General features: G+C 41.2%; 1 protein-coding gene across 3 annotated transcripts; it reads left to right on the top strand.

The window, feature by feature from the left end:
• Nucleotides 1-43,470: 43,470 nt before the first annotated feature.
• Nucleotides 43,471-135,175, top strand: DKK2 (dickkopf WNT signaling pathway inhibitor 2). Of its 3 annotated transcripts, none has more exons than XM_065597670.1 (5): nucleotides 43,471-43,611; nucleotides 75,707-75,915; nucleotides 128,381-128,531; nucleotides 129,805-129,954; nucleotides 130,526-135,175. In XM_065597670.1, the coding sequence occupies exons 2-5, from the start codon at nucleotides 75,718-75,720 to the stop codon at nucleotides 130,774-130,776; spliced, it is 750 nt and encodes a 249-aa protein (XP_065453742.1). In that variant the 5' UTR covers nucleotides 43,471-43,611; nucleotides 75,707-75,717; the 3' UTR covers nucleotides 130,777-135,175. The 3 variants fall into 3 exon arrangements, with proteins under 3 accessions (XP_065453742.1, XP_042715885.1, XP_005287954.1); XM_042859951.2 differs by lacking the exon at nucleotides 43,471-43,611 and adding an exon at nucleotides 74,795-74,927; XM_005287897.4 differs by lacking the exon at nucleotides 43,471-43,611 and having other exon boundaries at nucleotides 74,878-75,915.
• The last annotated feature ends 9,004 nt before the right edge of the window (nucleotides 135,176-144,179 follow it).

Genomic DNA, 144,179 nt, shown 5'->3' with positions numbered 1-144,179 from the left:
AGTATTTGTCAATCCCAGTGCTTCTAGACAACAGCAGCTCTCTTAGCTAGAGAAGGTGACCTTTGGTGGTATTCACCATAATGCCAGCTATAATATTCACTCATACCTGCCCTGCAACCTGGGGCCAGCTTTGCCTTGATTTATTCATTTCCATGTTTAAAAACTCTGGTACCTGTTGTATGGCCTTTAAAATGTTGTTTAAAGTATCAGGAACATTCATGGTGCTATATAACTCATAACAAAGTGTCAGAATAAGCTAATAGCTCTTACTATAGTGTTGTAACATGATGGCAGGGACTATCATCCCACAAGGATGCAGGGCTCTCCTGTTGACCCCTCTTATTAGCAGGAGTTAGCACCCTGTATAAGGCTTCTGCCCTGCACACCTCCCAACCATAACTCTTCATTGCACAGCCTAGCTATTTCCCCTACCCTCTCTACATGGCTCCTCTTCTTCCCCTATCTTCCTTCCTACATTCTTGCTTCCCTCTTTAATACCCCATTCCACATGCTTCCTAATACCCACCTGCCCTGGCTTCCTCCTGCCTGCCTGCCTGCTTTCCTCATCCTCCAGCATTGTGGTGGTAGGGGTTTATGCATAGTTGGGGAATTGGGGACCCAGGCTGGGCAGCTCTAGGAATGGAAGTGGCTAGCAGAACTTGACAGTTTGGTCTGCTTGTCTTTGCAGAGCAAAGTTAGGTTATGATGAATAAGGAGAATAAATCATTACAGTTCAGATGGGACCTAGACTCAAACCACTCAGGGTTTGGTTTTCCAAAATCATAACACCACTGTGATGATGGTGTGCATGCCTCTCACTGGGACTGCAGGGATTAACTCCTCACTATGGGCTGAGGAAGCCACGCCCATATGTGCCTACTGGGCATGCTCGCAGTGTAGTATAAGAGGGAGCGGCCCAACTAAGTCTGGGCTGACTGCTGGAGAGGAAGGAAGGAGTGTTATAGGCGCCTGCTCAAGGACTGCTGGCACTTCATGATGTGGAGGCCAGCCAGATGCAACAACCCACAGGCTCTGGACGTCACAGAGGGAGAAGGGACCAGGGGAACTATGAGACCACAAACTGCAGAGAAGCGGGTAGGAGGTAACCCAGGGAGTCTTTGCGGGGAGTTGGTTAGAGAACTGGAGACTAGCTTGGTGTGTTTTGGCAGGATCCCTGCCAAGCTGGTGGTGGGCAACCCTACCACCAACAGGGCTCTGGGTTGGGACCCAGTGGAGAGGGAGGGCCCAGGTCCCCATGCTGGCTGCTGCCCGCCCTGGGGCAGCGGCCTGCCTCACCAGCTCTACTGATTGGCCTCTTGGCCACACAGCCCTGATTTGGAGGGTGGCCCTACTGACGCTGGCCAGAAGGCTGCACAACCCTGAAAGAGAGGGTGGTGATAGGGATTCTGACTGTTGGATCACTCTGCCCTACCAGAGAGGGCGGCATGTAGATTGACTTTGGCTGTTAGGCCACATGACTCCAAGACCCAGAGGGATCATGCAGACTTGGCCCAGGCTCCACCCCAAAAGGGGATGGGGTGTGCATGACCTGTGACAACCACCAACAATATTTAAAAACACCAAAATCAACCTGTTTTGTCCAGTTCTAATTCTTTCTTCATTTTCCTCTATATAACACATTCCTTTAACCACATCCCTTCATTGTCTAATTTATATTGAGACACAGTAAAATAACACTGTATATTACTTCTATTAAGTGGTGTGGCTCTGATTTTTGTTTTTAAATATTTTGGACACTTGTTGGAGTCATACTCAGTGTTTGATTATTTATTTTTGTACTTATGGCTTTGTTTTTTCCTTTGGTTAGTTATTCTCTATATCATTTATTTACTACTCTTTGCAGATTAATCCATTCTAGAAAGATACTTTGTATTGTTATAGCAGCTGCTCTGCAGATATACATTTTCCCTAGTCAGAATGAAAACTCCAGTAATAAGCAAATAACATGTAGCCAGGTTATTTTACAGGCAACATGCATCTCTTTCATATACAGTGGTCATACAAATGATTGATAGACCTCATTATCCTGAAGTACTGTTGTACTGTAATGTTGCCAGATGGTATCCAATGGAGTGTCATCTTGTTTCTATGGGGAAGTATTCAGAAAATATCCTATGTCACTTGTTAATGTACTGTGCAATCAGTGATCTGATCTGGTGGTTTGGCTTTATTTAGAAAAGAATCTATCAATTCAAATACATCTTTACTCTGCATGTTATATCACAGGCCTGCAAGCATACCACTTCATTGTATTATCCAATCACATCTTGTTAGCCAAACAACATCAAACATGGTCAATACTCAGATGGAAGAACATCTGAGGTACTGCAGGAAATGTTCTTGGTGAATCAGTAGGTGGCACTCTTCCCTTTATTAGCGTTCAACCTGTGATTCAGCGTGGTGCTAAAATACATCCCGCTATCAGAGGTGCTTCCTTTTTATGAAAAACAGCCATTGCCCTAACTTGTGGTTGTTAAGGATATCAACAGCTTGGTGGGTTTTTAACTAGATTAGCCCTAGATACCATGGTAGTGATTGGCATATTGTACACAGACAACTGTGTCCCCAGATAGATTCTACTACGAGTCAAAGCAGACAGATGTTAACTAGAGCTATGTGGAAAATAGTGGTTTAGATCTGGACTGTGTGCTGTGATCTTTGTTTGTTTATCCCCTTAGTTTTTGCTTTGAGTTTTGGTTTCAAATTAATTTAAATTATACTCAGCAGAAATTTATACTCTGCTTGCTTTGGTTTGGGACCATGCGGAAGCTCCAGATCCCAATGCAAAATCACAAATCCTGAATTCCCTTAAAACACACTGTTTTGCCAATTCTTGTGATTTTAACACAAATCTGGTCATATTTAGTGGGGGGGGGGGGTGAGAGTTTATTTTTTTTAAAGCTTCAGCTCCTGCATTTCCCTTTCCCCCCCCCCAAAAAAAAGGGGTTTCTAGTTCCCATTTAGAGAAAATAGTTTCAATCTTTAGTTGTGGTGAAAATTGAAAACATGACCTGTGTGCCTTATAGACTCAAAAACCAAAAAATAAAGAAAAAGAGCCCCAAATGTATTGTGTAAATCTTTGAGCATTAGTTTGTAAATCTGGTGATAATTTTAGACAATCTCATAATTTTGTGGGGGCTTGACTCATGATTTTAAAATGCTTGGGGTTGTCAACATTGAAAACAAGACCTGGAAATGTCTAAAATTCAACCTAGGTTTGTAGAGCTCTTGGTGACCCTGGGTTCAGGTTTGTAATAATCCTATGTTCTGAGTTTCTATGCTGTAATTAAAATACACAACAACATGTTCCAGTAACTGTCAATCTGTGCCATCCATACTGAAATGCCATTGTTCAGAACTGAAAGTGGATTAGTATATTTCTTATAAGGATGCTTTAACATCTTCATTTACCACTTGGCTTAACTTGCATCTGGCTGGGATTCACCACTTTAGACTTTGGCATCTCTGGATAGGGTACCACTAAACAGAGGCATCCATTCTTTTAACAACTGGACACATGACACAAAGTTATTAGCACTTCAGGTTTGATCTGATACGCTAATGGATTGGCGTAGGTTTACCATCACCTTTCATTTAGCCCTGAATGGTTTTATGATTGTGCTGTTTTACCACCAAACTATAGTTATTAGAGATGACATCCTGACTCCATTGGGAGTTTTGCCATAGATTTCAAGGGGGCCATGATTTCATCCCTAGTTGAATAACACATGAGGACTATTGAGGCCCAAAGGCTTTCCGTTTGTAATTTTTCTGCTACTATGGAGGGTTCATAATTCAAGGAATCTACAAGTAGTAGTTCATAATCATGATTGACTCTGTTGCATTCTGTGTAAGAGCTGGGCAAAACTATTTCTTGTGAAAATTAGTGTGAATTTTTCATCAATTTTTGTGTCACAATTTCTTATTTGGGCTACAGTATCAACTGTAACAACTTGTGCCTCACAAGGCCTAAGAAATGTTTGGCTTGTGTATGTTTCTTGGGATTACTAGCATAATTTAACTTGCTAGCACAAAAAAATTCCATCTAACTATAAACATTCTTCTCTCACTTGTTGATCAGTATGATTATGCATTAATTTATTTGCCAGATCTCCATGCCATTGTGAAATTAATTGATTATCTTTTATGTAGACCTTTTTAAAGGGCACATTTCAGCTTTAGTCTGTCTTCCCTTATATTATCTACTCAATGTATTGCTGCAAGTGTTACTCTAGGTAGTTTTTGTCTGAACTGAGGGTTATAGTACTACTGAAATGAAAATGTATTAGAGAAAATATTTGTGAACTGGTGTGGTGATAGTGGGGGAATGCTTGGAAATGCGTATTGCTTTAATTCTGAATTAAGAGGGTTTTTTTGTGAAGTAATACACTTGAGATTAGAATAATGTGACTCAGATCACAAGTGAAATGTCTTAGGTGATCTTACCTAGAAGACACATGTATGCATCAAACAAAACCCTACAACATCTGGAACACTTGTTTTGCTGGAAGTGGATAATGGAAACTGATTACACAAGCTGAGCTCAATAAATGGGATTTTAATTTATAATATTTCAGTATTTGCTTTTTGAATATACTTCTGTGGGCACAAACTACTTCAAATTCCACATAAATTTTCTGCTTCATGAGACATTTACCAGTTCTTATTTCCTTTGAAGTTTCAGAACTGCCTTTCCCTCTAACCAGTTGGGGACAGATTCTGATCTCATTTAAACTGTTGTAATAAGATTGAATTGGCCTTGTTTTCTAATATTACTTTGAACTTAACTGGTACATTATATCTGTAACACAAAATGAATTGTGTGGTATTTCAGCGTTTCCAGTATGGCTGAGATGATAACAAATAATAATACTTTAAAAAATCAGTTATACAAAGCCTACAGAATCTCAGAAAAGTTTCAGCTCAAGATCAGCTCTAAAAATGAGAGAGAACTTGTGTGGGGTTGTTATTTTATCAAAACTAGTTCACCTCTCACAAATGGATTGTTTTCTCCATGACTGAGCCTTTAATACCTTTCTTGGGAAGGCTGCTGCTGGGTTGGTTGAATTCCCTCTGACATGGTCTTTATCTTTCCTGTTGCTGTTGGTGCCCTCTTTGGTTCTACCATGGCTTTCTGTGTTTGCAGTAGTACTGTAATCCTTTGTGCCTTAGCAAAGGCAATATCTTTTCTTCCAGGCATACTGACCTCTCTGATTCCCTCTGAAGCTAGTATGATCAAGTCTGGGAGCTGCATTTCAGCTGTTCTTCCTTAAAAAGTACTGAATATAAAGAATGAGATAAAGAAATATGATCAGATCCAGTCTGGGTAGTGGTGATGGCTTGTGATATACAGGAAGTCAGACTAGAGGATTTAGTGGTCCCCTCAGGCCTTAACCTTTGACTCTTTACAGGTACAGAGTTCAAGAAATTAGATATAAAAATAGTAAGACATTTAACAAAAAAGACTGCATGCAATAAACTAGAACTTCAGGAAAAATACTCTCCTCTCTTGGTCACTGACTATTTACAATTTATCATCTGACTGAGAGAAATAAATACACTAGTATCAATGGAATTTATAAAACTAGTGTAAATAGAGATCAGAATCAGGCACAAAGTTATTGTGATACATATTTTCCAGAGAAGAGAGGCAAGTAGAAACATCATTTTTTAAAATGTATTATTTGCTGGTTAAGGTCATCTAATTTCCATTACATGTAAGATTAGCCTATCCAGAATCATCTGTGTGGAAATATTTCCCCTTATTTTAAATTTCTCTTTTTAAGATCCGTAAAAAATAATTGGTTATTTCTAAATTCAACCATCCTTATCTCACATTTCTATTATTTGCCTGGGCTGTGTCCTAGAGATGATCTTTTGTAATATTTCCCAGAAGAACAAAGGAGATGATCTTTCCTAACAAAGGGAGATCCTCTTATTTAGGGATTAAAGAATACATATTCTGGGTGAAATCCTCTCCATCTGCAAAACGCCTGAGTAATCAGGGTCTATGCAGGTGGAATGCAGAGCAGTAATGGGGCTGCTGTGAGCTAGAATAGCAGCTGATGATCATCCGGGCCTGTTGTTGAGGCTCAAACATGTAAAAATATGGATCCTGTGGCCCTTCTACTGGCCCACCCCCAGCTCACCTCTATCATGACTTTCTCCAATTGCTTATGTGACACTAATGTCGAGTCTCTTCTGCAGCACATAGTGGGAATTCAGGTGCCTCTTATAGACTTTAAGACTAGAAAGGTCCATAAAGGGCCTTAAACTTTGACTCTGAACCAACCTCTATGTGGGGCATAAGTGGTTTGAAGCACCTCTGAACCACAGTTAAATTTTAAATTTATTTGGCTCTTATTTAGCAAGGTACCATACTTTAAGCATGTGTGTAACTTTAAGCACATGAACAGTCCCACTGAAGTCAATAGGACTAACTCACGCAAGTATTTAAGTACCTGGCTGAACTGGAGCCTTTGAAAAAGTACCTCATTGATGCAACCTTTTAATTACAATGTAAAGCACATTTGCAGGATTTACAGATATTTTTTCTTGCAGGAGCAGAATTATCTGATTTCTAGACACTTCCCTGAAGAATTATAATTGCAGATATCTTGTTTAAAATACTTAAATAGAAAAACAAAAAAGCCCCCAAAACAATATACTAAAAACATTTAATTCCTATACAATAAAAAATATTTGGTGAAACAAATAATTGAGACCATTTTAGAATTGCTTGTGTAGCCCCTCCCCAGAGGTGTGGTTCAAGCCTCTTCCCTGGTTCTTGCTTTATGGAGTGGGTTTCTACCCTCTCCTCACATAGGTTGTGCCCTGGGTTCTTGCAACACCTGATGCCGCCACCCAAAGTGACTCCTCTCTCTGCCTGGGATATAAGGGATGCTGTCCCTTGGGGAAATAACTAATACTACTGCTTTTAACAAGGAGTGTGATCCAGTACACAAGAAATAAAATTATTATAATATGACTGTAACAAATGAAATGCCACACCCAAAATAACACTGTAACAAAGGGGGACTTTACTGGGGACAGAAAACAGAGGCTCTAGGGGGAAAAAAAGGTTAAGGTCAACTAATAAATATTATAACATTAATATCAACAAATTCCCCTCCTCCACTATTCATAATTGTACCATAACCCCCGGTTCCCTCCTTGGCACCTTTTTAGGTAGATAGAATGCTTGGATGAGTCTGGAGATGGGCGTAGCAGTTCTGCAATTATTGGCCAGCTTCAAAAAAAAAAAAAAAAAAAAAAAAAAAAAAGGGAAAGAGGCCCCATATGGGGCAGGATCCTCATCTGGCTCCCTGGTTATGAGTCCTGTGGAAGTCTCATCTGGCTCTCGGTGGCCAATGTCGAGTTGGATCTCTGGCTGCTGGTCTCTGCAGGGCTGGAACTGTCCAACCACATGCTAGATCCCACAGCAGTTCAAAGACCCTTTTGTGGGGATTGGGAGTTAATCTAGGGTTACCATATTTAACAAATAAAAAAAGAGGACCCTCCATGGGGGCCTGGCCCTGCCCATTTCCCACCCCTTCCCCGCCCTAACTCCACCCCTCCTCCCTCCCACTCCCAGCCACGCGAAAAGGGCTGCCCGAGCGCTACCGGCTTCACGGTTTGCCGGGCAGCCCCCAGACCCTGCGCCCCCGGCTGGCGCTTCCCCCGCGCAGCTGGAGCCCGGGAGGGGACGCGCCCAGCCGGGGGCGCAGGGTCTGGAGGCTGCCCGGCAAACTTGGGCTTTGGGCAGCCCCTATGCCTCCGGACCCTGTGCCTCCGGCCGGGCACTTCCTCTCCCGGGCTCCGGCGGCGCAGGGTCTGGAGGCATGGGGGCTGCCCAAAGCCCGTAGCGCTCAGCTCTTTAACAGAGCCGAAGAGTCAGGGGAGGAGCAGAGCCGCCGCGGCCGGAGGCTCTGCTCCTCCCCTGACTCTTCGGCTCTGTTTAAGAGCCCAGATGCCCGAGCGCTACCGGCTTTGAGCAGCCCCCATGCCTCCGGACCCTGCGCCGCCGGAGCCCGGGAGGGGAAGTGCCCGGCCGGCGGCTGGGGTCCGGAGGCAAGGGGGCTGCCTGAAGCCCATAGCGCTTGGGCAGCTTGGCTCTTAAACAGAGCCGAAGAGTCAGGGGAGGAGCAGACCAGCCACGGGAGGGGAAGTGACCGGCCGGCATTTTCCCGGACATGTTTGGCTTTTTGGCAATTCCCCCCGGACGGGGGTTTGATTGCCGAAAAGCCGGACATGTCCGGGAAAAACCGGACATATGGTAACCCTAGTTAATCAGAGACTTCCTGAGCTGTTTTGCTACAGTTTATTTTCCTAATCCCCTCTCATGTATTTTTGAGAACAATCACTGCTTGAGAGAGCCCCAAAGATATAAACAAAGGGTGATATTTATGCTGTGAAGAGGTCTTGAACGAATCTATGCACCATTTCAACCTCACTTAAGCCCTGTATTGGGGAATTAAGTGGTGCAATATGCGGCATGCCTTAGATTGACTCTCTGTCCTTAGATGAATTTCACCCAGATTGAACAGGAACCTAATGCATTTACACATAACTAGCATAAGCTAACAACATATTGTAGAGGTAGGGGAAGTAAGCTGAGAATATTCAATTTAGTAATATGTAAGTTTGCTTTATCACAAAGTGAATTTATCAGGTTTCTTTCTAAGAGGAGTATAAGCAACTTCTTTTTTGTTTCTCATTTAGTTGCAAAGAACTTTAATTTCTTTAAATGTGCAGTGGAAGAATGAAGACTCTAGGCTTCAGATGTTGCCTTCTTTATTTCATTAATGTTAATACAGGAAACCAAAAAAGATCACACAAACACCCAATCTCATTATCAGGATGTTCCTTTTGATCCTGAACATACCAGGAAAAGAATGCTTGATCCAGCAACATCAAAAGCAAAAGTCAGTTGGGCTTAGTTGGTTTGCCTTCCAATTTTTTTGTGCAAAACAGAAGGATTTAGCTATTTTTTTCCTGAGTTGTACGGTTGCAGTCTCATGCTTGCATCTTATTGCACCTGCACTTTATGAAAAAATATTATTTGATGTTCAGCAGAGGGACTCATTTTTATTAAGACCGTGTTTTGGACATCCCATGCAGTGAAACAGGAAGATATTGCTTCAGAATTTCCCACCTTTGTGGACTGCTACTGAAGAGATTGTACATTTGCTGAACAGTTCCAAAGTAAGTCTTTGCCTCCTTGCATGATTCAGCACAGTCAACACCTACAAGGTTTAGTGTGTGGTTTCCACAGCTGGAGAAAATACAGTTTGAATTATGCTCAAGTAGAGCTGCTTGTACACCTTTGTACTTCCCATACATTGTCATAGGTTTGACCAATGAAGATTTGAATACCTAACTTAAAACCTTCTAGAATTGCTAGCAGTTTCTTTTCCAATTTTTCTTGTGAAATTATCGAATAAAATAAACCTTTCTTCAATTGAAAATTTTGAGCTGTCTACAATCTTAACATATAGAATAACCATAGTAGTCTGTTCCTTGTGAGAACAATCTGGAGTGGCATCAACAATGATTGAAAAATACTTGGCATTTCGAATCTCCTCAAGAATTATTTTGTATGAATGACCCACATAGCTCAAACTCATTTTGTAAGCGTTTGGAGAGATAATGGACTTACATGCACTTATGACTCTCTTGTGATTCTCAAACATTTTTAAGATGCTCTGATAAAAGTGGGTCATATTTGCTGAGGAGCTCAACTATGCCTAGAAAGTTTCCATTTGCACAATCACCAATACATTGACTGGAACCAAAGAAAGCCAATCCTCACTCAGAAAGAAAATGACATTCAGGATGCGCTCAAGAAGTTTTTTCCAGTTATTAGTTTCTGTAGAGAGTTCAGTCAAGAGTGAATTCTCAACTGAACTTTCAGCTGATGCTGCCCTACTGGCTGATTTCCATGCAATATAGTTTTCTTTGTGCAACGTTGAACGTTTCTTTGTTGAACGTAATGTGATGGTGTTCGGTCTTTCAACTTCCTCCAACCTCTGTTGATGCTCCATCCTGATTGATCAGAGAGAACTGATACATTTTCAGCACTTTTGTTCAAAATGAAGCAGGATGCACAGTACAGAGTGTTTTTCCGTACTCCAGCATAACCAGTCTCTTTTGCAGGTCTCACCATTTAGAAGAGTTTTTGTCAGCAGACAAGTAGGGAAAGCATGATTATCAGCATCTCGTAGAATGTCACTTGGAATTTCAAAACAACTAATTTGAAGAAAAGATTGCATTTGGGCAGCATTGCTCTTGTCAATAATTCCAATGTAAGTCACAGTCAAACCTATAGTACTCATGAATTGTTCATGCTGCATAAGATCTACATCTTCCAGTTGCTGTTGAGTTTCTTGATCATACACAGGATCTTCTGCTGCATCTGTTACTGTTGGCACTTCTCCTGCTTGACTACTGTCCTCATGTTCAGGTATTGGCATTGAAATATCACAGGTTGCAGTTGCAGAGTTTTCATTATCTGTAGCATTGTTTGTTGGGTAAGGTGTGTTTTCCAGTGATTTGAGAAATGAATTTATTGGCTTTGAGCACTTAGTTGCTGCTTCACTAAGTTGTTTTTGCCATCTCTTGCTTGCACCACTTTCAAATCTCCTCTTCATAGTGATCTATCTGGTCAATATGTAGCCTATCCACACTTGAAATATTCTGCTGAAAATAAGTAGCTTATCTACACTTGAAATCGTCTACTGTATAAACATGTATACAAATGCTGAATTGTACACAAATGCCGAAAAGACTTAAAACGAAGGAATACTAATTAAGAACATAAAATGAAACAGTCAGACAGGTTATTATCCTTATCACTGAATCAAAACTCAATTACACAAGGTATAATATAACAGGCTGAGCTGAAGACAAAGGGATGACCTAGCTATATAACTAGTAAACACAGATACAGACAGAGGGATAATGTCCAAAAATTTCAAACATGTGTCCTCACGAAACTCACTGTATACGATTGTCCTAACAAATGTTCACCATGAATCTGGGCCTATAGACTACAAAAGCCTATGATGATGGCCAAGCTACCAAGTTAGGGCTCAACCAACCAACCAGTCACCTCTTTAAGCTACCATATGAAGATAATAATGAGAAATTCTCACTCATAAATAATTCTTTAGTCAACTAGATGTAAAACTATAAAGACACTAAAATGTAACACTTCTGTACCTTTCAACACACATTTGATCTAGCCATAAGTAGTGTTTTGTTTATATAATCAGCTGATCTGAGAGGAAACATTCATCATGATCTAATCTTGTGCCATCAGAATCAATATATTTTTATTAATATTTATGAACAGTTTTAACTCTTTAATATGACAATCTATATCAGATAACAAAAAAATTGTCTCTTACCAAATCACATCTCTTATTTGCTTAAATTTGCAGCTCTAAGCTGAGCGAGTGTGTCACATTTTGGTCCGATAGGTATACACATAAAAACAAGTTGCGAAACTTATCAAATGCCAAAAAATTAAAGTGTCTAAATTTGAGGCCTCCTTTGAGCTTGAGGCCCAGGCTATGTCTGAGGGCTTTCAATATACCGCATCCTTTCATTAGAAAATTGAGACATATACAGTCCGAGGAATCACATATTTTTCTTTTTCTTTTGACAATAATAATAACTGTTAGGCATAGATGCTGAATCTATTATGGGGTTGGAGTGTGGCCGAGGGGTGGTTATAGCCACTGTATTTCAAAGTTTGTCCAGTTGACCTCACTTACAAAATTTGTTCCAGTGATTCTAGTAGCTCAATAGCTGTGAAATTCCATATCAGGTTTCTGCCAATCCATACTCACTTTATTAAAACACAGAAGAAAGTACTCAAACTAGCACACTTAACTGTAAATTTCAGCAAAACCCGTGATGTACTTTAAAGCAGAAGCCATGGTTGTGTTTCAATTTTCAGTCACAACAAAATTGGTATTACTGTAGCTGAAATATATTAGGCTTTTGCATATCAGGCATAACATGTTTGAGAGATTCCAGTGTGCAGATCTGATTGATAGTTTGCAACAAGTTCATATCTCAGAAATGAATTGATGCAGTTCAATAGCTCTACTACCTGGCAACTGTCCACGCTCATATGTCTTACAAGATTCACTGAGGGCTAGGTATTGGCTGCATATATTTCCTTCTACTAAAACATATTTTTATCACACTGTAAAGATATCAAAATTGTTTGGGCTTTTTCATTCGTGGTGGTTTTGACCCTGAATAAAGCTTTACATTCGTTTGACAGGATTACTGCAGCTAACGCTAAATCAGTGACCGGTGACAGTGAAATGGCATTGAGAGACACCTGAGGTCAGGTTAAGCGTGATGAAGTGTTTTGTATATTTTACCACTTTGGAAGTTATATTTCACCTCATACAATTTTTCCATAATATTCAATATTTCATAACAAATCCAAGGTGACAGTTGGAAGGCCCCCTCTATTGTTGCATGCTTTTCAATAGGGTAGGAATGGATTAAACTTGTAATGAGTTCCAGAAAACCAAAAAGAATTTTCATTGTGCACAGTATCAAAAGATCATGCTCAGCAAGAAATACAAAAATAATATAGCCTGTGGGACTGGATAGCACAGGGGATTCATAATAGGATATAGAGCGTATAGTTCACCTTTTAAAATCTAGTCCAGGCGAATAGTAACCAAAAGCTTTTACTGTTTAAATGTGATTGGGTGGCTTATGTGAAGAGATTAATCTCAGTCCTGTTTCTAGTGAACGAAAGTCCACATTAGAAAAAACACTAATTGGCACCAATTCTTTGAAGTTAATAGGAGTTGATGAATCAGGCTCTTTGATTGAAATCTCAGTGAGAGGCTAAGGATTAAATCGACCTGCACACAAAACTATCTTGTGTTTCCAAGAGGTAGTCCCTTCAGTTCAAGGTATGTGGGAGGGGCATGTACTGTACTGAACCTGTTTGGATAAAGATCTGGCTGCTCTGAAATCATTGTTTAAGCCATCCATTGTTCATGGGGATATTCATTATGTTCCTAGCAGCTAGGTATTTGAAGTATATCATTATGTTTTATCATGTGTACTTATGTTTTTCCTTTTTCCTTTTTTTTCCTTTTTCATGGATGTTTAAACTGCTTTCAAAGAAGCACACAAGGCAGGTAGTAAGTGCCCTACTATTGCATTACATGGACTCAATTGTTTACATCCACTAATTTAGGTGCCTTGGTTTTTGGGTGCACAACTTGAGATCTATAGGTGTGTACCCAAAATTAGTAGAATACTTTTGAAAATGTACACCATAATTTTTAAAAAGCAATGCACCTTCTGTCTGTTTTCTGGATTTTTTTGAGGATTTCACTTGAAGTACTTTAGTTATAGGATATGTCTTTTTAAGCACAAATTCATCTTAGGTAAAGAACTGACAAAGGAGCTAGTTTAAATAACAATATACCAAAATTGGGGGTAGGGTGGGAGAATTACTTCCTCTGTGTAAGATTAGTTACAAGAGTTGAGTGAATTATTCATAATGAAGTCTGAAACCAGGCTAGAGTCACCCTGAATTTGTTTTTAATTACAAACTCAAACCTCAAACTAACTTTCCTAAAGTTCCTGGGCAAACTTTATGGTTTTACATAAAATTAGGCTAAATTCACACTTTCCTGTGGTTGTGGCATCAGGCCAAGTGAAATTCAATATTTTGGATTAATCAGGATTAAATACAAAAGTGAAGAGTCAGAACTAAAGAAAAACGAGGTTTGCCTGAACCCTTGTGATGAGTTTTGCACAGTTCTCTTAGCTACCAAAAGGATGGGTGGCTTCGTTAGCCACAACTATTACAAGTACAAATAGACACTGAGTATATTTCTCAGTATATATTTCAGTGAATATATTCAATCAGAAGCAGTAAATATAAGTTAGGGTTACAAACATCTCACAGTCCTATGATGGCTCTCCGTGTAAAAGCAAATTTCAAAGAAGTTCAGTATATCTTTTTTTTCCTCCCAGCACAAATCTTTATGCCAGCTTCTCTTGTACCCCTCTGTTCCCTGGGGAACTTGGGTTCACTTCAGTATTGCTGGACAAGAGATAAAAGATCTGTTGAACACGTGTAGAACAGATGCTTAGGGAGAAAAACAATCATCTTGTTCAATTGTAGTATTACTCATTTCCGCTGTCTCACTGTCCATGCAAGCACTGACCTATATGGAGCTAGTCTTTGGGCTTTTCACATGTCAGCAGCAAAAAGCCCACCCAGGAGATCATTGCTGTAAACATTCATGTATCAAAGAAGTTGACACCTGCTTCCATAGGAAAAGAGGGCTATGCAGAGAAACAAAATGTGAATAGAATCAAACAGTGAAAGAGGTCAATCCTGCAAGATGCAGAGTATGGTGTGCAGCAGCACAGAGGTGAAAGGAGCACAGTTGCTCAGCACCAACATTGGCTCAGTGTGGTATGCATCTAGGTGCACCATGCTGAGCAAGACTTGCTGTTGCTAACCACTACACATGAGTACAGGGTTGCTCAGCAGCCAAAGTGGATATTCCAGTGGGTGGAGTTGGGAAAGGGTTAGGAGTCACGTACTTATGTGGTGATTGTAGGCATATATGTAAGGTGCTTAGCATTGGCCTAAAAATAATTTATTTTTTCAATGCACAGTGACTTCTTAGGCAAGTGCGCTCAGCTACAGGACTTAGTGATTCTGAAGAGCACAGGCAATACTTCCTCACAGAAAAAAGTAATTGGGATGTGAAATACCTGAAGGTTAGTGAGGGATTGTCAAGTGGGAGGGGTTCTTTTTGCTTGGTATTATGAGGAAGGAAGTATACTGCTAGATATGGTTTTTGTAATTTGCCTTGAGATCCTTATTTGAGAGTCTATCTGCAGCATCTGTGGCTCTTTAATAGCTAACTCAGTAAGGCTTAGAGGGTGGAACAAAGCTGCCATGCATTGGTATATGGAAGCTTGGATTACAATTGGTTATGAGGGCTGCAATCTCTGGGGTAATAAAGATGAGGAGAGAAAGCAGGAAGAAATTGTGTGAGGCATAAATGAAGACTGAGATGTTGCATTTTGATTACATTTGATTACACAGGAACTCCTGCAGTAATGACCACAAAGCAGAGTTTGGCCAATTTCTGCTGCTAATTAACATATAGAAAACAATATTTAATTTCTTTGCCACCTCAGCCAAAGCAGCAAACACTCTGTCCACTGCAAAGCACTATAGTATCAAAAACTAAATCCAAATGAAAACAAAACCTGTTATATATCATTGGTTCCTAGGCTCAACTCTCACATCAGTGGAGCAAACAGTCAAACTAAAAAGATGCCGAAGAAGCCAGACCACTACCTAAAATCGCAATATATGAATCACTTGGAAGAACTAATCAAAACCATTAACGAGTATACTGCTACGGATCCCTGTGCAGAACTATCATATTAGCAGACTACTGACCAGAGTGAAATATGCAAAACTAAGGTTCTAACCAAATACAGAAACTGGGCGGCACATAAATTAGAAATAGAACCTGGGAGACACAAAGCAAAGACTAAAACCAGGAAATATACAAATGAGGTCTCAAAGTCTCAAGAATGAACTCTCCTGATTTCTCTCAGGAGGGTGAGATGTTAGTGGACAAGATATCTGGTCTTTGGTCCATGTTGGTAAATGTAAGGTCACAGGTTAATTTTATTTAACCATGATTTTATTTAAAGGCAAGACCCCTAATTCTGCAGATATAACCAAGATCTAGTTGGATGGCACTATGGTATAAGTTTTGGCACCACTGCCCCAGCCGGGTATTTGTGCAGCATGATAAATAGAGGCCATGTGGCTCCTGCCCCAAAGATAGATCTAATAAAGTGTGTCTGTCTTGTGTTTATCTTGTATGTGAGTAGTCCTGTTAAGTATGTGAGTAATCCATAAAGATTTAGTAAGACTACTTTGTCCTCAGCAATTGGCACAGTGGATAGCTTTTCCCCCTGACGTAGCCTTCACAGTTCAGCCTGATTCACGGATGACCTATGGTAGCTGAAGCAAGCAGAAAGATGGCTGGATAGCTGATAGCTGAAGTTTTGTATTGAAACTGATTGATGGTAGCACAATGATTTCTTGAGGACTTATGCTGTGTAAAGAGATAAGGAATAGTTCTGGGTCCCTTTTCTGCCAATGCCTGTTTGAAGGGGAGTAGTGTCCCGGTTAGCTTTAAGGAAGTACTTGTTTGGTCTCTACTTTGCAGTTAATAACTTGTCAAATTTTTGCCCTATCTCTGATACTGTATAATATTTTTGGCTACAATGATAGAGAAGGATGAGGCAAGACAGCTTTCTCAATATTTGGATACCTTGGAATCCTCAACCCTTGTCAATCTGGGTTCAGGTTTGCATAATTCACACAGACTGGACTTCTTGTGGAGCTTGAGAGATGCTTCCTGCCAATGGTTAATCAGATGGCTGTGCTGTAACTGTTAGCTCTATCTGCTGACTTTGTTACTGTAGGTCACAAGGTGGTGTTGACTTGTAGTGATCTAGATGGGAGTAAGTGAGAATACTTTCAGGCAGTTGCATTCCTTTCTTTCTGAGATCCTAAAAAGTAATGTTGGATTGCAGCTCTCCTAGCCCAGTCACATTCTCATGTGCCACTAGATTCCATCTTGTTGCCAAAAGGGCCAGGGTAGGTTCTGAAGATTTCTGGGGAGTGGGAAAGCCCTGGCCATATTTCCTTGTCCCCAGTCACAAAGGCAGCAGGGAGAGGCATTCACATGGAAGCTGCTTTGCTGGCACTAAATCCTTAGAAGATCTTTGTGCCCATGTGGCCAGGTATCCAAGCTTTCTAGCTACCTGGCCCTAGCAGCACCTTGCAAAGTGGTCTCAATGCAGGGGAAGTTGTGGCTCATATATTTTGCATGCTAACAGCATTTTAAAAAATGCACCAGCAGATCAAGTAGCTATTTTAATCAATTAGCTTGTCAGAATAGTAGTTGATGCATGTGCAATTTTTGCTTTTTGTGGGCACAAATATACACAAAATTGCAGGCATAAGTGACAGTCCTCCAAATGTGACCATAGTAATCTGTAATCTGCTGTTTTCAGTAGCAGTGAAATGGTTTAAAAGAAGCTGTATGTCTTCAGATGAGTGATGTAGTCCAACAAATATGCCATACTGCATTGCTGAGCATCATATTTCATTGTTTCCTATGAAGTGACTTATGTTTGCTTGGCTCAAGAAAATGAAATGTATAGTAGCTATAATGTTGTGATGAAGATCTTAAATATAATATGAATAGTTCCCAAATCAAGTGACCAAATGGAAAAATAGTCCAGGTTCAGACATGAACACATTACTGATGACTTTGGTATCTTTTTTTTCTCTCCTTCCCTCACTGGCACTGAAATTGCTTACTGCTTATCACTGAAAATGTTAGCTACTAAGTTTAGTTTATTTCCTAAAACTGTTTCAGAAATAAACTTGTTTCTATAGAGACAGAAAACCTCTATATCAGTGGCTATCAACCTTTCCAGACTACCGTACACCTTTCTGGAGACTGTTTTGTCTTGTGTAGCTCCACGTTATACCTCACTTAAAAACTATGTGCTTACAAAATCAGACATAAAAATACAAAAGTGTCCCAGCCCACTATTACTGAAAAATTGCTTACTTTCTCCTTTTTACCATCTAATTATAAGATAAATCATGTGGAATATAAATGTTGTACGTACATTTCAGTGTATAGTGTATAGAGCAGTATAAACAAGTCATTGTCTGTATGAAATTTTTGTTTGTACTTAATTCACTAGTGCTTTTTATGTAGCCTGTTGTAAAACTAGGTAAATATCTAGCTGAGTTGATGTACCCTGCAGGGGTCTGCATATCCCTAGGGGTCTGCATACTCGTGGTTGAGAACCACCTCTCTACATTAGCAGGTAAAACAAAATAATAGTAAGGAGATAATGACAACTGCAACAGACATGGCAAACGAACATGGAAAGAAAAGCTGTAATATGTCAAGAAACTCCAGTTGCAACACCCACATTTTGTTGAACACAAAAGAACCTTATAAACTCATGGCCTAGATGTATATACATGTGCATTTTTCTGAATATCTTTGCATGGAATAAATAACATGGTCAAGTGGCTTTACTTTTTTTTATATAGTTTCCAAAACTATTGCTATTTTAGAGAGATTAGTTCCACTGAAGTCCCAGGTTTCCTGTTTTTATTATCCACACTTCACATGGTGGTTTAAACTAAATTACCCATTGCAGACTTTGGAAAGCATTCTCTTCAGCTCAGTGTAGTGTATTGCTACTTTTCATAAAAATCTCTCTGGGTTTACATTTTGAGACCAGTTATTTAGAAACATAGTTTTTAGACCAGTCTGTTCTCCTGTGCATACACACTCAGATGCTGCCTTTTGCTACATCCTGGAATCAGAGCTATTCATTTCATAATTTCTAATTCAGCTTTGTTTTAAAAAACAAAGTAACCTCAAGCACAATCATTTGAGTACAGAATTTGGTCCCAGTTGAACAAGGTACTTAAAAGAACTCACCTAACTTTAAGCATATGACTAGTCTCCTTCAATGTGGGTACTCACATGCTTAAAGTTAGATATATGCTTAAGACCAGAATTGGGGACCTCTATTGTTTTCCTAGACATTTCACAAACTTCATATTCTACAAAATTTTCTATTTAAATATCAGTTTATTTTTTCTATGGTTATGAGTACTCATATATTACCTACCTTTTTCATAGTAGTATTAGTTAATTTAATGCGATGAATATATATATATATATATATGATATATATATATATATCAGAGTACCCTGTTCATACATAGGGATTCTAGACAGTCAATATTTTTAGTAGATTTTTTGGGGGGAGGAGGGGGTTGTTAGCATAATTTCCTTTGTTCTTTCCTGCACTCCTGCTGTATTGTGGATGGATAGTAATGCATGTTAAAAATGTAGGAATTGTTAGAGAAGAATAATTATTTAGCTTTTTATTGAGTACAGTATGGATCTGAATATATTTTCTTTAGTGTGGCTGTGAAACTCCCTCCCTCATCACCCTCTTGCCTCAAGGATTAAAAAAGGTTAATCTGAACCTAAAAATCCAAATGAAATGAAAAGAGAGATGGATTATCCTATCATCTACAAAAGCACTACAATATATGAGCTGTTATGCAATTTAACAGGAATGCGGTAGAAATGATAATGTGTGCCATCAAACACTGAACACAGATGTTCATCAATATTTTTTCCCCACAATGAGATGGTGAACTATCAATGACTTTTACACATTTGATGTTAGTGTTTAGGTAGGACTGAGGCTGAATTTTCTTTATGCATTTTGTCTTCCCATTTCTTATTTTTGTTCAGTAACAAGTGAGGAATCCTTGTTTTAATAGGTAACAAAAAGAGGTGTCTTCCATGAAAAGCATGAGAAATGGCACAGAATGAGATAAAACCACATTTTTTAGACTGGTGTTATTTCTCTAAGTCTCATAACATAACAATTTATCTCAAATGTATATCCCTCTTGTATGCACATCCCAAATTTGGTTTATTTAGTGAATGTTCTCCAGCTATCATGCCCTTTCTCTTCAAGACCCTCTGCTCATTTTCTCTTGAAACCCGTTCTCTGCTTTCTGGGTGATCTCTCTCTCTCTCTCTCTCTCTCTCTCTCTTCCTCCTTCTCCTCCTCCTCTCCTTTCACGATATTGTCTTTTTATTTCCTTCTCTCTCCCCTCACTCTCTGTTACTGGCGGTTCCAATCTTACCTTATTTTCCCCAGTGAAGACTCTCCATTCAGCCATGGGAGGATGTATCTTGCTAATCTTAGTCTGCTGCTAGGTTTTAGTGAAAGTAGCATGGCTTTAATAGCATGATTTAAGATGATGGAACCTCTCAAATGATGTGATGGTATAATATGTAGACTGAGTATTTCAAAGTCATCGGGCCAGATTGTGTTCTCAGTTGCCCCCATAGTTTGTCAAGTCAATGGGGTTAGATGAATGTAGCAGGGAGAAGGATTTGGCCCAAAACACTTTGTGGGTGCACAATGTACTACTATTCTTACAGCCTTGTGTTTTATACAACAGTCTGTACATTCCGTAGTGCAATAACAGTGTATAATTACCTACACTAATATAATTCTTGGGGTTTAGATCAAGTAATGATTTATCTTTCTCTTGATGGTTAAAAATCCTTACCATAAACTTCAGCATATGGTAATATTCTTCCCAGATTCTCTTATACGTTTTGTTTTCATGCATTTATCATAGTATTATACATATACCTGCTGCAAGAATATTACTCTTAAAAATAATTTCAACTCCAGCCAAGGGTGTCCCTCTCCTCCTGTATATATTTCCATCTACTTGTTACACACATAGAAGTGTTTGTTGGTTCTTCACCAAATTTTGACTTACATCAGATTACATAAACAATGTGAAATCTCATCCATTTTGGGGATTAGGGGATATTTAACAACAAAAATCACAAACTGGATAAATGTAGCAGTTTGCTCTTAATTTAATATCTGGGGCTGTCTGCTGATTGGCAAAAATGTTAATCTTCATCTTTATGCATTCATACCGACTTAAATCTAGAGTTGGTAGAAATTTTGTGAATTTCAAAATTTCAGTGAAAAATTGTATCCATGTTTTAATGAAAAAATGACAAGAGTTTAATACGGTCCTCAGTCCTCCCTATATTTTTGACCAGTTCTATTTAAATCTCCTCCACCTCCTTTCAAAACTGTCACTAGATGTCTGCTATCTGAACAGGATAGAAGAAGGGAATTTAAAACCACTTTTCATACAGACTTGTATATGGTATTCCACTGTACAAATTTGCATGTACTGGCGCAAGGTGATGTCATATGTCTAAATGTAACTCAGTTTATATATTCATAAGTGATCTCATTATATGCTGCGATTTTGTTGATGCTAAGTACCCTGCAGCCATATTCTTGATATAATAAAGACCGATGAAATGCATTAAAAGGGAGGTGGAGATTTTCATTAATATTTGTCAATTAATAACATATGTTATGAGTTTGAAAGAAAAGCAATGAATCTTTTTCATTTTATTATTTTTTGTAGTAAGCTTTGCTGTAAAAATTGTTCAATTTTGAATTTTATTTTATAAATGGGTTGTTTGCCTTCAGTCCAGATATTAGATATAGCTTGATCAAACTCTCGCTAAGTATGTGTCTCAAAAATAGTTCTCTGCTTGCTTTATATTAGGATATAGAGACATGTCTCCCCAAGTAAGCCCAGACAGTCATAGAAAGCTCTGTATTATATCAGGATTTGACTTAATAGGAGAGAGACATTATTAATAGAAATAGAAGAAAAATGAGGGAGACAACCTATGCATCTAATGGACAGAAGAAAGAAGGCAAGAAAACTTTGATTTAATCTATTGATTTGCTGTTAAATAACAGCACCTGTTTTCTGTTATGTCCCTGGATAAAATTCAGTAGGCGCCAGTAATACATTTGGACCCATGGCTTCTGATAAGACTGAAAATTGACATCTGTTCTATTGTTACTAAATGGATATGGCAGGTTACTCTGCTGTAGGTGGCTAATTTCATGGTATTTTTGATAAAAGCAACAACAATATCTCTTTTCCTAGACCAAGACAAAACCAAGAAATATTTAGCCAGGAGTTTTTCAATCCAAAGACATGTCAGGCAGGATTTGAAGTCTTCCCATGAAAAGTTTAACATTTACAGTAGGCAGTTTCTCACACAAATTTGATTTGCTCTAAGGCTGCATCATTCCCGGTGCCTAGAGAAAGAATAGCTTATCTTTGTTTGCCTTATTTCTATCTATCAGCGACCTCTTTGAATGTCTAATTCAATAATTATCTATAGTGGTTCTCAAGGCTATATTATTGAAATGCTGAGGTGCTGGAATGAGGTTGTATTATCATTGTCTTAGTTTAACCAACTTCCTCCCCCTCCTTCATACCCAAACATTAACCAGATCACCATTTAATGTAAGTTCAAAGGCTTCCCCAAAAGGTTCAGAAGGCTCTGTGATCTCTAAAAATATATGATTTTTGTTCACCTTGGAAACCACTTGAAGCAGCATAATTCCAGAACTCAGACTGTCTCCTGGTGATTGTGTTTGGGCCTGACGTAATGGGCTTTAGACTGAGCCCTATGGGAAAAAATTAATCTGAATCATTCATGTACACATGAACTAGACACAGATTACACATGCTTATAAATATTTACACATATAATTGATACAAAGAGGATGAATTCGTGCTTTAAGTGCAAAATATAACTCAGTCAGAACTCCATCATTCCAGTCTGTCAATATGTACCCAGTGTGTGTAACCTTGCTGAGGTGTCAGGGGTGACTCTATAATTAATATATTATATTTTTTATAATATAATATATATATATATTATAAGTAATATAAAAGCAACCTTAAAGCAGGATTAAAATTCCTGTTTGGCATTTTGATGACAAATTAGCTCCCACATTTGGTACAATAATTCTTCATAGGTAAACTGAATTTTTGCTGTAACTCCTTAGTAAAGAATTTTCTACCTTTTTTTCAGAGGAAACATTTGAACATATTCCCATTTTTAAGTTTGGCCCTATTTTTATCACTTTTTCTTTGAGTTCCTTTTGCTAAATAGTCAGTCCCCCAGAAACTGCAAATTTTAAAACACACATTCTTGTATCACCTAGGAAATTGGCCACTTTTGAAATTTTGAACTTAAATGCATAAAGAATTATGCTCCTCATTCATGATAACCTAAATGAGCTATGTAAAGAATATCCTTGAGAAGAGCTGATAAAACTAAAGCTCCAAGAGGAGTGAGGTAGTGTGGTGGTTTGTTCCCGTAGCACAAAGGGGCATAAAGCTGCCCTGGGTGGGCTGCTGTTGATTCCCCTGCTGGCATTCCCTGACTGACATAGGGATGGGATATCCAGCTCTACATGACTGGGGAATTGTATAGTTTAGGGTAAACTGAGTTTAACCACTTCTAGTTTGGGGAATATGGAGTTTAATTTAGGTTAGTTTACCCATTTTTTTTAAACCACTACACCACAGCTGGGGAAGAAGTTAAGCATGGGGGAGTAGTATGACTAGATCACTACTGTGCTCCAGCACGCCAAATTTACATAATGGCCCTTTGAGGGCCTTTATTAACTGGCAAACTTTAGAACAGCCCTGGAGTTTCTCTAACCTATGTTGAGGGCAGAACCGGTTTATGGATATCACAGGGATCAGGGAAGCTCTTTCCATCCAATAGGCCCTCAAAACCCACTCCCCATCATCACTTCTCTCTTGTTACTTTCTTTCAGGGAAGGATTAGAGGCCCACTTCTCCTTTATTGATGTTAGGTGGATGTCTGCAATAACTTAGTCCTACTTCCCATATCTGTCAGAGCAAGAGAGGAGGCAGGGAAGATTTGTGTCTTAGATGGGAGTCTCTAAGTCACAATGCCTCCCAAGGCTACTCCAGAGTCAATGCAGCTTATGCACCAGCAATTGCTCAAGGCTGTGCACAAGCAAGGCACAATTAAACTTTATGTGTCTAGGTAAAAGTCAACACATAAAAGCACACTGTGAGGCAAACCTTGAGACATGGTAAGAGTGGCAATGGAAGGAGTTAATTTTGAACTAAATGAGGAGGAACCACTTGGGCAATCTTGTCTGTGCAAAACTGGAATTTGGATAAATTCAAATGCAAATTCGAGCAATTTTAATTTCACAGAGATTAAAAGGTTACAGTCTATGAAAGAGCCCCAAAGTACTACAATTAGATTTCCAATAAATATCAGAAATTTTCATATTTTTAAGGAAACTAAATTTATCCCTGATTTGAGCTGAAACAACCCAGTTAAATCTTGGACTGCCGACACCTGGGATTTTTCAACACTGTAATATCACCATCTACAATGTTACAAAAATTTAAGAGGCAAAACTATGCATAAAACAGTGGTTTTTCACCTTTTTTTTTAAACATGCTGTGGGTTGTCTGATTCTCGATATGGAAAATAAGCATGTTGCGTAATGTCTTTTGTGGTATTGGAAAGAACAGATTTTTCCCAGATGTGGTGATGTGTAGTAAGCAATTAATAGGCTCCCTATTTTACATGTTACCATAAGGTCATTTTGTCCTATGCTGAAAGCACAGCTAATTCCATATATTTTACTGTATGCGGAAAAAAACTCATGCTGAAGAACTTAGCAAAAAGAACTGGGCTAAATACAAATACTATACTTGGAATCCAGCCTTGACACTGTAGTTACTCCCTATGGGTGAAGTTCATGGCAGTGCAGACAGCTCGTGAAAGGTCCTCTACACTACCTTAACCCCTTGATGGAGGATTTAAGTGGCAGGACAAGAATTACTTTCCATTCTTGGAAAGAAAAAAAGAGAGAGACTGCAAGCAGCACAGTACAAATTTTGAAACTGTAGCTTGTTCATGAAGAGGTCCAATATAGGTGCTGAATACAACCCAATTGAAGTGGGCGTGGCACCACAGTATTGGAAGCAAATCAATGAAATGGAATTAGAATTTAGATTTAAATAGCACCTTTTTGCTTTCAAAGTAATTTGAAGTGCTTCATTACTGTAGGTTCTGGTAAGAGTATGTAACCAGTCATAGCTCTTAAACATCAGGATATCAGAGACAGCTTTCTTGAGAGAGAGAGAGAGAGAGAGAGAGAGAGAGAGAGAGAGAATGTTGGTGGGGACATTGGGATTATCCCCTACTTGAAATATACCACTAGATCTTTAACTTCCACTTTGTTCAGCTTTACCTGGGCAGACATCAGAAATTGGTAGCTCCATATAGATCTTGGTTTAGGTCGCATCTCAGCAAAACATTTAAACACAGGCTCAACTCTAAGCACCTGAGTTGCCCCATTTAAGTCACTGAGATTAGTGAATGGAGATCTATATTCCTAGATTTCGAGGCCAGAAGGAAACTATTGAGGTGCTCTAGTCTAATTTTTTGCATAATACGGGCCATAAAATTTCACCCATTAATTCTTGCATTTTAACTCATAGCTCTTGTTGAGGCAGACCGTATCTTTAAAGAAGATTTCCAATCTTGATTTAAAGCAGTGGTTCCCAAACTTTAACCACCTGTGAACCCCTTTCACTAAAATGTCAAGTCTCGTGAACCCCCTCCTAAAAATGAATATTTCCGGGGATTTTCTCCTTTACCTGAGTATAAATTATAAAAGCAGTGATCTTGGAAATATAAAATTTGTTTTTATGACATGCTTATTACACACTATTTATTATTAATTACTGTTTATCATTACAGTATTTTTATTACATTTATGAAAAGGGCAACACTCTTCCAAGATCTCACTTTCATAGCTTGTATCACTTTGAATAAGCCTGTTATAAGACAAGGCTCCTATGTTTCATCAAGGAGTATCAGACGTGAAACAGCATGAAGGGATTTAAGAAGCCAACTCAAAGAGTTCTTCCTACACAAGCATTCAGGTCTTGAGCAGTCCAGGCAAACAACGCACGTTACAACAAAGCTTAAACTTGTTCTTCATAATAATTTTAAAAACAAGATTAGCTGCCTATTTAATTTTAAAAACAGCAAAAAATATCCACCTCCCTTTCCATTTGTTATAAGGAGTCTTGAAGTTTAAATCTCCTCAGTGTGAAAGATATGCTTGCTTTGAACTGCTTAGCTCTTGGAAGTCCAGGGGCTCCAGGCTGCTGGTCCCGTGCTGCCCGGGGTCCCTAAGGACAGCTCTGTCCGCCATTAGGGGATTTTTTCCTGAGAACTCCCTGTAACATTTTGTGAACCCTCAGGGGTTCACGAACCCCAGTTTGGGAACCACTGATTTAAAGACTTCAAATTATGGAGAATCCATCGCATTGTTAGAATAGTTGTTGTATTGTTCAACCCTCACAGTTAAAAATTTGGCATCTTATATCTAGTCTCTGAATTTGTCTATCTTCAGCTTCCAGTCACTGAATCTTGTTATGCTGTCGTCTGCTAGATTAAACAGACCTATTCTATCAGAACTCATTTCACCATGTAGGTATTTATAAACCAGGATTAAAACATCTCTAATCTTCTTTTGGATAAAGTAAATAGACTAAGCATTTTAAATCTCCAGTGGACTTCCAGACCTTGAAAATTTCTTGTAGCTCTATTCTTAATCCTTTTCAGTTTTTCAACACTTAAATATATTTAAGTGCTTTTCTGAATTGGAGCCATTCTGCTTAATCTGAAGCAGCAACCTTTCTAAAATGGTAGCACCCTAGCAAGCCTCAGAATGTTCAAAAATATGATTTGGATAAGAACCCCAAAGTCTGGTTTCTTAATCAACCTTATCCAAACTTTCCATGCATTTTAAGTTTGGAAAGCTGCGTTAGAAATGCTCAAGTGAACAGATTTTTTTTTTTTTAACATAAGATTTGCGATGCTTCAGGGGAGAGGTATATGGCAATGGAAAATGTGTGTGCTAATCTATAAGCATTTGTTTACTATCTACATCTGTGTAAACAAAATAGTGCTATATTGCTGAAATGAACTCAGTCAAGTAACTTGGTTTTGGTATGCAATATTAATGTGGGACAAATTGAACTATCATCCAGATTTAGAGTGACCAGACAGCAAGTGTGAAAAATCGGGACAGGGGTGTGTGTGTGTGTGTGGGGGGGGGGGGGGGGTAATAGGAGCCTATATAAGAAAAATCCAAAAATCAGAACTGTCCCTCTAAAATTGGGACAGCTGGTCACCCTATCCAAATTCCAGAATGGAGATTTCCACATGCAGACGTCCAGGCCATCCTTACTATCTTTAGAGTTTTTTCCGTGGAGGTCAATTAAACTATTTATATCAGATTTTCACTAGGCACTAGTTGAACTTACTCTGCATGGTAGAAATATAATAGCCTTGATGATGATCTATTTAATGCTCCAACCATAGAGCATAAATCTATCCAATTATAGATTTGCTTATCTGATGAGCTGAGGTTCATCTTTAAATCAGTATCAACCTGGTATATTCCTTGGGACAGCTACAAAAATATACAGTGGTGATTCACCTAACCTGCCACTGGATGTCAGTGTTTACTGTACACAAATACAAGAGTATTAAAGGCTATTGTCTGGCAGTAAAAAATGAACTCTTAAAGAAATCAGCTGAAATGTTATAGTTTAATTAATTCATTAGTCTGTGGTAAGAATTTGATACTTGTGGTGATCAAGATCAGACTTTATGACAGTGCTTTGTGTCAGAGTAGCATCCTCTGTGATGCATGCAAGGTGAACATAAATCTCCCTATCCTGTTATTCCTTGCTTGAAAAACTGCAGATCCACGTTATCAAATCAGAGAGTCACATTATAATGTCATCATGACTCAGTGGTGGTTAGTAGTGTGGTGTTGCATCAGCAACAACTCAATATTGTCTCATGCTGATTGAGCCGTAAGCACCAGAATGCAGATACCAAAGGGACAAAGCCTTTGAAATATCTAAAGATATTTAGGTAGATAATGTTAGGAAGTTGTGCCATGACTGTTTTGTAGCTCTAGGTCGGGGACAATATCTCCCACCCTCTGTCCCCCATCTTTCCTACTCCTCCTAGCTTCTGGGAGGGAGTTGGGGGAGGGGGTGTTTCTTTTCTCTCTTCCTTCTGCTTTTCCCAGCTCTACAGTCAACAGGTTGAGTATTGAAGCTCTAGCAAATGTACTGGCCTATCACTTATTCTTGTTTAATTCATTGTGTAAATGTCTGGGGACAAAATCTGCAATGATTCTAGAAAGATTACAGAGTGACAATATTCTGTTGGGAAATTAAGAGACTTAATTCCATGAATACTCTTTGATTGAAGAAAAATCTTAAATTGAGGTGGAATGAATCACTTAGCAAAAACAAGTCCAGTGGAAGTCATCTCATTTGAGACTGGCTCATCCCTAAGGAGGACTCAAAGACTGTGTATAGGCTAGCCTGGGAACACACTAGCCTAATGGAGTATTTACAGACTAACATTTAGTTGGTGATTTTAAAATACAGTCTTTAATTTCTTGATTTATTTTTTATATATGTTGGTTTTAATTAAAATGTTTTACCAGAAATCTATGCAAAAACTTCTTAAATATCTTAAAGTTCTTACTCTGGGAATCTCTGTATTGTTTCTAAAAAGGAAACAAACATAAAATGTTTTATTTGTATGTCTGATCGTGGAACACTAGATACTGTTGACTTAACCGCAGAGTCTGTACCATAGCTAGTTTTATTTTTTTACCGTTAGTTTCCTGCAGGGACAGCTCCAGGCACCAGCCCACCAAGCTTGTGCTTGGGGCGGCACCTGGAGGGGGGCGGCGCGGTGCGGTGCTCTGGCTCTGACCGCCAGGGAGAGCGGAGCCCCGGTGGGGGCTTGCCGCCCTCCCCCCGGCGCTCTGGCCGCCGGGGAGAGCGGAGCCCCGGCCCGGGCTCCCACCCTCCCCCCGGCGCTCTGGCCGCCGGGGAGAGCGGAGCCCCGGCCCGGGCTCACCGCCCTCCCCCCCGGCGCTCTGGCCGCCGGGGAGAGCGGAGCCCCGGCCCGGGCTCACCGCCCTCCACCCCGGCGCTCTGGCCGCCGGGGAGAGCGGAGCCCCGGCCCGGGCTCACCGCCCTCCCCCCGGCGCTCTGGCCGCCGGGGAGAGCGGAGCCCCGGCCCGGGCTCGCCGCCCTCCCCCCGGCGCTCTGGCCGCCCTCCCCCGCTGCGCGGGGCGGGGGGCGGCCGGCGGCTTTTTTGCCTGGGGCGGCAAAAAAGCCAGAGCCGGGCCTGGTTTCCTGGTATAAACCGTTAAGGGTTTATTAATGCACATTTTGCACTTGGTGACATAGTTTGTAATTTTTCATAGGGAGAAGCCCCTTTTGTTTATGTGAACAGTAAGTTGTGTGCCTTTTTCAATAAAACTATCATTTCAACTCCCTGTAGCGGGATGGTCACCCCGCTCATGCCCTGAAGGGCTTAAAACAGCCCTGGGAGAGGGCTGGGGCGGGGAAAAAGCTAGGCTGATTGGGGGAAGCAGCTACAGGTGGGGCCACGCCCCAATCAGGCCACAACTGGCCCTATAAGAGGGCTGAGGGCCAGAGACTGGAAGACACTCTCTCTAGCTTTCTTGAAAGAGAAGGATCTGGCTGCCTGGGAAGCTGAGGAGGGTACCTAGGGTGGAGCAGTCCTGGGGAAGGGCAGAGGGAGCTGGGGAGCTCCAGCCTAGCAAAACCCCAGGCTGCAGGCCTAGCTAAGGCTCTGCAAAAGGTACTGGGGCTGCAGAGGGACAGCCCAGAGATAGGCAGAGGCAACCGGTCCCAAACCCCCTTGCCGATGATGAGTGGTTTATAGACTGCAGTCTGCCCCAGGGAGCGGGGGCTAGATGATGACTGGCAGTAGCCACTGAGGTAAGGTGGGTTTAGAGGCTTGGGGGTTCCCCCGAGAGGGGAGACCCAGAGTGTGGGGATACTGCTGGGGCAGAACCCTGATGTAGAGGGTGCAGGAGGGATATGGGAGTGCCAGCAGCAGGTGAGACACCGGCCTGCAGAGGGCGCTCCGGGCTGGAAAGAGCTAATTCACAAGACGGCCAGCAGGAGGCACTGCATCAGTGCATCGTCGCCCCACCACACTCCTTCTTTAAGCTTTGGCTGTTCCTTACATTTTTTGGGCATGTACACACTGTCTCAGTAACTGAGCATGCCATTTTTAGGTGTGAAATTGCACAAGTATTTTTGCATGTGCACCTTGGGCTTTTCTGAAAATTTGCACTGCTTTATTGAGAATTTAGCTGGCAATCTTGCTGAGGCGATGTACAAGGCAGAATAGAATTCAGTTATCTTTTTCACACCTGTATTTACACTTCAGGGCTAAAGTTAGTAAAAATACTTAGCTGCTAACAGGTAGGGCCGTGTAATTTCACGGATGTTGAAATAAGCCCTTCCCTGTGAAATCCGATGTCCCCTTGTTCCTAAGCGCGCCCAAGCAAAGGAGGCTCCTATCTCTAGCTGAGCAGGGGAGGGACAGGACTTGTCCATCTCCTGCACAGCTACTCTGGGGCAGGGGAGGGAGATCAGACCACTTCCATCTCCAGGAACCTCCTGCGGCTGCAGGAAGCTCTGCGGTTGCTGCCTTCAGAGTCCAGCTCTGAAGGTAGCACAGAAGTAAGGATGACCCCCCCACACACACACACCCCAATCCCCTTTTGTTCAGGACCCCCAAGATTACAACAATGTGACATTTCAGATTTAATCATCTGAAAATGTGAAATTTACCAATTTTCAAATACTATGGACGTGAAATTGATCATAATGGACCACGAATTTGGTAGGGCCCTACTAATAGGGCTGCATGTCTCTGAACTGACTTCTTGTCAGCAACATAAGAAGATATGAGTAGAAGACTGACAAAAAGCAGATATGCTAAATATTAAAGTGCCGATTTTACAAACATTTTCCTGACCATAACACACTAGAAAAATATTTAACGCATTGAGTTTGTGGGAAAAACTTTTCAAAAACAATGCAGAACATATACTGACAAATTTAGAAGGCTGGCTAAAGCTGCTTTGAAAATTTGGCCCACAATCTTTTTTGAAATCAAAGTGGAATATTTCTATTTGCTTTAATTTCAAAATCCCCAAGATACTTTAAATATAAAAATCTTTTCCCTCTTCCATTTTTAAATACCATATTGAATCAATTTTAATTAGTTGCAAAATCTTATAAGGAGGATGTCCTTAGATCTCCCTTGAATTAGTTAACATATGAATCATGCCAACATTTGGTTTGAATTCTGTAAGCCATTTGATGAAAGCTAATGAGTAAAAGGAGAAAACTGAAAATTCTGATGCATTTCTTAACACTATTGTGAGTAATTAAAACTGGGAATAAAGTAATGATTATCATGAGAATCAAAAGCTCAGGAACAGTTTATTCTCTTTGTACTTTTGAGCACTCTGTAAATTAAATGATACATTCCATTTTAATATGCATTTAATTTAGTTACAGTTCACACTTGTAATAAAAACATTTGAAATTGAACTCAATGTTATTTTTGTTGTCTCATCACCGCTATAGATTTGTTATGTCTCAGTGGAAGACTGTCATGTTGCACGGTTTGCCTTAGCCAGTTCTAACCAACATATATGTGATTCATTTAGGGTTCAATCCAAGTAGGGTAGTAAGTAGGAATAGATAAATTGGATAAAATAAGAATCAATTCTACCCTTAACTTTTGTTGAAAACCTCTCTGAGGCTCTTTGAGTGTCAAAAGTTTGGCTCTCTTCCTAATATAAATTTTTAGCAATACTTAAATAATAAACCATTTGTTCATATAACTCTGATTAACCCATCCTTAACTGAAGAGGTAAAAGATACTAAATACACCTGTCTAATGTTAGAATTTATTTAATGGATAACAAAATTGTAACCACTGAAATATGCATGGGAACCTTATTTAGGGACTACCATAAATCACATCTTAAAGGATGGTATAGCCTACACAGTTCCCATACACACTTGCCTCTTCATTGCTCCTACCTGGTCCAGAGGTTAAATTACACACTTTTGTCCTTTGACCATGGTTGCTGGGAGACGCCACTCTGACAATGCCCAATCAGGGTATACTGCAAAGAATAAGGCAGACAATCCCCAAAACAGGTGGTTTGTTGTATAATTAGATTCACCAAGCCAGTAACAAAACAGCTTCTGTAATACCTTATTGGTTACTAAGAAGCTAAAATACAGTTTCCCTTAAGCAATCCAGCCTTTGGCTACCACCCAGACAGCCAGTCTAATATAGTGAGGATTGCTTAAAATCTTATTCATCAGATATAAAGTTCTACCAATCTCAAGAGATCGGACACATTACCCATCAGACCAATGAATATTTCATATCTTACCCGAATACACACTTACAGACAATTCTTATTAGCTAATCTAAGATTTATTTTAAAAAGGAAAGAGTTACTATAGTTAAAAGATCATTATACATACAGGTATGAATAAAGTTCTTGGATCTGTTCCTAACAGAGATGGTGAACTACTGATTTTATAAAAGTCCTTCCAGAATCAGTTAAACAGGTTATAGTCCATGTGCAGAGTTTATTCAAATTCTTCCATGAGAAATTGCAGAAATAATCCACATGGACCGGCAGACCTCAGTCTTGCAGCTTGAACTTCCCCTGACAAAATTTAAGCAGATCTGAGATAAAAAAAGATCAGGCCCTAGAGTTCTTTTATAGTTCTCTAGCAAGCTATGCTAGCCTCTAGACAGCAGATATCACAGCAGGCATTCCTTGGATGAAGAATAGGTAACATACATTGTTGCTTTGAAGTAAATCTCTGTTTACTGTTTGAATGGTTAATTACCTTATGCTAATGAAAGTTATGCTAGTTACTGGTGTGTGCCTAGGAAATAGATTTACTTCAAAGCATTAATGTATGTTACCTATTCTTCATCCAAGGAATGCCTGCTGTGATAAAGAGAGTTTACTACAAACTTCAAAGAGAAAAATAGACAATATTACACCCCAAGTTTCATCTAGATGTTAATATTCCTTTTTGATCTCTGAATCAATGGAATATAGTAACAGACAGGAACAGAAGTTTATGATCTAACAGATATAGGTAAACACAGAGAAATACAATTAGATCTACTTGTTGTTCTCTGACAATACAGGTTTATATTTCAAAGACTGTAGTGTACTTAATATGGCTTCAATAACTATCTACTAAAATTGCCCTGATTACCATTTCAATACTTCTCTAATATGTCTTTAAAGGTTGATTTTGGGTCACTTAGCCTGCTGGCTCAGTGTCACACCTATAATGGAGCATAGTATTAGAACCAGTAAAATCACAGAGCTCTACAGAAGGTAGACACTTTAAAGGAACCCACCATTGATGCTCCAATACCATTGTGATGGACACTGTAGAAGAGGCAAGATAGACAGGCATGGCACTGCTAAAGATGCACATTCTTAATTGGCCATGTTGTTACGGTCTGAAACTGCTGATGCATGTTACTAGTTTCAGTCTTTTTTATTTCTACTGAAAACAATAGCTTCTAATTACCACAGCATGAAATATCATGTAACATCTTGTGCCAGCTCAGATTAGTTATGGAAAGGGGATCAAATAAAGAGAGTACATAGTTCAGTCAACAACATTTGATGCTGTTATTAGAGTCTTTTAATTCTTCACTCATCTTTATTTCTCTTCTCTTTTCGTTGTCATTCGGAAGTGGTACTGAATGCTGATAAGGCCATTTATTTTGCTTTGTCAAATCCAGCTAATCATTTTCAGGCAATTAATTTAGTTACCAAGTATTTTCTGAGGTACCAGATGTTAGCTGCCAATAGGACAATAACAGATTATGAGTTTGGGTGCTATTTCCTTCCTGCTGTGTGAGATTGGGCAAGTCACTATGTGCCTCTTTCTCTCTCGTGTCTAAACTGCAAGTTCTTCAGGGCACGATTTATATCTTATTGTATAGTTTGTTCAGGGCCTCATGCAATGAGGTCCTGACCTTGACTGGAGTCTCTAGGTACTACAGTAATACAAATAATAATAATTACATGTATTCTATTTTTGACTCTAGCCCATATTGAATTATTGATCCTTTAGTGATCATCAATTTGACTGACATATCAGCTTTCTTCTGATAGGAATTTCAGTGTAGGCTTATTATTTTAAGTATCTTAATTGAGTTTCAGTTCCAAAACATCATTACAAGTGCATTTAGTCACCCACCTCTTGCTGTACTTACATATTTCTTAGCCTACTGTACGGCTGAATAGATTTTTCAGGACCACATAAAATTGCTACTGTAAACTCATTTGCCCTTCAGCTCACAGTTTATGCAGACTAAGCAAGACTTAAGGCATGCAGAGTGTTGAGATGGTGTTTTTTTAAAGCATGTTTTAAACATTCAAGTACTGTTCCATCTTTAGCTCTGTTAGAGACAGCATGTTTAAATAAAACAGACAAATTTAGAGTGGGATTTTTGCTCTGGAGAGAGCTAATTTGATCAGACAGCTTCGCATATTGCAATGGGTATTGTTTTTCCAACTGTCAGACATGTTATCCCTTTGAATTAAACCTAAATTTAAAGATATTTTTTTCCAAAATTAAGAATACCAAAATAGCTAAATTTCTGAATTAAGTCTTACAGAACCTTAGAGGATAAAAGGAGAGTGATAGAACATTGTGCATGAAGTTCTTTCTTAATGAAAGACACACTGCTTGTATGATGGAGTGACAGTTAATGTTTAAGACAATTTAATATTTCTGTTACTAACAAGCACCACCTACATAAATTACATGAGTTTGATCCCTTAGCTTACTATTAATTGTACTGTTTAGCCACAGTGTCAATGTACAAATTACTAATACTCTGAATTTCATTCTAGTCTTAAATGTTTGGATCTGGAATTTTGATTCTGCCTCATAAAAAGCCCCTAGGCAAACTTTGGATCTGTTGCAGGTTCAGATGTAGAGCACTTGATGTAGGGTTTAAATTTGAACCCATCTCTATTTATTTGGGCCAAATTCAATTAACAGTAGCACATACTATCTCTTTGAAATGAATAGAAAAAATGCTATAAAACTGCTTAAATCAACCTACCAGTGATTTTGTTAGCAGTGTGTATAGGCTGACTGAGTCTGGAGAATGATTCCAATATAGACAAATTCACATTGCTTCTCCTCCCGTTAATTTATGAGAATTTAAGATTTTATTTAGCTTTTCTCTACACATCAGAACTAATTTCTTATTGTGAAGTGGCCCCCTGGATTAATTTCCCCACAAGCATTTTAGTGCTTTTTCCTATGCCAGCCCTTCTGGGAGAAAGTAAAAAAGCTGCTTTTGGTACAAGCCCCTTTTGATTTTGCTTATTAAAATTGGACACTTTTATTTGGAAATAACTGTCCACATGGACACTTGCAGTAAGATGACTAAAGATGTAGATGAAAACTGATTTAGATAGTTCAGTGCAAATTTGTTTATGGACCAGCCTTGAATACGTTGAGACTTGGTTACCTCAGAAGCCACCTCATTCCTTGAGTGAAATAGCTGCTATTGTGATGTAAGGATGAAGGTGTGGCTGAAAAGACCAAAGACCATCCTCCATTTTGGAAGGTGGGCTCTAGGCTACAGGGAGGTGTAGGCTGAAGTCAACACCAGGCTCTGGTTGCTATTATGTTATATAATATTTAAATAAAAGTAATTTAAGTGCTAAATAAAAGGTTTCCCTGCCTTAATATGAATAGCAACACACTTTGTTTGATATTGAGGAAGCCTGAGATCATCTCCAGTGCTGAGCTAATTGGGATGGCGCTGGAAGCAGGTCATACTCAGTGAGGAGGCCTTTAGTTGTGGAAACTGCATCATTCATCATTTTGTCAAAGCCTATGTTGTCCTTTGGGTCACTGCAAGGCCAATTTGTTCTCCAAAACTTTTCCTGGAAGGAAAAACATAGTTACATTTTGAATGTGGAGATGTGGTAGATTTGAGAGGGTTCCATTTGTTACTGATTGGATGTAACTATTTATAGTTTATATTTATAGTGAATACACTCAGAGCCCGAACTGGACACACATTTATAAACTAAAATAAATATACTTCTATTATTTCCATAATATAGGAAATCTCTCAGTTTTAGCCCTAAAAACTTCTTCATCAGAAGGTTTGCAATGGTATGCATGCTCCCTCCCTGCCCAAACCTAAGAGCTTGTCTCAACAGCGATTTAGTGTAACAAGCTGGTGTACTATTTGAAACTGGAGTACATCAAAGTGCACTACAGAATTTTTAATGCACTGTAGCGGTGTCCACATATTGAGTTGGTATGGCAAGCTAGTGCACTGTACAGTTAAACTCTGGCTTGTCATGCACTAACAGTAACCTGATGTGTAAACAAGCCCTAAGAAGACTTTTTTCGTGTATCCCATGAGACACCTAAGGAATGAGTGGCAGCTTTGCTTATAGACATGTGTTATTTCACATATACAAATTTCCTCCATTAGCCCTATATGCCTTTTTCTGGCTTCACCATTTCCTCCTTGATATTGAGCTGAAACACATGAAATGTAACTACATGTGGCATTTTGTTTCTAAATATATATAGCTATATTAGTCACACTTTATCTTAAGGTTCCATGTATAAATAGTTTATAAAGGATTTATAAATGGTTAATCAATTGTTATAGATTCCAGTAAGTCAATAGGTTGTTTATAACCACAGTTATAGCAGTGGTTCTCAACCTTTCCAGACTACTGTACCTCTTTCAGGAGGCTGATTTGTCTTGCGTACCCCAAGTTTCACCTCACTTAAAAACGACTTGCTTACAAAATCAGATATAAAAATACAAAAGTGTCACAGCACACTATTACTGAAAAATTGCGTACTTTCTCATTTTTATCATATAATTATAAAATAAATCATGACACACACACACACACTCCCCAGATTGAGAAATACAGGTAGAGCAGTATAAACATGTCATTGCCTGTATGAAAGTTTAGTTTGTACTGATTTCACTAGTGCTTTTCATGTAGCCTGTTGTAAAACCAGGTAAATATCTAGATGAGTTGACATACCCCATGGAAGACCTCTGTGTACCCCCAGCTGTACGCATACCCTGGTTGAGAACCACTGATCTACATATAGCACCTTTAACTGATCTACTTCTAACCATCTGTAATACATACTACTTATTTCCATAACATGCTTAAAGCAGCTGTTGATAATTTATTAAACCATTTACACTGCTGTACACCCAAAATGCTTCTGAAATAAATGTAGTCAAACTTTACTAATTCTGGGTCACTGAGAACGAAAATGATGCTTAAAATTGTTGATTGGCTCTAGTTTTCAAGATATGCTATTGGGTCAGTATATACGACCCTTGACTTGGGAATGGCGGAGGATAAGTGAGTTATAAAGGGAAGGGATCTCAATTTAAACCAGAAATGACTAAAATACATCTTTGACTGGATCTATGAATAAATCTATGACTGGGTTTTTAGGCAAAACAATGAATGATGCAATCTGAAGCTGGTATTGCATCATACATGATATGAATTGCATCATGTTATTCCTAGAAGTCATGGATGATGCAATCATAACGAAGCTTACATCACTCTGCTGAACAAATTGCCCTATATCAGCTCTAGAAATCATACAGTGTCGTGCTTTCTTATTTGTCAGTGTTTGATTTTGCAAAGGGACACATTTCTGTTTAGCCAAAGTGAGCAGAGATGCCTCGTACTTGTGTGAACAGTGCAGATAACTTCTGCTATGTTTGTGGTGAAGTGACTTGCATCACAAAAGCGCAGTATAACCACTATGGTTAAGAAAGCCTATCACCTTTATTTTGGCTGCAAAATTGGAGATCAGGACAAGAGGTGGGCCCCACACATATGCTGCAACACTTGTGCAACAAATCTTCACCAGTGGTTGAACAGGAAAAGGAAATCTATGCCTTTTGCAGTGCCAATGATTTGGAGAGAGCCAACAGATCATACCAGCAATTGTTACTTCTGCATGGTGCCTCCAGTTGGGAAAGGTGTGTCAAAGAAGAAAAAGTGGACGGTGCATTATCCAAACATTCCATCAGCTATACGCCCAGTACCCGACGGAGAAGGACTGCCGCTTCCTGATGCACCAGAATCATTCTCAGTTGAGTCAGACGAGGAAGAGGAAGAGGATGAAACTTCTGGTCCTGAACCATCAATGTCACAGGATCCACATTTTCTCCCATCCTCCTCCTCTGAACCACACCTCATAACACAAGGTGAACTGAATGACCTTGTCAGGGATTTGGAACTACCCAAGAGTAAGGCAGAGCTGTTGGGCTCCAGACTACAGCAGTGGAATCTCCTGGCAGGTGATGTTAAGGTTTCCATGTTCCGTGACCGTCAAAAGGATCTTGTCCCATTCTTCTTCATGGAAGGAGATCTTGTAGCCTGCAACAACATTGATGGTGTGATGGCAGTCCTCAATATCGTTCACAATCCAGATGAGTGGAGACTGTTCATTGATTCATCGAAGACGAGTCTTAAAGCTGTTTTACTGCATAATGGCAATGTTTTGCCATCAATTCCAGTTGGTCATGCAGTCCATATGAAGGAAACCTATGACAACATGAAACAACTTTTGGGGTGCATAAACTATGATCAACATCAGTGGCAGCTTTGTGGCGATTTGAAGGTTGCTGCTCTCTTGCTTGGTCTACAGACTGGATACACAAAGTACTGCTGTTTTCTCTGCGAATGGGATAGTCGTGCAAGAGATTCCCACTACATCAAGAAAGATTGGGCACTCCGACAGTCATTGGAGCCTGGGAGGAAAAGTGTTCAGCATCCACCACTTGTTGAATCAAGGAAGATTTTGTTACCACCCTTACACATCAAGCTGGGTCTGATGAAGAATTTTGTCAAGGCCATTGACAAAACACAAGCAGCTTTCAAGTACCTCCGTGGAAATTTTCCAAGGTTAAGTGAAGCTAAGATAAAGAAAGGTGTCTTTGTTGGTCCTCAGATTCGTGAACTTCTTCGAGATGATGCATTTGACCATGCACTGCGTGGCAAGGAAAAGACGGCATGGAAAGCCTTCCAGTTAGTGGCAATACATTTTCTCGGAAACAACAAGGCAGACAACTACAGGTTTTGGTGGAAAACCTCCTCAAGGCATACAAAAGCCTTGGTTGCAACATGTCACTAAAGATGCACTCTCATCTAGATTTTTTTCCACCGAACTGCGGAGCAGTGAGCGACGAGCATGGCGAGCGATTTCACCAGAACATTGCAACAATGGAGAAACGCTATCAGGGCAAATGGAGCCCATCAGTGCTTGCAGACTATTGCTGGACAGTGACAAGAGATGCTCCATTTAATGAATACAAGAGACAAGCCAAGAAGCGCCGAGTAGACACTGAATAGGACTAAACTATGTACATAATAGTTTTTTGCCTTTTGTTTCATAATAAATTTTATTTATATAACCCTTTTGCTGATTTTTAAAGTGTTACATAAACAGGACAGGTGAAATATTGTCATGTAAAGCAACCATAAACACATGAAAAGACCTAGGTTTACAATTTATGATTAAAACTCTACTATCTACACAATATACATAGACATAAAATGTAAAAACTTAAATATCTTAGAAACAGTAGCCAATCAGTTGGTTTAGCTGTCATATTCTTAGTCTCATTCCTCAGATATCACCACTTAACAGGTGTTGCAGAGAATTAGAATGACTGTATATAGCAGCAAGTTTGTTCATTTATGCCCAGATGCTATATTGACACACTCTATGCACTGGCAAAACTCCTATTGGCTTCAGCAGAAAGGGATCAGGGTCATATTACAATTAATTCAAACACTTTACATTAGGCCAGATTTTACCCATCTATCTGGATGTGATTTGAGGCCTGTACGTAGTGCTACGAAAGTTTATAAATTAAAGGCAAATAATATTGATTGTGTGAGTAGCTGAATGAATAAAATTTTGTTATGCAGCATAATGTGTACTGGGTATGTTCTTTTGCTGGCTCCATTTTGTCAGAGGTATAATGAGTCCGGGAACTCTATTAGAGTGCAGCACCGTTTAGTGATACTGAAGACTTAGGATTTGATCTTGCATTGAGAACTCTGCTGACATATCCCTTAGCTCTCAATGCTGGATAGAGCCCTATATCCAGTGCTTGATTACATAATTATCCATCAAGTCACATGGAAGGCATTTTGTGATACTGGGAAATTAGAAGTCTGAAATCATTTATCCTAAGTTAATGTTTTGTACCAGCTCGGTCCTGCAAAGTGTGGAGAACTCTGGTCCCAACTGAGCAAAGCACTTAACTATGAGCTTAGCTTTAGCACGCTGGCTCTGCCTAGGCATACCCTGTGCTTATTCAGATGCCCATTGAAGTCCATAGGACACCACACGGGTGCAGTGGTCCACCAGCATGAAGGTCATTGCAAGATCCAGATGTAAATCTAAAGAAACCAGCTAAGCATGTTCCATGCTTCAGAAATGTTGTTCTTATACCCCCAAGCAAGTGTGTTAACCCATGTCTTCAAGCAGGAATTTTCATTTTGAGAGAGCTGAAAGAGCTGATTGTACCTCTCCGGCATATTTTTCCCAAATGCCATGCTAGGAATGTATTAATATCTCTTTGATACCACAGAGGAATGTGGAATGTGAATTCTGACAGGATTTCCTGTGCTCATTGGAGGAGAGGGCAAATGGGGAGAGAAGCTGGAGTGATGGAATCTCTGCTCCTTGTGGGAAGTAGGAATGGAATTTACTTCATGCCACACTTTCATGCTGGGACTCCTCACAGTTCTGCCAGTGGCATCATGGCATGGTATTAAATCATCTGTTCCTAACCGTGAGCTAATGCTCACATCTTTCAAATGACCTTGGGACAGTTATGAGTGAAAGACAACCGGGATTTGAAGATATAATGCTTTTAATAAATAATAAAAATAGAGCAAATATCACATCACATCAGTTTAGGGCTAGTTTTAGGTATGTTCATTTTAACTGTGAGAATAGCTTTCATCTAATCTTGCTTAAAGCCTCACTGTATTGTCACATTTTCTTACTGGTAATTTTGAGCTTCTTAAATATTATGGTCTAGCCAATCATTTCAGTTATATGTCACTGCAAAGCCCAAAGGTTTCCATTTTTGCCAAAGGAAAATTCAAGTTGTGCTTTGTAATCATGACCCTTTATGGCTGGCAGAATAGGAGAAACAGAGATTTTATGACTGCCTGAGTTGCAGAGGAATTGACCATTGACCTCAGTGGGAGCTGAGGTACCAGTGCCTTTGAAAATCAGGTTATTATAAAATTTGTATCTCATTTTGCTGACTGAGGCAGTAATTGAATTTCAATTGGGTGAGTGCCATGGGATGAAAGGTGCTATCCAAGTTTGATTATTATTATTTTGCTTATTATGACTGTCTCACAGCTGGACAATTTAGCAATTACCTTAATTCTTGCCCTTTCCTTCCCAGGACCCTCTTGTGCTTCCATTCCTCCTTTGTCTATCCTTCTCTATTCCCAGGGTAAACTCACATGCATATGCATAAATACACACACATACAAACACATATGTATGTTCTCTCTTTCTATGTAGCTTTATTAACACCTATCATGTACTGACATTTCTATTTATAAGAATCAATCTCTGTGTTATGCCCAATAGTTTATACTCTCCATTAATTCTAGCTCTTGGTGCTTGTCCTTTGCTCCTTTCTTTAATGTACAAACACTGTAGTAAATACTCTTCCTATTCTTTGTCTTTTGTTTCAGATGTGGCTGTGTTGTACCTTATTTTGTATGTTGGAAGCATGCATTAGTTTTGAGCAAAGTGAAAGCTCCCATTTTCCTTCTTTCCTACTTAAACAAGCCATTCCAGTTTTTAGAACAATTCTAGATCCTTCTGCTTCAGTGGAGTCTGTCTCTGAGATGAAGTATCAATACATACAAGAAGAAATAACTAGGGTGCCTTAGTTGCTGTATCATGCTCACTGTCAGTAAATATTGACTTTTTAAGGTAGATAAATAATACAGCAGGAGAGATGGCTTTTCAATATATGTAAACATGTAACAGTGTAGATGGCATCACTCACAACTAGATGCAGGCACATTTGTATTTGTCAGAGGTCTTCAACTGGAACCCATCTTAAATGACGTGGAACCCTCTTAAAATGAATTTTAATGGACTTCCCATGAGCAATATCACTGTGGCCCCACTTCAGCAAGGCACTTAAATGCATGCTTAACTTTAAACAATGGGGTTACCCATGTGCTTACTGACGTCAATGGGACTGCTTGTGTGTTTAAAGATAAGCATATGCTTAAATGCCTTGCTGAACTGGGTCTAAATCTGGGGATTTGTTGCAGTATAGCTCTGAAGAGGAATGGTTTTCCACTTCATTTTAAAACATGAGAAAAACATAACAGATTCATGAGACCATGTGCAGTATTTGGTTTGCTAGAGTCTGTCCCCAGACTTTCCTGAAAGGCAGTGGCATTTTTTTCCAGTAATAATACGTCAGCTGAAGCCTTTACTAAAACCTTTCCTCAGGTAAAATCCCATTGACATCAATGGGATTTTTGCATAAAGGAATTTTCAGGATGTGGCTTTATGACCGTATGTGTGAACCAGTGGTCCCTTTATTCCAAACTTGAATGCTGCCTAATTTCATAATTTTCATCCCCCTCCAAGAATAATGGGTATTAGAAACTTTATACACTATTATAATATAATTTTTCCAAAATTTTGGATGGTCACAAAGCTTGTGAAGCTAATTCAGTATTCCATCTTTCCGCAACACGACTTTGATGCTATTACTCTCATGTTATTACCTTTCAGCATAACTCAAACTCCTTAATGTGCCCACCCCTCTCAGCTCTTTGGAACATACCTCAACTCCTCAGATCTGTGGGTCCCTCCATCACACCGACCTTTGAAGATCTGCTTTGATATACATTTTCTGCATTCTGGCCTGTTCTGGGGCTTCCAGGCTGAGATGTCCCCCCAACTGCACTACTCCATACAAAGATTGAGATTTGAAAATTGTGGTTCCCAAGAACCCAGGAGAAGGCAGCCAGATTGTGAAATGGATTCTCAAGTATAGAAGCTACAAGCTTTAGGTGGGCCTGGTCAAAATTTTGCCATCTAAACTGTTTGATAGAAAATTGGGTTTTTGGCTGAATGACATTTTTCACTAAAAATGTTTGCTGTCTGTAGAAGATTTTGCTGAAAAACCAAACACCTGAAAATAAAAAAGGTTTCCGGCCAAAATATTTTAGTTTTCAGATGAAATATCTTGATTTTCAGACAAAATATTTCAGTTTTCAATATGTTAATGTAGCGGGGTGGCTACCCACTCCAGCCCTGACAGGGTTAAAAACAGCCCTGTGGGAGAGGGCTGGAAGAACAGACCCGGGCTGAGTGGGAATTGGGCTCAGCTGGGGCCACACCCCAATCAGGGCCCAGCTGGCCCTATAAAGGCTTGAGCCAGGAGCTCAAGCAAATAGTCTTTCTCTGTGTTCAGAGAGAGAAGGGCCTGGCTGCAGGGAGCTTAACCAAGTACCTAAGGTGAAGCAGGGCTGGGGGAAGGCAAGAGGAGCTGGGAAGCTCCGGCCTGGAAACCCCCCAGGTGCAGGCCTAGGATAAGGCCAACTGGGTACTGGGGTTACAAAGGGGCAGCCCACAGGGAGGCAGAGGCAGTAGGTCCAAACCCCTTTGCCTGTGATGAGTGGCTGATACTGCAGTCTGCCCCAGTGAACAGGGGCTAGATGGAGACTGGGCAGTAGCCAAGACTGAGGTGAAGTGGGGATAGTGGGAGGGGGGGTTCCCCTGGGAGGGGGAGATCCAGAACTGTGGGGGTACTGCCAGGAGGCAGCACCCCAGACAAAAGGGGAACCGGGGTCCTGGGAGGGACCTGGGGCTAGTGGCAAGGCGGATCACCGGCCTGCAGAGGGTGCTCCAAGGCTGGCAGAGCTAATTCCCGAAGACAACTAGCAGGAGGCGCCGTAGTGGTGAGTCCCACACTGCTACAGTTACCAAAAACTTGGTGTGTCATGCATGTGTCCTGTCCTCCACATTTTCTGACCCCCCTTCACCAAATCAACCAAAGCTGTAGTGGAAGAAGATAGATGGCATGTTAGAGGGATTGTTTGATGGAGAAGCAACCCACAGTGTAGCTGAGAAGAACTTGGGGCTGGGTTGTTGTGGCAAGAAACCCTCAGCACCTTTAGAAGGCTGGCACATAGGCAGGTTCTTCTTGACCAAATTGGCCCTTAGGAAGGTTTGATTTGGAGAAAGATCTGAGGTTTGAGCTGGCTATTGTATGATAGGAATAGGTTGGCTATCCTTAGAATTCTTTCCCCTTCTCCCGCCACGAGGGGTGGGGGGCGAGAGGGAGAAGACAAAGGCAGCATTTTCCTTTTAAGTTTAAAATTGTAAAAGAATCTTATGAATGAGGAATTTTAAGCTGTTGGTTTCCCCCATGTTAGCGGTACAGGAGACATAACTGTAAGTGACGGCTGGCCAGCTGAATGCTGTTTGTTTTTACAGCACTGAAAGCTCTTTGAAAGCTCTAGGAGTAGGGATGTTTCTGAAGTTTTATTTCATTGTTTAGCTATCTGTCATCCAGAAGTGCAGTGTTTACTTAAACATTACAAGTTCAGTGTCGTAAATTAACAAGTCCTGTTGTAAATTAGAAGTCTTGGCTTTAAGCTGTTGGACTATTAATATTATAATTGAAAACAGCTCAACAAATGTTTAGCTTTTGAGAACTAACTTTACAGAAATACCTATGTTTTATAAAAAGAAATATGTTCCAAAGGAAGTTTCCAAAGTGTGTAAAACCATATATATGGTCCCTCTAGCCAAGTAGCCTGTCTTCCAACAGTGGCCAGTGCAAGATGCTTCAGAGGGAATGAACAGAACAGAGCAATTTATTGAGTGGTCCATCCCTGTTGTCCAGGGCCAACTTCTCTAGTGATCAGAAAAATTTGCCACATAAAGGTTTGGGTTATCCAGAAAATGAAGGCTTTGATGTCCGTCATCCTCTTGAGCTTCTGTCTATGCTGCTCAAACATAGGGTTTTGTTAATACTATTAAATGTTTACATGTTTCCAAGAATTAGACTGCAACTTACAGAGTATAGTTAAAACACATTCTCTGCTCCAAGAAGCTTATGAGGAAGGCAGATCAGCTGTGTGCTAGTTCTCAAGATCAGGGCAGGGATTTAATGGTCACTCTGACAGTCACAGTTCAGGTCACATTTCTCCCTTGCTCCAGGAGAGAAGAGCCCAATCTAAATAAGACAAAACAAACTCATGGGATGCCAATTCAGGAACGACAGGTCTTGGGTTAACCAGTGCAGAGAAGAAGGGAGGAGTGACTTTCTGAAAAGGTTTTTTTAAAAACAGGGACTTGAAGGAGGAGAGGGCGCTTGGCAGATCAGAACAGTGAGACTGTTCCAAGCATTATGATAAAGGGCACATAAAGAGAGGAGACAAAAAGACGACCAAGGTGAGAAGATTGGGAAAGGCTTAGGAACTGGGAGAGGAATAAAGGGAAATGAGAGTAGAAATTTAGTTGTAAATGAGATTATGCATTAGTGGTGTGGATGAGGTTTATGCATAACCAATAGAGGGATTTATGGAGGGTTGTAATGAATACTCCATATTCTCGTTGCTCCACACTTCAACAATGAGAATGAAAATGATATTAGCAGGACACATAGGAGTTTCACCACGTGGACACCTCTACTGCAGTACAGATGGAGTAGCAGCTGTTAACTGCCTGCTTGAAGTCTCAGTTCTTATCAGGGGATGCAAAGACTGCCCCATACTGGGCTCATCACACTGGTCTACAATTTTTGAGAAGTCGTCTGCTTCAGAGATAAAATGTGCTATTCATTATGTATTTTGATGTGCTAAATTCAAATATGACAGTTAAACCAACTGGCTACTGTTTCTAAGATATTTAAGTTTTTACATTTTATGTCTATGTATATTGTGTAGATAGTAGAGTTTTAATCATAAATTGTAAACCTAGGTCTTTTCATGTGTTTATGGTTGCTTTACATGACAATATTTCACCTGTCCTGTTTATGTAACACTTTAAAAATCAGCAAAAGGGTTATATAAATAAAATGTATTATGAAACAAAAGGCAAAAAACTATTATGTACATAGTTTAGTCCCATTCAGTGTCTACTCGGTGCTTCTTGGCTTGTCTCTTGTATTCATTAAATGGAGCATCTCTTGTCACTGTCCAGCAATAGTCTGCAACCATTTGCCCTGATAGCTTTTCTCCGTTATTGCAATGTCCTGGTGAAATAGCTCACCGTGCTCGTCGCTCACTGCTCTGCAGTTCGGTGGAAAAATCTCTAGATGAGAGTGCAAAAAATGTATCTTTAGTGACATGTTGCAACCAAGGCTTTTGTATGCCTTGAGGAGGTTTTCCACCAAAACCTGTAGTTGTCTGCCTTGTTGTTTCCGAGAAAATGTATTGCCACTAACTGGAAGGCTTTCCATGCCGTCTTTTCCTTGCCACGCAGTGCATGGTCAAATGCATCATCTCGAAGAAGTTCACGAATCTGAGGACCAACAAAGACACCTTCCTTTATCTTAGCTTCACTTAACCTTGGAAATTTTCCACGAAGATACTTGAAAGTTGCTTGTGTTTTGTCAATGGCCGTGACAAAATTCTTCATCAGACCCAGCTTGATGTGTAAGAGTGGTAACAAAATCTTCCTTGATTCAACAAGTGGTGGATGCTGAACACTTTTCCTCCCAGGCTCCAATGACTGTCGGAGTGCCCAATCTTTCTTGATGTAGTGGGAATCTCTTGCACGACTATCCCATTCGCAGAGAAAACAGCAGTACTTTGTGTATCCAGTCTGCAGACCAAGCAAGAGAGCAGCAACCTTCAAATAGCCACAAAGCTGCCACTGATGTTGCTCATAGTTTATGCACCTCAAAATTTGTTTCATGTTGTCATAGGTTTCCTTCATATGGACTGCATGACCAACTGGAATTGATGGCAAAACATTGCCATTATGCAGTAAAACAGCTTTAAGACTCGTCTTTGATGAATCAATGAACAGTCTCCACTCATCTGGATCGTGAACGATGTTGAGGGCTGCCATCACACCATCGATGTTGTTGCAGGCTACAAGATCACCTTCCATGAAGAAGAATGGGACATGAGTCATGGAACATGGAAACCTTAACATCACCTGCCAGGAGATTCCACTGCTGTAGTCTGGAGCCCAACAGCTCTGCCTTACTCTTGGGTAGTTCCAAATCCCTGACAAGGTCATTCAGTTCACTTTGTGTTATGAGGTGTGGTTCAGAGGAGGAGGATGGGAGAAAATGTGGGTCCTGTGACATTGATGGTTCAGGACCAGAAGTTTCATCCTCTTCCTCGTCTGACTCAAGTGAGAATGATTCTGGCGCATCAGGAAGCGGCAGTCCTTCTCCATGGGGTACTGGGCGTATAGCTGATGGGGATGTTTGGATAATGCACAGTCCACTTTTTCTTCTTTGACACACCTTTCCCAACTGGAGGCACCATGCAGAAGTAACAATTGCTGGTATGATCTGTTGGCTCTTTCCAAATCATTGGCACTGCAAAAGGCATAGATTTCCTTTTCCTGTTCAACCACTGGCGAAGATTTGTTGCACAAGTGTTGCAGCATATTTGTGGGGCCCACCTCTTGTCCTGATCTCCAATTTTGCAGCCAAAATAAAGGTGATAGCCTTTCTTAACCATAGTGGCTATACTGCGCTTTTGTGATGCAAAAGTCACTTCACCACGAACATAGCAGAAGTTATCTGCACTGTTCACACAAGTACGAGGCATCTCTGCTCACTTTGGCTAAATAGAAATGTCCCTTTGCAAAATCAAACACTGACAAATAAGAAAGCACGACACTGTATGATTTCTAGAGCTGATATAGGGCAATTTGTTCAGCAGAGTGATGTAAGCTTCGTTATGATTGCATCATCCATGACTTCTAGGAATAACATGATGCAATTCATATCATGTATGATGCAATACCAGCTTCAGATTGCATCATTCATTGTTTTGCCTAAAAAGCAAGTACTGTCCAAACCCAGTCATAGATTTATTCATAGATCTAGTCAAAGATGTATTTTAGTCATTTCTGGTTTAAATTGAGATCCCTTCCCTGTATAACTCACTTATCCTCCGCCATTCCCAAGTCTAGGGTCGTATATACTGACCCAATAGCATATCTTGAAAACTAGAGCTAATCAACAATTTTAAGCATCATTTTCGTTCTCAGTGACCCAGTATTAGTAAAGTTTGACTACGTTTATTTCAGAAGCATTTTGGCTGTAGAGCAGTGTCATCAGAGAGCTGGACTAACAATGAGTCCATCACACATGAAAAATCCCTCAAAACAGGTACCTCCTCCTCCATCCTGTTGCGCAGATCACTTAAACAAGCAGCATCACTGCTAGGTCGGTTTTGTTAGGGAGACCCCATACTAAGATAAATGGGGTGGTGGAACAGTGCTGAGCCAAGAAGGCCCTGCCCCTCAGCAGCTGCCAGGCATGCTCTCTATGGAGGGCCTGCTTAAAAGGGAGTCTTGTGGGAGGAACATGGAGAAGAGAGTGGCCGGTTTTATAAAGATGTTCAGCTATAAAATCCCTCTGAGTAGCTGCTTTTGGCTGGAAGGTATGGAAAGGCCAATCAACATTTCAGGAAGGCATTTTATGTTTTTTCATATGAGACAGACAGTCCTAAATTAATGTAATAAATGAACTAATTCATTTTTCTCCTTTAAATATAGAGAATTTTCATTTTATGATGAGACTTCAGCCGGTATGCTGCTCCACCTCCCACTCAAGTGGTTGTGGTGTGGACAGGTGGGGTCTGCATAGGGTTGAACCATGGCGTCATCCCCACACACATCTGGGTGGTGGAAACAGGAAGCAATCTGTGCCAAATATCTTTTCCCCCAGGGGTAAGGAGGAAGCAGTGAGTTAACTACGACTCTGAATTAAAATTTGGCCGCTGCTGTGACCCTTACTCAGGTTGGTTTGTAATGTGCCAATCCAGCCCTTGGTAAATAACTCACCAGAATAAAACTATTACCCTGTGTTTACATTCAGTAGCATAGCTGGCTTACATGGTTAGAGAACTGTGCCTCAGATCCTTGTAGGTGGAATTCACCATTGTGCAGACAAACTGCACAAGGACCATGGATCACTTAAGTCTGGCTTAAGTGAGGTTATGGGAAGCATATTTTTGAAATTAAAAATTGAGGCATCATTTTAAGGCATTTTTATGGTCATGAAATACACAAACAAATGTCAAAAATGCACTTTTAAAATGTGCGCTTGTGTCACTACTGCCAGCTTCTGACTCAACAAAGGGGCACATTTCTCTGAGTGGGGATTTTTTTCCAGTAATGTAGCATTTTAAATGAGTTTATCACAAAATACTGAACAAGTGCCATTGATGTTTACTCTGAATAACAGAGTAACTTTCATAGTCCCGGTGTTTCTCTTCACTCCAAACACTGTTCATCACACTGAACACTCATTCCACTGAATGTATGGGCCAGAGCATATGATCGTTTAACTTAAACCTGCAAAATAAAGCTTTCTTGGGATTTAAGTGGTGCACAGGACTTGTGCTCAACATGCATGAAAGAAAACCATCTGTCAGAGTAAAGAAAGAAAATGTTACTTTGTAAATATGCACCTCTTCAATTTTTAGAAATGTGTTTAAATTCTTCATATGACAAGTGCAGTTGCTAGTTGGTCACTAGAGGGCGTTTGACTGTCTTGTTGCTAATGCTGGGGAAGGTCCAGCTAAAACGAATGCAGCAGAGAAGGCAGATGTAGCTGCATTGTAATTGAGAAATGTTAGATTTACAGTTTCTGATCCTAACTCACTCACTTGGCATTCCATACAGTGGAAGGGAGCTTCAGCCCAAACTCATGGATGAGGCAGAGAGGTATTCTTTGTAATTCGTTCTGAATTCATTTTCTCCAGTTCTTCATTGCACATCAGTCTTAATGTTTCTGAGATCTTTCAAAACAAAACAGATGCCATACTGATCCCCTTCCCTATTAAAGCTGCCAAAACAAGCAGCCCAGATATTATGAAATATCAAGCATTTCTATTTGTAACCACTTAATCTTGTACACATGTTAAAGGAAGTCAGGTTCTTGAACAGTTATTTTAGATTTCAGTTTTCCATAGGCAACAGCGCCTAGAGAACTTGTTTGTTTTTAATATATAAACTATTCCCATTCTTTGGTGCTTTAAAACATACAGGTACGTATGGTTGTCTAATGCTACTGTCTTCACCTGATCAAGAAAAAAGCAAGAAATTCTCTGCATTTAAAGTATTTTCTCTGCTTTCATTGCCAAAAGCTTTTGGGATTAAAAAAACTTGCCATCTCAATTTAAATATCAGCATGGATTTCTTTTTCCAATTTTCTGTTGCATTTTCTCATACTGTTACTGACTGCATTGGTCATTTATAAATATTTAACATCATAATATAACCTCCAACAAGAGCACTCAGATACTACTGTGGTTGGTACTGTATAAAAAAGAGAGAATGGAATGGAATCAAATATTACAGATTTCCTTGAATTGAAAGTTCTGGGTCAAATGAAGAGGTGATACTTAATTGTTTGTTTAATCCAAACTTTTATTGATGTTAATAGGATTTACCCAAGCTTTGGTATCAGGGCCAGCTCCAGGGTTTTTGCTGCCCCAAGCAGCAAAAAGGAAAAAAAAAAAGCCGCGATCAACGGCACTTCGTCTCTACCGCCCAGGGCCGGCTCCAGGCACCAGCCTACCAAGCATGTGCTTGGGGTGGCACCTGGAGGGGGCGGTGCTCCAGCCGGCCGGGAAGAGCGGGGGCCTGGCCGGGCTCACGGCGCTCCCGCTGGTCGTGGAGAGCGGGGCCCATGGCCGGACTCGCCGCCCTCCCCGCGGCGCTCCGGTCAGTCGGGGAGAGTGGGGCCGTGGCCGGGCTCGGTGCCCTCCCCTGACGCGCTCCCCGCCGGGGGGTAGGGGAGGAGGTGGGAGGCTTTTTTGCCTGGGGTAGCAAAAAAGCCAGAGCCGGCCCTGCTACCGCCGTCACTTCAGTCTTTGGCAGCAATTTGGCGGCTGGTCCTTTGCTCCAAGAGGGATTGAGGGGACCCGCCGCCGAAGAGCCGGACGTGCCGCCCCTCTCTGTTGGCCGCCCCAAGCAGCTGCTTGCTGGGCTGGTGCCTGGAGCCGGCCCTGTTTGGTATTTTATCATTTTAAATCACCGTCATAATATATGTGGAGGCCAGTCTTAATTATATTCTAGTTCCTCCAGTTTCATCTAAAATACTGTGCTGGAAAACCTTGCAAGCCCACGGCAGCTCCAGCCACAATGGAAATTCTGTGTTGCTAGTGTACTTTTGGACTAGGCCATGCAGAGGGACTTGATGCCTTGCTGCTGGCCACAGATGTCACATCTCTCGTTAGTTTGTAAAGAGGCATGGAGTGAAATGACTGATGGGTGAATGGCCAGTGAGTCATGATATTTTTATATTATCCAAGCACCACCAAAAAAATAAATAAAAGTTTGACAAATACCTAAATAAGACATCAGAATTTGAAAAATTTGTGCTATCAAAGAATAATTTTTTATACTGGATAATATCTTAGGCATAGTTTTTATAAAAAAGCTTATAATGTAAGTGCCTGCTCAACTCATCCATAATAATTATTAAAGCTTACAAAAGAGTATTGGAAAGGAGATAAAGTCTTATGTTTTAAGGCTTAAGACAAACTCCATTAGGATTTAGGATGAGAGATTCATGGGGACAGAACACCCCACATCTGCCTAAAGGGGTTTCTTGCATATTTCTCTGAAGCATCTGGTGCTGGCCACTGTTGGAGACAGGATACTAAACTAGATGGACCTTGGGTCTGATCCAGTCTGGAAATTACTGTGTTCCTATACTGCATTGCTAGATCAGAACTAACTATTAAATTTACAAAGGCAAATGTATAGATTGTAAATCTTTACTACCTACCTACTTTTAGATCACAGTTGCTCATCTTGGAGACACAAAGCCTGATCGTGCTGTCCTTGCGTATTTAAAATGTCCACTAACATCTCAATGGGAGTTTTGAGTACCCAAGGAATAGCTGTTCAAAACTACAACTCTTTTTTTTTATCTGTTTAAAGATTAATATAATAAAGGTTCATAGATTTTTTTTTTTTTTTTTTTTCAAAAGAGTGTTATCATAGTGGACCTTCATGATGATGGCCAAATCCAAGGGTCTCTATTCCATCCTATTCCTCCTTGACTTCTCAGTTTCTTCTGATGATCTCAATCACACACTCCTTAAAATATTATCTTTTCTTGGCTTTTGTGACTCCATCGTCTCCTGTCTCTCTTCCTACTCCTGTGATTGCTACCTCTGCATCTCTATCCATCATTCCTTTTCCTCCTCTCTCCTATTTAGATACTGACTCTTATTGAGTCCTTACTTGCCTCCTTCCATTTCTTCCTTTACAACCTCTTTCTGGGTGATCTCATCTAACATTTCTACTCCCATGACCCACAAATTTACCTGTCCATTCTTGACCTGCATCCATTCTCTCCTCCATCTCAGCTTAACTCTCTGGCATCTCTTCCTGGATGTCTTACTAGAGACTCAAACCTTAGATGCAATGATTGATGACCACATTATGAAACGCATTGGTGCATCCAGCAATGGCTTTGGAGAGCTTCAGCATTGACAGTGTTCCAGAAACAGACTGAAAACAAAAATTGGGGGGGAGGGATAGCTCAGTGGTTTGAGCATTGTTCTGCTAAACCCAGGGTTGTGAGGTCAATTCTTGATGGGGCCACTTGGGGATCTGGGGCAAAAATCTGTCTGGGAAGTGGTCCTGCTTTGAGCAGGGGGTTGGACTAGATGACCTCCTGAGGTCCCTTCCAACTCTGATATTCTATTATTTTTACCATGCCATTGTTATAACCACACTCCTCTAAGACAGTGATATGTGGACTACTGATCAATGTTACATAAAATGCTTGGACCAATTCCATCTATGGTGGATAATGGGAATTAAATGGCAAGATTTTGTTCCAAACACAGTGATCCTTGAGTGATGCACCATCACTGGCACTGACACCTTTATAGTGAGAGCGCAGCTGAGATGGTGCAGTCATGTGGTCTGTATGTCTGAGAGTAGCATACCAAAAGTGGTCTCTTTTTACGGAGAATTGGAGACTGGAGTTGCTTTAGGGGCAGACCAAGAAAACATTACAAAGACACTCTCAAGGCCAATCACCAGTCTTTCAGTGTTGACCTCAACACCTGGGAGTTCTTAGCCTATGACAAGATCCGATGGCGGCAGCTCTGCCATCTTGAACTGAAAGATTTTGAGAACTTGTAGATTCTTGTAATCAAGAAGATATGTGAGGTGTAAAGTTAAAACCACTGCACATTCATATACAATTGTCTTTACTCGTGGCACTTGCAGATGGGGCTGCAAGTCCAAAATTTGTCTTTGGTCTCCTGTTCTTTCCTCTAACATGCTTTTTGCTCCCCCAATCTTTGTCACTTATGAAAACACAATCTTCTCTCAGGCATGTTAACTAGGATTCACCTTTGATTCCTTCCTCTCCTTTGTTCCATGCATCCAGGCTGTATCTAAATCTTTCCACTTTTCTTTCTCCGTAACATTTCCATGAGCTATTCTTTTACTTTCTCTATGGGGAGTCAAAATTCTTGTCCAGACACTCATTGTTTCCCATCTTGATTAACATAACCTCTTCCTCTCTGGTATCCTTCACAAGCACATTTCCCCCTCTAATCCAGTTGAAACACAGCTGCTAAGGTCTTCATCCTTGCTTGTCTCTCTGTCATCACTGCCCACATTGAATCTTTCCGCTCCCAAGTTACACCACATAAAGTTCAAACTCCTTTCTGGACCTACAAGGCCCTTTGCTGTTTCTCCCCCCCCGCACACACACACTCTTCTGTTGGTATCTCTTTCTGTGTCTCCCACACCCCACCTCCTCTGTTCCATCAATGTGCCAGCCTTATCTATTTGATGGCTTCTCACGCAACCTTCTCTGTGCTTTCTTCTGTGCAGCCTCATATACATGGATTTCCTTCCCTGAACCAATATCTGTAGGTAGGGTAACCAGATGTCCCGATTTTATAGGGACAGTCCCAATTTTTGGGTCTTTTTCTTATATAGGATCCTATTACCCCCCCCCCCCCCACCCCTGTCCCGATTTTTCACATTTGCTGTCTGGTCACCCTATTTGTAGGGCCATTACCCTCTTCTCCTTTAATCTCTCCCCAAGACTCACCTCTGCCACAATGCCTATAAAAATCAGATGATTAATGAGGGTGAGCCTTAGAGACAGATGGGGATAGATGATACTTTGTCTATTTATTATCATTTAAACTAAAAATGAATACAAAAACTGACTATATATGATTGTATCCCTCTCCCCCATCTTTCATGTGTCATTTGTCTTTTTAAACTTTGTAAGCTCCTTGGGGATGAGACTGTGTTTCTGTATGTGCCTACCACAAGGGGGTCCCAGTCCTGACTGAGACTTGTGGACACCATGGCAATATTAATATCAAATAATCTGATATAGAAGACAAAGATTTTTGTTATGCCACATCTCAGAAGTGTTTATAAAATTCATTCACTAAGTTTAAACCCTTCGAAAAAATTCCTTTGACAAGCCTTGCTTGTATTAAAAAGGAAAACAGCTGTTTTTAAAGCTGAAACCCTTCAAAACCATATTCTATGGCAAACAATGTCATTGAGGGACATGACACCAATCTTCTCCCTAAGTCACTTGATAGAGCCAACAAACTGAAATCTGTTCAATCAGGATTAAGCAGACAGACTGCCTTTTACAGAAGAAAATCAAACTTGGGGTATTGAACTAACAAGAATTTTTTAGATTGTTTTCTTTATTTAAAAATACATCTGATATTCAAGTTTGGTGGCTTAAGACCACAATAAAAATCAGGGTGGGCTTCATCAGAAAGTCACATTTCACAGAACATTTGTTATTGATATGTTGGAAAAGTGTCAGACTTGTGAGGGGATGGGAGAGTACTTGCATGATCTAGTAATAAGAAACAGTTTAGTGTACTAGATTACTAAAGCATGGCTAATTTTGAAGCCAAAACCCACACATTCTTAACTTTCTTTCCCAGCTGTAGAGCCAGTATCTGCATACACTGTACAGGATTATTCTTTGAAAGCAAACCCAGTGTTTAGCAAATCTGAAATTGAACAAACAGCACAATATATTGTTTTAAGTGGTAATATAGCAGAATCATAGAAGATATGGCTTGGAAGAGACCTGAGGAGATCATCTAGACCAGGGATCGGCAACCTTTGGCACATGGCCCGTCAGGGAAATCTGCTGACGGGCCAGGATGGTTTGTTTACCTGCAGCGTCCGCAGGTTCGGCCGATCGCAGCTCCCACTGGCCGCGGTTCGCCGTTCCAGGCCAGTGAGGGCCGCAGGAAGCGGCGGCCAGCACATCCCTCGGCCCATGCCCGCAGCCCATGCCCGCAGCCCCCATTGGCCTGGAATGGCAAACTGCGGCCAGTGGGAGCTGCGATCGGCCGAACCCGTGGACGCTGCAGGTAAACAAACCGTCCCGGCCCGCCAGCGGATTTCCCTGATGGGCCACGTGCCAAAGGTTGCCGATCCCTGATCTAGTCCAAAACAGGTTACGTGTATTCTTGCTTTAAAAGTTCTGTGTTACTTGGATGTCTAATTTGGCTTGGGAAGTTCAAGGTCTGTCAAACTGACAGGAGTTATATTAAAGATCCTTTGGAGCTCTGACAATGAGGAATGTACTGTATTTTCTCCCAGTTTACATTCTTCCCAGAGATCTGCTGTTGAGAGTGAAGTTTTGATAATCTCAAGAGCATCCTGAAAGGACGAGTTAATTTCTATGAACTCCGTACAGTTGAACTCAACTGCTGTACAACATTCCAAGCTATCATTCTTCCCTTTCAGAAACATTCATCTTCTTCCTATATATTAAAAAGAACAGTAGTGCTACACATAAACTTGGGTGGGTGGGAGAGGGTGCTATCCAGAGGTAATTGTAATCTGGGTTGAATAGTTATTCCTATATTCCAGTACAGAATACAGTAATATACTTCTGTTCTGCTCTGTCTAAATGGGCTGCCGCATTCTGTACCAGATGGAGCTTTTGGATGGCTTTCGAATTTAGCTATGAATGGATCAGTCTGCAGTAGTTAAGCCTGGAGATGTCAAAGATATGGGTTACCATAGTGTAGTACTTCATAACTGGGAGGCGTTGGGAGGAATAGTAGTTGCATAACACTACTTTCTGTGACCTCTCTAAAAGGAATGGGAGAAAACACTTTAAGGCAACTCTTTCTAACCCACTGCTGTCAAGTAAGTAACAGATCATGGTCCAGGGCACTGAAGGTTGCAGGTAGATGTAGCAATATCCGCCTAGATGACTGATCTTTATGCATTGTCCTGAGTATGTCAACAACCACCAAGATAATTCATCTTCCATGTCAGAGCCTGATCAAAATCTGAGTGACTGGAACATAAAAATTTGAGGATACCAGGTGTTGTAATTAACTAGCCACCAATTTCTCAGTGATCATCCCCCAAAATGGTAAGGTTAAAAACTGAGTAGCAATGTAATTAAGTTATTAAAGTCAAGCATTTTCTATAGCCTGTTATACAGGAAATCATCCTAGATGATCACGAGTGTCTCTCTGGTCTTGGAATTTATGAAAAAAGACGGTTATTACTTTTTTTCCCCCAGAGGGTCTTGACTCTTGGCCTTCCCTCAAGGAGAAACTTTTGATTTCCCTTAATAATAATGAATGCAGACACTATCCAATGGCTTTAACTACAAGAAAATGAGCTCTACTTTGATCCCGGCGTAGAAATCTCCCTGTGCATATAGAATCATTTGGCGACTGTGAAACTGGGCAAAACTTAGCCAAGGAGGAAGGTGCATTTGTTCTTTTCTGTGGTGGTATTGCCTCCATTGCTCCAGTGAGATTTTTTTCCAAATCTCCCCAATCTCCTTTTTTTTTTTTTCATTTTTACACTCAGCTCTGGAATCTTGTGATAGATGGTCCACCACTCACGAGTATACTGGGGAGATGCAATAGCAGAAGAAAATAAACCTCTTAGTCTTCACTACACCCACAAATAGCTTCACAAAAAAATCCATGTCGTGAAGTCAATCAAATCTTCAGCAATCCGCCACCATGAAAACTCTCGTTTCCTTTCCTCTCAACAGTTGATAGTCATCTGTAAACTAGTGGGGATGTTGAGAAGGAAAGGAGTATTTAGGGGAAAGGGCATATTCAATTTGATGACTAGCTTCTGTAAAAAGAAGACCAATACTGGTAAGCAAATATTAGAGCAGTAAACATCCTTCTTAATTTCTTTTAGGGCCAATGTAGAAAAACTAAGTCTCTTTCAGGTAATGCAATACAGTTAAAATGGAACTATACACATTTGTGATAGTTAAGGATGATACATCTGTATAAGACTCTGACAGGCTGGACTGGGCCCTGAGAGAGCCTAGAAGGGGCTGAGACCATTCAAATCAGGGTACCGTGATAGGCCCTGCTGGACTGACTGAGGAGCGAGCCCAAAGATAGGGCTGTAGATCAAGAGACATTATTGCAATAGGTCCAGCTGGACTTGTACCCCAGAAGGGGTTTGCTTTGTTTTTATTTCACATACAGACTGTGTGTGACTTGGCCGCAGGGCTGAGCCACCAAAGACTCTCCACAAACTGGTAGAGAGAGTGTGCAGGCACATGCACTCGGTCAGGGGACGCTTGCAAGGTGTGAGTGCAATCCCATTACAAAGATTTGGTGTAATTTACATGGAATTGCAAAATTACCATCAAACATTTGTCTATGTGACAGGGCAGAGTGGCCCCGCACTGGCGCAGCAGGGGTTAAACCTTCCTTCCTGGCAGAGGAAGCCCCGCCCCAGAAGCCGTGCTGGCAGGGCCGGCTCCAGGGTTTTGGCTGCCCCAAGCAGCCAAACAAACAAACAAAAAAGCCATGATCGCGATCTGCGGCGGCAATTCAGCAGGAGGTCCTTCGCTCCGAGCAGGAGTGAGGGACTGTCCGCCGAATTGCCGCCGAACAGCTGGACGTGCTGCCCCTCTCCGAAGTGGCCGCCCCAAGCACCTGCTTGGTAAGCTGGTGCCTGGAGCTGGCCCTGCCTGCTGGGCATGCTCCAACTGGAGGCTAGATATAAGAGCCTGCAAAGCTGCTCAGTTGGGGCTGACCACCGGAGGAGGAGGTCACATACAGCCAGCTCCCAAGGAGAAACAGCCCACGTTCCAGGCTCCAGGAGCCAGCCTAGCCGGCCTGAACCCTGAATCTCAGATGGAGGACCCACCAGAGGGGAACGGACCGGAACCCACGTCTCCGGAGGAGACCGCGACATTGAGGGTAGGAAGTGACCAGGGGAACTTTAGGGACAAGCCACGTTAGCGCAACACTGACGTTCGTCGTGCTGCGGCCGGATCCCCGCTGAGCCAACGGCAAGGGGAATCCCGCCATTAGGAGAGCCCTGGGTCAGGACCCGGTGGAGAGGGAGGGCCCGGGTCCCTCTACATCTCTGGCTGTTGGGCTGCACTACCCTGCAGCTGAGGGGAGTTGTATGGACTCTGGACGTTGGGCCACACTACCCTGCTACTGAGGGAGAGATGACGGACGGGACACCACCAGGAGGGGGTGCTCCGCTGGACAAAGCTAATTTCCAGAAACAACCAGTAGGAGGCGCCAGGTGGTGAGTCCCAACCCCGTTAGTCTACAATAGAAAACAGATCACACTCAATCTTTTCTTTTTTTGCAATCGTTCAGTATCAGTGACCATTTATCCTCAATCTGCAAGAAATTCTTTGAGTTAATGGCAGAAGAAACATTAAAGACCATTCTAATGGTATATCACCAACAATTTATTTACATATAGTTAGGGTTGAAAAAATATAAAATTCTTACTCATATGGGGGCCCAGAGCATATTCTTTCTTCAAAATCCTTAATTTCTTGCTCCTCAGATTTCCTATCTCTATTCTTGGGACTTTATAATTGTTTAGGTAGGTAACAAAGCTCTAACTCCTTGCTGGTGCCAGATACTTCTGTGCTGATTCAGAATCAACCAGGGTTGAAATGAATTGGGCAATCTGAGTGATTTGAGTGCCTACCCTGTTGGGATACAAGTTAATTTTCTGGACTTTGAACTAAAGTTCCAAAACTTCAGGGAAGCCAAAGAAGATCTAGCAGGAGCTGAAAGAATAAAAAACATGAACTGGAAATAGTCTAAAAAACCCAACAATTTCAATGTTTTCATTAATACATTATGTTTTGCTTTAAAAAAATCAGAAAATCAAAGTCAAAGATCAAAGTCTCCATAGCCATCTAAACAAAAGTTAACATTTCTTCTAGATTAAACATGTAAATATAGTTGCAGTTTCTCCTAGGATTAAAAAGCAAGGGTCAAATGGTGGCAATAAAGGGAAAAACATGTAAATCTGTTTGTTCTGCATTTCTTGGCAGCTGTAATTTTTCAATATTCTGGTACTTGTTATGCAGAAACATGGAGCTGCCCATGGTGGATATTAGTGAAAAAAGCAAGGGACCAAATGTACCCTGTTGTAATTCCACTGATTTCAGTGGAGTTCTCCAGGGATGAATTTGGAAGGGCTCTTCCATTGAGTGATGCTAGGAGAGAAGGAAACTGGGCAGGGGATGTGGGAGGGGGTGAAGGAGAGAAGAGACTGGATAAACAAATCAGATGAGATGTAGCAATTGCACCCTCCCCCACCTCTTAGACTAGCCAGGCATTAGCTGCCCCAGTTTGAAAGACAAGCTCTTCTCCTTAGTGACCTCCCACCCACAACCACGGGTGAGACAGACAAAAGAAAGTAGCTGTGGGAATGTAGCAGCAATAGCTCATTGTGTTGGTATCCTGTATTTGCACCCTCTGCCTAGAAGATAAAAACAAAAACAAACAATCTAAAGTAAGACCAAAGTCAGAATTTTTGGACCCCTTGTACTTGCTTCATCTGGACACTGCATATAAATCCCTTAAAAAATATATAGTTTGACACTACTGTCTGGTGCCCTCTTGTAACTGCCCATCTAGCTGACTTTCAAGCAGTTTTAGCAAATGTGGTATAGAGATTAAATATCTGCATGGGATGGATGGATTAAACCTATTTTATCTGTTTAACGTGCTCATGACTGTAGTATCTACTCACCAAGGAATTTTCACTTTGGCACTTTGCTTTTGATTTCATAAAAATATACTTTAGTACATTCTAGATGGTTAAGCTCACTACAATATCAATTTAGTCCTATCCTTAAAGAAAACTAGGAAACAGAATTGAGCATGATCATACAGAAAGACAGGAGAAGTCTGTGGCAAAAAAGAGACACTGCTAGATCTCTATACCTGAGATGTTTCCAGATTAAACACACTGTAGATATAATGTACTACATCCAGAAACCACTGCAATATATTTCAAAGCCTTTTCAGAGTTTTGAATGCTGGGCTTTTAACCCAGTATTTTTCATTCATTTTATATGTCCTAGTTTCAGCTTAGAAAGGATGGGGAAGAGCCAAAATCCTAAGGATGACATTATCTCTCTAACTCCTCCCTCCCCAGAAGTCCCTCGAACTTAAAACAGGACTTAAATGGTGCATAGATAAGCCTTGTGCTGGCTTTCTGCACAGCAGCAAGTTTATCCCTATGCGAATGGCTGTCCTTACAGTATTGTTGGCCTTACAAGTGCAAGATTTAGTGGAAACATCATAGGAGAACCTATTCTCATAGCCTTGTTTTGCAGAACTACGGACAGTCTCTGGTTAGGTGTAATTAAGCATTTACACATTTTTCAGAACCTTTTTGAGATGACAGCACAACTTTTAAGCCAATTATTCTGATGTGCCCTGGGCAGTCCTACTTTCCTATTTGCTCTGAAATGTTAATCCTGCCTATACCCCCCCAACCCTCCGAGTTCTAGCTCCTGGATTTGTTCTTGAAACTGACTTAACATCTTACTGCATTCGGTAGTTCTGTGAAAAATATTGGGACTATTTATTTTCACTGTTAATTTTTTCTATTTTCACATTTTGCATTTAACTCTCAAAATTGCCTTATCTAGTTTTAGGCAGAAAATACAATGACCTTACGAGTTTACTTCATCTAAAAATGATCAGATGTGATTCCACAAATATCAGAAAAAAGTGTGAAAATAACAGTTTTCTTAGTATGTATTATAGCTAGTTTCCTTCTAATCCGTTTCCCACCCCTCATAACTTTCTGAAGCTTTCATCCTTGACATTTGAGTTTTATTTAAGGTTATTTTTCTTGAGGAAGTTTGAGCGACAATGGTTTAGCTGCTTGAGTATGAGGGAAGTTGGGGTATACAGACTTTCCCAACTATAAATAATTATTCAAACTCTTTTTTAGCAACTCTGCATCTCTTGCAGCTGGGGATAGACAGTTAATTTTTGGTAAGGAAACTGCCTTTGGTAAGGCTTTGAGTGTTACAGCAAAATTAAGCTTTAGTTTGACTGTATTATGATCTTTGAAAATTGCATGTGGCACATATACACCATATTTTGCTGCTAAAGTGCTGCTCAGGCATTCTCTGTGCTCAGAAGAGCATGTGTTCAGCCATAGTCCTGCAGAGGGGTATTTGTAAGGTCAGGGAAGGAGCAGAACATGCCACAGAACCACTGCTTCTTCCCTTCTGTTCCTGGTCCTACTCTGTTGTTTCTTTCTTCTCTCTCCAATAGAGGTAGATGAAAGAATCCACTCTACAGTGATTCCAAGAGGCCAAGGATGAATTTCTTCCTGAAGTCAATGGGAGTTTTGCCACTTACTCTATAGAGCCAGGATTTCATCCCAAGTATTTGGGCTGGATCCCTCAACCTCCTCCAGCTGCCACCAGGTCAGCAATGCCAAGCAGCTGTAAACATGGCTGAGCCATGATTTATAGATACATAGAGGTTTTTTTTTTTTTTTTTCAGACCAGAAAGCTCTACTGTGATGACTAGCCTGACCTCCGTATGGCTACTTTCCATCACTGGTGCCGTGTAAAGCAAAAAAGCTAGTTTCTTTAATAGTGAGAAATACACGTTATGCATCAAATTCATCCCTGATGTAACTCCATGGACTTCAGCGCTGTTGTACTTATTCAACGTGTAAAAATATTGTCTGATCTTTAAATTGAATTACCATAGCATAGTTTTCTTTGCCACATAGTACAATTCCTTTTAGGGAATAGAAACCTTTTTCTCTGTGACTGGTTATGTCACTAAATAAAAGTGACTAAACCTTCCTATACCCTTTTATCTGCTGCTTTCCGCTCTGGTACCTAATGATTACCGTTGAAGTAAGACAGACCATTTCAGTTTTGCATCCCCATCAATGGAAAGGAACTAGCTAGTTCTGTACCAAAATCTTTCCTTTGGTTCCTCTTTCTCTCTGATAGTATCTGAGATAAACAGAGTAGTGGAAAGGGTAATAAATACAATTTGGATTCCACTTTTAATTCAATGAATGGGTGAAGGTATATTTAAGAATGTTTTGGGATAATTTTATTTAAATTAATTAGAAACCCAATTTTAGTTTCTGAAAGCGATTTGTCGATACGGATCATTTATTTTGTGTGTGGGATGGGGTATAGTTAGAAACATTTCCTTGTGATTAGTCATAGATTCATGGTTAGTGACCACAAATGATAAAACTCCATGACTGGCTTAATTGTCCTGATCTTCCTTTCATGTAAATTGTAAACTTCTACTGACCAAGTTCATCTTTGGCTGATCAAAATGCCAAATCTTAAATAGTTTCCATGTATGAGTAATGCTTGTCTTGGAAAAGATCAATGATAGCCACAGGGTGGACATTAACACACCCTGTTTCTGGCATATTCCTGGCCAACAATTTTTGCCCCAGGGAAATTCTGATTCCCAACCCTGAAAGGTTAACAACTATTAACAAATGAGCTATGTAAATCCTGAATTGTAATTGGCCAAGCCAGTCATGCTACCATGCAGTTAGTTAATACTGCTACACTGTTCTGTACTGTTTTTAATCAAGGAGGTGAACTCATGTAATGAGCAACAAGAATAAAACTCAATACACACCTGTTTGAATAAGTCAACATGGACTTTTAACCCATTTTATAAATTACTGCATCCTTTCCCTCCCTTCCTATGTGGAACAAGGTGCTAGAAATTAGACAAAACTATCAGAATATAACATCTCCTGTTCCCTTTCTGGGAGCTACATTCTGTAGCTAGGGCACATTTGTGGCAGGGGGGGGGAATGGAACTAGGATCTCCCACAACCCATGTGTATGCTCTGACTACAGGGCTAAAAGTTAAAAGGCAGGAGCCGCCACCACCATCTCCTACTCTTATGCCTTTTGAATAGGCTGTGATCTAGTAGGCATACACTAAGCACACCTATTGGATTGGGCCCCAGAGGCAAGATAGGTGTTACCTTCACCTAGTTTGAGGATTCCTCTGACGTAGGGTTGGCAACCCTCCAGGGTTGGTCTGGAGTCTCCAGGAATTAAAGATTAATCTTTAATTAAAGATTGTCATGTGATTAACTCTCCAGGAATATGTCCAACCAAAATTGGCAACCCTACTCTGAAGGGTAGTCCTGTAATAGGTCTCCAGACACCTATTATGTCCAGGCAGAAATTTAGGGTATGTCTACACTACGGGATTAATCCGAATTTATATCATTCGAATTTTGGAAACAGATTGTATAAAGTCGAATGTATGCGGCCACACTAAGCACATTAATTCGGCGGTGTGCATCCATGTACCGGGGCTAGCGTCCATTTCTGGAGCGTTGCACTGTGGGTAGCTATCTCATAGCTATCCCATAGTTCCCGCAGTCTCCCCCGCCCATTGGAATTCTGGGTTGAGATCCCAGTGCCTGATGGGGCAAAAAACATTGTCGCAGGTGGTTCTGGGTACAGCCTCACCCCTCCCTCCATGAAAGCAACGGCAGACAACCATTTCGCACCTTTTTTCCTGGGTGAACACTGAAGACTCCATACCACGGCAAGCATGGAGCCCGCTCAGCTCAAGACAGCAGTCATGAACATTGTAAACACCTCACGCGTTCTTGTGCAGCTTATGCTGAGCCAGGACCAGAAAAACGAGGTGAGGAGGAGGCGGCGACGGCAGCGCAGCGACAAGCGTGATGAGGACATGGACATGGACACAGAATTCTCTCAAACTGCGGGCCCCAGTGCTTTGGAGATCATGCTGTTAATGGGGCAGGTTCTATCCATGGAACACTGATTCTGGGCCCGTGAAACAAGCACAGACTGGTGGGACCGCATAGTGTTGTGGTGGGGCGATAGATGGAACCCATATCCCTATCTTGGCACCGGAGCACCAGCGTACTCAGTACATAAACCGCAAGGGGTACTTTTCAATGGTGCTGCAAGCACTTGTGGATCACAAGGGACGTTTCACCAACATCAACGTGGGCTGGCCGAGAAGGGTTCATGACGCTCGCGTCTTCAGGAACACTAATCTGTTTAAACAGCTGCAGCAAGCCTTACTTCCCAGACCAGAAAATAACTGTTGGGGATGTTGAAATGCCAATAGCTATTCTTGGGGACCCAGCCTACCCCTTAATGCCATGGCTCATGAAGCCATACACAGCCAGCCTGGACAGGAGTCAGGAGCTGTTCAACTACAGGCTGAGCAAGTGCAGAAAGGTGGTAGGATGTGCATTTGGCCGTTTAAAAGGTCGCTGGCGATCGTTACTGACTCGCTCAGACCTCAGGCAAACCAATATCCCCATTGTTATTTCTGCTTGCTGTGTGCTCCACAATCTCTGTGAAAGTAAGGGGGAGACCTTTATGGCAGGGTGGGAGGCTGAGGCAAATCGCCTGGCTGCTGATTATGTGCAGCCAGACACCAGGGCGATTAGAAGAGCACACCAGGAAGCGCTGTGCATCAGAGAAGCTTTGAAAACCAGTTTCACGACTGACCAGGCTACAGTGTGAAATTTCTGTTTGTTTCTCCTTCATGAAAACCCGCCCCCTTTATTGACTCATTCTCTGTAAGGAACCCACCCTCCCCTTTCACCCAGCTTGCTTTCAAAGGAAATAAAATCACTATCGTTTAAAAATCATTTATTCTTTATTAATTGATTATAAAAAGAGGGAGAGAACCCGGGTGGGGTTGGGAGGAGGATCGGCGGGAAGGAAAAGGCCACTAAAAAAAGGCTTAAAAAAATGACAGCCTTTTGGTTGGGCTGTCCACTGGGGTGGAATGGGAGGGTGGACGGAGCCTTCCCTCCCCCCCCCGCGTTCTTGCACGTCTGGGTGAGGAGGCTATGGAACATGGTGAGGGGAGGAGAGGGGTTATACAGGGGCTGTAGCGGCACTCTGTTATCCTGCTGCCGTTCCTGAAGCTCCACCAGACACTGGAGCATGTCTGTTTGCTCACGCAGCAGCCCCAGCGTTGCATCCTGCCTCCTCTGATCCTCCTGCCGCCACCTCTCATCTCGAGCGTCCCTCATGTCCTCACATTGGTCCCTCCTGTCCTCACATTCAATGGCTTCTTTCCTATGCTTTGAAACAGTGTCCTTCCACTCATTCAGATGAGCTCTTTCACTGAATTCCATGATTTCTGCGAACATCTCGTCTTGCATCTTCTTTTTCCGACGCCTTATCTGAGAGAGCCTTCTGGACGGAGGAGGGAGGCTTGAAAAATTTGCAGCTGCTGGAGGGAGGGGAAAAAAGAGAATTTTTTAAAAAGATACATTTTGCAGAACAATGCTTATACTCTTTCACGGTGATCAGCACTATTCACATTACATAGCACATGTGATTTCTGTGCAAGGTCGCATTTTGCCTCTTAATATTGAGTGCCTGTGGCTTTGCTGCTAGAGATCAGACGCAGGTCCGGGCAACAGAATGCGGCTTGCATGCGGCCATGGTAAGCCGTTGTCTTTTGGCTTCTGCGCCCTCCTTTCCCACATACCAAGCAAAGCCCATTTTCCTGTTAACCTTCAGCAGCAGAAAACAAACTAACCTCTTCCCCCCCCCCCCCATCCCATTCTCTGGATGATCGCTTTATCCCTCCCCCCACCGCGTGGCTGGTATCAGGGAAGATCCCTGCTAGCCAAACGCGAAAAGCTCTGGGCCAATTCCTTTCCCCCCCCCGCACTTGGCTAACTGCAGGGAAGGATTTCTTTTCAGCCACAGGCAAACAGCCCAGTAGGAATGGCCACCTCCGTGCCCTTAATTAAATTCCCGTATTTCAATCAGGTTACCATGAGCGATATCACTCTCCTGAGAATTACACAGCGAGATAAAGAACGGGTGTTGCTTGAATGCCAGCAAACACCGGGACCATACGCTGCCAGGCTTTGTCATGCAATGATAACAGATTACTTGCTGCAAGCATGGCGTGGTCAAGTGTCCTACCATGGAGGACGGAATAAGGCTGCACTGCCCAGAAACCTTGTAGCAAGGCTTTTGGAGTACCTCCAGGAGAGCTTGATGGAGATGTCCCTGAAGGATTTCTGCTCCATCCCCAGACACGTTAACAGACTTTTCCAGTAGCTGTACTGGCCGCGAATGCATCCCAAGTCCTCAGGGCAAAGTAATCATTAAACGCTTGCTTTTAAAACAAGTTTTATATTTTAAAAGGTAAACTCACCTGAGGCCCCTTCCATGGGGTCATGGTCTTGGATACTGGCTTGGGAGGGTTGAGAGGGTACTTCAGTCAGGCTGAGAAAAAGATCCTGGCTGTTGGGGGGGACGGAGTGCTGGGTGCTCTCCGCAAGCTCGTCCTCTTCCTCCTCTTCCCCGTCCGCAGAATCCTCAGGTATAGCTGATGAGATTATCCCCGCCTCGGAATCCACGGTCAGAGGTGGGGTAGTGGTGGCGGCCCCCCCCTAGAACTGTATGCAGCTCGACGTAGAAGCAGCATGTCCGCGGCTCTGACCCGGAGTGACCGTTTGCCTCCTTTGTTTTTTTGATAGGCTTGTCTGAGCTCCTTGACTTTCACGCAGCACTGATCTGAGTCCCTATTGTGGCCTCTCTCCATCATGCCCTTGGAGATTTTTTCAAAGTCTTTTGGCATTTCGTCTTTTCGAACGAAGTTCTGCTAGCACTGAATCCTCTCCCCATATAGCGATCAGATCCAGTACCTCCCATACAGTCCATGCTGGTGCTCTTTTTCGATTATCGGCCTGCATGGTTACCTGTGCTGATGAGCTCTCTGTGGTCACCTGTGCTCTCCACACTGGGCAAACAGGAAATAAAATTCAAATGTTCGCGGGGCTTTTCCTGTCTACCTGGCCAGTGCATCCAAGTTCAGATTGCTGTCCAGAGCGGTCACAATGGTGCACTGTGGGATAACTCCCGGAGGCCAATACCATCGAATTGCGGCCACACTAACCCTAATTCGAAATGACAATATGGATTTTGGCGCTACTCCACTTGTTGGGATGGAGTACAGAAATCGATTTTAAGAGCCCTTTATTTCGAAATAAATGGCTTCATTGTGTGGACGGGTGCAGGGTTAATTCAATTTAACGCTGCTAAATCCGAATTAAAGTCATAGTGTAGACCAGGCCTTAGACTCATAAGGGACTTTTACAGCAACACTTTAGCTGCAGAGTAACGCTAGGTGCCTATAGGATTAGGTAACAGCCAAGCGGGGGTTTTGTGAATTGTAGTGGTGCCTAAATCTGGGATTTAGGTGCCTGTGTCCCTTCTGTGGATCTGAGCCCCAGTTCTGTAAGCACTGAGGGCCCAATTCAAAGCCCACTGAAGATGATAGGAATCTTTCCATTGACTTCAGTGGTCTTTGGATCAGACCGTTCATGCTAGTCTGTCATGAGAATTTTCATTGGCGTTAATATAGAAAGTGAAAGTGCACAGCGATGTTCAAATATGAAATGCTCCTAGGCAGCAAAGGTATTATGCAGCAGGGGCATTTGGAAGTCAGTTTATTTTCCTTCCTTTTAGGTATCAAGTGTTACCTCTTCCTTAACACTCTTCAGTGAGCCCAGACAAAACTGGGAACTGCTTTATGACCATGACTGTGTTTTTCAATAAGAAATTAAACTGCTGAGTTGGCCCGAGTGGGAGTGCTAAGGGAGGCACTGGCTATATCTAAACTGTGAGAGCTGTTGCAGGGAGTGGTGGAAATTCAATGCAGCTGGAGAACCTAAAAAATAAAATAAAAAAAAAGCACAAACAATACACCTTTATTTTATATAATGTCTTTCATATAATCTGTATCCCACAATGCTTTACACAGAATTAAAAGCAGATTAGAACAGGTAATTTTGTTTGTTTAAGGGGAATAAAAACATAGGACCGGAAACTGAACTCAAGCTGGTATAAATCAGGAATAACTTAACTGAAGTCAATTGAGTTATGGTGTAACTAGTGTAAAAGGTGTGAGATTAGAATCTGGCCTGTAATATTTTTCGCATATAGGTTGTCACCTTAGCCAGTTAAAGGCTCTTTGAGATCCCTTCACTCAAAGTTTGCAACTCCCTTGAAAAAGGGCTATTTCCCACGTTTGAACTAATATATATATCAGAAATGACTACATCAGCTGTCAAAATACAGACCAAATTTTAATACCCGTAACTAAGCAAAAAGTGTGTTTAAAAACTTCTTTTCCTTTTTGTCATTGAGTAAAATGATTTCCAGGATTTTTTTTTAATTTCCTTCTTTCTTTCCAATTTTTCTTCTGCCAGTCTGTAACTTTTTCAGAACATCCTCATCTCTTAAAAAGTTTCAGAGTGACAAAAGGAAAAATGAAGAGGAAAGACATGAAAAAGTGGACAAACAAACAAATTGGCCATAATGAATGCATTCTGTGGCACACAGAGGAAGAAGGAGGGGAAAAGTCAAAATTATGAAAAACTAACATTTTAAAATACATAATGCTAAAATTCATTTCTTTGAAGTTTTGGGGTGGGGAGGGAAATAGGGGGGAAAAAATCATAAAACTGGAATATTTTTTCCAAAAGTTTCTAGTTTTTAAAAAAAGTCCATTTGATGGTTGGATGAAAAATACATGACCAGCTGTAATTAAAGCAAACACCCTAATATATTTCTAGAACAAGTCTAAAAAAGTATTTTTTATGTGCAACAGTATGGTTAAAAGCATTCACACAACAACTAAAATGGTTTCCTAGTACCCAGAGAACAAGAGAGGCTCAGTTAAAGTTGCAAACATTAATGTCCAGAGACAAACTTGAGGGATAAATCCATCAAGGAGATATCTGCATACATTTTTAGAAATAAGAGAGCTTTAGTTAATCACATTTCAACTTCTGAAGCTGTCCTCTTCCTGAAGGGGAAAATGGAAGCTTACTTTTCCCTCACTAATCGTGTGGGTGGGTGGGTTGGTTGGTTGGTTTGTTTTTAAGGTTCACTGGCTGAATCGAAAAGCAAAACATGAGCTGTTTCAGATCAGCCCAAATCAGTGTTTTTGCTTTCTTGGTGAAACAAGAACATTCACTGGGCAGGAGAGAAAGTGAAAATGACTCCATAGCTTGATCGTTAGGGAACTCCAAATTCTCTGTGGAAAATAGAAACTGAAAAAAATTATTTAATTGACAGTAAATTGGGTTTTCAAAAATAGCTTTGGAAAATTTTTGACCAACCTTATTGTTAGCCCTCAGCCTAGCTTGCATCTTGCTGGGATTCACTACAGTATATGAGTTTTCAGCTGTTTCTGTGTAGAGAGCAATATTCTTAGTATTATAGGCTGAACTGGTAGTGCCACCTATACTTAATATTCTCCCAACACTTCCCATTATAAAACACTATTTCAATTGCCTATAACTTTGCCAGACTTTTCCCATTGGGGCAGAAATTTTCCATGACAGGTGTTTGCTGTATGCTGATTCAGTTTTTTGTGGGAGAGGGGTAGGCGTGTAAGATAAATCAGTTCAACTGTTATTTAAAAAATACATTGTTTCCCCCATGTTTTTAAAACATAAAGTACAACTGTTTCATTGAGAAGCTTTAGCACCTCCATGCTTCGGAGCAGAGACTTGACAGGGGTATGTGGGAAGGGGCATGTCAGAAGTGTTCCTTTTGCTGTCCCTGTGGAAATTTCCTCAAATTTGGCCAAGGTATGAGCTTTTGAAAAATCTGTTTGCACATGCTCAGTAGAGACGATCTTAATCTGGCTTCTAAATTATCTGAAGATTCCATTCACATTGAGCGTGCACCATCCTCTCACAGTTCCTGGTGCTGACTAGATTGTGCATGTGCCATCCCCAGAGAGTGAGTGAGCATGCTCTATCCTCTGCATGTGGCAACACTCTGGAATTGAGCAGGGAGACTGCAGCCTCTCCACTCCACTGCTGCAGCAACTGAATGCAGTGGGGGAAGGAACGAAGTGGGGAGAAGAGGGAAATGCAGGAGCCAGAAGGTGAGGGGGCAGCAGTGGTGAGGGGGCAGGAAACTGTATGTGGGATAGATAGAAGCAGAGGAGGCTGGAAATGGTAAATAGGTGCAGATGGTAAGTGAAGCAGGAGCTGGTGGGGTTGAATAGGAGCAGAAGGGAGGGAGAAAGGACCCAGGACAGAGAGGTGGATAGGAGCAGAGAGGGAGACAGGAGCTATGGGAAGGGATGGGGGTGTGGTAGGAGCAAAAGTTGCACCCTGAGCAAGTGGAGAGCCCCTTAGCCCTCCTGCACTTAGAGTGAAACCCAGAACTTGCATCTTCAGTCCTCATGGAGAAAATGAACTGTCAAGGAGAGACCATGCAGACCTTTTCTCCAAATCCTGTGAGATGCTGCAAGGCAATCGTCACTCCAAAGAATCTCATGTAAGAAACCTATCATAAAACAGGTCCTAGTCTTTTGGACTGCTGGATTCTCAGTTGGTTTCCCCCATCCTCTGAACAGTGCTTATCCTAGGTCACATTTATTTCTGATTCATCCCTCCACTGAACTTAGTAGAATGGAAATAGGATGTATTTGGCTATCTATTATACCCCCTTTGCAACCCCACATTTTTCTCTTTTCTTTGAACCTGTACCCAGGGGCGTAGCAGCTAATGGGAATCTTGTCATTTGGTTCATGTTCAGGCTACGTACATGATATATGCATTTTTTTTATTTAAAGACAAATCATGTTTAGAATGCAATCCAGCTAGGTGCTCAGTGCCTCCTCTGAGATATTCAGCACCCTCAACTGCCACTGATTTCAGTGAGAGCTGTGGTTACTTGGAACAGGTAATTAGATTGTAGCTTTTATTTTCATGGACTCTCTCGGTATTTCTTTTTCTCTCTCAGCCACTGTTTTATAATCCCGTAAGAGGCAAATTCCAAAAAACTTGCTCATCATTGATTTGTCTATTTCTGTTGATCTTTAATTAAAATAAATAGAAAATGTATTTTTAAAAACATAAATACTAGTGAATGCTAATATGGGGGTTGATCCTGCAACCCTTGCTTAGGCAAAAATCAGGTTGAAGCCAGTGGGAATGTTTCCTAATTGAGGACAACAGATCCACAGTCCCAATAAATTAATTCACTTATGGCCCTATTCTCTTATTTCTGAAGTTAATAGGCAAACTCACATGTACTTCAATGGGAGAAGGTTCGGACTCTTATTGAGTGCTTACAATGTGTTCCTAGTTATACAAAGCATAGAGGAGACACTGTCTGTCCCTCAAGGTGCTTACAAAATAATTAAACTGTCAGTGAAGGATCACATTTTCCATCCCACGTGACTGTCTAGTATAATTACCCATAGCTTTCTGATCAATAAGCCGAAAATCTGGTAGAAGTTATGCCATCAATTTAAGTAAGGGGCGGGGGGAAGGTTTGTTTACTTGAGTAGAGTTCTAACTGATCTTGTATACCATGGGGGAGTGATAACTGAGATGGGAAGCGGAGCCTGCAAAACCTCGCCACTGTATCCTTCTGCTCCTTTGTCACAAGGCAGTGAGCTCTGCAGACTGAGGCTAAGGGAAGGCTGTTTTGTGAAATCCACTGTGAAGACTGGAAAGAGGTGTGACTTCCATGGTAGTTGTTCTCTGTAGTATCTCAGCTCCTGGTACATCCGTTTGAGAACTCTTCTGACTGCAGGAAAGAAATGCAGGACGTCTCTCACTGCAGTGATAAACTAGTGAGCTGTGTGTCTGTCCATCTCAGTGCGATTTATGTTTGAATGGGGGGGCTAGTATGCCTGTGTGTGTGCCTCCAAGGGTCTCAGAGCTGATCGGGTGTTTCTATCTGGCAGCGTTGTGGGGATCTTTCTGTGTGCAGTCTGTTGAGATCTTACTTCACTAGTTTTCTATGAAATTCAAGTTTCTTTCAAATGCTTTAAGATTTTTATTACAGAGAAGGATCTTTTCAACACATTAAATTGCCACCCAGTTCCCAATCAGACTGGTGTTATAAGTGAAAAAGAGGCTCATCCATATGCAAACTGAATGAGTCCCTTCATGAGAAGTAGCCTTTTGCTTTTGCCCTGATAGATGATTGCCCTTGCTTTCTCTCACAGGTTTCCAATGAACCAGATCACATGCGGGAAAGGTGTGTGAACAAAACGGGGGTAGGGAAAAAATTATTTTCTCCTTCCTAAGGAAATTTCAAAGCACTTCCCTCCTTCCCTGCTAGGAACTTTCCTATAGAATTGCCTTCCATGATTATACACAGATGCAAATGCAAAAATCACCCTTCATTTCCTAACCTTATCCATGGCTCCGAAAAGGGGCAAAAGACAAATGCTGTTAGCAAGAAAAACTCTGTCGGATTGTTAATGAAGTTTCATTTCACCTTCATTCCCTCCCCACTAGGCTAAGATAGGGAAAATGTGAAACTTATAAACCTTTGTACTGACCATAATAAAGTCAATTTCATCTTTAAAGTACAAAACAAGGACTTATCTGACCCTGGAATCAGACTCTAAACTACTCAACACAATTTATTTTAGGACCCTGTGGATTTAAGATCCAAGCTCTATAGTTGATCTGCTGCTTCTGAGAAATGAAACTAATTTTAAATCCATCTATACTAAAAATGAGTACTGAAGCTGATAACCTCTTTGGATAAGAAAAAAGATTTAAAAAAAATTCCTCCATGTAAAATTGGGTTTAAAAAAATATCAAAGGCTTGAGTTGAAGTTTTTATAGGTTCACTTCCCCATTACCAGGAGCTCCTTCTAGATTACCGCAAAGCCTAAAATTGGGACACGTTGGCAGAAACAGCCCTCTGTGTTCTTTTAAAAGCCTGTACAAGGCATTGTTTCACATGAGGTCATTGCTGGAGACATAGCTCCTTATCTCCTTCAAAAGGATCTAGCCACAGCTTCACAGCCAGGCAAGAGAGCTCACAGAATTACAAGAATAAAGGATGCTGATTCGGGGGGCTTTCCTCTCTCTGCCCTCCCTCCTCCTTGCATGCCTTAGTGATTTCCTCTCACACAACTGCTGATTTAACAGGGAGAAGGGAAATGAAATTTCATTTATTCCTCTCCCCTCCCCATGTAAAGGGCTATAATAAGTGGAAATGATTGATTCTCTTTCAGATGAGTAGCCCGGTGGAAGGAAAAGAACATGTGAAAACCCAGTTACTGAACTCCTCACTTCCCAAAATGTTATTGCTTACACTTAAGTGTGTAAATAAGCAACTTACAAGAAAAACTGTTCTCTCCCCTCCTGCCACTCACTATACATACACACACTCACTAAGGAATCAAGGGTTTGTAACTACTCCACAGCAGTACAGATGGTGAGTCTTTTGCAGTGAGTCCCTTTCAGTTAATAGGAAAAAGGTAAAAGCCGGATCTAGACAAATCCTGCCAGATCCTGCTGATTTTTGCACCCAAGTCCTCAGTTCCATTGCCTGTCTCCAGTTGTTTGCAGTGCTGCAATGCAGAGATGTGCCATACTCTCAAATTTTTTAGCACACTGGTAGCAGTTGGATGGGTTCTTAGGTGGTGGGATTTGGGGAACCAGCATGCCCAAATTACCAGAATCCATGTCCCAGATCCAGAAGTTTGTGGCACTGCAGCACTGAGATGTGCTGTGTTCAGGAATTTTTTGGTGCACTGATAGTAGTTGGATGTGTTCTTTATTTGGATAATGGAATTTAGAGGCTTGGGCACAAAAATTGGCAGGATAGAGAAGGATTCATGTCCTGGATCCATGTTTTTTGTGGAGCTAGTGCCGAGATGTCTCATATTGTGGAATTTTTCTGCACACTGCTAATGATTGGACATTTTTTATTTAGACAGTGGAATTTTGTGCGCCTGGGTATAAACATTGGCAAGATCTAGCAGAATGCAGCATTTGCTGGCAGGATCCAACTTTTACTCGCATCCCAGATAATTAAGGCTACAATTTTTTTAGTAAATTTCACAGCACAGATGGGGGGGGGGAGAGGAAGTCACAGAAAGGTCACCCAATGACCCTCCCAGAGCCCTTGAGGGAGCCTCTCCCACCAGCATGACCCTGCTGGAGCCCTGTCCCATCTTCCCTATAGCTCCTTACCAGCAAGAACAAGACCTCAGTCTGTAACCCAGACCTGGCCAGTCCCTGGTGCCAAGAGGAGCTATCGCTGCAGTTTCAGCAGCTGGAAGTTGAGTTCTACTGCAGAGTGCAGAGCAGGACCTGGCCGACATGTTACACACAGCATGACTCAGAGCAGAACCTGGGGGCAGGTGGGCTGACTGGGCCACGCTGCAGCATATTTTTTCCTGTCCAGGTTTTTAAAAGTCGGGGGCATGGCCTTTTGCCCCCCTCACCTGTCTCCACTGCCTATGGAGCTGGGCCCAAACCCGCAGGGGAGAGCCACCACCGCAGCACAAACTCATCATGGGCTTTATTGAAATTCCTGATTTATTCTGAACACCATGCCTTAGTGCCAAAAGCTTAGCCTTACAGATAGTCCAGTGAAAAGGGATATGTGTCCTTGAGTGTGCTGACCCCTGAAACACTATGTGTATGTACATGTGTTCAGGAGGTGTGCTGGTTGCTCAGGGGGACACAGACAGATACAGCCCGCTGTGTTCCTAAAGACAGGGGATACTTCTCCTGTCTCCCAGCCAAAATGGGAAGAGAGATCTGCTGTTGGGAAGGTGGGTGCAGGGTGCAAGGGGAGGATGAGAAGAGAGTCAGTTTCACTCCTTGTCACTCTGAACTGGGGGCGGAGGAAAGAGAAATCCATTGTGGAAAGCTATAAAAAGTAAAGGGGGCAGTGGGAGACGAGAGCAAAGTGAGAGACTGTCAGAGAACAGTGAGTGTGTGTAGAGATCTGTGCTAAGGACTTTGTCAGTGAGTTTGTCTAGATGTCTGTCTGTTTCTGCCTGTGTGATCCCGACTCCAGGGCTTCAGTCCCCAGGACTCACCCTGTCTGCTTGTCTGCCGGATGCCTGGAGCCCCTCACCCCAGCACCAGCTAGTCTGTAGGAGGAGAACGTGTCCTTTTCACAAACACTGGCTACAGAGGCTGAGGCAAAAGAAAGAAAAAGAAGACGGGAGGGGAATAAAAAGGAGGGAGAGAGAAACAAAACTAATCCCAGCCCTTGACGGTGCTGCTTGGATTGGATCTGGTTTGAGTTTTCTCCCTGCTGACTTGTGTAGCAAGAGAGGAGGAGTGGGGGGAAATAAGTAACTGACTCTTCGTCTGAAGTTTGAGCAAACCTGCGGGTGACTCCACTGGTGGGAAGCTTTCCTGGGTGCAATTGCCTCATAGTTTATTGCTTCCAGTCACTAAAAAATTTTCTGAACTTCTCAAGAATCTGGAGGAAAAAGCCGTCACTTCACTTGATCTGAGTGTTACTCATTTCCTATAGACTGTACTTTTTTTTTTTTAGGGGATTCTTTTTCCTGTCTCTCCCAGGACAGCAGTTTCCTGAGCGTGTGGCATTGAAATCTATTGAGTTGTTTTGTTAACAAACTTTGGGAGCATTTTTTTTCTTTTATCCCTCTGCTGTTTTTTAAATCCTTTTTTGGTGGGGAGGGGAGATGATGATGCTGATATGGAATAAGTGCTCCTGCTGTCTCCTCTTACTAGCCGTGATCCTGATGGTGGAGAGCTCCCAGCTAGACAGCTCCAGCTCCAAGGTGAACTCCATCAAGTCCACCCTGATGGGGGAGGCTCCAACGCAGGCAACCAACAGATCTGCAGGCATCCACCAGGGACTGGCACTTGGGAGCAGTAAGAAGGGCAAAATCCTAGGGCAGATGGGAAAACCTCCAAAGCACCATCATCGGCAAGGAGAGGTAGGACACATCTCTCTCTTTCTCTCACTAATGTGTAAATGATTATTTTTGTGTGATCTCTCCCTCTCTACTTCACATAGGTCTAACATTCAACTTTATTATATTTTTAAAAAAGTCAGATTTGTAGTCCCTCTCTTCTTGATAGAGCTTTCCTTCCAAAATGAAATGAATTCACTTCTCCAAGACTGTCAAAGACAACATTGTTTTTAGAGTAGATGTAAGAGGGGGATTTATAAGGTTTTAAACTTTTTTATTTTTCTTAAGTATCAGAAATTGACTCAAGGAGTCAGTAAGCTTAAATGATTGCCTTGAGCATTTCTCTGCTGGAATTGCTCATAAAGACAGCTGGAAATAAAACCATTAATAATAATAATAATTAATAAATAATGAAAAGAGGATGTAGTTGCTTGCTATTTATTTTAGTAAGTCAAGTTTGAACAGATGATGTCAAATTAGAGCTCAAAGAGAAAACGATGTTGCTAGTGATAAAATGAAACCCTTCATAAAAATCACAAGTAGGAGATTGAGCAGGAGAAATAATCTTGCGTGAAAGTGTACTAATGAGGGTCAGAAGGCTTTCTAATCCAATATTTTAGCAAAATTCTTGTGCATAGTTATGTGCTTAGGGTGAGGTAGGAAAAGATTTGCATATTTCACTCTGGGACACCCCACAACGTTTGCAGATGTTTTCTTTGGTCATGGCCATGCTATGCTGGGGACAGAATGACAGCCCTCAGGATGGGGAGGGCAAAGTTGAGCTGAAATAAAAAGGAGTTACAGTTACAAAAGTAGGATGGGAACCCGATTTGGCTGTGAACAACAACTCCTTCCTCCTCCTGCTTTGGATACACTCAAATCTGACTGAAACATTTCTGCATTTGTGTTTCCTGAATGGCAAATGATAAAGTAGCGTTTTAAGTCATCAGCCCTCTATTGTCTTTTAGGTCTCCACTTGAATGGCACATTGTAGTGATTGTAAAAATGGTATAGATAGAGCATGCATTATTTTGCTTTGGAAAATATTGGTTTTCATACAATCAGACACTAGTAGCACCTCCAGATACAGCTGCTTTTCATAAGCAACAGACAGTGTTGCGGCAAGGGAGCTGCCAACATTCAGCACTGGAGAGGAAACATACTGAGTGCCTGAAGGGTCCCTGTCCTGTTCACATCTTTGTTTAAAGCAAGGAAGAAGCTGCAAATTCAAGTGATTCATTGAATTCACTGAATTATTTCACAGCAGCTCCCTAATAATTGGATGTAGCTATTTTGTTATGAGTGCATGCAAAACTAGCAATTTGTGATTAGGGTTTTATTTTAAGCTAATTACATGATTTTTGAATCTCTGTAGTTTCCCTTCTCAGACACAACAATTGTTTTATAATTCACATAGAATTCCTTACCTCTGAGCAAAAGTTTAATAGCAGGTGCTGTAGCGAAGTCTCATATTACTAAGATTATTGCATTCTTGTATTACTTTTACATTTACTAGGAAACAATAGAGTATAACTTATTATAACTCACCGTTGACAAAATAAAGGAGCACTGTACATTTTTATTATTCATTCTCCTTGCTTTCTTCACTGTGTTTAATCACCAAGAGGCAGATTTTGCCACTCATTCTCGCACCCCATAATATCTTGCTCTCTGAGCAGTCCCTTAGTTTCTGTGCTGCTGCTCCCACAGTAATGTACTATACAACAAGAGTATGGAAGACAGGATCTGCTATTTGGTATTAATATGGCCACCCTTATTCAGGATAAGATGTCTTTAGCGCTAAAGACATGTTGATACTATTCATCTAGTCCCAGTGAAGTCAGTGGAACTGCTCAGAGTAAGATTTGCAGGACTGGGCCCTTATTTGCTAATTTGAACTATTCGTTCATATATAATGGCTCTCAGTCACTAGCACGAATTAGTGATGCTCTACTGCAAAGCACACTGAGACACCTTTATATAATTATAAATGTCCTTAGTGGGAAAGAAGATGCCACTTAGTTTACACGTCCTGTTTTCATATAATTTGCACTACAAATATATCCCTTCAGCCAAAATCTTGCTCAATTTACTCATGTGACTAGTGTCAATATTTCAATGGATTCCGTGGCTGAGAAAGGCAAACAAGATTTAGCTCCAGGAGCCCCATTCCTGCACTCTTTACTCAGGAAAAACTCCCATTAGAATCAGTGGCTGTTTATCCTGAGCAAGGAATACAGGACCAGCTCCTGTTGAAAGGGTAATGTATTCATTATATTTTCTCATTAATGAAGCTTCATCCTCATTTGTGGCTACATCGTTAGGTGTGGGGTTGGATAGCCATGAAAATTGCTGAGATTTACAACCAGTAATTCTTAGACATTATTTCTTTCTCTCGTTCTTGAAGATAATTAACACAACACTTCAGTAAAAAAACAACAACAAATCTTGTGATGATAGTTCATTTTTGTTGTTGACATTTATGGTTTGAGCGGGTAAGCTGCTGAATTTCTAAACAGTGGTATAGTATATCACAAAACAATTAAAACATGACATTTTAATAATTTCTTAAAATAGAGTTTTATTAAATTAGTACTCTTCCTTGATTTGTTTAGACAATTGGACACTGTAGTGGGAACTTGATATGTTTGTTAAAAGAGCAGCGCTTCCTACATTTTTCTCACTAATGTTTTTTTCCATAGCGGGACTGATAGTGTGATAAAAATAGCAGTACCTATTATTTCCTTGGTATTAAAATGTTGAGACTTCTATTTTATGTAGAAATAGAAAATGGCTTTTCTAATAATTAGGGCATAAAGTGCAAAGAAACTAATAAAATTTAGTTTTTGGTATTATGACAGCTATGGAGTATGGGCTCAATTATTTGCTTGTGTAAACTGGCAGAGCTCAACTGAAGTGAAGAGAACACTTCCAGCAAAGAATTTGGTTCACTCTGAACAAGAGAACGATAGCCAACAATTAGTTGTTGGGGTGTGTGTGTGTGTGTGTGTGTGTGTGTGTGTTTTTTTGGTTAGACCAGTATGCCTTTGGTGCATTTCTTACATTTATTTACATCCTATGATGATCTGCGTCATCAAGATTAGGATTGACTCTAATTTAATCAATTTAAAGAAATGAATGTGTTAATAGTCCATGATTTCTCTGGAATATTGATATGTTTCCTCTAGCAATTGACACTTAATAATGCTTTCACTTAGAAGCGCAAGATCATCCCTTTCTTTCTCAGGCAAAGCTCCTATTGAAGCCAATGGGAATATTCGTATGAGTAAGGCAAGCAGAATCTGGTCTGAGATGATATCTACGCAGCAATTAAATACCTGTGGCTGGCCTGGGTCCGCTGACTCGGGCTCATAGGGCTTGGCCTGCGGGGCTGTAAAATTGCGGTGTAGATGTTCAGGCTTGGCTTGGATCTTTAGCTCTGGACCCCATAAGTGAGGAGAATCCCAGAGCCCGGCCTCCGGCCTGACACCCCACAGCAATTTTTATCCTGCAAGGCGAAGCCCTCAGAGCTGAAGTCAGCTGACCCGGGCCAGCCATGGGCATGCCTCAGGTCTTTTATTCCAGTGTAGGCATACGCATACAGGAGGCAATCAGGAGGAATATGATTTTTGAATAATTCTTGAACACAATTATGCCTATACAATGAGCATTATTTCTTTAAAAATAGCCATAACATAATTTAGCAGTTTTTAAATTACAGAGAGTGAGAGATCATAGAATTGCTAAATTATTTGGATTTTGGCTGTCCCTTCATCCCTGTCATTCCTCTTCTCATTTTATGGTTGTTTATCCACTTTCACGAAAGTGCAAAATGTACAAGCAGTCACACTAGGGAAAATATATAGACATATGGGGCCATATGTGCCTCCATTTACTCAGTAAGGGCCTGATTCTGTGTTACTGACTCACATGAGTAATCCCACAAGGAAAGGCAGCAGAATCAGGCCCTAGGTTAGTTGCTGCTCCGTGAGGCTCAGTGAAATCAATGGTTTCTTTTCCTGAATCAAGTGAGCAGGAATAGTGTAAGAATGTGCTATTCTAAGAGGGCCTGGTGACATGTCATCACCTCCTCTCACTTTTCTTTTTAATTTTGGCTTCTTGAGAGAGAGATTATGGAGTTATAATCTTTTAAAAAAATTTTAAGGTTAATGAAAAATGCCAGATTAGCAGCACTGCGAATTGAATTTTTCTAGCCACGTATCGTGTATAGTTTACACAATTGCAGGGCAAGCTTTCCCATGCTGTCCCCCACTGTTCTGAAATGATCACTTTTATGGGCAAAATTCTTACTCCTGGTTGAAAGTAATGAAGATTCCCTTGACTTCAGTGAGACTATTTGTATGCTGTCTCCGTACCTCACTTCACTGCAATTTGCATTTACCCCTCTCTTTCCTAGAGACTCTCCTCTCTCTGTGCTTCAGCCTTTCCGAGTTCCACTGTAGGTATAGGTCCCTCCCGTTTTCTGACTCCATCCTCTCTGCTGTGCTCTATCCACCTACTATCTGCAATTACTTTCCTTTACTAATGCATGGGTCCTAGTACTCCCCCCACACACTTTTCCCTAACCCCAGCTACAGGTCCCTTCTCCCACTGCAGCTGGCCAAAAGAGCAGATGCTGAGTAACTGAACTGGATCTCCGCTCCTCAATGGGCCTACCCTTTCGTGGTGGTGGTGGGAGTTGTTGAGGGAGTGAGCAATAGCTTTCAGTTGGGCGAGAGAAAAGAACGAGGGGTTAAGAAGTTAGAGGAAAGAGCAAGTGAGAAATTGAGTGGGTAAAAAAAGGCTAGTTAAGGGAGAAACAGAGTGAGGAAAGTGGAGAACATAAGACGTTGAAACCAGCAAACCTTTGAGTTCAGATGGGGTTTTTTTTGTTTTGGTTTTGGTTTTTGTGTGTGTGTTTTGACTATAAGCTTTATCTGAGCTGAATCCAAAATGGCAGAGCTTTGTACACCTCTAATATTCACCAGCTCATTTACATAATAGTGTTTCCCAACTGGACATAATTACCAGCATGAACTGTGACATCCTAGAAAATGCTAGGATGAGATTTCTTAGTAGCAGGAAAGTAAAACAGCATGAGATTCAGTAATTGACCACAGTATCCTGAGAACACAGCAATAAAAGGTACCAAAGACACCAAAAATGTAACCACAGTATCTTAAATTGCTAACAACCAAGACAGCACCAATTATTTAACCACAGGATCAAGAATAATTTAACTGCAATACCCAGCACTATATCCAGCCATGATAATTTTATGTAAGTAACCAGAATTGCTAGCATCCATAAAGGCCACCAAAGAAATTATTCTTTGCCCTCATCTTTAGTTGTCTGGAATCTGGACACTTACTGGCTGACTGTTAGCAATCTTGTTAAGTGGCCGAGGAAACTCTTCTTTCTCTATTGGAGAACTGGGCAGGAATTATTTCCTTTCTATGTCTCACTTTGAGCCCCCTTTAATTTTTAGTTAACATCTTAATTTGGAGGAAGAACTCCTGTAAAATAGTATTATATTTATTTATTCTAATTTGACTGTTCATATAACAGTAGCATCTAGAGGCCTTCAGCTGAGATTGGAGTGTGCTAGAAGCTGCATAAACACATATCAAAAGACTATCCCTCTCCTGAAGATCTAACAGTCTCAATAGACTACACAGACAAATGGTGAGAAAGAGTTTGATAACATTTTTTCCCTCTGAAAATATTTTTTTTAGCACCTACCCGAGCTCAGTAAGCTGAAGCTTTGTATGTGCAAATGATGTACAGTTTTAATTTTAGATAAAACTGAGCATTTGTATCTGTTGACAGCATGCTACATCTCTATCATATTCTGTTAGTTGATTAAGCATTCTGGGTCTTATTACTGACTGCCTTACAACTACGTTTCCCAGGACATATAATACAGTAGGTATTTAATTCTGCCCAATAGGGGCCCCTTGAAACCAGTTCCCGAGTTTGTTTTTTCATGTGTCCCTTTACTATTTTTTAAGCTTTGCCACATCAAGAATTAAGGTTTTATTCAAAAGATTTTTATTTTAAAAACAGAGGCCTGGCCTCCTCTGTATAGACATTAAAGATCTGTGGCCAGATCCCAGGGCACTTTTTATAAGTAGGCTTTGCCCTAGTGACTTTCATCAAACTTTCCTCATCCCCACAGTACGTGTGCCATTTGGTTGATGTTTTCCATGCTTAATAGTGTGCATCATGCCCATGGCAGAAGTGTCAGATGTGTAAAGATTGTAAATTGTCTAAGGATCCTTAAGCATTAAAGGAACTATCAAAGAAAGTAAAGTCCTGTGTACATTTAGGCTGTTAATCTTAGAAGAGCCTCAGAGGGTCCTTTGAAATTTTTTTAAGGGCTAGATTGTGTCTTTGGCACCCTTAGATTGAAACTAGCTTCCCTGAGCTGTGACTCCAATGACATGGAGAGCCCCACACAACTGCCAAAGTCCTTAGAAGGAAAACTTTCATAATTTTGTTCCAGGTGATGTTTTGTCTGCAAAATTCTCCTTTAATTTTTACAGTGAAAACACGAATGTTCGTGTCTTCATTGCAGATCCATCCTTGATCAAAAAGGGGCTTAATTTTCCTCAATGACACCTGCTTTGAATGAAATTTAATTAGGGCGGTCGATCAATCACAGTTTACTTATGGGATTAACTCAAAAAGATTAACTGCAATTAAAAAATTTATCACAATTAATCGCACTGTTAAACAATTGAATACCAATTGAAATGTATTAAATATTTTTGGGTGTTTTTCTAAATTTTCAAATATATTGATTTCTATTACAACACAGAATACAAAGTGTACAGTGCTCACTTTATATTTTTATTACAAATATTTGCACTGTAAAAAAGATAAAATAAATAGTATTTTTCAATTCACCTCATACAAGTACTGTAGTGCAATCTCTTTATCGTGAAAGTATAACTTACAAATGTAGAATTTTTTTGTTACATAACTGCACTAAAAAACTAAATGATGTAAAACTTTAGAGCCCACAAGTCCACTCAGTCCTACTTCTTGTTCAGCCAATTGCTAAAACAAACAAGTTTGTTTACATTTACAGGAGATACTGCTGACTGCTTCTTATTTACAATGTCATCTGAAAGTGAGAACGGGTGTTTGCATGGCATTTTTGTAGCTGGCGTTGCAAGGTATTTATGTGCCAGATATGCTAAACATTCATATGTCCCTTCATGCTTCAGCCACTATTCCAGAGGACATGGTTCCATAAATAAATTACATTTGTGACTGAACTCCTTGGGGGAGAATTGTAGTCTCCTGTTCTGTTTTCCCTGCATTCTGCCATATACTTCATGTTATAGCAGTCTCGGATAATGACCCAGCACATGTTCATTTTAAGAACACTTTCGCAGCAGATTTGACAAAATGCAAAGAAGGTAGCAATGTGAGATTTCTAAGGATAGATACAGCACTTGACCCAAGGTTTAAGAATTTGAAGTGCCTTCCAAAATCTGAGAGGGACAGAGTGTGGCGAATGCTTTCAGATGTCTTAAAAGAGAAACACTCTGATGTGGAAACTACAGAACCCAAACCACCAAAAAAGAAAACCAACCTTCTGCTGGTGGCATCTGACAAAAATGGACATGCGTCGGTCCACTCTGCTTTGGATCATTATCGAGCAGAACCCGTCATCGGCATGGACACATGTCTTCTGGAATGGTGGCTGAAGCATGAAGGGACATATGAATCGTTAGTGCATCTAGCAGGTAAATATCAGCTACAACGGTGCCATGCGAACACCTGTTCTCACTTTCAGGTGACATTGTAAACAAGACATGGGCACCATTATCTCCTGCAAATTGTAACCAAACTTGTTTGTCTGAGCGACTGGCTGAAGTAGGAGTGAGTGGACTTATCGGTTCTAAAGTTTTACATAGTTTTATTTTTGAATGCGGTTGTTTTTTGTACATAATTCTACATTTGTAAGTTCAATGTTCATTTGTTTTTTTTACAATGCAAATATTTGTAATAAAAAATAAATATAAAGTGAGCACTATACATTTTGTATTCTGTTTTGTAATTGAAATTACTATATTTGAAAATGTAGAAAACATCCAAAAATATTTAAATAAATGGTATTCTATTATTAACAGAGCAATTAATCACAATTAATTTTTTTAATTGCTTGACAGCCCTAAATGTTATCTTTGCTGCAAATGAAGAACCATTTTCCCCTTAAATTTCATGAAAACAGGGCAGTTTTCAATTTCAAAATGAAACTTGAAAACAGTGGAATTTCAGTTTTTCAACTTCATAGTGAAAATTTCACACAGCTCTAGAACTAGCTATAAAAATTCACGTTACAAATACATAATGTGTCATTACATTCTGCCTTGGGGAAGGAGACATAAATGGACATATACAATTATACCAAATGGCCGAAATACAAATCAACAGTGCTTTCTCTTTTTTTCCCCATCATAATTATGGTTCTCACAATAATCGTTGTTTTTGTGGCAGGCCCCATACCCATCTATGATTTATTAGTTCCTTTGGGCATATAGACACAGAAGTCATTGATTCTGAAACGATCATAGCTAAAATCATTAATGAAAATAAAAAGCTTCCTCATTTAACTGCTTTGGACTTTCTATGAGTAAAGACTGGAGGAAAGGAAGATAACATTTTTAAGCCCTTTGTCAAAAAATCACTTAAACACTTGCTTCAGTCCCATGGGACTTGCTTACAGTCTTTGATATGATAGTGTTCATATGACAGTTATGAATCTTTGAAAACTGCTCTTTGCACATATGTAGTGCAAATAGTACAACTTTTAATACATTTTAGCAATGACAAAGGTGGACTGTTCTGTAAATGCTCAGGGTATGAGGTGTTGCTCAACTCCACAGGAACTCTGCCTCATTCTCTCCACATAATGTAAGTGTTAACCAGGCTGTGTATGCTTTTAAAAGTAGACCCATTAGTCCAGTGAATGAAAGAATAGGCTTCAGATCTATGCATTTTATAGTTTCCATTGAATGAGCCAGTGGTCTGCAGGACTTGTGACTGCCTAACTGAAATTTTGACTTTTTTTTTAACGTAGGGATATTTTTAAATGAATGATAAAGAATACAAGCAATGGTGTGTGTATATACTCTGCACTGCAGTAGCTAGCTTACATCCCTAAAACCTCATATTCATCCATGATGTTTCCTGTATATCATTAGGACCACAGCCCTGGAAGTCACAAACCTTATGGGAAAAGATTCCTTAGATGATGCTCTTTTAGACGAGGAATTCTGAGCAGGGTAGTCTCCAGACACCCTTCTTTTATTACATCATGTTAGACTTTGAAGGTTTCCCCCATTCTGTTCAGTTTAATGAAATTCCCAAAGAGCCTAAAACTACATGGGTTGTAAAACAATGAATCTTAGGGTATGTCTACACTTACCCGGTAGTTCGGCGGCGAGCGATTGAACTTCTGGGTTCGACTTATCGCGTCTTGTCTGGACGCGATAAGTCAAACCCGGAAGTGCTCGCCGTCGACTGCAGTACTCCAGCTAGACGAGAGGAGTACCGCGGAGTCGACGGGGGAGCCTGCCTGCCGCGTGTGGACCGAGGTAAGATAGAACTAAGGTACTTCGAACTTCAGCTACGTTATTCACGTAGCTGAAGTTGCGTACCTTAGTTCGATTTGGGGGTTTAATGCAGACCAAGCCTTAGGAAGAGAATGAGAAAAATCTGCATAACACAACTAGTCTGAAACCGTATGTCAAAGCTAGATGGATACAGTTTGGATAGCTGCAATGGAAACATTTTCAAAAGTTCCTAAGTGACTTAGAAGCCAAAGTCCCATTTTCAAATGATTGTCAGTGAGGCTTAAGCTCCTAAGTGCTAAGTCACCTCTGAAAATGAGGCTTAGGCTCCTAAATAATTCAGATGCTTTTCTAGAGCAGCAGGTCTGCTCTGGCTGCTTTCTCTCATAGTTTTCTTATCTCGTATGTATTCATGTAGAATATGTTGGGGTTCTTTTATTTGTTCTGTTTTGTTATCTGAGCTCAGTCCAAAAATATTTACAGATTGGTGATTAAAAAACATTGTTTCTTTTACAACAGAGAAGCAAAGATGAGTTTAGGAGATCTTTTCCCTCAATTTCTCCTTCAGAAGAGGCTGCAGATCAGGCTAAATGAAGCTGTCTTACAAGCCTCTGTTCCAGTAGTGGTAGACGGACTGCACAAATCTCATCTGCTATTTGGCTTCTCCTCTTCTGGGTTGAAGATTGGGGAGAACATGCCAGTTTCTATCCAGCTGCTCTTCATTATGGAGCTAGGGAAATGAGACTCTCTCATTTTCTCTTGGCAGAGTGGTGAAAGGCATGTTCTTAGAAAAGCTAGTTTCCCTCCCGCATCTCTTCATGTGGGGGAAAGGCTCCATGGAGTAAATGTTGAGCCAAGATCATCAACTTTCCTCTCTTCTTATTCGGTAGAATCAGGCTTGGTGAATCTGCTGTTCCCTCCTCATCCGCCTCCCTACAAACTGCTACTCTTCCTGAGAGAGTAGGATCAGCTAGAGAGAATCGGGTGTCAGTCCTGGCTTCCTCAGGGGGAGTGGCTCTGAGGACAGGACTGAGTTTACTTTCCTACTGGTTCTCCTTCTAGTGGAAGTGTAAATGATCAGATAGAGGATTCTGCCTTCTTTCCAATGGGGCAAAGGGGCTAGATTCTGGAAGGTCATTCACATGTATTTCCTTCACTGGAAGAAATCTGATGAAGAGACGGTGCCCCATCCATCTCTCAGAGGGGAGATGATAGCTCATGGGGTTAGGAGAGAGTTGTCTCTTGGATAGGGGGATCTGCAAGGAAGGATACTTGTCTCATGGATGGAAAGGAGCACACTGAAGTGACTTAGGGAGGGAAGAGTAAATTGTGCATTGCAAAGGAGGTAGCCCACATGGGAGCTGTGTCCTTCACCAGTGGAAGAGGTCTCTGTCTGGGGTCAGAGAATACATTCACCTCAGTTATGTATCTGGGGCATGGTTATACGGTGACATACATGGGAGGCAGGCCTCTTGCGGGAGAAAGAAGGTGGTATTAGTAGAGAGTTAATATTAAACAAGGTCATTCAGAAATAAACAGACCAACTTCATTGTACTGCTGTACATGAGGTCATATTACATATTTGTGAATATGTGGATGCCACTAAGTAGAGGTAGCAATTATTCTGGAATCCTAGACATTTCCACATTTTAGCACAGACAGTCTGAAAAGCCATATTGGAGTGGTATGCAGTGTTGGTGAAGCTGTGTGGGTCCCAGGATATTAGAGAGACATGGTGAGAGCTAATATTTTTTTTTTATTGGACCAACTTCTGCTGCTGAGAGAGACAAGCTTTCAAGCTTACACAGAGCTCTTCTTCAGGCCTGTGTAAACTTGAAAGCTTGTGTCTCTCACCAACAGAAGTTGGTCCAATAAAAGATATTACCTCGCCCATCTTGTCTCTCTCGTATTGGAGTTTTGTCATTCTTTCTCTTCAGTTTATCACCCAGTCAGGCGCAGGAACGATACCATGTGCTTTAAGTAACCAGACACATGGCACAAAGAGTGAAGTAAACCATTTGTGATCAGCTAATGGAGCTGAAATTGTTCATCCAGACTACTGGATGAATACTTACGATTAACAAATGAATTAGTAGCAATCAGGATCAGTTTATGAATGACTCAAAGAATATTATTCACCATGAAATAACTCAGCTAGCTCCTGTCAGGGAGTCAGGACTGGGCAACACATGGGAGTTGTATCTGTATGGAAACAGCAGATCCTGATGTCTCTGGAAGGGGCCAGGAAAAAAGGTGGGCTGCTATTCTCTCTCCCAACAAACTCCAGAGCAGAGCCTGATGGTGTACACAACATCATGTGCATCTTGTTAAAGACAATCTGTTCACTGAGGCCAAAGTTCTGTCAAAATTTATGTTTAAAAATCCACTTTTTATATAAGGTTTTAGTGGAAGGGTTAAACTGTTTAACTTGGTAAAAATGTATCTGCAATTGTTTAAATTAATACAGTGCTTTCAAAACGCTCTTCAGGAATGCTTGTAAATTTCTGTGCTTGTGTTTTTTTTTTCTCTCCCTATTGCTATCTTCCAGAACCCCCTTCACAAGGAAATGGCTTTTTAACAAGAAGAATCCTCTTGAAATTACATTTCCAAGGGGGTCCTTGCCACAGCAGCTGCAACAAATTGCAACTGAACTTTAGTCTTTTGGTTCTCATTGTTAAAATGATAGGTGACCAAACAAATATTTGTATTATAACTTATTTATTGAGCAATGTTTTGTGCTATGCTGAATTGTCTAACCAGAAAAATCAAGCTTTCTGCACAAAAATAAATATTTCCAAGCCCTTATACCAGTGCTTGAATTGAAGGTGCCTGAGGAAATATTCCTGACACTAATCTTATTTGGTTCTGTTTGATTTAGGTTCTTATATCATGGCCATCAATTACTGTGGTATTTGAGTGCCTTTCCGAGGGCCAGATTCCAATACCCATACTCATGCTGGTGCAGCATCTTATTCCCTGAGTATTTCCATCCATTTCGGAGGGGCGGGGGCTGTCTGAGAGGTAAGATACAACTCCGCATGAGTAAGGGTGGCACAAACATTCCCAGAGTGAGGAAACTAAACAAAAGACTGTCTATTATTCAGCTCCCCAATGCTGAACCATCCCTGCCAGGGATAATTATAAGAGCAAGATGCTTCTGAAAAACAACGCTTTTGCCTTTGGGATACCAAACTGCATTAAATGGGAAGCATTTTCAGAATACTTTTTTCCAGGATCCCCTTCAAAAGTTTTATGCTTGTCTTCGTGTTGCTCTGTTATAATACTTACATGGACATTTTCTTCCTTTTGAGTCTCCCAGAACACTTTGCCGACACAAGCTAATTAAGCCTCCCAAATGCCTGTGAGAGGGGTAACTCCCATTATTCCCATTATGCAGATTGGGGAGAGCATTAATCTTGTTGACCCTCAGTTTCCCCCCCCACTAAAATCCCTTAGTTTGTTCCCAGGGATGTTGTGAAAGTAAATTTATGAGGACTAGATACTGGCATTTAGATCCTTCCCTATTCATGGCTGTGTCACATTGCCCCAGGGCAACTCAAGAAAATACTGCAGAGAACCTTGGATTTGTAGAGGCTGATTCCCAGGTGCTCCCAGCCAGTTCTGTCACCTGGTGTGTGGATAGAGCCAGGGCAGAGCCTGCTTCTCCTCCCTGCTACCCCCCCCCCCTCCCAATTTTGAGGCAGTTTACATGTATGAGTCACAAGGCCCTGTGCTTCCCTAAGGCATGTGATTGACTTGGCCCTTGCACGGAGTGCACAAAGGGTTGGGGGAGAAGAGTGCTTGCTAGACCCAGGGACCATAAGAACTGTAAACATTTGAGTTGCTCAAATGCATAAAAGGTGCCACATAGGAGAAAGCATTATTATGGTTTCAGCTGTGGATACGTAAAACTCTCAACTACTGATTTGGTTGCCTAAATCCACCTAAGTGTCTAACATTAGGCACCCACATTTGAAATTGTTGGTCTAGATAGCATCCTCCACATGTCAGTAGCAAAGCCGGGAATAAACCCTTAAATTGCTGCAGAGGTGTTGCAGGTCAGAATTTAATTGGCAGAGGCTGTATATGAAGGAAACCTAAATGTTATATACCTAAACCTGTTTCACACTTTAAAATAAAATATACAATCCTAAATTAAAAGACAACATAATAAATATAGAACAATATAAGGTTTCTTGATCACTGGATTACAATTCAAAAATAGGAGAAACAAACTGGAATGCTGAGGGGCAGACAGTTTCTGGTGGTTAAAGAAGGAATCTGTAAATAAGGCACCTGGGTTCTTTTTCCCACTCAGCTCTGTTTTGCTATGAAACTTTAGTACATCAGGAAATCTTCCTTTGTCTTAGTTTACTCCTCTGTAAAATGGATATAATCACTTTTAACTTTGCAGAGATATTGTAAGGCTTAATTAATATTTGTAATGAGCTTGTAGAGACTCATGTGAAAGGCAACTTGTAAGTAGAAAATCTTATTTTGAAATTTACATTAATTGCTTTACTGAATACTGCTAAATAGGAATCTGCACACCATAATTCAAAACTAGAGATTCCCATTAACAGTGAGAAACTTTTTATCTGTATCCAAACTTTGCAGCTCAGGCCCATCTCTACTTGCAACATGTTTGCTTTAAAAATAATGCTTTTATGATATTACAGTGAAAAGGACCAGTGCCTTTGTATAAACACTGTTCTCATTAGTTATCAGTGAGGGCTAGATAGGAAAGTCTTTAACAGAGGCAGACATGTGCATTGCAGGTGTGAAGGGAATGCTCAAACTGTTTATGAGCACACAAGTCCTATGAACAAAAAGGGCTGAGAAGGATGTTGTAATTTTAAGGGGAAATATGTTTAAGGGCCCATTAAAAATAAAGTGAAAAGGGAATAGCAAATGAGCTGCAGATTGTCTGTGTAACAGGGATTGTCATTAAGAAAATCCTTTATTATTCTAAACAGGCATGTACTAGAGAGAGGTCAAAATAGTTTAGATACCATTGGACACTGGGGTATCCACTAAGTCATTCAGGCTGTTGTCTGAACTGAAGCAGTTACTCATAACATTCCCATTGAAATAAACAGGGAGACAGTGTAAGATAATGCTGTCCTAACACTTCTAAAGTGTGTGTGTGTGTGTGTGTAGATATAGAAATGGGGGGTGAAACCCTGGCCACATTGAAGTCAATGGGAATTTTGCCATTGACTTAAATGGGGCCAGGATTTCACCCCTGACATTTGGCCTCTTTTAAGGTTTAAGAAGCCCTAATTGCATTACAGGGAGGGGGGAAAACAAGGAGAAGTAGGTGCCCTCTCTTGCATGATAGTTGTAGTTACAAGGCAGAAGCAGGCATAATGCTTCCAGGCATGCTGAGGCTCACCTGTAGAGGCACACTCTCAGCACTTCTTCACATCTGATGCACAGGGGAAGTTGACCATGGACACAATCTCACACTACCCAGATACCCCTTCTGGCTTCCCAGGGCTGGGAACAGTTCTGTGTGTTCCTTTGTGTGGACCATGAGTGAAATTCACCCCATGTACAGAGCTGACACAAAAACTATGCACTATTCTAATCCTGCTTAAGCTCTTGGTCCAGGACTCCGCACAGGGGTGAATTTCAGGCAGGGAGAGCAAGTAGCTAAATTGTATCTGCTTCCTGGGTCAGGCAAGGGGGAATTGGAGGGACTCCAAGCAACTTCTTTCTTCCTTAGCTGCCCTGCAGGGAAGTCAGAATTTGGCCCTTTGGGTTATATATATATATATATATATATATATATATATATATATATATAAAATTTGGGAGCCACCAGGGCAACATTCAAATGATGCCATGAAAGAGAACTGCTGAATGAGACACCATTCATCTGGCACACTTGCACCTAACAGGCCTCAAAATTAACCCTTAATCTGCTTTCCCTAAAATGATTTAACATTTTCAGTGAAAAATTAGATTCGGATGCAGGGATGTTGCGAGCAGAGCTGCAAGGAGAACCCTTCTGGATCCATCCTATCTAAAACAATTGACACCTAATGAGATCTGCAGAAGCACTGGTACATATACAAGTATCTGAAACATGAGTTTTAATTTTGGCCTTGCTGAAGCATTGGTACCATACTTTTCTTCAGAGAAGTGTCTCCCAATGACCATGGCTATAGCAGTAGCAGCGGTAATGGCTGAGGAAGGGCTCTCTAAATCAGATTTAGTTGAGTCTGTGAGAATGGTATGAACAACAGCGGCTGAGGCCAAATTTCTGGTTTTGATTTCCTCTCTTTCCCTGTGTACTATCTCCAATGCCTTTTCTGGTCACCTTTCAGTATTTGGTATATTGTATGTGTGTGCTTGAGGGTGTGTGTGTGGGGGGTGTTTACAGGGAAAGCATTGAAATGTGGAGTTGTGAGCAAAATAATTAGAATGAAGCCTATTAATTTTAAGTTAATACCTGTATGGAGTGATGGCACAAGGCCTATTTTGAGAACTTAAGTGGGGTTTTGGGCCTGCAGAAGGCCCATCTACCATCTTTGCACAGGGGTGAATTTTGGTCAAGATGATCCACTGTTTCTAATAAGGTAATCCATTCTCATGGTGGATACTGAAATGCTTAGAATACACGGCAAGAGCAGAAGAGATAAAACATGAATTTGTAGTTGCTCATCAGACTCTCATTGCATAACACACTTCTGTGCTGTCATAATGACAGTATGTCCTACTACTCTTGATTACTATGTGTCATCATATCGAACATGGGGGACCTAATACCACTTATCTTATTCACACAAGTCTTCCCATTGCCTTCATTGGAGTCTTTGTGTTTGTAAAGTGAAAAAACTCAGCCTTTGTTCAGTAAAATATCATACTGCTTTTACTTGATTTCCCTCCAAAAAATAAACATAAAAGGTGGGAAATTAAGGTAAATTTCTGATACTTGAAGAATTTCAGATACGTTCACCCTGATTACAGTTTACTTTCACAATATGTTTCACCACAAATATTTGGCAGAGCAAAATAACCCAGATATTTCCCTCTTCCTTCCTGTCTGTCTCAAGTGCCCTACATAAGTGTTTTTAAGGTTTACTCTTAATCATAAACCGAAAGGGATCATTAAGTCTGGCAAGAAAGACGACCCTGCAAATGACAGATTATAACCACAGTGAACCCAAACATTTTTATCTCTGGCAAACTGTTTGCCACAACTCTACAAAATACTAATGTGAATGGGACCAGAATGCAAACGCTGAAATAATAATGAGGGCCCAAATTTAGCAAGAGTAAAGTTAAGCATCTGCCTAACTTTAAGCATGACCATAGTCCCACTTACTTCAGTGGGAATATTCATGTGCTCTGAGTTAGGCATGTGCTCAAGTACTTTCCTGAACCGAAGCCTAGGATGTTGGTATCCTGTTATAAATATTTTGATATCAGGTCCATTTGGGCCTGCTCTCTCTTTCATTGAAATCAATAATAAACCTCTCATGGACTTCAGTATGGGCTTGTTGTCCAAAGAGGCTGCTTAGCTTGTAAATGAGATTGTTAACTTTTCCAAAGAGAAGATTACTGCAGGGATGGGGGAAAATGAGTGTGGCTCAAAAAAAAAAAATAGTGGAGAGATAGAAAGAAACAGAGTAATGGGTTTAGGGCCAAATTTGCAGAAGTGTACACCACACACAGCTGGGACCGGGTCTTCAGAAGAGTTCTGCTCCTGTTTAGGCCATTAAAGGACATGGTAAGATTTTCAGAAGCACTCAGGTTTTCAAGTCATTAGACAGTGGGAGCTAAAGTCTTTTAAAAATCTCTCCCTGCAACTTCCTATGCTGTTCGCTGGCAGTAGTGAAGCTCTTCCTCCCAAAATTTCTGGTTACAGGTGAGGATGAATAAACTTTCACAAAATAAAAAAATCATAAACAGGTCCTGTAACTTTCATACTGAGCATGCACAGTAAATTATTTGTTGCTCCGAGATGCAGCTATTAAGCCATTTTTGCCCCCAGAAAAGATTTCACATTTTTTGTGTGCGGCTCTTGCAGCCCTTATATGTACATAACTCCCTTTGAAGTCATTTAGAGTTCTCCAGGGACAATGGCTGAAAAAAATCAGGCCTTACAGCAGAATAAGCATAGTTTTCTCATAAGTAAATAGTAGAAGTGGCCAGCACTTTCCCCTGTTTTTGATGATCCAACCCGTTATAGCTATAAAACATGAAACATTTTTGAGAAAGTGTTCGTAAAATAGTACATATTCACACATTCACTGACTACTATATTAGTGTAAATTATGTTTCTTTACCATTTCTCTTTTGCAATCAGTTTGTTCCCAATATAAAGGTTACACCGTTGTTTAAGTCACTGCTTAATTTTACCCAGATACTCCATGGGCGTTGCACCCATTTAAACCAGGGATGAATTTGGTTCATTATCCCCATTTTTCAGAGGGAAGAAAAGAGACACAGAGAACAGAGGCCAGATAGCAATTCAGTATCAGAGTCAGGAATAGAACTCAAGAGGGCTTTCTTCTAGACCCATGTTAAGTTTACTAGATGAGGGACTGAAGGAACCTAATAAAAGTTACTTTGTATTTTAAATGAGGTCTTTGCCCATTTTGATGTTGACTCAGGTAAGTTCCCTTACTTACTGTGTGCACGCAAGAGATTGCATGTGATCTGAAAAATATTGCGTTCCCTTTGCTCCCTCCCCCAGCTGCAGTTTCCTGTTACAAGTTATTTAATAAATATTAATAATAATAAAAATATTTCCCCCCTTTGTCCTACCCTTCCAGCTGTAAACTCCCACCTTGTTTGGAGCCATGATGAATGCATATGTTTAAAATATTTAAAACAAAACAAAAAATAATCTTCTCCCCCATCTTCTACCTCCCAGCTGCAGTTTTCCAGCCCCATGGCAGTTTCTCAGCCCTTAGATTGCAAAAATACTTCACTGAGAAATCTAAACTGTAACAGTGCTTCTCCCAAGTCAACTGCCATTGCTTCCTCACACTGTTTCCAAAATAAACCAGTCATGAAAAATGATGAAGACAATGAGTCAAATGGAGCCTGATGAAGCAGTTTAAACTGGGTGCAAGTGTAATGGGAAAACTGATTTGAAAGTAATCCTCTAATGAGCCTGGCTGTATTTTTGTCACAGGCTCTGACAAATATAACAAAATCCATGACTTCTAGGTTGTTTGATCAAAATCCATGTTGTCTGTCACCCCCATCTGGCTTGCTTTGAAGACATTAAGCTCTGGGTTCCCCGCCCCCACAACACAGTGAAGAGCATGCCAGCTGGCTTAGCAGACCAACCAGCCGTCATGTCGGGGCTCTGCTCCAGAGCACGTCGAACACTCTGTGACTTGGTGATTTACCTGGTGATTATTAGAAGGTTCTCAGAATAATCCATGATTCTTGATAAAAAGTGACAGAAATATATATACAGTCTTCTCTATGGCATAGATTTAAAGGACCTTGTCTCCCAGAGCTGGATTGTCTAGTGAATGGCTCTTAGCAGCCCTAATTTTAGAATGTGCTGAAACACTGACAAATGGTGTGTGTGTGTGTGTGTGTGTGTGTTTTCTGCTGCTTTTTCATTAAATGTATTGATGACCATAGCTTAACTCCCCCCCCCTCCCCCTGAGCCTTCCTTTTCACTGGCATGCCATACCGTATAGACTAAGATTTAACAAAATGGGTGCCTAAATTTAGGTTCCTACATCCATAGTGGGGAAACTAAATAAGTGGCCTGATTTTCAAAATGAGCTCCCTGCAGCTTCCAGTGACTTCAGTGTTTCTTCCAAAAAAAAAAAAAAAAAAATGAGGAGTACTTGTGGCACCTTAGAGACTAACAAATTTATTTGAGCATAAGCTTTCATGGGCTAAAACCTAAGGACTTATGAGTCTAAGGCTATGTCTACCCTACAGATCTTGCAGTGCCACAGGTGTAACACTGCAGCTGCGCTGCTGTAAGGTCTCCCATGTAGCTGCTCTATGGCGATGTGAGAGAGCTCTCCCACTGCTGCCATAATTAAACCACCATTCACAACAAGTGGCAGTAGCTATGTTGGCAGGAGAGCATCTTCTACCAACATACCACTGTCCACAGCAGTGTTTTTGTTGGTGAAACTTTTGTCAGTCAGGGGGTGTTTTTTGTCAGCCCCTAGACCAACAACAGTTTTACTGACAAAAGTACTAGTGTAGACAAAGCTTAACTTCCGGCACCTGTGTTCAAAATCTCAGCCATACATCAACACTCACCATGAGCGCCTCAGAAGCAACATTTACTAAGTTCTTTTCTTGTGATGAGTTATACTAAAGTGAGCTACAGAATGGCTTGGAGGCATGAGAGTTCTAACTGTAAAATACTAAGGACATCACAGTATCTCCACAGTAAGGTGGGACGCTGTTAGCTGCAGGGGCATATCAAAGCGGTATCTTATCTGACTGTGCAGCCCAGCCCAAAACCATCCAGGTGGAACTCAGAGTGAGAGTCAGTAGCAGGCAGTAGCTCAGCCCACAGCTGATTGTTGCTGGCCGACTGCCGGCCAGACTGCCTGGGAGAAAGATCAAGGACTCAGAAGTGGGAGGAAGACAAGAGTCCATCTCAGAGATGTGGGAGTAGCTCAGAAGAGATGTCTGTGTGGGGTGGGAACCAGGATTCAGGCTCCATTTAGCCTTAATTCACTCCAATTAGCTGTGTGGGTCATTTCTCATTTTTGAAGGGATTTCTCGCTTGCTCTCTCAATAGATTTTTTTAAACTATAGATCTATAAATGTATAATGCCAAATAAGAACAGTAGCCTAAATCCATCTCCGTGTAACTCCACTGTCTTCAGTGGTGTTACGCTATGGATGAATGTGGCCCAGTATTTTTTTTTTTTAAATCACAATTGCTGCCAAATAAACTATGAAATTAGTCTGCTGGCTATTTTCACTGACCAAGGCCAAGGAATGGCAGTCAGGAGGTAAGGCATTCAAGAAAAATAGCCCCAGTGACAGGCCTGTTTAATCTATTGTCCTACTTCAAACCCTTCTTCCTCTTTGCACTAGTTAGCAAATTAAAATGATGGAGTTGGTTTGAATTTTCAGGATTTTGTGTGGATCAGAGATTGGCTTGAACACCCCAATATGGCAATTTACATATATGTATACATGAAGAAAGTAAACAATTCCAACTGCACTGAGCAAAGGAAAGAGCCACATTTTTAGAAAGAAATTACCTTTAAAAAAAAGTCTCATTTAGTTATATCTAATACAGTGAAACTTGCACCAAGGTCCTGTTTTAAGTGATCACTTTAAAAGTAGCAATTTATTTGACCTTTAACTAAAGACCACTTGACTAGGCATTTAATGTTTGCTGGTCTCTTAGGTGAGCTGTTAAGATAGCCAATTATTGGAATTAATATGGTAAAATCTATGTTATCAAGACCTGATGTTCTTCAGCAACGCAAACAATTATCACAGTAAGATTGCATGTACTGTAACACTATACATATTATACTTATATTGCAATATATTTAGTACATATGTCCCATGTGTATTTTATATATATATATATATATATATATATATATATATATATATATATATATAGTAAGCAATCTTCTTGTTCTCACGGTAGTGCCTAGAGGCCTCCACTTAGGTTGGGGCCCTATTGTGCCATGAAGAGTGTACATTCCAAAGCCCATTGAAGAATTTGAGACTCCTTCCATTGATTTCAGTGGGCTCTGGATACCGCCCAAATAAACTAGACAGACAAAGAGTGAGAGGAAGGAAGTATTATCATCATTTTACCCATGGGGAACTGAGGCACAGAAATACGAAGTGACTTACCTGAGGTTACATAGGAAATTGGTAGCAAAGCCAGCAGATAAACCACATTTCTTGAGTACTAGTCCAGTGTTTTAACCACAAGACCATCTTTCCGATGGATTCTAGATACAGAGGGATGCTGCTCTATAATAGTTCGTACATTTCCAGACAGGCAGTGTATTATGGTTGCAAATTTTTTCTGCATGACAATTATGTGATTTTTTTTTAATGCAATAAATATTAGGAGGATGATAAAAGAGAAGATCAAACTGGAGGGAGATGGGAAAAGACTGGAGTAGAATCAGAGAGAGTCCAAATGAAAAAATATACAGAAAATGAGCTGTTTGAAAATTATTTTTATGGATTTTTTTTTAAAGTGAGATTTTTCCTAAATGATCAATTTATATTTTGGGATTTTTCTATGGGAAAAACAAAACAAATATTTTCAATTTTTGAACCCATTTTTGTCAAAAAAATCCCCACCCTCATTTTTAATACAAAGTTTTAGTTTTGGAATACCAAAACCCCAGTAGTTTAACCAAAAACCAAACAGAAAAACAAAAGATTGTAATTGAAAAATTTTACTGAACATTTCAGTTTTCAGACCAGAAAAATTCAACCAAAATGAAAATTTTCCACACAAATGTATTGTGATTCAAAGCCATTTTCATCAACAAAATGTTTTGATGAAAAACTTTTGCCCTCCTCTGCTTTCTATAGCCTTGTAAATCAGCCTATAGAATTCTGTAGCAGGAATATCATTCTTCTCTAACTATGTGGTATACGATGGTTTAAAAATTTTGTAGAAACAGTATCATTTTGTATTTACTTTCTAATCAATACCCTAGTTCTGCTGTTCATGCACAATTGACATTCTCTGTCTTTTCAATTTGGCTCAACATTTTGGATGAGAATCCAATGTTTATCTTGAATAATTTTTGAAATATCCATGCAGTAGCTATGATTAACCCAAAGCAGGTGAGCATCAGTTTGAGGAGGATCAGAGCCATAGTTTGAGCCCTATGTGTGCAAAACACATTATAAAATTTTCATATCACATGGTATTTTTACATAGGGGCTGTATCTCAGAAACCCTGTGCTGAGACCTCAAATTTGGACTCTAATCCTACCCTGGGCCCCAGAAAGTACAGCAATTTTCAAGACAATCTGAATAAGTATGTGGATTTAAACAGTAAGCTAGTCTCAGCCTTTATATTATTGTAGTGCTATGCTATCACACTGTTACAATTTTAGTTGTAAGGAGGGCAGTTCTGTCCCTTATACAATAAGGCAACTGTTGGTGCTGATTTCAATTAACTTATATTTTAGGTATTAGGGGATAGTTTAATTCAATGCTACAGCTATTGTTCCTTTTAAAAAAGCATGAGACATGATTTAATAGGCAAACAAGGAGTTTGTTAATTTTTCCCTTGTCTGCAGAGATGTGCATGTTGTATAACCCTTCAAGTCTGAGGATTTTTCCACTTTAACCCCGGTTCCGCACATTAACACTCTCCCCAGTGTGGTTACCATCGCCTCACTAAGCAAGATATTCTTTCCATCCCATTGACAATACAGCACCAGAACAGACTGCTGTTCAGTGACACAAGGCACTTCTTTTCTGCTAGGGCCTGAGTGGATATTTTGACTCCACAGCTTTCAAGCCTCTGTCACCCCAGGACTGGGAATCAAATTCAGGACTCCTCTGTCACAGGATGCATTGGAATGAGCCAGAAAGTTGAGAAATTATGTGGGACTTTGTATTGCTTTCTGAGAAGTAAATCTAGTTACAGCCTCTACATAGCCCTTCACTAGAGTACCATGCCTGAGAAAGGAATTCAAGCTAATGTTTTCAAAAACACCCAAGTCCTGTTTTCAAAAGTGAAGTAGGCATGTAGGAGTCTAAATCACGCTGACTTTCAATTAGACTTACGGTATATTCCCAAGTGCCTAAATGCCTTTTCAGAATGGAAGTTAGGCTCACAAGTCACTTTAGAAAATTTTACCTTCATTCTTGCCTTAACATCCATAAAGACACATAGTTGCTGACCAGTTGCTTTTTTGGCAGTATAAGTCACTCAACCTTTAAATCAGAAGCATGTGATCCCCCTCTAGCAGACAAATATTTTCCATCAACTTTTTGAAGAGAATAAAAATCTAAATCAATAGCCTCCAAGGTTGAAAAGAGTCTATACACCAAACATTGGTAAAGTCATTCCACAGTAAAATAAATGTTCAGCAAAGGGATCTTTCATTTGAAAATTCGATCCAGATTTTGCATACTGGGAAGGGTGAGCAACCGTGTCAAACACAGGGGCAGCACTCTGGGTCTGTAAGCAGCATTGTCACAAGGTGATACTTAGTGTTCTGCACATGCAGCAATGCAGTCCTGAAAAAATTAAGCAATTTGTTTGTATATCAGAATTGTGGTAGTATGAACAAAAAAATATAGTGTTTTCCAGCTAGTTCAGAATGATATAATTCAGGACAGATTTATTTGGCAACACATGGTTTTGAAATTGAAGATTTCTTTTCTTTGAAGAAAGATGGAAAAGTCATTATGCACCAAGTGCATAAAATTAATCACGCAATGAGATTTTCATAAAATCAGACATTCTGTTCCCTGTGTATCTTTTATTCTAACATCACTTTTGCTTCACTGAATTCACTATTTTATTTCTTGTAAATTGAATTTTCATGTTGAAAAGCATTTGCTTCTAAAATTAATCTAAACTCCTTTATACTAATTACTATTCTGGCATAGTATCCACTCTAGAGAAAAGGAAGGAAATGTAGAATGTTCTTTTACAACTGTAAAACCAAATATAGTGCCTAATAAACAATTAAAAACCAGTGGTAAACCAGGTGCAGGAACAATGTTCAAGCACACATATCTATTTTAAAGCTATGTATCCATATATCTAAATCGCAAAGAAAAAATAAGTTACATTATTGAAAATCCAAGGACCTGATTCCTTCTGATTTATACCAGTTTCACCCCAGTGTGCATCTACTGATTTCAAAAGCATAATTCTCAGCTTATGCCACATAAGTGAAAAATGGTTGAATACAAGCAAACAAATATACATTTGGAATGAGTGAAATGCCTAGGAACTGAACCCAAACCTTGTTGCTTCAGATTGAGGTGAATTACATGTTGAAATAGATTTAGAAAAGGTTCATTTAAAATGCAGAATGATAGCTAGAAGAGGAGATAAATAAATTCATGACTAAAATTATTCAATGTTTATGAAGAAGGAGCAAATAACTTAAGAGTAGGTGTGAGGGGAGAATTTTCCCACTACAGTAACTCGCTTTTTTTAAATATAAATTCTTTTGTATTAATGATGACACATGCACTGCAATTTCAGCTAAAGAATTTACATTTTATCTGGCTTACACAACTGTAATCATAGCTGTGACAAAGTTCCTCCTCTATCTTGGTGGGTCCTGCACTTATTGGTGGATTTTCTTGCCTCAGCAATTCACCATGTGGGTTGGGGGAACAGCCCAGAAACCTTCCCCTCTGGAAGAACCCACAGTCCAGGTCAATTGGGAGGTTTGGTGGAAACCCAGGCCCACCCTCTACTCCAGGTTCCAGCCCAGGGCCCTGTGGACTGCAGCTGTCTATAGTGCCTCCTGTAACAGCTGCATGACAGCTACAACTCCCTGGGCTACTTCCCCATGGCCTCCTCCAAACACCTTCCTCCTGGTGTCTGATAACACTTGTGCTCCTCAGTCCTCCAGCAGCAGCACTCACTCTCAGCTCCTTGCACCACTCACTCTCAGCTCCTCACACTCACACCACAAACTGAAGTGAGCTCCTTTTAAAACCCAGGTGCCCTGATTAGCCTGCCTTAATTGATTCTAGCAGCTTCTTCTTAATTGGCTCCAGGTGTTCTAATTAGCCTGCCTGCCTTAACTGGTTCTAGCAGGTTCCTGATTACTCTAGTGCAGCCCCTGCTCTGGTCACTCAGGGAAAACTACTCATCCAGTGACCGGTATATTTGCCCTCTACCAGACTCCTGTACCCCTCTGGTCTGGGTCTGTCACATAGCATGTAAATAGATCTACATTGTTTGTTTTAATTGGCTTACAAGGTGATTAAGAAATTTGTTTGAGCTCCCTCCTCAGACATATTTCACTCACCAATATGTTTCACTTTTAATATTTTATTTCAAAATATCTTTGGAAGGGCATTTAGTACCTTAGCATTAAAAAACAACTATATTCTGAATAGGGACTTTGTAAAAATGGCATCATGGGCTTTCATGTTTATTGTCTTTCAGTCACTCCATATAAAATGTGCTCAGTTTACAAATAAAGAGATGCTAAATCTAACTGCTGGAGCTGCACATTCACCCTGGGAGCAGAAAGTCAAGCTGTGTTCATTTTGGCTCACACATCATCACTAGTAATAAAGATTCTACAGTTGGAATTTGGTCAACAATTCTGTTGATGATGCACAAGTCAGAAGAGAATCCAGTTCACTCTATCTGTATCCAGCTGTATTGGCTCTGCATAGCTAACAGGAGTAAAAAGTAGTAAAACATTTATTTTAGTCAGAAAAGTCCAGAATCCATATGACTCCAGACACAGACAGGGAGCAGATCTATTGAGTATGCATCTGACACTTCTATATAATCACTTGTCTCAGTAATCCACAGTTTTAGATAGACAGACTGAAAAGTACTGAAGTCTGTGTAGCAGAAAACAGTTGCTCCTTACGTTGAAATTTTTTTAGCAATTACTTTTTCAACTCATGAGGCAATAGTTTTTCCTTTAAATTGAAAACTCCTGTTCTTATCATCCCCCTTTCAAACCCAAGAGTGAAGTAAAACACCTCCCTTTAGCAAATATTTGCTGGCTCTTCCATTTGATTTGTGCTGAACTGTTTGTACAAAGTGGAGTTTCTGCTGAGCCCCAGTAGCATCTTCAAGGCTATGAGGCATCACGGGATTTTCTTTGACAGCAGCAATAGGGTTTCATATAAAGTGCCACTTATACCAGTACCTTCAGGGGTCAGAGGTGCTGCTGCCATTTAGTCTCCTTTGAAGAACAACAGAAGCAGGAAAAGAAGATCTTGGGGCAATGCTGAGACAGAATATGCCTGTGATGGTACCTGTAGCTCAGCAGGCTATCTACTTCAGAGGAGCAAGACTAGCACATACAAGACAGAAATAACTACCAAGGCACAGAGAGGGTCTGATTCAAAGGCTATGGAAGTCAGTGAGAGTCTTTCCATTGACTTCAGTGCACTTTGCATTAGGCTCCAAAAGAGAAATAATAATTAATAATAATATAATAAATAGAGCTTTGCACTTACATAACTATAAACAATACCACTTAAATCTTAGGGCAAGCTGGTGTAATTTGGCATAGTTCTATTGAAGTCAGTGGCACTTTGCCAATTTCCACCAGCGGCGTATCTGGCCCTAAATATATAACTTTAACTTCCCTTCTTGCTCCCCAGCATAAATTAAAAAATGAACTACTCTGTCACAACCCCAGCCCATCTAAGCTGTTTTAAATTTAAAAACTCAATAAAATATCCCTTATCCTAGAGCAACATAGGCCCTCAGATAGTACAGAGTTTAGGCTGTACAATGGAAAGACACCCACTGACTTCAATGGGCTTTGAATCAAACCCTCTCCGTATAAGGCTGTACAAATAGATAAATAGACACATAATTGTAATCAATGGTATCCACCAAGCTTCAGTGACTAGTTTAATAAAATTGGAGGTGGAGGTCTGTTGAAATTTGCCTTAAGTATATTCTCCCACAAACAAACTTAGGAGCCAATTTTTAAAATCAGGATATAATGGATGTGCCTATAAAAACACATGTGTACATCTCAGCCTAACCTGTTACTAAATTTGTGAGTGCAAATGCCCCGTGTTTGAAAAGGTGGTCTTCAATTACAATACCTCTTCCCTATCATCTTCCTATTCAGTAAGACAAGGATGCCAACAGCCTGTCTAGGCCTACACTTATCTTTTTTTTTCTTCATGGTCATTCATTGTATGTTGTCGTAACCAAATGACCAAATCTATGCAGAATATCACATGCATTTTTTAAAAATAATTCAATTAGATAGTCATCCATACAGCATCTTTTGTGACATTAGAATAGTTTGATAAACAACTGTGGGGAAATATTCTTCCAGGGGAAATCGAAGACCCTATTTTCCAGTAGTGTGAATGCTACTATATTTGGAGAGTAAAACAGTATAGATTATAGTGCATATGGTAGAGATCTGAAGAAAAAAATGGCTAATTTCTTCTGTGGAAATGGAGCACAGCTTGAGTTATTGTGGGACGCAGAAGGAAATCATGACCTTTTACAGGGACACTTTAAAATCCCTACACCATTTGCTAGTTTTCTCCTGTCGCACCTACTTAAATTTTCAAAAAGGCTTTTTAATGTATTGAGTGTGCTCTGGATCATACTTTTTTTTGAGCACTTGTGACAGCTTTCAGAGATTGCTGGTGGCTCCCAGCAGATTGTAATTCTAGAAACAGGAGCCTGATGCTAAGCATCTCCACCTGTTCTCCATTATTTTTCTTCAGAAGAAAACAATGCTTGGATAATATTACAAACTAATGGAACCCATTTTCACTAAATAGGTACATTTGGTCATATGTGATTTGGTGGACCATAAAAGAAAAAATATATATATAATAAGCTGTTTTCAAAAGAGAGAAGCAAATAAAATGAAAAGGTTCCTAACTAAACATGTTAGATCAGGGGTGGGCAAACTATGGCCCAGGGGCTGCATCCGGCCCTCCAGATATTTTAATCCGGCCCTCGAGTCCCTGCTGGAGAGCAGGGTCTGGGGCTTGCCCCACTCCGCGCAGCTCCCAGAAGCAGTGGCATGTTCCCCTCTCCCCAGCTCCTACATGTAGGGGCAGCCAGGGCACTCCGCACGCTCCCCCCGCCCCAAGCGGGAACCGCGGCCAATGGGAGCTGCAGGGGCAGGATTTGCGGCCGCACCTCCGCGTAGGAGCCGGAGGGGGGACATGCTGCTGCTTCTGAGAGCTGCTTGAGATAAGCGCCGGCCAGACCCTGCACCCCTGACCCCCTCCTGCATCCCAACCCCCTTCCCCAGCCATGATCCCCCTCCCACCCGCCGAACCCCTCCATCCCAGTCTGGAGCAACCTCTTGCACCCCCAACCCCTCCTCCCCAGCCCCACCCCAGAGGCCGCACCCCCAGCCGGAGCCCTCCCTCCTCCTCCCCCCTCACACTCCAACCCCCTGCCTCAGCCCAGAGCCCCCTCCCGCACCCTGAATGCCTCATTTCTGGCCCCAGCCAGAGCCCGCACCCCCAGCCAGAGCCCTCACCCCCTCCCGCACCCCAACCTCCAATTTTGTGAGCATTCGTGGCCCGCCATACAATTTCCATACCCAGATGTGGCACTTGGGCCAAAAAGTTTGCCCACCCCGTGTTAGATTAAACTAAGTCTTATGTGTAGTGTATACAGATGTGCAGTACATACAGATCCCCTGCTGGAATAACTGAATTTTCAGTCTAGTGCATTGACATATCCTAGAAAGACCTTGGTTGGACCGAGTTCATCTCTATGTAAATCCACTGCAATCAATGTACTTCTATATCAGAAATGGATGTGACCTCTTCAGGCACTTAATGGAAAATACGAAATACATGTTTGTACAATGCCTAGAACAATGCAGCCCTCTTCTATCCTGGGGCTCTTAGGCTAAAAGAGAAATACTAATAAGAAAAATACTGATAGAATCATAATACTACACCTCTACCCCGATATAACGCTGTCCTCGGGACCCAAAAAATCTTACCGCGTTATAAGTGAAACCGCGTTATATCGAACTTGCTTTGATCCACTGGAGTGCGCAGCCCCGCCCCCCTGGAGCGCTGCTTTACCGCGTTATATCCAAATTCATGTTATATCGGGTCGCGTTATATCGGGGTAGAGGTGTAGTTAGAAACAAATCTACCCTTATGATATATGTATTGTTCTTTAGGATTATTTGTTATTTATAATATGCCAGTACAGCGTAGCATGTTTATATGAAACTTTAGTATAAAACAATGATAAGTAACAAGGTGGAAGGAATTTTTAATATTATGGTAAGAGTCTGTATTGTTTTCAGTGTCCCCCCACATACATACACAATCTGTAGGAGATCAGTTTTCAGATATGGGCACAAAGAGCATGCCCAGAAAAATAAATCACCATGTTACTCTGTGACATTTTGAGGTTCACGCAGGCTAGTAAGGGGTTTGGTCAACATGTGCCTTGCAACGCTGGGTGTCTGGTGACTATGAAGCTTTGCCTCATCCTAGCTTTGCCCAACTTGGATAGTCCTTGCAGGCTGACCTTAGTATCCTTCCAGTCCCTATCATTGGACCCTCCCAGAAAAAGTATTAGGTTCACTGCCTATGTAGAAATAGTATAACATTGTAACATGTTAGCCTACTAGAAGCACACACTTTACTGAACTTATCCAGCACTGATAATTTATCATGAAAGCAAAATAAGATTATTAACAAAAGAGTGAGGATTAGGTGATACCAAGTAAAAGAAATAAAGGTAGCAATGGTTACAAGCAAATAAAAAGTGAAAACATGCATCTAAAGGTCTAGAACTTGATCTATCAAGATGCAGTCTTTGTTCCAGATGGTTTTTCTCTCACCAACAGTCTTCTTTCCAGCTTTTTACTGTCCAGCTTGGATCACAGGAATCAAATTGCTTGGTTTCTTTGTCTTCTTAAGGTAAAGGATAACTTAGGGGTTCACTTCCCTTATCTTTACAGTTCAGTGAACCTTTGAATACATTCTTCTGAAGGGTACCTCCAGATAAAGTTCATTAGTTCATGCTCAATAAAGGATCCATGAAGTTTGGAAGATAAGGATCCCTGATAGTTCCTCCTCTGCTGGTAGTTGCTACTATGCAAATTATCTCTTCCTGCTGCAACCTCTGATGGCAAGTAAATAGCCCATTTCATGTTTGCGGTGTCGTCCTCTTTCATTTGTCTGAAGAAAACCGTTTATCAACTCCCCCTGACATGCCCAGTTTAAACATCTTTTAGTCACAGGGCTAGTCTACACTAGAAGGCTACAGCAGCGCAGCTGCACCACTGTAACGTGTCTGGTGAAGACACTCTAAGTCGATGGACGAGAGCTCTCCCGTCAATGTAGTTACTCCACTTCCGCGAGAGGTGGTGGCTATGTCAGTGGGAAAAGCTCTCCTGCCGACATAGCACTGCCCACATTGGTGCTTAGGTCGGTGTAACTTATGTCACTCAAGGGTGTGGATTATTCGCATTCCTGAGTGATGTATATTATACCAAAGTCAGTGGTAGTGTAGACAAGCCCACAGACTTTAAAACATAATATTAGCAAGTGTCCATAATTTCACATACAGTGTTTTTCACATATTTTACAATGATATTATTGACCAGTGTGGCATAGGTGCCAACTTTCTCCGGCGCCAGTGGGTGCCCGCGCCCCCCTGCCCCTTTCCCCGCCCTGGCCTCGCCCCGACTCCACCCTTTCCCCACCCCTGGTCCCACCCCCATTCCAACCCCACCCCCAAAGTCCTTGCCCTAACTCCGCCCCCTCCCTGCCCCTATTTTTTTTTCGTGGGTGCTCCAGCCCCGGAGCACCCATGGAGTCGGCGCCTATGCAGTGTGGTGTTAGTTTTCTGATGATACTTCACAAGGCATATTTTGTACAAAAATCATTGCAGTGGTGTGTAGGGGTGCCTATAGTCATATACTCAGGACCCCATTGTGAGAACCTCACTCACGTTGAATAGCACCTTCCTCAGCAAGTAATCCCAGTGTTGTCAATGGGTCCACTCATGGATCAAGACTTTACTAAACATGATACAAGAGGTAACAGAATCTGGGCATAATTGTATTTCCTTTTTTTCCTTCCCTCAATATATTATCACTAGGGCTGGTTGCATAAAAGTAGGATCTTTGTTTGAAACAATAAATCTGCTCCTGATGCTTATTGGTTCTACTGTGAGATACCACAACACACTTATCAAACTCTCAGTCTGAGAGTAATGCTGTTTATTAGTTGTATCTGGGACAAGCACTGCAGCTTCTATTGTTATTTTTTGTCAAAAAACACAGTACAAAAAAGTAGTCGTCCCAAAAAACGCTAATACAATAAAAAGTATTGATACTTCCTAAAATGTATTGAAATCCTGAGCATTGAAAATGAAAAGAAAATAATAGTCTTCCTAATAAATTTATTAAAATGAAATGACCATTCCCCCATCACTCCCAATACTCAACTACACAAAGACAAAGTCTGCTGAATTGTAATAGTGGCCATGTGTTTGATGAGACTGATGTTATTTATGTTTATCAGCCCCTGTCTGATTTGTAAAGCATTGGGGATGGTCTGTTAGTGATGTGCCTCATTAAGATGACCATATGAAGGCCACAGAGAACCCCAGCATTGTGATCATTAGTTTTGTACATCAGTTGTTGAGGTATGGAGCGTGCTACTAGAGCTCTGCTATTAACATCCAGGTTTTTTCTGGCTCACATTTATGGCCTGATTTTCCAAAGTGCTAAGTTCCCAATATCTCCTATTTAGGGTTCAGATCCCTTAAAGCACATAAGCACATGAATAGTCCCATTGAAGTCAGTGGGTTTATTCATATACTTAAAGCTAAGTATGTGCCTAAGTTCTTTACTGGAATAGGTCATAGTGCAGGACTTTTTGGCCTGAGGGCCACATCTGGGAATAGAAATTGTATGGAGGGTCATGAATGCTCACAAAATTGAGGTTGAGGTGCGGGAGGGGATGAGGGCTCTGGGGTCCAGGCTCCAGGGTGGGGCCAGAAATGAGTTCAGGGTACGGGAGGGGGCTCCAGGCTGGGGCGGGGAAGTAGGGTGTGGGGTTGGGGTGAGGGCTCTGGGGTGGGGCTGGAGTTGAGTTTGGGGTGTAGGAGGGTGCTCTGGGCTGGGACCAAGGGGTTCAGAGGGCAGGAGGGGGATCAGGGCTGAGGCAGGGGTTGGGGCATGGAGAGAGGCTCAGGGGTGCAGGCTCCGGGTGGCGCCTACCTCAAGCAGCTCCCAGAAGCAGTGGCCATGTCCTCACTCCGGCTCCTATGCGGAGATGCGGCCAGGCAGCTCTGCGTGCTGCCCCGTCCTCAGGTACCGCCCCTGCAGCTCCCATTGGCCGCAGTTCCTGGCCAATGGGAGCTGCGGGGGCGGCGCTTGGGGCGGGAGCAGCGTGAAGAGCAGAGCCCCTTGGCTGCCCCTACACATAGGAGCTGGAGCGGGGCCATGCTGCTGCTTCCAGAAGCAGCGTGGAGCAGACCCCAACCCTGCTCCCCGGCTACAGCGCCGGAACAGGGCAAGCCCCAGACCCCACTCCCCAGCAAGAGCTTGAGGGCCAGCTTAAAATGGCTGGTGAGCCGTAGTTTGCCTCCCCCTGTCATAGTGCCTAAATATGGATTTGGAGGCTAACCTTAAGCACCCTTTTAAAAAAAATTTGGCCACAAATACCCCACAATAAAAATATTCAGGGGTCAGAAATATAGTTAACGATTCAGTTGATGATGCATGATCTGAAATTGCTCCATCTCACTCTCAATTATGTTTACTCCACTGTACTAAATAGGAGAAAAATCGGAACACTTACCGAAGTCTGAAATTAAGGTAGATCTAGGCTGAATATACATGTGGAGCAGATCCAGTGAGTCTGAAAGTGCCGTTTGGAGAGTGACTTTCCTGAATGCAATCACACTTTAAAAAACATTTGTAGAGTTATAAATATCAGTTCTTAAATGATTATAAACCCAGTTGAGTTATAGAAGTGACTGCTTTTTTAGCTCTGGAAGGTTTATTTTGGATGGAAGAGATGGGCTTGTTCTGATACTGTCAGATTATGAATGACAGCTCTGTAGCTTCCCCTGCTGTATGCAGTAGGACCCAACCCTTTTGCAAAGATTAGTGGATGTGCTATTTCAGAGAAATTAATAGATAGGAGCAAGTTTTCCAGTACACAGAACTGCTTCTAAAGAGAATGTTTTTTCAATGTTTACCATGAATCATCTACCGTTCTGAAATAACTCCTTAGAACTGAACCATTCCAACTAGTAAATAAGATTACATTTCCTGGCATTCTTATGTTGCAGCATAATCTACACTACAAGCCTTTGCTCATGTGAAAGATCTTTACTGAGGAAATCCATTGAGACTCCCATTGAAGTCAGTGGGATTCTTTACATCAGTTAGAGCAACTTGCATGAGTAAGGGATTGCAAGATCTTGCCTTTAGCCTTTTTATTTTCAAAATTAATTCATATTTTTGTTCTGATTTTGGCTGGAGAAATTCCTTTATTGGCCTCATAGAGTAGGATTAGCCTACGGATGACTCACTGCTCTCTGCAGGAAGGGAGAGGGGGAGTCTGGAAGGAAGGGCAAAGAAGCCCAGGAGCTCAAAGAGGTGAGATTTCTCCCACCCGGTGCTTAGGAAATAGGTTAAAACTTGGGGAAAGCTTTGTGCTGTGGGGACATGAACTTGTCAAAGACATTGTAAATAAAGCACACTGTGTTGAACCTGCGCGGGAGTGTGTGAGGACTGCCTGCACAGTGAAACACATGGGGAGGGGGAACCCACCCTGTGACAGCTGGGAAGCCACAAAATTTCCATTCATTTGTATCAATTTTCTCCAAACAGGACAGATAACAGTGGTGCTGGATATAACATCTAAAATAAACCATTTCCCCAGAGTTTCGGCATTTATCCAGTCATTAAGTAGTGAATAACTTTACTATTATTCATGAAGCACAATAAACAAAACAATGATTTGGAAGACTTATGACCAAAGTTTAAGTCTAATGGATTCTCATTAAAACAATGTTGTTGCTTTTCTTTTGAACCTTTCAAAGGCCTTCCTTGAGTTACATCTGATAAGGGTACTACTGCACATTCCTCAGTAAATCTGTAACATACAGCTGGGGGTGTCTGTCTGTGTGTGTGTGTGTGTGTGTGTGTGTGTGTGTGTGTGTGTGTGTGTGTGTGTGTGTGTGTGTGTGTGTGTGTGTGTAGCATTTGAAATAAATGGATAGGTCCTTAAATATTGTGGTTCAGGCTCATCTCTGTTACAATTTCAAATACACCTCTACCCCGATATAACACGACCTGATATAACACAAATTCGGATATAACGTGGTAAAGCAGCGCTCCGGGGGTGGCGGGACTGCGCACTCCGGCGGATCAAAGCAAGTTCGATATAACACAGTTTCACCTATAACGCGGTAAGATTTTTTGGCTCCCGAGGACAGCATTATATCGGGGTAGAGGTGTACTATGATTTAGCCACTGACAGGAGAAAAAAGAGAAAACACATGGGGTTTGTGTGTGTACATATAGACAAGATATTACGTGAGAACATGAAAACCAGGAGTGAAATCCGGGCACCACTGAAGGCACTGGCAAAACTCCCATTAACTTTCAGTTGAGCCAGGATTTCACCATAGGTCTGTATAAATAACAGAAAGACGCACAGAAGTGCATCCGGTCATTTCTGTTTTGTTCCAGACCACCATATCTTCAGTCCCATTATTCTACATAGTAGGTCAGTATTCTTGGTGTGATATAGCGCTGCCATTCATACTGCCAAAAGTCAGCACTGCTATATATATCTATGTCTATATCTATATTTAATACTATTTACAGGGTTTCATAACTAGGTCCTAAAAATACAGACAGCAGGGGAAATAATATTCAGGTTACTGCTTTTGAGGCCTTTGATTTTATCTTTTTATTGTCTTTCCTATGCCAGTCTATAATGTCAACTAATGCTTTTAGGTTTTCTGGAGAAACATGAAATTAAGTTATTTCATTTAGGATCAGATTCTGTTACCCTTATTCATACGGTAGTATCCCATGCCGTGAAAAGTCCCACTGATTTCAGTGTGAATTCTCACGGAGTAAAGTATTACTCTACGTATGCCTTTAGAAAATTCAGACCTGACTCTCCACTACTTTGCAACTTGTGTAGTCATTTAGGTCTATTCACATGCTACCATCCTGATCTGGTAGTGTTTTGCATCCCCTTTGCACAACCGCAAATGACTACACAAGTTGAAGGGCAGCAGGGAATCAGGTCCTTGCTTTTCTGCTCATACAATGAGTCAACAGTGTGATGCTGTTGCAAAACTAGCAAACATGACTCTGGGATGCATTAACAGGTGTGTTGTGAGCAAGACATGAGAAGTCATTCTCCCGCTCTACTCTGCGCTGGTTAGGCCTCAACTGGAGTATTGTGTCCAGGGATGGTCTAGCCAGTATTTGGTCCTGCCATGAGGGAAGGGGACTGGACTCGATGACCTCTCGAGGTCCCTTCCAGTCCTAGAATCTATGAATCAAATTTCATACAGATTAGTATGCAAGATTCATGTATCCATCTGGCAAAATAATTAACATAACATAGGACTGTTAAATTCTATTGGGTCAACTGTCTGTGAACTAAGACAAATAGCTATTTGCAGCTTCTTTTAAAAATCAGTATTTTGCCATCCTCGGGATTTCAGTTTCAATTGATTTAATGTATTGATTTAAAATATCATTGATTTTTTTGTTGTTGTTGCTTTGGCAGTTCAGGCGGGAGTCTGAGTGCCTTTTTTTTTTTTTTTGCTTGGGGTGGCAAAAATGGTAGAGCCAGCCCTGTGGCGCGGCAGGGGGTACGTGCTCAAAATTTTTTTACTGATGGGGTGCGCGATCAAAAAAGTTTGGAGACCACTGATCTATAGAGTAGGTACAGCATGGTTAGCAGCAGAATTACCTTCCCCACACTGCTCCTTCTCCGACCAAGAAGGAGAACATCTATCAGGCAAGAACTGGGTCACACTATGAGTCCATTAAATCTTTAGGCTTGTTTATAAGGGCATACACCTTATTTATAAAACCATCTATTGTTTTAACTCTGCAGCGTATGGAACATAAATGCTATGGCCTGAAGCCTCGAATCTCCAATCAGGAAAATCTTCTGGTTGTCAATGGGAATTTTGCCTATGTCAGAACAGAGTGGCCCATGTAGAGGATATTTTCTCTGCATTTTTCAGGTGGGGATTTCTGACCAGATTTTCCAAGGTTTTTAGGCCACTAAACATGCAGGTAGTTGCTTAGTGGGATTTTCAAAAATGCCCAAGAAAGTTTGGTACCTAACTTCCATTGATTTCATTGACACTCCCATATGGTGGGGTGGGGGGAGGGAGAGAAAGTCATGACCAGAGGACCCCCTCCACACACAGGTTTGGCGGTATGATGTTAGGACTGTGTTGCTATATATGGTAGTTTAGACTTGTAGGAGCACACACTGTACCCGTTGTGTGACATTTACTATGCTAGATTCACACAAAGGTTTTACTGTATCCATTTTGTAATACTCCATTTGTTTGAATGCAAATTATCCTGTGGTTTTTGTATTCACCTGGACTAGTTGATGGGTACATATAAGAAAGAGAACTGGTTGAGATAGAGAAATATCATTCTCATAGTTGAGGAAAGACATCTATCATTGCTTCACTGCTCCTCACTGACGGGGTAATGTCAGTTCAGTCCCCATCTGTCCTCTTTCTTTGCCTCCTTACAATGTAATTATGGGGGAAAAGTCTATCTCTCCAAAAGGCAGAGCACAATGTAACTATAATAGAAAATTATGAACAGATTTATGCTATGATCCAGTGCATAAGTACATGTGTAACTTTAAGCATGCAAATAGTCCCATTGCAGTCAAATAGTCCCATTGCAGTCAAATGTTTATGTGCTTTGGTGGATTGGGTGCTTATTGAAAAATACATATTTCCTTTTTGCATGTATGGAAAAATATGTTATTCTTAAGAGCAATTAAAATTACTTGTATAAAGTCTTGTCAACATTAAGATTTCCAGCTATTCAAGTTTTAACAATTACAACATGGTGTGGGGACAGCTAACACATTATTAGAACATACTATATAGACCATAAACCATAGCAGAGTTTTGTCTAGCAGGATTGTGAAATGCAAGAAATGATACCCCCACTCTCATTGTTTTCAGACGGGTTGTAAAAATGGATCAAATGAATATTGTAAAATATGGCAGGGAAAAGGATAGAGAGAAGTACCAGCAGCAGAACTTGAGGTTAAGGGTGAGTTGTCATATAGTATAGGTACAGTAATGTCACTGTTGTGTAAAAGGGCAGCTTTCTATGTACACCTCTACCTCAATATAACGCTGTCCTCGGGAGCCAAAAAATCTTACCATGTTCTAGGTGAAACCGCATTATATTGAACTTGCTTTGATCCACTGGAGTGCGCAGCTCCGCCCCCCCCCCCCGGAGCACTGCTTTACCGCATTATATCCGAATTCGTGTTATATCGGGTCGCGTTATATCAAGGTAGTGGTGTATTTGCACATCAACAGTCATTGGGTTAGAACAGAGCGCTTACTTGGCTTTGCAAATGCATATGGTTTCTCTCTGCCCTTGACATACGTTTTGCAAGGATCTTTCTGGAGTTACAGACTCTGGGTCTGGTTTGCATTCTGGTCCTTTTTGACCATTCCTGTGGCATTAAACAAGCCAGAGAGCATCCAGATCTCCCTGTCTGGCAGTGGAGGGCTGTCCATCCTTTTCCTTTAGATTCTGGTGTAGGGGGATGCCAGGACAAGCCTGAAAGTGGGAGGGGACCTGTCAGAGGGAGAAGAGGGTATGGCCAGAGCACATCCTGAGAGGTGCAGCTCAGAATCAGGTCCAAGGTTTGCCTGAGTCTATAATAAGTCTGCAATATACCATATAAATATGTTAGTGTTCATCTGTTTTTATTCACATTTTTGCCTTGCTGTATTATTTTTGTTTTCTTGTTTATGCAAAACTAAATAAGAACAATGTAGGTTAGTCATACAACACCATCATCATGTTTTTTTGTGTTGCTGTGAAGGGTCCAGGCTATTTCGCATAGTGCCCCTTTAGTCTTAATTGGCCTTAGGTAGAGATTGATTATTGTCCTTAATGTTGTAGTATTGTGACATGGACTTCACTGTTGTTAGTGCTGAATCAACCAGAGACCCAGGTGATACCATCATGTGACATTTCAAGGACCTCTACCTTCAACTTCTTCATACAGGTAGTCCTGTTTGAAGTCAATGGGACTATCTATGCGTAAGAATTGCTGCATTGGGCCCCAATATTATACTTCACACTGTAGTAATAAAGATGAAAGCCCAGAGTTGCATTCAGTGACTTAATTTTGAGTCCCATTCTGCAACCCTTACTCATGCTACCAACACTGACTCACTTGTAAGGATTGCAGAAGTGGGATCTGTTTTAACATATATTCAAGTCCCCATCTATGTCTAGATCCTGAATTCTGCAGTACCATTGTGCAACAAACTGTAAATTTTGTGATATCTTGCTTTAAATATAAAAATGGGCATTTTAATCATCATAAACATGAAAATGATTAATACAGTCTGTGCAAGTGCCCTATGTTATTTATTTTAATATTAAAATCAGACTGATTCCTGCTGTCCAGTGTTTTCAGTTTTTGATACGCATCTGTGCTTTGAAGATTGATATCTGAGATTCAGTCCCTGCCAATTTTCTAGCCAGGGGAATAGTACAGATTTCACATAATAGATTTTGCATTTTAAAGTAGAATGTAACAGAGAAGGTGAAGGTTTTTGGAACTTTGGGTGATGACAGTTGTGGCCTTTGACCAGGGCCGGCTCCAGGCACCAGCCGAGCAAGCTGGTGCTTGGGGCGGCAGCTTGTAGGAGGCGGCATTCCGCCCAATCCTAGGGCGAAACGGCCGGTTTTTTTTGTGTGTGTGTGGTGTTCCGCTCCGGCCGCCCTGTAGGGGGCGGCGTCACAGAGGACGGGAGCGCCGTGCAGCAAGCCCAGCAGGGCAGCCCGCGTCTTTCCCTCCCGGCCGACTGAAGCAGAGTAGGGCTGGGGAAAGGCAAGAGGAGCTCCAGCCTGGCAACCCCCCAGGCTGCAGGCCTTGATAAAGGCCAAAGGCAAGTACTGGGGCTAAAGTGTAGCTTGGGGATAGGCAGAGGCAGCTAGTCTGACCCCCTTGTCAATGATGAGTGGCCACGACAGACTGCAGTTTGCCCTAGTGAGAGAGGGCTAGATGATGACTGGCAGTAGCCACTGAGGCAAGGTGTAGAGGTGTGGGGGTTCCCCTGGGAGGGGAGACCCAGAGTGTGAGGACTGCCGTGGGGGCAGAACCCCAGGGTAAGGGTTTGGGAGGGACAGAGGAGCCTGAGGCAGGTGAGATACTGGCCACCAGGAGGTGCTCTGAGTGGTGGATGAGCTAATTCCCAAATGACCAGCAGGCGGTGTCACACCGGCGAGTCTTTGCTTTGCTACAGACACTCAGTTCACATTTTCAAGAAACATGTAAACATGAGGGCTAGAAACATGTATTTTTAAAAAAAAGAAATTATAGATGCTGTAGCATAATTCTGCAACAATTTGTAGGGATGGGATGGCTTCCATGGTCAAGTCCACAGACATGGAATTGCTGAATATGTGGAGCCTTGCACATATTTTATAACTGTGCAGCATTCTCTATAGTTGAAATCCTGGCTTCATTGAAATCAACGGGAGGTGTACAAGTGACTTCAGTGGAGCCAGGATTTCACCCTATTAATTAATTGCTTTATCTATCTTTTTGTGGACTTCTTAGTGCAAAGTAGGTGCATTTCTTGAGCAGCAGTTTGAACCCACAGGGAAAGACTATAACCTTTTCTTGTTTCCATGCTCTTGGTGCATTTGTAATTTCCCCTGGTCATGACTGCTGATGACTATTATGTAGAGATGGGGTCAAACCAAAACCCCAGATCAAAATACCCTCTTACTTCAGGAAAGTTCAGATCTGGATCCAACCTTTGTGACTTGGGCCCATTTCTACCACTCTGAGATATTCTGTTTAGGCAGGGTAAATTAAATATTGCAAGAAATGACCAGATCTGTTTAGGGCTGGTACCAGTACCACTCTCTCATTAATTATTCGCAAGGGGGATGCCTCCAGACTGAAGATGCTGTCACAAATTACACATGAGATAGTTCAGGACCGTGACACCAAGCTTCCACAAATCCATCTAAAAGATAAAGTGGCAGTGATTTCACTCTGTTGCATATTCACCTCAAATAGATACTGACACAGGAGTAACAGCTGGTCAAAAATGTTCCAAATTTCAAAATTTTCATAGAAAATTTCCAATTTTGACTTTAAAAAAAAGAGAGGAGTGTACTTTTTGCAACATTTCCCCCTGATTTTTGACTTTCTCTACATCAGGAGTAAAGATTTTGATAATACTTAGTCCTGCCATGAATGCAGCGGACTGAACTAGATGACCTCTTGAGATCCCTTCCAGTCGTATGATTCTATGATTTTCCAAAAACTTTCATCATTAAATGTGTTGAAACATTAACTTCTTCCCAGTTTCCTGTCTACATTAATAAACTCCTTACCATAATGCGTGAGTACCTATTTGAGGTTTAATTGCTGGTGCTTTGTATGCTATAGACTCTGCTAGCTGTTTCCATTTGGATAGTATTCTTAAATAAAAATGCATACTTCCAGCATTAATCATGTATGAAAATTGTTTTTGGCAACCCACTGTTCAGCCATAGCAGTTAATGTGCTGGTCAAAAAGCCACAAAGATCTTATTCTGGAATAGATGATAAATAGCCAATTAGAAATCAAATTGAAAAGTAAAACCAGCAGAAATGGGTAAGAAGAAAGCAGAGATAAAAGGACAAACAGACTGTTGAAAGGACTGGATATGGAACAAAGCACATAGTAACGAACCTTTATCTTTCAAGAAGTCTTTGGTGAGGCCTTCAAAAGATAGAGGCTTTTTGTCACAACTGATTTAATTCTGTCTGGCTGCTTTCAAGAATTACCTAATGTTACTTTGGTGCCCTCCATTATAATGCTGCTGCTGGTAGTTCATCAACCAATATGAGCCACTCGGCATGAGCCAAAGCCAGTAAAGGTTGGGTCATTCTAACTGCTCCCCAATCTTGGAACATTTTTAACCTGTCTCATCAAACATGTCAATTTTAAAGTGGTGTAAGGGACCCGCATTAAAAATCGACAGACATAAATTAAGCCTGGATCCAGGAATTCACAGATCCAGGCCCTGAAATTGGAGGGGACCATAGACCCACAAAATTTACACCCAAAGTTTGAAAGGGAGGCAATGCCATATAGTGCTGGGGTCCACCAGGCAAGATGGAGCCAGGAATGCCACAAAGTGCTTTTGTTGTGTGCGCCCTTTGATTGGATTCGATCTGGAGCCCACTGGATGTATTTAGCTATTAATACACCAATTTAGCACTGAAGCTTTTGAGAAAACATCTTTTTTCCCTTGGAGGTATAGTATATATAGTCTGTATAAACTCAGGCGATTCTTGTTAAATATGCAGAATAGTTAAGAGACTAGTTATTTATAGTCTAATGGCTAGAATTTGTCACAAGGACACACAGGATACAAAGTGCTGGCCTTCCACTGGGAGCCACAGTTCCTTCCCTGCTCCCCAGCAGTAGTATTTTAGGGCTGGCCTACAGTACCTGCATAAAATTGGTACCTTCTGCCCTGCATGCTGGCTCAGATGCACTGGCTTCTCGGGCTGAAAACAAGGCTCCATCCATTCCCTGCCCCTCCTATCCACTCCTCATCCACTTACTCCAGGGAAAGAGTAAGTAAGTGTGTGTGTGTGTGTGTGTGTGTGTGGTCTGCTTACTCTTATCTACCCAGCCCAAAGGTCCAGAGAATTACATAGAGTGGGTCCTTATACTCTCTTACACCTCTAGATGGGTGTGTAATTGAAACTCTAACATGCCTGTTGAAACATGACACCTAACCTAGGGCTAGAAAATGAATGGGTGTGCAAAGGGAGAAAGCACTAGGAGCCCATTCTTCCAAAATGAAGCAGGGACTGGTCACAATGGCTGTCCCTATACATGTGGATGCACACTGCACCCAATTCTTGGTAGTGTAATTGATACCACCCCTTCTTGTTCCTGAGGCCTCACTGAGACACAGTGCCTCCAATACCTCACCTGAATGGCATTGGCTACACACTTATCCTACCACAACTCACATGTAGTGTTGCCCATAGCATTTTATTAAGAACTGGGAAAACCTGGTTTGTCAAATTCAGAATCCACTGAATAGTTATATACTCTAGATTCAGAAGAGAGCTCAAAACTTTATGGTCCGAGTTTTATTTGGCTCTGGGAAAGCATGAGGTCTGGACTGCTGCATATTTTAAAAATTTTATCCCCCTGGTAGTCCTAGAAATAAGCTGAGAATTACTCTCAAACATGAATATTTATTTTCTGCTTAACACAGGTTTTCATTTAGTAAGAAATACATGGTTTTAAAAATTGGTTCCCTGGGATAAGCAATGCTTTAAATTAAGGGGAAGAAGGTTTTATGTAACTCAATATGTTTCATGAAACTCAAAACTTTTTTTGAAACATTCTAGAGATTTCATGTAACTCCCTTCCCCGATTTGGAGCAATTTTTTTTCTAATTTATGATCATCAACCTTATCATCAGGAAGCTATTCACCCACCGAAATAGATACATTCATGTAAGTCCCATTTAATGCTAATGATAATTAAACAACTACAGTGATTTCCATTCACCAACACAGCAGGAATGTGATTTTTCCCTATACGTTGAACAGGAAATGACTGTAGTTTATCAGATACTCTGGTGTCTTGTGATATGGACAAATGTCCACTAGGGATTAAGCTGAGATCACCAAACTCATTTTCACTTGTGACCTAATCAAGATTTTAACCCTGGTCTCCAGAGCTGAAGCCCTAGTACACCACCTGCATACAGCTCTGTCTATGCATAGCATGCAATTTGTTAGTTTGTTAAGATTCTTTTTAGGGATGGGCAAATTTGTGCTCTTGAAAGTTCAACTTAAAGCCAAATATTATTGTGCTCATGTTCTGCTTAGAAGAGGCAGTGAAAAAAGGAGCAGAAAAGGGGGAAAGAATAACTATAAAGATGCTATCTTGGATACACTGGGTAGCACAGGCTTCCCTTTAGCCAAAACAAAAAACAAAAAAAAAGCATAGGCGTTTTTGTTTTTAATTAATCATGAAAAATAAAGACTAGAATGTGACTGGACTGCACAGCCACATGGGGGAGTGTGAGGGGGTAAGAACAATCACACCTGTGTGTGGGCTACCTGAACATTGGAGTCTGGGGCATAGAATTAAGAAGGTGCACAGCTCTCCCCTGAAGCAGGTCAGTGAGGAGACTTGGCTCCAACCCCCCATCACCTCAGCCAATACAGGAGGTGCCATTATTTGCTATCAGAATAAGACAGAAGTAAATTACTACTCCTTGGGGCAAGGAGAAAGCAAGCGGGGAATTGTCTCAATGGGCTGTCTCTGAAACACAATGTCTGCTGAGGCTCTTCTTGAGTCACTGCAACTTATTCACAGTCCCTTGCTAAAGTCCAAATCTAGCCCTGATAATTTACATTAGAGGTGAACTATGGGTGAATTTTGTGAACCCAGAGAATAATTTGAAAAGTTTGAAAAACTTCAAACTCCAGTACACTTACTCTCATATAATTATCTATAATGAAAATGTCTTCAAGGACAATAAAACTGCTAATTTTACGTGCAGTATTGCTGCACTTCAACAGAAACATTCACACAAATAACAGAGAGAGAGAGGCAACCGGTAGTCCGTGTAATCGGTGAGTTACTAGTATGTGCCAGTTTGGGATTCAGTTATCATAAACTAGCCCCTCCTACCTTGTAACTCACTATTTATTTCTTATTAGGAGTGAATCCAGGAAAGAGCCAGTTGCTGTGCTACTACTACTGAATACTCTGGTATGGAGTTGCTGTGGTGTGTCACTTGAAATCAGTATGACAGCACAGTAGTTGGAGTGGGGGGAAAAACACCAGGGATGGTTAGACTTTTAGGATTCTTTCCTGCAATATTAAAGAGGGAACAGAGTCAACATTTGCACCAGTCCATGAGGAAGACTTGAGAATATATAGGAGCAATCCAACTTGCTTGGTATAAAAAAAGCTTGGTTACAAAGGAAGTTTGCTTGAATGACTTTTGGGGCTTGCCTTCTACACTAATGCCATAGCAAGGAGCCGGGAAAGCAGAAAACTGAAGGAAAAAGGAGATAAAAGTGGACTAGTGTGGTGGAAACAAATGCTGCATTGCTTGTTGACTGTATTGTCAGGAAGAGCATCCCTGCAAAACATAGGCAGATGTGGAAGTGTTATTTCCTGCTAGTTCACTTCTCCTAAAACTGGCTTACTTGCAGATATGGTACCTTTTTCCAGAACAGAGGGAGAAATTGCTATGAATGAAATCAGAGGGTGCAGACAGTATCATCATGTTCACAGCTGCCAGCAACTTGTGCACAGTTACTGGGTTTTTTAAATTCTTGTATCTTAAAAGAAATCCTAGATAGCAGATCAAGTTGGCAACCAGTTACTACGTGCCCATGAAGGAGAGTAAGGGTATAGGGAGGGGATAAGACCCACTTATTCTCCTAGTGGGCTACATGGACCTACACCCGGAATGGATGGGCAGGGGGTAGGTGGGGAGGGATGAGAAATAAGGAAAGTCTTGGCTCCACACCTCAGCACACTGTCCAACACAGCGTGGAGGGCGGGGGGGGGGGGAGGTGGAATATTCTGGCACAGTAATGGGGTCGGGGAACAGGGAGGAACTGTGACTTAAATGGGTGTCTGTGTGGCACAAGGCTTGTGGGGTTACGGGTTGGGGGCAGCAGCTGCCCTCACTCAGAGATACACCAACGCACACAATCTGGCCCTGTGTGTGTTGGCTGTACTGCCATCTTTTTTGATGGCAGAGAGGGCAAGCTGAGAAATTAAGGGAGTTATTGGTGCAAGAAAAGAATGAGTCAGTGCCCCCCTTCGTGGCATAGCACACTCAGCCCCCTTGGCTGAAGGGGGCTTGCTTCAGCTGGCACAGACTGAATGTGGCCCATCTCTTAATCCTCACAACACTGCAGAGAGGTGGATAAGTGTTATTACACCATTTTACAAACCGGGGAAGAGAGGCTACATGGTTGAGCTTGTGACTACTCACCAAGGGCCCAATCTGGCTTCCACTGAAGTTAGTGGGTGTTCTGCTTCAGTGAGAGCAGGAACAGCCAATTCCGCAGCCAAAATTAGCACTCAAGGAATTCCTGGCTAGCCCCAGCCTCTCACTGAACCCGTGGCTTCTCTCTTTCTCTCACTATCAAATTAAGGAAGAAAATGAGAGCTGAACAAATGATTCGCAGCCAATAGTTTTCTTAGAGGAATTAGCCTCATTTTCTTCTTGCAAACATCTGAGAGCAAATCATGATTTCCACAGTGGAGGAGCTGATTTCCTGTCTGCTTTCACACACTGCTTAGCTTTAGCAGAAGCGTCAACTATAGCGTTGTTCACCAGCAACTGCGCTTATGTGAAGTTGAGAATTGGCAGTACAGTGAAGAAGCTGCATAGTCAATGAAGAGTTGTCACAAGCTCTGCTCTCATCCACAGATTTTGTGGCCTCAGATAACAGGCAGCACTAAGGAAAGCGGTACATAATAGCCGTTTCCCACCCATATCCCGTTTCTCATACGGCCCCAGCCTGTTAGCCAGTGCTTAATTTGAAATGAAAGAAGTGGCGGGGCTCAAGCATTTTTTTTACTTTTATAACTGATGCAGCAAGTCTGGAGTTGCCAGGGCAATGAACTACCCAGCCTAGAGGTGCCAGGGCTCAGCCCCGGCACAAATTAAGCACTGCTGTTAGCAATAGTTATTCCACAACAATGAGAATGCTCGCACCCCGCTCTGGCCACTTCAGCTAGCCTCATACAGTTTTCTTAAGGAACTTCAAGTGGAGGATCTGCTTACTGCCCTCAGAGGAAGCAGCAAATAGTGACATAGTGGAATTCCACATATGATATGCTGGACTAACTCTATGAGCAGCATGTAGCCACACAATAGTCCTACCTGCAATGCTCCATTCATTCCTAGAAAGACAGCAGCTAGAACTTGACAGGGGCAGAGTGGCTCCTTGTTTGCTGCTTGTTTGAGCTTCCTTCACACACAGGAACTCAAATTCATTTAGGAGTAAGGAAGGAGTTGGGCAGAAAGGGGGCAGTTCAGGGCAAAAATATCAAAAATGTTCAGAAAAATGTATGTCCTCTAAGGTATTTCTTATTGCTTTTGTGATGAGGCGTTCACCCCATAGCAGTTCTAAAGAGGTTAAGGTGGCAGGATAGGCCAATTAACCATATAGGCGTACCATCTGGAAAGACAGTCTTTGCTCACCTGACTGGCAGAGCAATGTAAGAACCTGCAAGGCTTTATAAAGGAGAAATTGCACATGAAGGAGCAGCTGCTCCCAAGTATGGTGAGTCCTGTGACAGGAAACCAGTCACCAGCCACAGGGAACACATAAAAAGGGCCCTGTAGATGATCCACATGCATTTGTGGGCAGCTTTTGAGAGGGTAGCTGTGGGTGCGGGCTGGGACAAGGAGATCTGGGCCCAATGTCTAGTGCCCTATTTGACTGGGAAGGCACAGGTGGCCTATATGGCTTTAACAAATGTGCAAGTGAGAGATTGAGTTGGTAAAGGTGGCCATCCTGGATAGGGTGGGCCAACCCACTGAAAAATATAGAAGAAATTTTGAACTATGAGATGGATGTAGGAGTCCAGCCCTGGGCTTTTGCCCAGAGGCTGAGGGACTGGACCACCCATTGGCAGAGGGAGATTATGGACACTTTGATCCTTGAACAGATTCTACAGAGCCTCCCCAAGAACACCCAAGTATGGGTCAGATGACACCAGCCTGCCACACTGGACATGGCTGTTAAACTAACAGAAGAATTCATAGAAGTGGACCTCCCCAGGAAAGATGGCTGACTCTCTATAGGGAGTCGAACCAGGGTAGTAGACAGATTGCCCCAATTTGTGACATTGGTCACAGATTGGAGCCCATTTCCATTTGAGATGTGGTATGGTGCCAGGGGGCCCAAGCAGTGGAAAATGTAACCCAATCTGGAGGAAATAAAACCTGAGCGGGGCGGGGGGGGGGGGGGAGAGGAATACTGAAACTGGAAGGATATGGATTGGTAAACACTGGACCTAGGACAACAAACCATCAGGAAGGGAAAGAAAGTGGGGTCTCCTGAGAAACAGGGGACGGATAAGAAAAATATGGAAATAGAGGGAGAAGAAACAAATACCCCAAGCCTGGTAGCCAGGGTCGAGAGGTCATCAGGTCCCCCCTCCACACACACACCAGAAGGACAGAGCCCAGATATAGATTGGAGGGTTGGGAGAAACAGGAACCCTGAGCAACCAGGTGAAGGAAGGTAGACCTTAGGCCCTACCACAAAGTAAAGGGGTTTAGGATACGGAGGCTGATCCCATAGTTTGCCCATGATATGAGGACCTATGGGCAGAAGCAGAATTGTGGGGGTGACCTCTGCCCATCAAATGCAATTTCTGTGGGTGAAGAATGGATGGACTCCACAAGGGGACCCCAGATAACCATCCTGGGGATGAGGAGAGACTCCGGCAGAGTAACACCTCAGGCAAGGGAGGAAGACCTGAGGAAAGAAAAAAACAGGACCTGCAGCAAGAAGGGGAGATCAGTGACAGAGAGCTGGGAACCAACATCCAAGTCAGTACTCTTGTCACTTGAATACCAATTAATTCCCCTCAGGCTGGACCTGACCAGGCCTAATTAGTGGATTAGAATGGACTGGGGGAGCACTAGTGAGCAAATTGCCCCATTAACGAAGGAGATATAAGAAGGCTCAGTAAGGAAGCGCAGAGAAGAGAGGCAAGCTATTAGAACCAGAGCTAGGAAGGATCTCTGGGTAGAGAATGATCTTTTCCCTCTCCTCTTCTTGGCAGAGAACTGAAGAAAGATTGAAACTGTAAATGCCTATGGTGTATGGATCAGTAAGGCGGTGGGATGTTTAACAAGTGAAGGTCTCAGAGTCCGTGTAGACAGAGCTGAAGACAAGAGAGGGACATTGCCCTATCACAGCTTGTACTAAAAGTGGAAAAATAAGGATTAGTTTTACCACAAACTATGTCCTGATGTTTTCAGCCAATACTGCTGATGTTTTCAAAACTAAAAATAATCCACTTTTGAGGTTTTTTCCATGGGCCCCTTTGTGATTTCCCCTGAATATTCCCATGACTCATTCTCAGCCCTTGGCATTATGAATGCAGCAAAATCACTTTTTCAGGGGGTCTTTTTTTAGACTTAACCATCCATACCTCTCCATGACGTGGCTGAACAGGATAGTCTTTGAGGACTGATCCACCTGAATGCCATGACACAAACTGAGAGATGCACTTCCAGAGACACCCGTTGGAAAGCAAAATTCAAACTCTCTGGTTCAGAGTCCTCTAACCCAGCTGTAATTCAACAAAGTCTTTGAAATGTGGTTTCTTGCCACCAAAATCAGCAATATCTATTATGAATAGGCTCATAACAGACTGAAACTGTGGGCAGGGGTGGAGAGGAGGAGAGCAGCAAACCCTGTAAAAACAAAGCGTCTGTTATTAGATTTAATAATGCAACTTGAGCTTCCAACTTCCTGTCGTAGATCCGATCTGCATTATTCTGTGGTTTTATTGGAATGACCAAGTCTAATTTTGGGCTGAAAACATGAAATGAGTGTATCTAAATGAAGCTGCAGTGAGTGCTAAATATTATCTATCAGTTTCATTGAGGTTCCTGTATAATCAGAGATGTGCTTAGTGAATGAACATTTAGAGCCATTGAGAGCGACATGGTGCCCCATAGCTGAGGAGTCGCAAGAGCTATGGTGAGCATGCTGCTCTTTTTGCAGCGGGTCTATCTCTGCTGTCCTAGTTGGGGAAGGAAGACTTGAAGGATGAATTATGGCCCTGCCTCTTCCCTGCCCCTTTTGGGTTAATTTGCACCCCCAGGTACGCGTGGAGGAAGCAGTCCTTGCAGTTCCCCAAATGCAAGAGCTGTGCTCATCCCCTGTCCTTGTGTGGGGTGGAAGGATCCTGGCTGTCTGTCCCCTGCATACCTATGCAAGGACAGGTACAGGCAATCTACCCCTGAATGGTTACTTGATTACTTAACCCCAGCAGTCAATGTAGTGAATCATGATCAAGGTCAATCAAGTTCACTGCTTGAATAAGTTTCAGCCTTTACATTTTCCACAAAAAATGAACTCAGCTCAGTAGAGCAGCTGTGCTAATTTACCATTGTGTGAAAAAATAGATTTTCCACGATTTGTATAATTCAATGCTTTAAAGTTTTATTTATAAACTGGCTCAGCCACTGTTGATAATGGTACATTTCGTAACACAGTGAAAAATTCCATCTCAGGCTTTAAATTATTCCCACTCGTTTGACACATCACTGGCGAACAGCTGGCTCTCTCAAAACCAGTATCTCCAGGCAGATTGTTACAGTGAAGACAAAACTCTACTATAAAAAAGGATAAGGTGAAGTGATGCAAACCAACAGAACCCAGGAAACTGAAAGCTGAGGCCAATGCTTTGTTCATTTCCCTCACTGTTATATTTAAAACAAAAACAAACAAACCAACAAAAAAATGAGATGCAAAAAGTTTTGGTTAACTTCTTAATTAAAAAGATACTCTTTGGATTACCTTCACACTACGTAGTGGCATTTCCTGCTTAACTGAAATCAGGAAGTACCCTATTGGAAATCTCACAAGAAAACCAGTTAGTTCTTTAGGGCTTTATAGCCAAATTCCCAGATCAAAGGGGCTGGGATAACTTCAGATAAGTACTTACACTTTATTAAGTTTTGCCAAACCAAATCATGACATGCCTGGTGGAGGGGCTGATTTATGAGGGAATTACAGCATGATTAAGCAATGACTAAAGGAAGCATAACTGTCTACAAATACTGAAGAGGGTAAACACCAAAGGAAAAGATTTTCCCTGGTCCTTGAGTAGGAAAGTGGACACAAAGGATCCCTTTACTTTCCTCTGCAATTCCCATGGAGAGGCAATGGACAGTTGCAGTTCCTGTGCTCAAGAAGCATGCTACAGAGTCCACTGAGGTCAAGTTGGAGTTTTCCATGACTTAATAGGCATTGGATTATATCCAGTAAGCCCAGAGATTGCTCTCCTCATATATCCCTGAAAACAAGTGCTTGGAGATAAGAAGGGGGCCATGGCTCCATCCCCCTCGTTGCAGCAGCTTGTAGAGCTAGATATGCTAATTGCATACTTTTCCTGCATGCTGAGAGCTCAGAGAGGGATTGTGCTCCCTGATATTCCTAGGTATGCACTGAAAGTCAAGCCAGATTGGTTTAGGGAATCAGATGCCCCATACGGTTTAGGGAAATCAGATACCCCATTCGGTAAGGAGTAGGATGAGGAAGCTCCTGGTTAAATGCATCCCTCTCATTTAAATTACCAAATTCCAGTCAGCCCCCCCAAGCACCTTCTCTCCCTCCACTATCCATGAAGCAGCAGTGTCAGCTTCTGAGGCATCTACAAAGGAGAAGGAGTAAATGCCACTGAGTGAAGACTGGTAAATTCAAATGTTCAAAAATAGCCAAGTGTTTATTTGTTATTACTACATGTTCATATGTGAGAAAATGGCCTTTTTAAATACTGCACATTGTGCAGGGAGCGAATTCTTTGGTTGGGAAATGGGCTTTGGGGATGTCTACACTGATGTTTGCAGCTCAGGTAGGCATAATTGAGCTAGCTGTAATCTAGCTAGTATGGTAAACAAATAATTGCGTTAATCATTTGGACTGTTTTCAGTGTAAATTTGGGGGGAGGGAATTATTTCAAAAATTCCTCAACATTTTTTGACAGTTGTTGGGAAACTATTTTTTCTCTCAGCACTAGTTCTGAGAGACATGTTAATATCCCAAATCCAAAAAGTTAAATAGAAAACTAAATAAAACATTGAATATAATTTTAAAGCACGTGTGTGGAAAGTCTTGAATTAATTCATGTGAGATAACATAACAGTATATATTTGCTTGTGTAAGTAGTGCATATTAAATTATCCTTTCAATCAGATACAGCAGTGATGCACAATGACAGCTGCTTGGGAGCCAGTGGTAGGATTTCTGGAATGGGCCAGGGTCCTTATATGGGTCTCATGGAAGCATTATGTCTGATCTGGAAGGACAGAGCTTCTTTTTCTCTCTCCTTAGGGCCATATTCTGCTATTCTCACATGAAAAAGTGTCAAAGAGAGGTCTTAGTGGAAGAGAATTATGGTTTTGATGAGTACAGGAGTGTTCCATGTGTTCCTTCCTTAGTGGCAGTCAGGCTAGGAGGATTGTTGATACTATTTGCTTTCAAAGTATCCCCTGATAGGTGTCAGTGGGAGCAGTGTGTATGCAAAAGAAGAATTTGTACCAATGTAGGAGTATTCAGTGTAAATATCATGAGCTTATGGGAAAGGTCTCTTCATCCATGTTCTTGACCATGACTTTGGAACCTTTCAAAGTAAAGATGCCACCGAAGTATTTAGCCCAGATTTTAGATAAGATCCAGTGTAGAGGACACTTTGAGAGTTTTACTCTCTTCCAGGTGGTCTCCACCAAAGATAAAACTGCTTATTCCTTACTTTGGATTACTGAGGTTTTATGTATTAATTACAGGCCTCAATAATTTGGAATACATTAAAAAACACAGGCCAGATTCTCTCTTGCACCAAGATATGCTTGATCTAAGAAGGAATAAGGCTACTAAGGAGCTGGGGTTATGGCTTCCTGATTCTTAAGTTGCCACAGCTCCAACATCAGTTACATAGGCTGCTCTAACTTATAAAAGCTGGCCATAGGTCCCTGAATGACCATATGCCAGCTGTAAATTGCCATAGAGAAGCACACCTTCATTTCACCCCCTTTTAGCCCCTTCTTGGATCTGATAAATTCTTCCCCTTTCCCCCCCCTCCTCCTGAACATACCTCTCACATTTAGTTTTTCTTGCTTTGGTTTCACTAATATGATGTGAACTATATGAATTAAGAATTATTGTGCATTACTACTTTATTTTAAATCCTTTTTTTCTTGAGCAGGCATACCCTTGCACTAATGATAAAGAATGTGAAGTTGGGAGATACTGCCATAGTCCTCATCAAGCTACTTCTGCCTGCATGATCTGCAGAAGGAAAAAGAAGCGTTGCCATAGAGACGGCATGTGCTGCCCTGGGAACCGCTGTAACAATGGTACTTAAGCACTCTTCTTGTTTTCCTTTTATATATGACAATGACTGGTTTAATAGCATATATTGACAACATATGTAAGCAGAGGACATGTGTAGTAGTAGTTCTGTTTGGGTTACCAAATTCCTTCTTCAGACCAATAGGAAACATCTCAAAAAACTTATAACAACACAGGGCTTGTATAAATATGTCATATTCTTTCTTCCTTGTGATTAGAAGAGATTCCGTGATTTTGCTCTGCTAGTAAGAAACCTAATACATGATTTTCAAAACTGTGTGGGCAACTGTATGCCGTGTTTGGGTGCAGTTATTTTGATTGCATGCTCAAACTGTATTTGTATGTGGCAATAGGAAGTTCGATGCATAACTAGCCATTTAGAGTTTGGTCATGCAGTGACTGGTCAAATTCACGACTCTTGTGTTAATGCAGTGCTGTTGTGTTTCACACTAATACAGCAGGGGAATGTTTACTATTTTTTTAAATCCCCCTTTTCATTGAATTTTCTGTGATGTCATAGTACATTTCTATTCATTTAAGGTATTGTGAACCACCTCTCTGCCATCTTTTAGATTTTTAGGTTTTTTTAGATTTTTAGGGTTTTTTTTTAACAAAACCTATATTTCATGACTAAACTATGGGTGGCTGACAGATTACTTAAAATATGGATTAATTCACTGATTCAATAGCAAACTGGATAATCATTCTTTTTCAGTAAATGTAAAGAAGCAAAATCATCCGTGGTGTTAGTCCACTAAAACAATGCCTTGGAAGTTATAATGTATTCTTGTTATTGTTTATATTGCTGATGCCCCACCTGAGATTGGAGATCCTGTGGTACGAGGATTTGGATTCCCTGCTCCAAAATGCCTGGAATCCAAATAAACAAGACAGACATACGGTGGGAGGGGAAATACACAGGCACAGAGGGGGGAGGGATAGCTCAGTGGTTTGAGCATGGGCCTGCTAAACCCAGGGTTGTGAGTTCAATCCTTGAGGGGGCCACTTAGGGATCTGCAGCAAAATCAGTACTTGGTCCTGCTAGCGAAGGCAGGAGGCTGGACTCAATGACCTTTCAAGGTCCTTTCCAGTTCTAAGAGATGGGACATCTCCATTAATTTAAATTTAGAGAGGTGAAGTGATTTGCTCAAGGTCATTAGCAGAGCTGTGAATAGAACCCAGGCCTTCTGAATTTCAGTTCAGTGCCCTATTGACTGGACAACACTGTCTCTCAGCCTTCTAATAGGCCTTCCCATTTCTAACATCTCATTCCCATAGGTATTTGCATACCAGTAACTGAAAGCATCCTTACTCCACACATCCCCGCTCTGGAAGGACCACGCAACAAGAAAAACGGTCTTTATTCTAGCAAGGACTTGGGATGGCAGAATCTAGGGAGACCACAGTCCAAGCTGTCACACATAAAAGGTAGGATTGCTTTTGCAATATAGTCCAGTTCATTCACCTCGCTGTAGAAAGACAAGATACAGCAACGCAGACCAGGCTGACTTACAGTAATCTGCTATGAAATGTTGGGAGGTCTGGAATTGTCATCATCTGTATATCTCAGGAATTCACAGACCACAAACGATATTATACCAATTTGCTTGTATATGTCAGTCATAGCCTCTGTGCTCCGAATAGCATTTGTTCCTTTACTGTAAGCCATGTGTCAGATGTAGGTGGGAAAGTGTATTATCCATTTGTGCAATCTGTGCAGGCCGCATCTTACTTATCTTGTAATGATCATGCAATATGTAACACATGCCTTTGTGACCATGAGGCTTCATTAGTTGAATTTCTCATTATCAGGCCTTACAGTAGATTGTATTGATATCCTCCTTGCACCTCTCTAACTCCCCCCAGGCCTTGGTGTTTATGTACTTCAAATACCTGCCGATGAGTATCATATCCTCTGTTTCTTAGTCAACATTGAGCCAGACTATTCTGAATCTATACTTTCTGTCTCAGGCACTGAAATATTTTGTTTGCTTTTTAGGGCATGAAGGAGACCCCTGCTTACGATCATCAGACTGCATTGAGGGGTACTGCTGTGCTCGCCATTTCTGGACCAAAATTTGCAAACCTGTGTTGCATCAGGGAGAGGTGTGTACCAAACAGCGCAAAAAAGGCTCTCACGGCTTGGAGATTTTCCAGCGATGTGACTGTGCTAAAGGGCTGTCTTGCAAAGTATGGAAAGATGCCACTTATTCTTCTAAATCAAGACTTCATGTATGTCAGAAAATCTGAATGAGGATTGGAAAAATGTTACTAACAGACTGTGAATTTGTGTATTTGGATTGCAGCATGGTCGGAAATGAGGATTGTAAATAAACACAGAATGGTTAAAGTAATGATTGTGGTAGGAATAGAAATCACCCCAAACTGCATTTGTTTTGAACTGGAGGTGAATGCGATGGCGGCTGGAGTTTTTCCATTATGCAACTTCTTTGTGTAAATAATTTCGACAGTTTGTGGAAAATGCTATTATAAAAAAGCACAATGGAAATTATTGACATTTATCAAGCTGCATGGTCCCCTGACTTTTCAAGCGTTCAGTGTTAGGGGTGGGATAGGTTTCCATCATGGTAATAGACTGTTAAATAAATTGTATACAGCATGTTCCAACACAAAGCAGTGCTTTACAGGAAGACTTTTTCTGTCAACACATTATTGGCTACTAAAATATTAGCGATAAATCGCAGCTGTTAGAGATGGGAATAAAAGTTACTGTGAATGTCCACACACCTTGTTAATCAGGGCTGTCACTTGAAAAAGGGAAGCACTCCTGCAGGGCAAGAGTGCTGGATTTTGCAGGCCCCAGTGGGAATGGCAAAATCTCACCACACAGTGATTTCAAAACACCAGTGGCAGTTCTTCTGATCAGAGGCATTTAAACAGGGTTTTTTTTTTGTTTAAAATATATATATAATTCTATAAATATTTAAACTGAAATGCCTTAATCGGTTCATCTTCAGTTACTATAATTAATAGCTTGTATTTGTCTCGGTATACTGCTAGCATACATGGGCTGAGCAGATAAAGCAAAATATGTGCATGATGCATCCAGAATGATACCCATTCAGTTGCTCGTAGACCTACTAAATATAGTTTTTTGTCAGAACATGCTTGCATTATGGATAGTTCCATAAAGGTGATATTTTGAAAAGTTATGAACATCTGAATATGGAAGGTTATAACAGAAATTGTTTTGCAACCTTAACTATAAGAGATGCTACCTGCATCTGCTACAATTAGGTTGTATGCTAATAAATTAAAAGTTTTATACTATAACAGTAACAATAGGCTGTTAGTGTAAATCTGGTTCTTCCATGATTTGGAGAAGCTAAAATGGATTGGATTCACCTTGCACAGTCAGCAAATTATTAAAAAGTTGACTTTTGCAAGCATCTCATCGCCTCTCCTAAAGAACAGACAGTGACATATGATGCTGTCATCTATGACATGCTGCGAGCCATCATGTGATGTGACACAACAGCTCAGACTGAAAAGAGAACAGGTTCTGGTTGAATGCATGCTAAAAGTTTGGATATTGTTGTGAACAGTGGATTCACATTGACTACAGTGGGTAAAGAAATCTGTTAACATAACTACCCTGTTCGTGAACTGGCTAAAACGAAGGATGTCCACCATCTGACTTCTCTCTTAATGTCTTTACACCTCCTCTTACTTTGCTCACTTATTTTAAAGAATGTTATCTGTGTAAACGTAAGTAAAGAGACTGGAATTTCTTTTTAAAACAACTGATTATATAATTAACTTACTGAAATATCTGTTTCCACATTTTATAAGACAATGGCTCTCCCCTTTGCTTAATCAGTTCCAAACAGCTTGTGTACAGCAGAGTAGTTTACTTTAATTGTGAAGACCAACTTTGGACTTTTCCCCCCCTCTCCCTTTATGGCACCTTTCCCCACCCTTGCATTTCTGCACCAGTGCCTTTTGTACAAATAGTGGTTCATATACATCTTCTGACTCAAACTTTCTTACTGGAAATCAGATCTGAACTATGCTTCCTGTATCTCTGATAAGAATCTAAATTCCAACATATATACCAGATTAAAGAGAATGATTTATAGGATAATATTTTTCATATGCAAGCCAGTTTTTATTGTTATAAAGGGAATGGTATGTAGAGATAGGCTCTCGTATTCCTTAAAAAGTGATGATCCGATTCCAATCTCACTGTCACAAGTGCTACATTACTGCAACTCCAGTGACTTCAATGGAATTACTTCAGTGCAACTGAGAACAGAAATAAAGTCTGGAAAGTGAATCATTTCAGCAGAACAACTGAAATACAAAGGTCAATTCTGAAACCCTTTCTTACACCATAACAGCACATGCATATAAGATCAGTCTCACTGACTTCAGTGTGTCTACTCGATGTAAGTAGGGGGTTGCAGAATTGGCCCCCCCTAGTGATTTGCATCTTACGTCCTGACTTCTACATAACCTCCTCTTCTCCGCACAAAACTTAGTATTTGGAGTAATTTATTTACAGGAAATTTTTAATGAGATGTATTTTCTTATAGAGATATTTCTTACAAAAAGCTTTGTAGCAGAATATATGTGCTGCCTGATGACTTTGTAATTTAGAAAAATAATGTATAATAAGATGAAATATATTAAATGTCCTTTTTCCCAAAAATATTTACCCACATTCCTTGCCTGCTGTTTAAGTGTAGGTCTTTACTGAATAGGGTGGATTGGAAGATGTACTCAGTATTGCCAAAACATCATGAGTCGGGCCCCCAAATATGTAGACTGGCTTAAAAATCATTAGTTATTTTTAAAAATTGGGATTCTTTTGAGTTGTCAGCTGGTTTCTGGATTTATAGGGTGCATTTGTTTCATATTTTCATATTATTTTACAGCACTAAGAGGGCTAGAAACTTTTTTTAAAGCTGAGGTTTTCAGGCAGACTCTTGACTGCTGGAGTTAAAAAAAAAAACACAAGAAAAAAAGCCTACCAAATATTATGAAACTTTCAATAAAATCACAAGAGTTGGCAACACTGTATACTACAGGCTGGATGCTGAAGTCAATAGGAGTTTTGCCATTTACTTTAATACACTTGCCTAAAGAACAAAAAAACATTTATTTTAGCTGCTCATTCAAGAAGCAGAGATTTCTACTTTTCAATTAATGGTATCTGTTCACTGATATGTGGTGTATATGCAACTGAGAGGAGAATTTGCTCCATAAGCTATCAAGAATAACTACTTTTTAAATAAAAATATCCCCATCTGCATGCGAATAATATTCAGAGTCTAGGAAATCGAATAGAACAGCTGTTCAGATACCCAATGATCACCGTGGTAAGAGAACACAGATAGAAAATAGCCAGAGATTGTACTCAAACAATATAGCATATTGATATTAATCACAGCATGATTATTCTTGAAAACCTGTGAGGAAAAAAGTAGAGAAAACTGACATTTACCAAGGAAACTTCTGTTTCAGCAAAAAAACCCATTTTCCATGAAAAATTTTTGTTGGATATTTTTTTTTAACCAGCTCTAGTCAGTAGATGAGGCTGGGAGAAGGGAAAAAAAATTCCTCAAAAGTTTTGCTCTTTCTGTTAATGGCCATTGTCAGAGTTGCTGAGCAGCGGCATATTTCCTCTCATCCTCCTAGTGCCCTCTCACTGCTCTGCCAGTCAGCGGCTTACCTGCTCAGTGCAGCATAGTAGGAGATGAGAGAGGCATAGGAAGTGATTGAAGGAAGGAGGGACAGGACCGAGGTGATCAGGTGCTTGGGGTATGGATTCCGCTGCTGACACTCCCTACACAAAGGCCTAAGGACAGGGGAGAAAGGGAGCTGCTCCTGTTGCAAGGAATGTGCAGAAGAGAATCTGCTGCGTGAGATCCCTGCAGATGACCCGTAAGGGTTTACAATACAAGAAGAATGGAGTGGGATGGAAGTAAAGCCTAGAGCGGAGAACTAGGATTTTCTGGGTGGGAGGCACAAACTAGGAAAAATTCTTTAAAAAAATGTCAAGTCAACTCTGCCCCCGGCCATTTCCCCCGGGTGTTGCTTTCTTGCCTCGTCAAACCTCCGTGTTTCTACAGGTTGTGGATGTGTCAAAACTTTTCAGAAAAACACTCAGTTTGAGCAGAGTTAGCATAGACAACAGCCTGTTGGTGGCCTAGGATTCCCAGTCCACCTCCTTTTGCTGAAAGGCAGCTGCAAAGGAAGGAAGAGAAGAAAGCAGGAGGTGACTGCTGCTGCGCTGCAGAACTCCATCTGTTCCCTTAGCTATTACTCTGAGCACCACTGCTGTGACTGACCCTGATGGATCTGCAACATAGAGTGGATCTCATTGGAAACTTGTTTATGCTGGCAGTTCTGTGTTATTTTTGGAGCTGCTATTGTTATTGCACAAGAGTCAATGACTTATTTACAAATATCTGGTACAAATAAAGTCTTTGTTTTGTACAGTACCAGCTTGCTCTATGACTGTTTCGAAGTAGTTTGGTGCATGATGCATTTCCTAAAGTGGAGGAATGAATCTTCATGTAGAAATTAACATTTTTAAATATACCAAGATCATTTTTAAAGAAAAAGACAATTTAGAAACTTAGATGCTAGCAAAAAATCCCCCACCACATAATTAACATAAAAATACTTTTCAAAATGATAGGCAGATTACAGATGTTAGCCCTGGGCTCCCAGGTACACCTGGAACACACATTCCCCTTTCTTATTGTCAAAGCGGCTCAAGCGGTAATTAACAAACCAAAAATGTTATGAATTTAGGCCCCCTTTGTTTTCTGGTAATCAATTCACAAAGCCTTTCTGAGACTGCATATGTTTTTCATCCATATTTGCTGACTTATTTGGGCTAGTGGTTTTTAGACTGTGGATGGTTTGCAAACTGATTGGTTCACGACAACTAACCAGAAATCACAAATTGTGAATAGCCTGGTACTGGTTCCACTCCCTAACTGAGTGACTGACATTTTCACAGGAGAATAATAAATGTAAACAGTCATGAATAACACACTATATACACAACACAAATACATTCACGAATGCCAATGACTGGTCAAATATTTGGAAATAACAGCCCCATGAGTGGTGGCAAATTCAGATCAAGCCATCTAGTTGCAAATATGTTTAAACCTCTTTTCCTCATTATTTGAGCAGTTCTAGCTATTGTAGTAATATAGTTATATTTAAGATGGAATAAAAAAATTCAATGTATGTGCTTTAAAAATGTGTTCAGTCAGTTTGTTGGGGGGAAGATGAAAAGTGGCTGAATTTTAACCTTTCAAATATGGCATGCAGCTAGCCAATTGTCAGGGAGGAAGAGTTGCTTTGCATGGTCCAATAAACTAGTGGTTTAAGCCATTTACAAGTTATTATTGTTTGAAAGTCAGTGCTGATTACCATTGCTACTGAATATAATGGCCCTGCCTTTAAACTGGGTGAAGATGGGTGTTCATACAAAAAGTGATGTAAAGACAACAAATCCTATAACTTCACTAAAGACAATGAAATGACACTAATTTTTTTTGGTGTAATTCAGTGGACAATTAAATGAGCATATGTGCTCTAACAGAGGTTTTCCTTAGGTAGAAGTCTGTATCTTTGGAGCAGGAAAGTCTGATTTCTGTCCCCCTACTGCCATGAAGTTCTGAGTGACCACAGCATGCATCATACTGACAATCTTGACCTATGGATTTGTCAGGTTGTTTTTAGTTTCAACACACTTCTGGACTTTCTTGTTCTGTCCAGGGTTGAAAATGGGAGCACCAAAATAGCATGAGCAAGGCTGTTCTCATAGTACTGACAGGAAGTAGAATCTTAGTACAACGATTCCCATTGGCAAGCCTGTTTTCATGAGATTTCCAGCTCAAAATTTTCATTCAGAAGGTTCAGATACTTTAGAGAAGTATCCAGAATTCTGGGTATTTATCCAAATCAAACTCCTACCATCAAACCTTTTGAGGTTCGCCTATCACAAAGCCTCTACAGGATATGCATTGTTATACAATTTTGATTATATAGGCAGCATAGTATGCCTCCAAAACCTGAAAGTTAAAACATATATAATGCTGGTAGTAAAAGTTAGAATTGACAGGCAACCATTTGGCAATGTGAACTAGTATTGTTTTCACAGTCAGTGCATAATTTATCCATTCAAGGAAAAAAATACACCCCAGTGTAAACAGGCACAACTCTAGCACAACCTAACCCCAGTTCTTGAATGAAACCTAAACTACACAAACATTCCAACACCATCTGTATATATGCTGTACTTTAGTATACCACTTGTCATCTACAACTAATGCACTTTGCCTTTTGTGTGTTTGTGGGGGTGTGACTATTTCTTGAAGATAAATGTTTGCAAAGAGGCAATACGTCTCATGACACCATAAATCTGTGTTTGTGATATCATAATTTCTGTGCCGGGAATGATTTTGGTACCACCATCAGGGAAATAATTTATTTGAACAAACAAACAGAAGGAGGCTCTTAATGAAGAGATTTTTCGGTACATACAAATATTTAAATACATTAATAATAGATTTTAATAGGCTTAAAATGTTTTTTGAAGGATTATTAAAACTCATGCTTCAAGGCTTCAGCCAATCTAATATAAGGTGTTAAGATTCATAGAAGGCAAATTATCCCACAACTGCATACTGTAGGGTTTCTTGCATGTTCTTCTGAAGCATTTGGTGCTGGCCACAGAGAGAGAGGATACTGGACTAGATGGAACTTGTGTCTGACCCAATATGGCAATTCATATGTTCCTATGTACTCTGTGGCAAGCTGTAAGGATCTAAATTATAGAGCAGGGGTGGCCAAACAATGGCTCCTGAGCCGCATGTGGCTCTTTTACAGTTGAAATGCAGGTCACGGAGCCCTGCATGCCCCCCCATTCTCCACCTACCAGACTGTGTTGAGGGGAGATTGGGGCTTCTGCCATGCGGCGGAGTGATGGGGCTTCAGCCCTGGGGGAGGCACCTGTTGGGACTCGGGGTGCACCTGCTGGGGCTTGGGACTTCAGTAGGAGCAGGGTTGAAACCTAGAGACCCCGCTCTCCTCAGGGCAGAATCCCCGAGCCACAGTACCTTGCCACAGGGCAGAAGTCCGAAGACCCAGCTGGTGCACCCTGCTCTTAAACTTCTGAAGATTATTGTATATGGCTCGGAGGGTCAGTAAATTTGGCCACCTCTGGTCTAGAGCAATATCCCCTGGTTTTTGTTTCACCTCAGTGCAGCAAACTGAAAATGTGATGCTGGCTTTGCATTTATTGAATTAAATATGAAAAGGAATGATACAAGTTGTACCTATCAATTGTTATTTATTTTCATATTACATTCCAGTTATACTACAATGTCCCCCAGTTTTCATTATGTCACAGATTTTTTTTCAACTAGAACATGTAACCACTGTATGGGGTGCCCCACACCCATCCCTTAAGGGGTTAAAGGTGGCTAGGTAGGCCCTTTAACCACTTAAGCTGCACCTGGAGGAGGAGCCAGGGAGCAACTAATTAAAGGATTAAGCTCATCTGGGCAGGACCAGGCAGAGCTTGTAAAAAACAGATAGCTGAGGGCAGACAGGGGCTGTAGGAAGAGATCTGCAATTACTCTGTGGCTAGGGAGAGTAGGTGCAGGAAGCAATCCATGAAAACAAACAACAACAACAACAACAGCAGCAGCAGCAAGGGGAGGATAGTGCAGACCTTAGTTGCTGGTTGTGGGGTCCCTGGGCTGGAACTTGGAGACGAGGGTGGGCCCAAGATCCCCTAACAGCTAGTGGAGAAGTAGCACCATTAAGAGGCAGTGAATTGGAAGCCTGTTTGGAATTGCTGGTACAGAAAGACTTTGGAACACAATCCCCACCATCAGAAGGGGAAAACTGCAGTGACCTAGCTGGAAGCAAGGCTGAGCTATGAAGACTGGGGCTGAGCCTTGTGAGGGAAAGAGACCGAGTGAGCACCTGTAAGAAGGGGCATAAAACTGACCAACCTACTACCCAGCTGTGGCTATAAGGGGAGAGTTTCTGGTGGTGAGTAGGACTCCTTGTTATAGAAATTGCTAGAAGGGGAGCAGGAGGTTTTGCAAGCAGTGTAGGGAACATTCTGGTCTGCTCAGATCTTTGGGAGTTTGTGCCAAATACATTCAATGCTAAAGTGATCAGCAGTGAAATACTCATGTTAGCATTGTTGTCATTTAAATTCACTGTAGAGACAGTGAGTTGAGTGCTGTAGTTCATAGCTCTCTCAGAACTAAAGCTGCTCAAAAATCAGAGACTATTTTGCAGGTATCTTTTAAAAAAATTAGTTTTCTATTTTATTTTTTAAAATATCATTTCATAGGCTTTGACTTTTATTTAAAATTTAACCAGCTCTCTTGGTTGAAAAATACATTTTAAATTAAAAATTCTTTGAGTCCACCTCTGGTTTTTATTTGGTTTTTGGTCAAAATAGAGTTTTGGGACAAAAAATTGATTGAAAATTTTGAAATTCTGGAAGTTTCCTCCAGCTGTATTCAAAACTATTGTTTCAGACTGCATGCAGACTTAGGGAGACAGCATTGGTTTATGCTTTGTTTCATATTTTTAAGGTTACCATCACAAGCACTAGAAACCACTTTTGAAAACAAAAAAATTAGGTTCTGGAGCATAACTCTGCTGCAATGAATGGATTCTAATTCTAGGAAAAACCTGGTGTCTATATATTACACTTAGTGCTACTAGGAGTTGAAGTTTGTACTGCAATGTTACAGTAGTTATTTTTCAAATGTTTCAGGAGATGAATATTGTTTGTGAGGGAGTGGAAGGAAAAGGTAGATGCATTGAAAGGAGTCTGTTCTAAGAAGTGTAAGGGGCATCATGAGCAGGAAAGTGGGGAAAATATTATGCAGGAATAACGGCATTGTGATACAAATAAGTTGTAATAACAAACACAAGGCAGACACTGCTACGTATGGAGTGGTATCATTCTATTAATCTTGTCACAAAGACACAGTGGCCAGATTCTCAAGGTACTTAGGTGCTGCTCTGCTCAGCACTGCAATGTTTTCCCCCTAGGTGGCCTGCCAGTTAGTGCAATCCTCATCCCAGAGCTAGGCAGTCAGGATCCCTAATTCATGGGAATAGTTAGAAGCCTAAGAAAGGGATCCTCAAAGCCAACAAGCTGAGCAGGGAGCCAGCTGAGCCACCAGGAGAGAGGCAGAGAGAAGAGAGGCCTAGGGTACGACTATACTTACCTCCGGGTTCGGTGGTAAGCAATCGATCTTCTGGGATCAATTGATCGCGTCTTGTCTAGACGCGATAAATCAATCCTGGAAGTGCTCACCGTCAACACCGGTACTCCTGCTCCACGAGAGGAGTACGCGGAGTCGACGGGGGAGCCTGCCTGCCACGTGTGGACCCGCGGTAAATACCTTGTAGTTCAAACTAAGATGCTTCGACTTCAGCTACGTTATTCACGTAGCTGAAGTTGCGTATCTTAGTTCGAACTGGGGGGGTTAGTGTGGACCAGCCCTTAGTCACTAAGTGGCTGACCTCGTATGCCAGGCTGACAGGCCTGAAAGAGGCACCTCAGCCACAAACCCTCTTCTGGAATTGGGCACCTAAACCAGGTCAGCCACTTAAGTTGCCTGTGCCCTAAAACTTTCTCCTGCTGCTGTTCAATACCTCTCTCTGTCATTCTACGTTTCCCGTGACCCCAGATATCTCTTGTGCATGTGCTGTGCTACCCCGCACCCCCATCTACTAGTGACTTGCATCCACCCTCCTGCTGCAGAGACTGACAGGTCTCAGGTCTGAGCCATACTCAGAGTACCTACAGGATTGAGCCCCACTGGGGAGATAAGCATTCCCCGCACCTAGTTTGAGAATCCCACTTCACGCCCTCTGGGGCTTTGGTTTGAGTTAGGATGCCAAACAGCTCAAATAGCTGTTGAACTGGAGCTGGCAACTGCCCGCTGGCAGAAACTTTGGTCCCTGCGGGGATTTACCTACCTACATGGTTAAGCAGCAGCGGAGTGACAGTTTTTTGAAAATGTCAGTGGCACCTAAATACTTCTGAGGAGCTGGGCCTGTGTCCTTGTCTCTTAGTAAAACAAAGAGCAGGAGAACCTCATACTTCTGGTTTAAAGGAGGGCCTGATCCACAGCCCACTGGGGTCAATAGAAAGACTTTGTTCAGTGACTTAACTTAGATAACCCATTGGAGCCCTAAATATCTTACAAACCACACAACTGGAAAATGAAGTAGAGAGATGGTGATAATCCTTCAATCAAACAGTAAAGGAGGCAAAACACTGACTGGTAGAACCACTGACTACTTTATTTTGGCTATATGTAGCCTTAATAGTAACATTTTCAGGTGTATCCCACAGTCTCACTTGACAGCAGTTAACTGTCAGTTAACAGAAATCCTACTAGTTGCCATTGCCTATCCTGTGAAACCAGATGCCTTTGGTATAGCTAGGATTACAAAATGCTCCTAAAGCAATATGGTAATTTAAATTACATTTTGCAGACAGGCGAGGTGAATATGCAGTAGACAGAGATCTCAGTCAGCATTTTTTAAAATAAATGATTCATGACAGTCATATGCTAAAGATGTTTTTCAGTTTCAAGTTTTAATCTATTGCGTGGGAAATGCAGCAGTCTAACTCAGACCTGTTGAATGGAGACCATGAGGATGTGAATTAAAAATTGTCTGTCACAAGGGGGGTGGGGACAGATGCATACTTGGCTGGCTGGCCAAGCGTGGAGCAGGAGTTAATTAATCTGCTTAGATTTCCTTGTTAAAGAAGGGAGAAGGAATATAGCTCTTTGTCAACTTAATTTTCAGTCTCTGACCTTTCACCTGAAGCACCCTGGTTTGAATCCAGCATCAACCAAAGGGACTGGAACTTATTCTGATGATGTGACAGTAACATTTTCTACATGTGCTGAGTTTGGCAGTATTGGCTTCAGCCCCAAAGAACTAGAGCACAAATCAACTTTGGTCCAACTGGCAGTATTTGCTCTCTCAAAAAGAGGCCCCATATGGAAATAAACCAAAGAGAACTTTTTTTCCCCCTATTTGACACGTAGGCTCTCCAAGGGCCTGGTAACACACCAGTGAAGTTAATGAGAGCTTTGCCATTGACCTCAATAGGAGTAGGATCAAACCCAAGTAAAGTGGCAAGATACATGGTGGTAAGGTGTGTGGGGAAGCCTGTAGTGTTCTGCACTCCACACGACCTGTGACAGGAGGAGGATGGACACTTTTAGCCTTATCAAAGCTTAAAACAAGCTTTCAGAAACACAACATTTATCACCTGGCAAAGCAGAATGATTTCATTTGCGGCCACCACAACACAGTCCACAAGGAGATGTGATGAATAAGCTGAGATATTCCGTTCAGCAGACCTGTTGACTTTTCATATGTGGGAAGAGTGAACTGTTCTAGTGTTAGAAATTATGCATCTGCATGTTTCCAGACAGCCTGCTGTAATATCATCTAACCCATGATGATACAATTTCAGCACAATGCCCTAGAGGCTTGATGCACAAGATCATGTTTATGTTAAACCAACTCTCACATTTGATACCCTGCATGCCAGGCTGAAGATTTACCGTAGTGACTGACCCACGTGCTCATAGTGGCTATGAAAGAAAGTGTGTCTATTGCCGCTTCTTTCATGAAGTTTTGCAACTTAGGAAATCACTAAATGCTATGAACTATTTGAGTGAGATTTTCAAAACTAACCTCCATTTGGCACACACACATTCAGGGCACATTGCATTATGGCCTTTGCGCCTAGGTTGGGGTCATACATTTCCAGGGGTGCTATTTCTATCAATCGCTTCTCTTCAGCCCATCACTGTAATATCTGAGTGCCTTCCACAGAGAACTGATAGCAGTCGCTAGAAGACTTTATGGACTTTCTAGCACTTTTTCCTTTTTGAAATAAAATCTCTGCTTGGGAATAGGGTTTTAATGTTATTAATTTACTTTTAATTTTTTTCAGATTGATTTGTTTTGCGGCAATTTCTTTTCTTGTTGGTTGGCTGGGGGCTTGGGGCTGAAGGGGAAGTCTGGTGTGAGAGTGTCATCCTTGCAGTATAAAGCCAATTTGCCTATTCTCCTCCTGAAACTTTGTTTCTTGTATTTCTTCAAGTTCTGCACTTTGGGACAAACTCCGCTCCCAGTTATGCTCAGACAATTTCATGGCACTCCAGGCAGTTGTCTCTAGCACTGGTTCTCAACCATGGGCACATGTACCCCTGGGAGTACACAGAGGTCTTCTGGGGTTTCAGCAACTCATCTAGACATTTGCCTAGTTTTACAACAGGCTACATAAAAAGCACTTGCAGTCAGTACAAACTAAAATTTTATACAGACAATCCCGTGTTTATTCTGCTCTATATACTATACACTGAAATGTAAGTACAATATTTATATTCCAGTCTATTTACTTCATAATTATATGGTAAAAAGGAGAAAGTAAGCAATTTTTCAGTAATAGTGTGCTGTGACACTTGTATTTTTATGTCTGTGTAAGCAAGTAGTTTTTAAGTGAGGTGAAACTTGAGGGCACGAAAGACAAATCAGACTCCTGAAAGGGGTACAGTAGTCTGGAAAGGTTGAGAGCCACTGGTCTATGGTATAAGAGCAGACTTTGGATATGTCTACACTGCAGATAGTAGTGTGGCTGGTGGCTTAGGCTAACTACCCAAGTACAATCCTGCCCAACCCCATATCTCATACTGCCTGGATCACCACCCATGCCACCATAACCATACTACTGTTTTTAGTTCACTACTTCAAGCAGAGCTCGTGCATGTATGTCTACCTGAGCTGGATATCACACCTCTCAGCTGCAGTGTAGACATACCCTTTGTCCTGTGTGTACAACCTAGTTTAGAGGGCTTCTGTTTATTCAGTGGATTAACCAAATCTTCCAAACTGGGGGGAGGGATACAATTTCTGTGACCCCTAGTAACAATTCCTGAAAGACTTTTAAATGCCCGTTAAAATCTATAATTTCCCAGGATCAGATCTAGTGCTAGCATTCTTCATTTTTGATCAGCCATGCCAACTTGCTGTCAGTGATGAGAGAACTTTCCCCACAAAATCCTTTTAGTAAATCTAAATTCTTCCACCATGAAGACATAGATATAAATTTGCCCTGTAGTACTTTTACCCATAAAGAACAGTTATCATTTCTCGCATCACATTTTTGTCATGCAGTAGAATGCTATTCACTAATCATGTCCGTGTACTTGGTTTAGGGAGATCAAAGGAGGAATTCCATAATGAGTGCTTGATTAAAGAGTGTAATTTAACCTATTTTGTAATCAGTTTTATTTTGGGGGAGGTCTTGTCTAGTAAAAATAAATGCATTCTAGAATGACTGGTAGTAAAATGGAATAAGATGAGGTCTCTGAAATTGTTTGCTAGTTTCCAGGCATTGCATGTGCCTTTCATCTCCTTCAATACACTGGAGATGCTTACAGAAGAAACAGATCTACAGTATCTTCTGAGTACATGATGTGGTTCAAAATATCCTCCAACAAATAGCACAGCACAAACAGTTTCAACAAATTCAAATGAAATCGAGCTTGCATATAACATAGCAAGGGTTAGGTCCCCAATAACTTAAATTA

Source organism: Chrysemys picta, chromosome 5 (assembly GCF_011386835.1).
Source record: "Chrysemys picta bellii isolate R12L10 chromosome 5, ASM1138683v2, whole genome shotgun sequence".
NCBI classification, from domain to species: Eukaryota; Metazoa; Chordata; order Testudines; family Emydidae; genus Chrysemys; species Chrysemys picta.
Note: the sequence above shows the minus strand (reverse complement) of the source record. Positions and strands in the feature narration are given on the sequence as shown.

What these genes read in the sequence shown, in the direction of transcription:
- DKK2 (XM_005287897.4), top strand. Translation starts at nt 75,658, where the DNA reads ATGATGATGCTGATATGGAATAAGTGCTCCTGCTGTCTCCTCTTACTA. An exon ending in ACCATCATCGGCAAGGAGAG is followed by an intron (nt 75,916 to 128,380) that starts GTAGGACACATC and finishes TTTCTTGAGCAG; the next exon opens with GCATACCCTTGCACTAATGA. An exon ending in CAAGCTGTCACACATAAAAG is followed by an intron (nt 129,955 to 130,525) that starts GTAGGATTGCTT and finishes TTTGCTTTTTAG; the next exon opens with GGCATGAAGGAGACCCCTGC.